Raw genomic sequence first — 144,179 nt, forward strand, 5'->3', positions numbered from 1 at the left:
CCAGCACAGACAGGAGGCCCCCTGCACCTGGGGTCTGTTCCTAAGACAGCCTTTTGGTAAAAAGAGAAAATGATGCGGTCCCAGGGCTGGGTCTGCCCCTCTGCCTCTACCTGCCCTTTCCCACCGCAAACACCCCCTTGTTGAGACGGCGCATGTGCGAAAGGAAAGGGAGCACGGAGTGAGCAGCCTTGTCTGGAGAAGCAGCCTGTCACTCCCTCCACAGTCCAGCAGTGCTGGCAGAGGGGCTCACAGAGACTAATCCGTCACCAGCACTCCGGCCCCACGTTCTCGCCTCTTTGCAATCGAAAGTGCTGTTTTGCCTGTGTGGTGTCACTGGATTTGTTCCTTGGCGGCCAACAGTCTACTGAAGACCAGCGGGGCAGCATGGAGGCGTGGGTGTTTCTGAGTTCCCCCCCGCCTCAGTCTACTCACCTGTAAAATGGAGACGGGGGGCAGGGCGTGGGAAGAAGAGAGAAGGAACCCTCAGTGTGATTTATTGTTCTCCCAGGAGAGGTTGGCTCAGGGCCGGGGTGAGGGGGTGTCCTAGAACGCCAGCAGGTCCCACGCAGACAGCCTGGCCCCACTCCCCAACGCCGAGACTGTATGGGGGAGGTCATTTACGGGATGGTATCAGAGAACGCTTGGTTGCGGAGTTTTTAACGATAAAGTTCGGAGGCTTGAAATGGAACAAAGGAAAAACAAGTGCCCAAATTGCAAAGTTTACGCTTTTTAGTGAACTGAACTCGGTGCCCAAGAGGGGCCACCACAGCCACTGAGCTCGACAGTCGGCTTCCTACAGTTCCAACATCGTGGGTGGAAACAGCAGATATGGGCGTATGTCCGGCTTGTTTGGCCGTCTACCCGTCCGTCCACCCACCCACCCACCTGCCCGTCTAACACTTCCGAAGCGTTTGAAATGAAGAATGGCGACATCTTCTGTGGTCCTCATTTAACAGTGATCGTGAACAGACTTCCCGCACCGGGCCTCTCAAGGTGCTCGCGTGTTTTTCTTCTTCCAGTACACACAAGAAAGCCTGCAGCGGCACTTGGGTGAGGAAGAGCTGTTAAGAACTTCCGAGGTGGTAAGGCCTGGAAAATACGTGCGTGACCCGGCACATTCATTGCCATGAAGGCAGGGAACTGGCTAACACATGTCAGCAGAGCTCTGGAAACCGAGTGAACGCGCGGAAAGGCTGTGGCACCCGAGCACAGCACCGGATCTGACAGACCGTTCTCATCGAAACCAGATTTCAACATCCTGCTCCCATATGCAACTGCTTCACACTTTGAGGGAAAAGAAAACTCTATAAAGATTCTAAGATCAGAGAGGAAAGAAAATTAATACTGTGTTTTTAGAATCAAGGCATGGAGCAATGATGGAAACTGACCAGACCAATAACTTTTATGAGAACAAACATTAGCACCTGTTACTGCTTAAAAAGTTGAAAGTTAACCCCTATAAAACATCCCAAGGGAAACTGCCAATGAGGTAGGTGATGGAACTGCCATCTTGAAAAAAAAAAAATCCCTGCATCTCGTTAGTGCTCTCTTGGTTTACTGTAAATTAGTGCTCATTCAGTCCAGAGCGGATGTCCAGGTGTGGATAAAAATCTTGAAGTCCTTCAAATTATTTTAGATGAAATGTGATTAAAAATACAATTCATTTATTAATATTTACAATGCTGTTCTTAAAAAACATTTATTTTATTTATTTGAAAGAGTTAGAGAGGTAGAGCCAGACAGAGAGAGGTCTTCCATTCTGTTGGTTCACTCCCCAAATGACTGCAATGGCTTGATCCGAAGCCAGGAGTCAGGAGCTTCTCCCGGGTCTCCCATGCGGGTGCAGGGGTCCAAGGACTTAGGCCATCTTCTACTGCTTTCCCAGATCATAGCAGAGAGCTAGATTGGAAGAGGAGCAGCCGGGACTAGAACCAGTGCCCATATGAGATGCCAGCAGTAAGAAAAGAAAGAAAGGGAGAGAGGGGAGGAGGGCAAATGGTCGGAAGAAAACCAAGTAAATTCTTCTGCTCAGTGACAGATGCTAAGGTGGTTTCCCGTTCTGCAGCAGTCATCTGTGAGGGTCTAACCCTGGACTGTGATGGGCTCACGCCCATCATCAAAAGGGAGGTGAACATGGGTAATCACAAATTCAGAGACTTACAGCTCTCAAATTTGTGGGGGAGAGGCAGGTACACATTTTGCAAGAATCTGTCCCAAGTCTGCAGTGAACATCTGGACTGGTGTGCAGTCAAGTGCACAGGTGTGCGATGCTGGTTTCCAGGAAGCCTCTGGGGCTTCTGCTGCTCCCCAGAGGCTGTGCCCCTGGCAGTGGGAGGGGCCCTCGGGGCTAAGTGAGCAGCTGGAGGGCTGGCTCTGTGAACGGGTTCTCAAGTAAGAGCTGGCAGTGAGACCAAAAGGGGCGCCTCAGAGCGGCGGTGTCTGCCAGCTGGGGACAGGCTTTCAAGAACACGGAGATGCCGACGGCTGGACTGCAGCTCTGGACATCAGGACTAGAGCTATGTCCCAGTCAGGGCTTCTCGGGCTCCAGCTCACCATGGTTACCCACAGAAAATTTGCAAACCGCAGATGCCTAGGCCAGACCCGGCTATTTTCTAATTCAGGTAATGCACGTGGTCCAAGCACCTTGCTTTTGAACACTGCTCACAGGACTTTGAGGAGGCTGCCAAGAGGTCGGTGAACTCACACCACTGAGGTCACAGCCTCTGGAGCGGCATGACCAAATTACACCAGCTGCACCCCTTTCCTTTCTTTTTCAGCGGGAACACCTAAGAATGACTGTACTCATTCCAAAGTAGAAGGAAGGGCACCAAGGCTCTCAATGCTACAGAAGGCTCCCGGGAGCTCCACGCTGCTTTATGCCGTGATGCCACACGGTTGCAGAGCGAAGGGGCCTTGCTTCCGCCTCCGCGGTCTGACTTTGGTATGTTATCCAGTCCTTCCTGCCCGAGTTTCGGAGGCACTCCAAGGAGAAGAGCTAATAGTCTCTGTGCTTTCCCCATTTTCTGGTTGACAGTGATACGCAACAAAGTGACTTATTTTCTTGGATGCTGGAGACAAATATCTTTATTAAAGATACTACCAAAAATTTGGCAAACATTTCAAAACAGATTTGTAAACATAATGCTTCCCTTTTCAACTGGCAGCACTTTGAAAAGACAATACAATAAGACAAAACAAGTTGAATCAACATTAGTTCAAAATCCTTATATTTTTGACCACATAACTTATGTTCCCACATGATAAAACAAGTGATAGTTTAAATCAACGTCAACAGATAAACTCCATGAAATGAAAGTTTGTGCTGTTTGATGAATCACAGTATGTTATGGTTAAATATATCTGCTCTTTTTTTTATATTCCTGTAACCCAGGATGAAAAAAAATCTTTAAATATACATCACATGTAGGTAATAGCTTCTTTGCATATCTCTCTTCAAAAAATACTTTATAGCAGTATATAAATAGGTTACCTACACATTTAATTTTATAATTTTGCCCCAAAACTATAGATGTTTCATTTTTATAATGTATCAATTTTTGACCAACATTAATAAAGCTGACAAACTGTTGAAATGGAAATGCTTTTGTCTTCCACTATAGAAGTAGCAATTGGACAGGAGAAAAAAAAAAACAAACAACCCTACAGTAACACTCGTCAGTTGTTTCACCTGAGCGTTTGGCCTACAGAGAGTAGCAGCTTTTTTCCTTCACGCACACTCACACCCACACCACCTCTGCACACAAGACAGGCCGAGCATACGCTTTCACACGCCGGTAGGCCACAGTGGGCTTCCCATCGCTGGAATCAAGTGGGAAGCAGTGTAGCTAATGATTAACCACACTATGTACACAACTAGCAAACACCTTAAGGCAACCATTGCAATGGGGGGTTAACTTGCAGGGTGGATTGAATATTCCAGATCAAGTCAGCCTGTAGAGATGTGTGTATGGAAAAATCTATACACATACTCAAACACCTTTCTGTTGTTTAACCCTCCAAAACAATGTTTTAAAATTTTTTTTGTGTTTTGTGCAAATTTCTATATATTCTACCATTTAAGGCAAAGAGTTTGCATTAAGAAAGGTCAGAAAATAGGCTTATGTTTATCCAAAAGCATTTCACCTTGCACATTACTGTTGTTGTTAAATACACACAACTTTGAAGTGTGGGCACTGAATCCCCGAGATCTAAAAAATCATTTCTAATGACAAACACAAGTTTTTAAGGAAAAAGGTTGATTTGAAAGACACTGAATCCCCAATATCTAAAAAATTATTTCTATTAACAAACATAAGTCTTGAGGCGGAAAAAAAGAATCAGAGAAAGCAGCTTCAAAATGCAGGAAAGCAAAGTAAAATGGGGGAGAAAAAGTAACTCAAGTTTACTAATACTGAAACTTTGAGCAGGTAAAGTTTCATCTCTTCAGAATCTAGAGCAATGCACTGGGCATTTTCAATAAATAAGCTTCAGTTTATTCACATCTTCTGGTGCAGCAGGCCCTATTGCCACAGCTCTGCCTGCTGTTGGTCGAAGTCCCCGATCAGCTTTTTGATGTGAGCCAGTTTGTTGTGAAGATACTCACACCTGTATTTTTCTTCATGATAGTTGGGACTGGACTGGAAAGGGAAAAGGAAAACAGGGGGGAGTTAAGGTACAGAATTTATAGTGCTCCCGACTACAGACCAGAAAACCACTAGCCACGATACCTACCTGTTTGATCTTCTGATATTCTTGTAAGACTTCTTCATGAACATTCTGTAAAATTAAAAAAACTGAGAATCAGAGAGTGCTTCTTTTTTGGGGGGGCGGGGCAGGTGAGGGTGTAGGGAATATTGATGGAGTGAATGTATCTTGGCACAAGCTTTATGGAAGATGATTTGCCAACAGTCATCCAGATAGCAAAGGCAAAGTTGACTCAGCAATTTTACTTATCTTACAGACTTACTTTCCCAAGTGAAGACACATACTCATGTTCAAGGTATTCACTTCGAGGTGTTTGTAAGGCAAAAGATGGCAAATGAAAACAAAGTGTGCATCACTCCCTATCAAAAACACTAATAGGCTATTAGAAGCTTAGAAATATTTGCTTTACTGATATATTCTTGGGGAAGCTGTGTGGCCTGGAAATTAAGACGTTGGTTAAAATGCCTGCATTCCACATCTTAGAGCCTGGTTTGATACCTGGCTCAACTCCTGATTCCAGCTTCCAGCTACTGCACACTCTGTGTGGCAGCAGTGGTGGCTCAAGTAACTGGGTTTCTGCTAAAGCCTCTGCCTGCGGTGCTAGCATCCCATATGGGCGCCAGTTCTAGTCCTGGCTGCTCCACTTCCCATCCAGCTCTCTACTATAGCCTGGGAAAGCAGCAGAAGATGGCCCAAGTCCTTGGGCACCTGCACCTGTGTGGGAGACCAGGAAAAAGCTCTTGGCTCCTGGCTTCAGATCAGCTCAGTTCTGGCCGTTGCAATCATTTGGGGAGTAAACCAGTGGAATGGAAGACCTCTCTCTCTGTGTAACTATGACTTTCAAATAAATGAATAAGTCTTAGAAAAAAAATCAAAATGAAACAAAACACAATAGCTAGCCTTTGTGTGCCAGGTGCCAGGCACAGACCCAAGCAGTTTACAAATGCTTGTGTACATTTATTCCTTGAAACAACTCCATTACTATCCCATTTTCTGGATGAGGAAAAGAGGCAAAGAGGCTTTAAGGAACTTGCCTGAAGTCACAGAAATATTACATGGCAGTGCTAGGAATCAGATCCAGGCAACGTGGTTCTAGAACTTACTCCTAACAACTAAGCAACCCTTGGAATTACATTGTAGTTTAAATATTATCATGTACACTGACAAATAACTGTACACAAAAAAATAACTGCAAACCACCATATCACCAATCTCTCCACACCCTCAAACACCAGCTCCTTGGGCTCGGTCTTCCTGAGGCCAGCTTGTTGGAGAGATTGAGGCCTAGAATCTCTAGGGCACAAGTGGTGCTGGGAAAGACTCATCTGCTGCATAGTGCAGGTGAGGGTCAGAACAGTGGCCGTGGGTCGAGGTGGAGGCCACTGCTACTGGTGCCCATGCAGCTTTACAAGGCCTTCTGCCTCCACCAGGTGGGAAACGTCTACTTCTGCCAGCCCTTTTATTAGAGCCATGGAAACAGCCAGGAGCCACACCAGGTGTCCACGGCTCCTTGTCAGCTGTAACACTGCCCAGGGGGTAAAGTAGGAGAGTGCAAGCAGGACAACCGGCTGACAAATGTCCAGGTCTGGAAGGGCTGGATGCACCTAACTCCCTAAACTAAACCTCCATCAGACAAGTTCCCTTCACACCCCTCTGTCTGTATCCCCGCTTCTAAGTCAAACTGAGGTTTTAAGAAACAGCAGTTTAAGAATATCTGAAATCGCAGCTTTTAGGGGGGCAGCACCAGGTGTAGGAGGTGTAACGAGTTGACTCAGCAGTGTATTTGAATATTTAAGTGAATCCCAACATCTACCTTTTTCCCTCACTAGTCGTGTTTGGTATTTTTCTCAATACCCTATAAATCCTGTTACAGGGGAGCTTTTAGTACTAGAGGAAAGCACGTTCAGTGTGTTTGGTTCTTTTCTGAAAGCCGGGGGGGGGGACTGCTGGGCAGGGACACGGGCTCTGCAGAGCAGTGGGATGGCTGGGGCTGGACGCGAAGGGGAAGAAGGAAGGTCAGTGAGGACGGCGTCTGTCCAGGAACTGGTCCATTCACCTGATACTCTTTCGAGCCTGGAGAAAGGCGCTTTCGTTGCGCATCCAGTTTGATAAATCTTCTAGCTACAGTCTCCATCCTGGCGTGCAAAGCCCTGTACTCATCGTACTCGGCATTGAAGTCATCCTTGTAATTCTGCCGTTGCTCATAGGAGACGATAGCGATGTATTTTCTAAAGAGAGAAAACAAAGAAGATAGGTGGAGAGGAGCCACTGGATAAAGAGGCTTGCACGGGTCTGAGAGCTAAACTAAATATACAGAAACTCTCGCCATGTATGGCATGCATTTTATGTCTGTCTGTCACCGGTCTGCTGGCAGGTCGCTCTTTCAAAGACCTTCCAAGTGACACTGTCACACCCGAGAGCTCAGAAGCTTCAACACAGGGAGGAGAGTAAAGCAAAGTCAGTGAGGGAGACCTGGTGGCAATGAGATTCAAGTGCAACTAGATGAGAAGAAAGTATTTATACAGATCTAGACTACGCAGATCTGACTTCCTCTAGCCCAAATAATTCTCTAGCACCCTGGCGGTGGAGGCCACCCTAAACGTGACAGGTCACACTGAGACGGAGGACTCCAAGGGAAAGGTGATACCAGGAGCCCATCCCTGCAGTCACTGAGTGCTAAATGCTAAGTCAAAGCACTCTCCCAGCTCACTGCCTTCAGATAGGGAGGCTGGCTTGCAGCCTCTCCGAGCCATAGTCCACAGAACCGTTGGCATGCTGCCTCGGGCTGGCTCCCTCTACCCCTTCCTCCTGTGTCACCAGGCACACATTCAGAATGCAAGATGGGAACTGCTGACCATTTGTAAAACGACAGACCCCCAAAGTCTACCCTGCTCCTTCTTTGCAGACATGTAAATGTCACATGGCTGGTAACAGAAGGCCGATGTTGTGCTATTCATCTCATGTACTTTTTTAATAAAACACCACAGGTCTGTGTTTTACTCCGGGGGGTGAACTTCCCTCAGGATCCGATACATGATGGCCATGTCCCCAGAGTGCCCGTTTATTCAGTGGCAAGTAAATTCAAATGGCATTTTAATACTAGAGCCGAATTCACATCACTGGTTAGTGGTCTGGGAACTGGGATCCCACCAGGCCCGGTTCTTGGCACTCTGTGCTCCTGCCATGGAGGTTTCAGTTTCAGGCAGGTGGGGGGGAGCTTCAGAATGCTCCTGGGAGTGCACCTGTGCTCCTACTGGGGTGAAATGTTGCAGCACAGGCCTCTCTGAACAGTTTTACATAATCTTCCCCGTTTCACTGTAATGGCTGTATCACAGAAGCCCAGCTGGCAATGCAAGAAAAGTGACACAGTGAGCAAACTCGGTGTCCTCATTAATATTTTTATTCATGCTGAGTTAGACAGTGCGGAGGTTTAGTTTTCCAAGTGTAATGGAGACAGCGGTGGTATGCTGATTTAAAGCTGCCCTGCGGGCCTTGTGGCCGTAGAAGGCAGGCTGCCAGCTAAGCCCAGAAGCCGTTTTCCCAGACAGGACTGTCATGAAGGCACCCCAGAGGGAGCCCGGGCCAGAGGGCCTGGGACTGAACCTTTATAAGATGGCTAAACTGATCATGAAACTCAGATTTAAGTTTTCCATATAATTCTACTACTTTCTTACAAATCATACCCCAAATATTTTCTTTAATAATTTCCCAAAAATCTTCAACCATTGTGCTGCTCTTCAAGAACAATATTTGGTTATACTGGCATTTTCATTGAAAGCATTTTACTGTTTTTAACAAAATTTATTATGGGTCTATAGCTGGCTATTAATGCAGCAACAGAATAAATTTTTAGCAGTTTGGATAATGCAAAACCACAAATAACAAACCATCCTTAGACCAAAAAAAAAAAAAAAAAAACCTTTCAAATATAGAATTAACTCATCTGGGTGGCAAAACACAGCAGTGGTCCTGAATCCGTGGGGAAAAGTTCAGATTTATTTTCTAGTCTGCCCACATGATTTTGCTGTACATAACTAGTAGGAGGTGGGATCAAAAGGTAAGTTTATTTTGGTGCCAAAATACTTGAAGTCCATGCAATTCTTTTTAATAACATGCACTGCCATGAACTTTTGGAAGACCCCTTGCATATCAATATTCTGAGAAAGAGGAATGCAAAATCCACCAGCAAAGAATGAGAGCAGGGCACTGGCTCCTGGGCAGTGCTGGGGGGAACATTCAGAAGACTTTCAGAGAAGTGGGTGTGCAGCTGTGAACAGGTGGACGCCCTTGGCTTTGGAGCCAGGGACTGCCCAGGAAGCCCAGCAGCATGCAGCTGACCCCTCCTGGACGGACTGCTGTGGCTGCTTTTCAAGGCTTGTCCCAGAGCTCTAGAAGCACGCACTGCCTCATGGGACAGGACTCAGCGCAGTTTCTTGGGCTCCTGTTAGCTGGGAGATGGCAAGCAATGTCATGGTTCGTGCCGTCTCATTCCCCAGTAAGTATAGCTTTCACGCTGCTGCTAAACAGGTCATACTTTAAGTCTAAAATGTTGTTTGGTCTAGAAACAAGCAGGGTTACTCAGCCTGGATGCACCCCATCTCCAAACAGGGGAAAAACTCACATGGCCCAGGTTCTTTCTCCATCCTGTGTTCTGGCTGTTTGGGACATTTGCTCATTCTCAAAGCTGCAACAGATCTGTTTGCTTTTTCACTCTCCATTTCTCTAGGCTCTTACAACTTAATTATTTTTTGTCTTACAGAAGCCTTTTATTCTGTAAAAAGGCTAGAATTATGTGTTCAAGTTATAATTTCTTTGATAACCAGTTACAAAAATGTCCCCAGCTCAGCATTTAGGAACTTCTTGTCACAACAAGAAAAGCATGATAACTGGTACTGAAGTGAAACGATCAAATTTGACTATTCTCTCCTCTTTAAATTGACCTGGGGGTAGAAATTTTTAAGTAGAAATCAGTCTACCAGTGCTTGATATTATTAAGTGCAGAAGGTGAGGCACTTTGTCAGTGATAAACTGTCCCTTTGGGGGCCCAAGGGAATGACTGGGCATTGATAGACTTCCAGCTTTGAAGAGTCAGCTCCCTGACATCTTCCACAATTGAATGCGTGGCCTGGCCCCAGGAACAAAGGCCAGACCTCTATACTTAAAGGCCACCTGAACACAGCTCGGAGCAGGGGCGGGCACAACCTGCTTATGCAGACAAGGGTGGATGTGGGCTGAGCAGGCTTAATGGCAGCCTTTCAGCTGCAGGGGTGGCTCTGGCGCTCTATTTCTGGAACTTTTTACTTTTTTGATTTGCAAAGTATGGGAAAAGAATTCACCAACTTTCTAAAATTACACAGCTCTCTCTCCACGGGCAGACACAGGGACTTACATCAAATAATCTGGGAGTTCAATCGTTGAAGGCGGCTCCGTGGGGGCAGTGCAACCCTCTTTAACTCCTATGGAAAAGAAAATTCACAGCGTTCGTCACCAGTATGGTTATCAAATGCCTGTAATTCTAAAATAGATTAGAAACATCTGGAACACTTTTCCTCAAATTCTATTCTTCCATCTCAATAAGCAGCAGTGACCAAGGAATACAATTGAACACGAACAATAGCGGCCCTATGACCAGCAGCCAGGCATTTAAAGCACCCTGGCTACTGCAGTGTCTGCACAATAAAGGAATTCCATCTTAACCCAAGGTCAATCTTCTATTCTTTAAACAACAGTTGTGGCATCTGCCCAGCAATTCAAAGACTGTGGTGGCAGATGCAGCCACACAATGGGAGATACAAATTTTACATCAACATCTACTTTTCCAGGGACTCAAACAGGGCAGATGAGACAATAGAGTCAGGTAGCAGACTGCTTTGGGACTGTATTTTTGTTGCTACCCTTTCTGGCATGCAGACAGCACGGCTGGGTAGGAAGTTTCCCCATTGGTTTCAAGTAGTTTAAAACAAGGTATTACTGAATGCTGGCTACACTCCTCTAATCTCAGGCCCTCGTAATGCTAAGTTTTTTTTTTTTTTTTTTTTTTAAAGGACCAAAAGAAAGTGTCAGCCACTCAGACAACACCATGAAAGTCTGCAAATGCTCATAATCTATTTGTTTAAATGCCCCTTTCTGGGGCATATGTGTAGACTTTTTATTAGGGTAATTTTTTTTATTATTTGGAGCAGGGTGAAATTAGTAACTCAAACCAGAACCTGCCTGCTGGCAAAACACATAAGCTCACTAGAAAATAAAAGGGAATATTTGATAATTCTGTGGTTTAAAAACATAAAGGACAAAGTCCATGAGACAAATTGGATAGGATGTAGACTCACTGCTGTTTTTCCAACAGCGCAAGCCCAGCCATACAGGCAAAGCATTAGGTGCAGGTCAGCTGGCCTCCCCTGCCAGACACCAGGTCAAGTTACAACACAGGCAGGGCTGGGGGTTGGAGCTGTCCTCACTCTGCGATAGCCTTGGTTGGTTCTCAGCAGCTCCACATCCTCAGAGAAGCGCAGAGAGAGAGCAGGAGGGCTTTTGCAGGCCTCCAAGTCTTAGAACCGCCCCCGTGCGCCCCACTGTGCTGCCGGTCTCCACAGCTCCAACTGCAGGCCTGACTCCGGATCACCACCTGAGGGTGCGAAGTGCGGCACATGGAGTATACCCAGGAACCTGGCTTATTAACTCTGAACAAGGAATTTTTCTTCTTCGTGCCTTTCCCTCATCTTAGAGATTCAGGTACGAGAGACGGGTGCAGGGAACAAGCTTACATCAGCTTCTTGGACCTTTAAAGAGTACCCATTACACCGATGTCAATATTTCAACAGACAGCGCCCCATGCCACACCCCAGTGCAGGTTAGTTGGGGCGCTGTGTCATACACTAGTTTCTAACCCTTCTTTGGAGCACCACTGAATACGATCACGGGTTCTCTTACGTGGCCAAGCCGGTCAGTTACATCTAAGGATTACAGATTCACAGTGTTACATGCAGAAAAGAAAGACAACACTCCCGTAAAATTCCATTTTATAAAACTGCCTTTTCTGAAACTGAATTTTCCTGAGGAATTTTGTCTTATTATTTATTCTGGGTTTCAAATTAGCAGCAATGCTAAATGATGGATGCGGTTCTTCCATGTGCTGGCATGGAAGACATTAAGTTTAGAGGATTATATTTCTTAAGGAAAAAACCCCATCATTTTGTTATCAGTTTTTAGCTATCAGTGTCCTGCACATAGCTGCTTTTACACTGATTAGCTGTACCCTGGAAAAGCTATTTTAAGTTTACCTAGGTCTCTAGATTACCTTTCCTTTAAGCTTCATAAAGACCGAAATGGTTAATTTTATGAATAACCGTTGATCTGAGTTGACTAACACGGGACTCCCAAAGTTGAAAAACAAATAAACAAACAAAACCCATAGGATCATGAAACTTGTAATAGCCAATAGCCTTGCTAAAGACAAGCTGCTTTCGCTGTAACTGAGGATGATGTTATGGATCTGTAAATGTAATTTTATCTTGTCTGTTTTATAAAGAATTTGACATTTCCCCTGTGCTAGGATTAATTAAAGCACGGGTGACCCTGTTTCTCTGGGCAAGAAGGAAATGAATATTTCTATTGCTAATTATGTGTCTGGTTAAATCAGCTCGAGAATGGCATATAATAGGTCATGTTGAGGTTACTCAGTCTCATCACAGATAGGACAAAGAGCATCCGAGTCTACCTTCAGAAAGCAAGTCTCTGGGGGCGGACAGGGTCATTTTCAAATGCCACCATTTTCTGAGCAAATTTAAAAACCCATGTTTAATAGCTGGCTAAAACCAGACTGAAAATGACAGTTGTAAAACGAAAGAGAAAGATCTGCTCCAAAGCACGTTAAGATCAATAATTACATAGAAGGTCTTACGCTAAAGAAGTCTCCCTAATTATAAACGACAGAATCTCAAACTCGGGAGAGTAAGCTCTTCCGGTGCAGCTGGCACATGCAGGCGTTTTTTGGGTAGAAATAAAAATACCTGCATCGGGGTTTGGACTGGAGTTACCGAACTTGGCTAGTTCTTCTCTTTGAAGGTCCTCTTCCTTTTCCTCCACCATCTCAACTTCATGCTTCCTTATTTGGTCCTTTTCCTTGTGTTTCTTGGACTTCTTTTTGGACTTCTTATGAGACATTGAATGGGTTTCTTCCGTAGGCTGTGGACACTTTAGTAGAACGGATCCAGGGGGTAAGGGTTCCACAGAAGTCCTAGAGGTATATTTGTCTTGCTGGTCCGCATAGACGCTACCGTTTTGACTGAAACTGTCCACGGGCAGGTCTTGAGTCCCCCGGCCCTCTGGAGTGCTGGGGGAATTGGAGTTGGAATTGACAGTCTGCGGAGGATTGGAGGCCGGCAGGTGAGTTGAAGGCAGCGGTGCAGGGGTAGGGATGGTGGCGGCTGCAGGGGGCGGCGGGAGGCCTGCAGCTGATTTTTCGCCAGTGGGATTCAGGTGGCCATTTAATGTTGGCGGCACTCTGCTTGTCAGATGAGATATTCGAGCTTTTTTATTCATTAAAGGGTCGATGAAATCAGAATCCAGAAGCCGCTTCTGGGGGAGGAACGAGACAACATGAGTAGGTTGGCTTTCAAATTTAATACATATGTGTGACTGGTCAGATAACTCAGTGACTTTACTCACTCATACTTAAAACCTAGCACCAGGGTTGTAGTAACCTTTCTTCAAACTCAAGAACAACAAAAGCCAAGCAAAACCGAAGGTGAAGTCAACCGTCGCACCTAACGTCAAAGCAGAACCCGGCACACGGATGTTCCATGGAGCATGTGCTCGGCCCTCCCTGGCACGCAGCGTCCCCCTGAGGTTCCAGAAAGCCTGTGTTAGTGACGTGGAAAACACCCCGCAGAGTGGGGAGCCGAGACAGCCCTCCCCTGCCGCCACGGTTCACCTGGTTCTATTACCTGAGATGAGAAAGCCATTTGTGCCATTTGATTCTGAAAACTAACAAGGTCAGGGGAAGGGCAATAGGCCCACACTGATTTAATCTCTAATGTGCGCAAATGCCTGGTTATTCATATTTTGGCTGTCAGAATAAATGCCTTTCACCTGTCTTACAGTGAGAACAGCCGCTGCTTTCAGAGTAATTTTCCTAAGTATCTCTATCATTGTTGGGATGCTATCTAATTTTTTTTTACTCTTATATGTCTATTCACAAGATTGGAAAATAGGTATTAATAACTGGTCCATTAAAATAATGTAGAAATACTTTTGAAAAACCATGCTAACATCATCCCAATTCAGCAACAATAGGACTGACATTAAAAAGGAAATTCAGACAGTTGAAAAGCACAAAACATAAAACCCATTATGTTTGTTTAAGGATAATGCTGTGGCTTGCACTTCAGCTTGAAAGAAAGTATCTGCTCAGCCCATTAATTTATTGCTTTCAATTTAGAACATGTATTTATTTAGCATCCAGTATAGAATTTTATCAGAGTAGAAGTGGTTTCCTAACAGTTGGCATTAAAATGAGGCTTCCTGAAGCAGGAGTCTGGCCTAGAGGTCAGGACATCGCTTGGCACTCCCATATCCAATGTAGGAGTCTCTGGGTTTGGATTCTGGTTCTGTTCCCGGTTCCAGCTTCCTCCTGATGTGCATTCTAGGAGGCAATAGGTGATGGCGCAACTATTTGGGTCCTTGCCACAAATATGAGAGACCTGAATCGACTTCCCAACTCCCTGGCTCCATCCTGACCCAATCCTATTTGCTGGGGGGCATTTTTAGGGAGCAAACTAGCAGATGGGAGTTCTCTCTTTTTTTGGTCTCAAAAAAAAAAAAAGGCTTCCCAAACAATGTACCTGCAAAGATAGAATAGCTTTGTTTTTTCTGCTCCTCCTCTGTTCCTCACACTACTTTCTAACATTTTCTGTCACATGACTAGTCTATTGCCTATTGCCCAAGGCAGATTTCTGCTGCTCCATACATTTATCTGTGTCTCCCCAATGCTTGGGAGTAGGGTCCAGGGAGGAAGGGTGCAGGGGGACAGGGCACTGTCAGGAATTCCAGGGTATGGAGGGCTGTCCCACTGTCTGTCCAAAGCTCTCGGGATTCAGAATTTCGAGGCTGGCTGGTCAGCTGAAAACCAGCAGACTTGAGCTTGAGGACTAGCCAGGACCTCCCACCTTTTCCCACCATGGTTCAATCTCATGGGGAAACTGCCTGCTTGTATTCTGAACTGGATCCAATTTAAAAATGCTTGAAGAAAACCTGAGTGAAAATTCTATCTTGTTTTATTTGCTTTTTGTATACATTTTTTCCCCTAAGAATATTTTTGTGGAACATGGTTCAGGTATAATTAAAATTTTTCAATTTTCTATAAAATCTGAGAAATCTATGGGGCTGGGTAAGTTTTCCAGTCAGTGACCCAACTGAAAGGCAGATAACATTACAACAAAATGTAAACTTGGAAAACGAAAAGCAAGGTACACATTAAGTCCTCTGACAAGCAGTGCCTTGTGGTGGAGAGAGTTCTGGGCTGGAGGCCAAGGCCTGAATTCTGGGCGGAGCTCAGCCATGAATGAGCTGTGTGGCTTTGGACAGGCAAGCTGTGCAGCTTCTCTGGTTCTCACGTCCCTCCCTTGGGAAGCAGAGGGGCTACTGGGGCAGCTCTGAGGGCCATGGTTCTGTAACTTTATGAAATACCTGAGGAGGAGATGCAGTGTCTCTACTAGAACATACAGGAGATTCTGAACGGCTGGTGCCAGCAGCATTCTGAGATGGATTTAGTTTTCTGTAAAGGACACACACGTTCCCGGTTAGGGAGGATAACAATGACTAAAACATGTGCAGCAGTGGTCAAGCAAAAGAAAAAAGGAACCTACCTCGAGAGCACAGACTCCAAGGCCCGTCTGTCCAAGTCATTGTATCCAGGCCAGTCTCTCTGGAGCTCTTTAAAAACATAATCCTTCAAGGTATAAGAGAGGTCCTTAGGATTCAGATTGGCGACCTGGTATGTGGTGTAAAAACCGAGAGCATTAGTCACTCTAAAGCAGGTGACCTTTAGGATTTATGCTGAAGATAATGACATCAATTGACCCTAAAGGGAGTGCCAGTTTTGCACACACCAGATTGGAATAAATGCCAGTCAAGCACATCTGGAGAAGTACATCTCATACCTAGCTAGATGTCTCTCTCCTGAATGGCGACTGCATCTGTCATATGTCTAGTCAAATAATAGGCCCACATAGGAAAAGTAGAAGGTGATACTTTTTAAAATCAACTTTTCTAGTCAAAGGGAACCAAACAGTTAATACTGTCAACATCATCATTTACCTCAGACCACTAACTCCATTACTTTTGAGTCATGATAAAAGTCCTTCATCGCTTCTAGTAAGAAGCCAAACACAGCCCAAATGGTGAGTTAAACTTTTCCTTTTAGTCAGACAGAACTGGTCTTCACATGAACACTTTCAGTTCTAAGAAGCTTGTTTGCCCTTTTCTTCCTGATAACCAACCTTGTGCCTTATGTCTGCCAATTCTCCTAAAGAACTACTTCTTCAGAGTCCCTGAAATTCCAGAAAACCAAAAAATGGAAACATACACCGAAGGAACCCCCAAATTATCGTTATTTGTTGGCAAGTATAGTCCCAGGTATAATCTGTCCTTATCCCTTAACTACAATTCCTGGAGTACCAAGGCCTGGAATCTATCAACCACACAAATACACGGGTTTGCAAGCCAGGCCAGAAGTACTTTTAAGGCTAAGAGAAAGGTATTCCTGCCTGTTGCTTCCTCCTGGAATGCCCATTTTTATAACTTTTTTTGGTATCTTTTTAAGGTACTACTCAAATACCATATGATAGTTTACGTTTCTCTCATCTCACAATTCAGCTGACTACGAATCTAATGTTAATGTTACTTTAAAGTAGAATACAATAGGCTTATTTTAAATTCAGATTCGCAAATAAATTAACAGAGGAGGACATGACCACATTTCTTTAAGTGGGAAAAATGCAGCATCCTCTGATCGTCACAGCCCCCAGCGCGTCACTTCGCCCGCCCCCATGGCAGTCCCATCGCTCGGCTTCTGTGATGGGACAGTCTCCTGTTTTCTTCCTCCTCTCCCTCAGAACCTCTCTTTCTCAGGTTGCCTTTATTCCTTCCTCCATATGCTGCGGAGTTCACAGCCTGTCTTCTGGCCTCTTCCCTTCAATGCCTCATCTCCTTCCAGGATGATTGCATTCATTCAGCTTTAAGGCTTTCAATACTCAATGTTTATGCTGCCAATTTAAAAATTTTTTAACTCTAGCTTCTACTGTCCTCTGAAGACCAGACATTTGCATGGAATTATGAAGTCAGTATGGAAAATATAGGGAACTAGTTTTACAAACCGTTGACATTAATTAAATAATGATCTACTTTTATACATAAGCTTGTGATTATCAAGTACCTGATCACAGCTAATTCTTTACACATTCATGTCCTTGGGTGCAGACTGGTCTTGCCACACCAGTGGTATAAAAGGAAGGGTAATCAGGACAGTGAGGCAGAGCAGGACACATTCTAAATTATGTAGCAGGCAAAGCCATTTTGGCTTGTACCAATCGAAGACCTATACAACACAACTTCACCTAAATATGCCAGTGAAAATTAAGGCAACAGTTTACATGATGCAAGACTAAAAACAGACAACAAACCCCTACCTATTTTCTAATAGAATTTTCAGGGTAAAATTCACTTGACCCAAATGAAGATAATGTTCATATTTCAGTGAGTTTTTTTTTTTTAATTAAATGCCTTAAGTAAGAAGATTTAATTCAATACTCAGGAGTTGTATTTCATAGGTTGTTGATCAAGAATGACCCTGACATGTCTCTCTTGCACTAACGAGGACGATAACTCAACAAGAAGCCTCTGAGGGGGACTCTCGAGCACCAGGTGAGCAGAAGGACTGGCTCCACAGGCCTCACCTGCTGCAGGATCGCTCCCAGGGAGTTCTTGTCTTTCTGGTTGACGCCATCTTTCTGCAGTCGAGCAAGCAGCTCCGGTTTCTTGTAGGCCTTGAGCGCCAGTAGGTGAATCACCCTGTCCCTGTACGGTCGCTGAGAGACACTGCTGCTGCTGTGTGTCTTGCGAATCGTATTTGCGGGGTTCATGGGGGTTGACCTCTTTCTCTCAGGCACTGCATCTGCAACAGCTTGAGGTGCCTTCCGAATCTGCACTCTTTTCCCTAAAGGCCAGGGGAAACCACTCGGTTACACGTTTGCAAACTACAACCTAATGAGCACCTCCCTTTCCACAACTCACCACTTAAGTACCCCTTTATTTTTGAAGGGAATAAAGGCCACTTCATTTCAGTTTTTACTTTAAAGAGACATGCACAGAGAAAGCATTCTACGTAAGTGGCCAAAAAGATGAACTCAGAATTTTTTTGATGAATCATTTCTTGGAATCAATACATATAGATGTATTTTGCCCACACAGTAAATAATGAGTAACACAAAATCTAACAGACTGGGGACTTTTAGATTCCTGGTTATTTGATGTTAAGTGGAAATAAAGTAATTTCCGCGTATTTGTGCCATTCACAAAAGTTAACTCTGCATTATCATAGAACATTTCTGAAAGCACAGTGAATTGTGACACATACCAGTCCACACCTCTCAAGAACACACTCATGGCTCAGCTTGCACAAGACCTTACTTCCAGATTCTGAAGCCACGGGGAGTGGAGTCGGCGTCCACTAGGCATCCCTACCAAATTGCAGCAGTCAAAGGCTAGGGACAAAACAAAACAGAGCGCTCTCCTCTGTGGTGCTGAGACCCGGAGAATGAGGCAGAGGAACGGGAAATCATACAGAGAGACCTGTGCCAGGGCCAGGGCGACTCAGCTGGTTAGCGTTTTCCTGTCTGGCTTCACCATTAACACTTAGCAGGTGGCTACTTCCAGCGAAGGCATGGGCTGAGGGAGCAGGCCGCTACATACACATGTGAAGCATCACTGACTACTCCAGTCATCACAGAAAGTAGCACAAAACTGGAACCCTCATTTGATGAAGTCTAAGGTAGAAGCTCTCGTTCATTTAGTCCACTCTAAGCCTCAGCTGGACGCCCTCTGGTTCAAGAGGGGGGAGAGCTGGTAATGGCGCACAGGTGGGGCAGCTCCCCCAGGAAGCAGACTATCAGCTAGAAACAGTGGGAGAGGAAAGGCACTTTCCCCAGCCGTGGTCTGTGGTGAAAACAGCTTCTGGGGCAGGAACTTACTGTCACTGCTCCCGCACTGCACTCCCCGGGCCTGGCCAGAGGGATGATTTGTCCTGACATCACTCCACCTTGAGTCCGGGAAACAGGATGAATGTTCCCAGGAAATCTCTCCTGGCTAGTCTGTTTCTTTCCTATCTGGATACAACCGACTGCACAAATCAAACTATTGCACAATAAAGGAACTCAACATTAAGGGAACACTGCCTAACTACTGAGTTAAGAGTTGGAGATAAGATTTAGATCTGGTTTCTGTATTTTTGTTGATTTAGAAACGGCTGGCTCAGTGACAGGTGGGAAAGGAAACTAATACTTATTGTGCACCAATCATGGGAGGAGGGGAACTGGACTAGGAGCTTCGCACTCAGGATCTCATTAGGTCTCACAAGGACTCTCAAAAGGTGGACACTGTCCCCATTTCACAGGCAAGAAAAGCGAGGCTTTCAATGGGCTATGAGCACATAGTAAAGTGTTCATTTAGGAAGTGGGAAGTTCTGTGATGAACACCCAGACTTTCCTGCATGTTTTGCTCTAAGCCTGTGAGTTGCAGAAGGGCAGGGCTGTGGTTGCTTTGTCTACCAGCAGGCCTGGAATCAGTATTTGATGACTAAGAGAATGACAACAAGCGACAAGAAGGCAGGGGAGCAGGAACCTACCCAGTCCCCATTTCCCATATGGCCAGGCAGCCAGAGGCTGGGGACATGCTGAAATTTCTAACATGAAATTTTAAACACCAGCCTTTCAATTCATTATTTCTGGGATGTAACGGAGTTAACTATCAACCCTTGAAATTGTAATAGGCATTAGTGGAAAAAATAGGGTCAAGGTCACAAAAGTTTAGGAAATACTATAAATTCCATACTCCTTCCCCCTTGCCAAGGCTCACCATAACAGAAATCTGTTAACTCATATTTTCCAAAGCAAACTGACCATGGAGCCCTTCTCTCTTCCCCTTTCTTGTGTCAGGAGGGGATGGGAGAGAATGCTTCTCAGCCAAGTTCACGAACATTACAACTGTCATCTAGAATGAATTCAAGCCAGCAGGAAGGAAAAATATAAACAGAAAGTGACAGCGCTGCCACCACGTTCCAGGGTGCCAACCAGCTCTGAGCCTCTGGTCCTGGGTCTCAGGGGGCTCCACAGTCTTCTGGGATTCCCCTCATCTTCTCAGATACAGGTGTGGCACAAATACGGGGCTAACTTTGCTCTTAAAAGGACTTTGAGTATGATGATGGACAGGAAGTCAGTCTGGTCAGGGGGAGGACAGAGCTGGCACCTTCCCTGGGGTGCTTATACAAGGCGGTCACCTCTCCTCAAGTCCCCTCACTCAGCACACTCCTTTCACTGTTTTTTCAGACAGCCAGTCACAGGGAACCCTTTCTTTCAAACGTGTGGAAGAACCCAGACTCACTGGACCACTGAGTGATACCCAGAGATCACTTGCTCAGCAACCCCCGTTCCTTTTGTGCCTACCCAACCAGGAAGGGGTCCTCTAGTTCAAAGACAGACAGGCTATGGGTGAAAAAGAAATTGGTGAAGTAAAAACAAACAACCAAAAAAACAAAGCAGGAAAATGCTAGGTTCCAGGTGGGGAGAAGGGCTTCATTTTTATTTTTTATATTTGCCTCAGAAAAACCCTTTTAATAAAGCCTGTGGGAGAGCCTAATTCTCTTCCCAGACCCAACTCTAATCAACTCCCTGGGCTCCGGATATAAACAGCAGCCATGGGTCGCAGGGCTGGGTAATCTGGGACTACATCCGAAGCACTGATTCATAACAAGGCATGCACTCCTAGCTTTTTCATTTAATCCGTGATGGTGAAAGTATTTACCCCTCAGTGAAATGGCCCTAGAAAACAATATGAAAGGAAGGGGGTGGAAGAGAGAGAGAGAGAGAGAGAGAGAGGGAGGGAGGGAGGGAGGGAGGGAGAGAGAGAGAGAGAGAGAGAGAGGCTGCACCACTTTTTGCAGTTGCTTCTCTGTTCTGTGGATCCTGACCAGAAACACTGGCAGCATGACCCAAAGCTAGGAAAACATCAGCAGTGCTGTGCCAACGACGTGGCTCTGTCATGGTTACACACACAATCCGCTGCAATGGAACCCATTTGGAATTTGTGATCATTTTTTCAAAAGTTTTAATACCAAAATATACACACCCAACTGTCACAAAGTATTTGAACTACAAAGCATTATAGATGTTATCCAGGTTACATATCCTGCCTCTAATATTTGTAAAAATTAAGATGATAAATAACAATTTATCCAATTGCTCGAAAATATGCTAACTTGCCATAAATAAAGGGGACAAAAATTGGAAAAATTGGAAACAGAAGCCCAAATGGTGGATTTCTTGGGTGATTTTCTATACCTGAATATTACTACATGTATAGATTTATGTTAAAATTAACAGTGAGGAGAGGAGAGGAGAAAGAAGGGTTGGAACGTGGGTGGGAAGGCAGGCAGGATGGAAAGTATCACTATGTTCCTAAATCTGTATATAAGAAATACATGAAATTTGTATACCTTAAATAAAACTTAAAAAAAAAATCAACTGATCACATGAGTGGGGAAAAAAATTAAACAAACTTACAAATCAAAAAAATTCCAGATTCCAGTAGGAGTCAGTGAGCAGGCTTAAGGTTCTCGTACTTGGAAAGCAGTGGTGATTATGGACTTTTTCCTTTTAACAAAGAGGCAGGGTTCTAACAATGCAATTATGTGCACCACTGACCAGTGAGATTCAGGTTGGAGCCTCTCCTTTCTCCTCTCTTCGCAAACAGGCTTTGGTTTTTCCCAGCCCACAAGAGGGTCGCAGAAACCCATACTGTGACAAGGCCAGGTGACCACTAGCCCCAGGGGCACAGTCCTCCTTAAACTGGTCTTGTGCCTTGGTTCAGCCATCAAGGCCTGGCATCATGCCAGCACCGGCATGGGGCCCCAGCGCTACTATCATTTGTCCTCCACCTGGGCTGAGAGTGTTGAAAGGAACCGTGCTCTGCAGGTGCCTCTAGTCTGGTGTGGGAGAGCTTCTGGTGTCATGATGCACGATTTAGACAACTAAGAACTAAGGCAGGGCCTCCCACTGTTTTAAGAAAATAACACAACTTGTTAACGAGGCCATACCTGCACCATTTTGCCATTGCTATGCAGACTGGAGAGTGGACCTTAACCTACTTCTCAGAGTGCTGGTGAGGTCCACAGGAGCAGCTCCAGGGGGACCATGTGCAGCAGCCTCAGGAAGTGCTGGGTACTGTTAGCATTAAAGGGTGACAAATGATGCAGCCACCTAGAAGGATCATGCAGTTCTGAGACACCCAAAAAAGCTGAAAGATTCAAACTGAGCTGACCAAAAGGAGAGAAACATATGGAAAAGAACTGGTAATAGGGAAGGGCAAAGAAACCAATCAGAACAGGATGGAACAAAGGACGGCAACGTTCCCAACAGACAGGAAAACCAGGCAGTGTCCCAGAGTTTCAGAACCAGTCAGCCTTTCTGCTAAGAATAGTGTCCAGTTGTGAACTCTGAGGGGAGGAACTGGAGGCAGCCCAGAGGAGGACAATAAAAATAATTAAAGGCTTGGGATGGAGGCCATATTAAGAAAAGTTAAAAGAAGCTGGGGTTATTTGACCTGGAGAATAAAGGGCTAAGGAGGTTAATGACAAGATTCAAGATCAGAGAAGAGCACTGTGCTATGATAGTGAGTGGCCAGGACACTGAGGACACAGCACAGAGGCAAAGGCTCAACTAGGGCTCTGGGGAGGACAGACATATGCAGAGGGGGTGGCCAGCTCTTCGTGGAAGGGTAAAGATACAATGTGGTTCAGGTTTCAACTTTGATAACCTTAGATTTTTCTGTGGTCACTCCCCCAAATGCATATGAATGATCAGTAATGTCTGTGAGAAACCCTGGAAGTCCTATAGGGCCCAGCCCAGTGAATAGCCTGTGGGATGCTGGGTGTTGAAAAGGCATTGTGTAAGCCGAAAATGAACTGCACCTGACCTACCAAAACAAACAGAAACACAGGACCAGAGCAGACACCAGAGGATCCCGTGGGGGAGAAGTGCAGTAACTGTCGATGATTTTCAAGATTTGGAATGAATCAAAGGGAGAGAATTTCAGCTGGTTTTACTAGGAGGAGAAAAGTCACTTTGATGGTTTGAGTCTTCCGTTCATTTGTCAGGCACACCAGTTTGCCTCACTGTTTCTAAAACGGTGGTAGTGTACAGAGTGAAACACTTGCAGAGAAACAGGACTGGGAATTCATAGTTTGTCATTAAATTGAAGTGTGGCCGATCTTGTGCATTTTAAAAATAACTCGAGGCTTAGCCTACTAGCACAGAAAGCTAATTAAGTTACTTACCAGGGTAGAGGAGAAAGGAGGGAGTTGCTAACTTCAGTCAGCAGGAAAGGGAAGGTGAAAACCCTCATCTGGTAGCTTACTGGGCAGGGAACGGAGCCCTATGGGTATAGATACCTGGGGAAGCTGTGAATTGTTGTTAAACCAAACTAAATGTATCTAAGCTAAGCACCAGGTCCCAAGAGCACTGGCTATGTTCCAGAGAAATACTTATTAAACCACTGGTGAAGCTTCTCAAAGCTGAATGCATTGTAGCTGGATCAGCAATGGGAAAATACAGAGTAGAATTACACCAAACCTTGGAAAGATGTTGATTCAGTCTCATCAACAGACTGAGTTTTATGAGCACAAGTTTCCAAATTAATATTCTTTCACCATTAACTAGAGTGACTTGTGTTAAGAAGCTGACCAACCAAGAAATCAAAAGGAGCTCATCTTCACTCTTACCATTCTATTACTGTTAACAGTCATTGTGAATCGACCCCTCAAGAGTTGTTAGGGTCACAGCTCATAAAAGACAGCCTCCTCTTGCTGGTCTGGTTTTATTTCCTTTCAATCTGATGGATATTTGAGTGAGCTCATGATAAATATGATAGGGGTGGGGTAGGCTCTTAATTAATGAGGATGAGGACCATAATTGCAGCACCAAAGATCTAGTGCCCTAATGCACTGTTTTTTAGAGGCACATTTGAATACTTTTGCAATAAAAATTCCTTATTGTGCAAAGATTCTTTGAAACTATAAGAAAATTTGCAATAATGAGGTTATCAACTCACACTCACTATAAAAATAGCCCCACAGAAGTACAAAACAAGAACCAAACTGTCCATCACTGAAATCGCATCATCCAGTGACAGGGAAAACACAAATGCCACAGTTACAACCACATGAGTGACACGACTAGATCCCAATACTGTAAATAACAATAGTCAACATCGGTTTCAGGGCTCAGCAAAGTTATAAAACTTTCCAATTTCTTCTTTAGTTTTCCAGTAATTTGAAGAGAACTAATGACCTTTTTTTGTGGTGCAAAAGGCCCTGAAAACTAATTTCTCTGTTTTCATTGAGTTACTGTTACCAGTATTTACCTACAGTGATCTTGAATTACTCCAATCAATCAGCGAGAGGGAGAAAGAGAACTATATATACAAACCTACATACGGTCCACCGGGTTTGATAACTTTTGTGCTTCGGTTGCGGGATTCCTCCTCGGCCTGGGTCATTCTTTCTCGTGTCATCTGATACGAGTCGTTTGTTGCACACACTGTAATTTTATCCTGTATAAACCCCAGGCAATTGAGCTGGGAGGCTCCAGAGCTGTCAAGGAAGACAGTGGCTTAGTTAGAGATGCCTGTCACTCTGCACAATAAAGGCAAGCGAGAACTAAAATCCACAGCCCAGAGAAGTTTGTAATCCTAAAATAACCAATATTAATTTTTAAATGTAAAGATTATCTAAGGTGTATAAATATCTTTTCTTCCTTTCATATCTCTCCCCCCCTCAATTCTAAATGACTTCTTGGAGACCAAATGCATAAAATTTGGAGCAAAATTTGTATTTGGAGTGAAGACCAGAGCCCCAGTGAGCCTTGTACTTCTACCTCCACTTAGCAGTCAATTATTTTAAAGAATCACCTACCACTGGTAGGAGAAATGTGTGAGAACTTAATTTCAGTGAAACCAGCATATGCATGCATTAGAACTGCATTCATCAGTAGGGATAGGGAACAGACTGGGAGGAAGGGGAATGCATGAGTGACCGCTGAGAAGCTGGTCGGAGGTGGAGCATCACAGGCAGGACGTGATGGCTGAACCAGAGTAGGTCAGTGAGAAGGCAGGGGTCAGTACACTGCAGAGACGGTCAGCAGGAACACTGACAGAATTTCATCAATGCTTTGCCCCGCAGGGAGAGAGGGCAAGAGGGTAAAGATGTGGCCTGGCTATAGATATACAGAGGTGCCATTTTCTGAGACAGTGAACCCAAAGAAGGGCAGGTTAGGGACATGGTTGGGAGGGAGAAAATGAGATGTTGGAGTGGTGAGTTTGAAGGAAGGAAGAAAGAAGGGGTCTCAGAGGAGCAACCTGGAGCACATTCATATTTCAGCCGCATAAGACTTGAAAACCCCAGACAAAGTGGTAGGACAACCAGAACAGCCCTGTGTCGCGGAAGCCCTTGGAACAGAATGTTTCAAGCAGCACACAGTGGTCAGCACTGGGAAACGCTGGGAACAATTTCAGAAGACTGAGGAAACAGTAAGTATCTGTGGGATTTGGAGGCAAGGAGGTCACAGCCCCCTTGGGGAAACAGCTTTAACGGGATGCTAGCGTGATGCTAGCGGTTGAAGTCAGACTTTGGGTCAAGAACTACATTGTTTTTGTTTTTGTTTTTGTTTTAACCAGACGGACTTGAGCATGTTGGAATGCTGAAAAACCAGTGAAAGAGGGAAGGGAGGAAGGAGGAAGCCTCAGGGGACGAAAGATGGAGCGACAAGAGTGGGAGGAAATGACTGCAGAGCGGGAAGGTCTGGTGGCAAGAAGTTTGTTTTTAAACATCTTGCTCGGAGGGAGCATTCGGCCTCGTGGTTACAACCCCAGTTAAGACGTCTCTATTCCATATTGGGATGTCTGGGTTCAGCTCCTGGCTCTGGCCCCTGACTCCAGCTTTCTGTCAATGCAGATCCTGGGAGGCAGCACTGAAGGCTCAAGTAACTGAGTCCCTGCCAACTACGGGGAGCCTGAATTGACTTCCTAACTCCTGGCTTTAGCTGCGGGTATTTAGGGGGTGAATCTGCTGATGGGAGTGCTCTGTCTCGCACAAAGAAATTGAAAACCAATTAAAAAAAAAACTCTCCCTGTTATTTACACTGTAATTTAAGAGCCAGAATAAGCTGAACCTACTGCCAGTCATGATGAAATTGTTGCTTGCGTTTTTTTGAGGTAAGGAAACATCTTTTTTTATTTTTTATTTTTATTTTTTTAATTTTTTGACAGGCAGAGTGGACAGTGAGAGAGAGAGAGAGAGACAGAGAGAAAGGTCTTCCTTTTCCGTTGGTTCACCCTCCAATGGCCGCAGCGGCAGGTCTCCTGGTCTCCTATGCGGGTGCAGGGCCCAAGCACTTGGGCCATCCTCCACTGCACTCCCGGGCCACAGCAGAGAGCTGGACTGGAGGAGGGGCAACCAGGACAGAATCCGGCACCCTGACCGGGACTAGAACCCGGTGTGCTGGTGCCGCAGGCGGAGGATTAGCCTATTGAGCCGCGGCGCCAGTGGAAACATATCTTTTAGGTGACAACAAAATGGAGCCACATATGACAGGGAAGAAGATGCTTTCTAGAATTCTTCATTCTCAGCTGAGCTACTGTGAAAGTGTAAACACGTGGGCATATGTGTATAAATGTTTCCACAGTTCTTCCCTAGCCTTGCTCACTGTTTCCCACGGTCGAGTTGGCATTATGGTACCCTGTATGCCTAAACTGTGCAGTTTTCACTAAGCCTGGGAAGGGGGTAGATTTAAAGAATTTTTGAGAGATAATTTTGACTATGAGATTTCCACCATGTTATATAGGAAAAGTGAGGGTCAAGGAGGCTTAAAAAGCCAGATAAGAAAGGAAACAAGCTAATCCATATTTGTTGGCTATGGCACCTATTTTGAGCTTAACCAGTGCAGTGAGAACAGAAACAGGTGTAAGAAAGCCCCTTCCGTATAAGAGCACACACTACTAGGGAAGAGACAAGATCCACGGGAAAAGTAAAAATTAAATGGAACTGGGGCCGACGTTGTGGTGTAGCAGGTTAAACTTCCACCTGTGAAGCCGGCATCCCACATGCGTGGCCAGTTTGAGACCTGGCTATCCCACTTCCGATCCAGCTACTTGCTGGTTGTCAGGGAAAAGCAGTGGAGGATGGCTCAAGTGTTTGGGCCCCTGCACCCACATAGGAGACCTGGAAGAAGCTCCAGGCTCCTGGCTTTGGCCTGGCCCAGTCATGGTGTTGCAGCCATTTGGGGAGTGAAACAGTGGATGGAAAATCTCTTTCCCTGTCTTTCCTTCTCTCTCTGTAAATGTGCCTTTCAAATCAATAAAAAACAAATATTTTATTAAAAAAATTAAATTTGGTTGCCAAATTGAGAACTGAAATTTTAAGTACTTTTGTTTTCATGGTGGCAAATTTCAATTTATGCTTATATCACCTCATTTTAAAAAGCACCTTAGATCATTCTGAAGGGATACTAAAACATTTGCCCTGATTTTCTCAAAATAACAGTTTCTGTTCTCTTACAGCACTGTGTGTACTTTTCAAATCAAGGAAGGTAGGAATAAACATGCAGGGTATTTATGATGGAAGGGTGAAACCTGATTTTTTTCTGATGGTATCACTAGTTTTGCATAAGGGAGTAAATCCTTTAATAAAATTCCTACGTGAGCATAGTTCAATTTGACTTCAAAATTTCCTCACTTAAGACAAGATTCACAGGTGATGGCACCACGATTAGAAATTAGTGTGCTCTGTGGCGGTAATGAGCACTGGACTGGAGTTCTGAGTAAGTCAGTCTCATTTAGCCCAGCCACTCACCAACCAGCTTGGTAACTAGGGATAGTCACCTGGGAAATGAAGGGATTGGTCTATGCAATTAGCAAGGATCTTCCATGTGGCGACTCCACAGTCTTCTCCCAGTGCTATCCAACAGAACTTTTCACAAAGGTGGAAATACCCTGTATTTGTGTTGCCCACTATGACAGCCACATGAGGCTACAAAGATCATAAAAAGTGGGTCATGTGAATGAACAATGAGATTTTAAATATTATTTGATGTAAACAGTCACACCTGACTATGGCTACTGTAGTGGATGACACAGCAGAGTCTACATAAACTGCAGTATATGCAATTTAACAAAAACGTCATCACCTTAAATGGGAGGAGAAACTTAGAACTCTTTCAATTGTGTATCATCCTTTCTATCTCGCCTCCTGTGCCTGCTTGAAACACAGCTTCCGCTCTTTCAAACACATACATCAGGCCCTTACAGTTTTAAGTGCTACACAGATGAGAGATGCATAGACCCAGGGCCAATGTCAAAGCCTTACCCACTGATGACAGGAGCGAGCCCCCAACCTCTTTTGTCTTGTTGTAGGGAAAGAGCAAACCCCCCTACTCAAGGGCTCATTCTTTAATCAGAAACAACCAATGCAAAGAACCAGCAACAGGGGCTTATTGTCTACAGAGGAGCTAAGTGCATAAGGGTTCCATGGTACCCTGGGGTGGGTATGTGTTCTTTGCCCACCCACCCCCCTTTAATCAGGGGAGATGACTTCTCTACAAGGGTTAATTTTCCAGTTTCTAAGACATTATGGAATAGACTTTTAAAAATCTACCTTAAAACAAGGCTTGACCAAGGAAGTAGGAAGAGGGAGGACACCCAAGATGTTTTCTCTCTTTTACCCTTTAGTGTGAATCCTGACTATGTCAATAAATAAAAGCTTTTACAAATTTTAAAAAATAGTCTTTAATAAAAAGCCCCAAACTTCCTATTTTATCCATAACATATTTTGTCTGTACCGTAGTGGCCCCTCAAGGGTGTGAATCTAAAAATTTTGTGATTGCATTCCAGTGACAACGTTTCTAGTAAACGCTGGGCACTTAATACCTTCTGAACAAGTACACAAGCTCTGCAAGTGAATTCAGTTATTATTTATGGAATGACTGCATGTATTTTATTGTTTAGTGTTTTTAAAGCCTGCACATCTTACAAAGCACTTACCTGGAGAAGGTTTGCTGAATGCAGTCAAAGCTTCCTTGAGGGTTGTCCTTGCCCACGTTTGACAAATAGAAATTAAAGTTATGCACTTCGTTGAGGGGATCATTTTTGGGGATTTTGACAAGCTAAAAGAGGAAAAGAAACACCTCAGATTATAAATTTGCATGGAGGATCTTCTGACTGATCCACTAATTATTTAAGTGACAATCATTTAATAACCAAGCCTTCTTGATGAATACTTTTACAGCATTTAAATGACCAAATGATTCAAGGAGTCTGACAAGCATGTCTATAACTCATTGCATCCTTATTTCCATTATCTACCCTTAACTGTCAGTAATCGCTTCTGGCCATAATTAGTTTATAAGAGGAACTCTCTTCATTTCAAGTCAGCAAATGATTACAGTTCCTACAGAAGAGTATTAATAAATTTGTTAAAAAGCTCTTCCTCCTCTGAGCTCCCCAAGTTTTCCTTTGTCTGACAGAACCCCTGCTGAGTTGTGTTTCTGAAGAGTCACTAGCAGCACAAGGTTAATGCCATAATTACATTCACAGGCAAGATGCAGCCAGGCGTTTGTCTCTGCCCTATGATTCCCTTATTCATCCTCATGTTTATACAACAAGGTCAGCAGCCTACAGAGATGAGTCTGCAGCCACTCCCAGGCTGGCCCCAGGCAGCCTGTGGAGCAGGCAGTGGTGGTTTCTGCATTCTTACTCAAGGTCTCATCCCCTACCGGATGGGCAGCCCCAAGAGCAGGGGACAGGGTGGCTCTAGATGACGAAGGCCCCGAGCATCAGGCTTATGGTAGGAGCTCAATAAACTTGTGTGAACAAATCTCTTTCACTGGTTCTCCTCCCAGCACCTCATGCCTTTCCTCCTGTGGGTCTGCTGGGGACACTGTGTTGTTAGGTGATGATTTACCAAAGGATCTGTGGGTAAGATAAAATGACACCCCACCCACCAGCCCCCAAACAAGTCTGAATAATGTGTGTGTGTGTGTGGGGGGGGTACTTTATGATGAACATTTTTTCCCCCAAATCTCTTCTCTGCATTATTAGATTAAGACCCTGAGCTGAGTGGCCATCAAGTGTGTGTGTGAATATGCTTGTGAGCACAAATGTGTGTGACCCCTGCCCTTGCTCTGCCCTGCTGGACACTCTGCCACATTTAACTCACCCTAAAAGACCCACACACCTGGACCTATACATAGGAAAGACTGGGAGCTGCCATTCCCAACCCCTCAACCCTCTTATCCCCAGGGGGGAGGGGGAAAAGGAAAGCAAACAGGGAGACAATTTGTAGAGCTTGGCACACAGTAGACGTGTAATACATACTTGCTGAAGGAAGAAGTAAGAAGGACTCAAGAGAGCTGCTATCATCCATGAATTTAAAGTATGATTGACTCTTTAATCAAATAATTGATTTGAGTGGCAGACAAAGAGACACAGATAGAGGGAGACACACACATACAGAGTCAGAAAACACTTACTCCCAAAAATACACACTCTCATCTACTGGTTTGTTCCCCAAATGCTAACAATGGCAGAGGCTGGTCTGAAGCTGAAGGGAGCTCATTCCAGGTCTCCTACATGAGAGGCAGGGACCCAATCACGTTCACCATCACTGTTGCCTCCCAGGGTCTGCATTAGCAGGAAGCTGGAGTAAGGACCTGGAGCCAGATGGGGATTCCAGACACTCTGATGTGGGGGGTGGGTGTCATCCCATGACTCCCTATGTTAAATGAGATCCAATTCGTAGAGGAGCAAGTTTCTACATTTATTATCTACTCTATAAATAACCTTTTTGGAGGACCTAACGTTAGTCTTTAATTCCCCAAATTTCCCTCAATTCTAAAATGCTATCACTTTGTGAAAAGCTCTTAATTTACTGTCTGTAGGTACTCATCAGACTGCCTTACTGCGTGTGCGAACTCAGCACCTCCTTGGTGCGTGCACACACACACACACACACACACACACTGGTGACTTCTTACAGCAGTGGGGGAAGGCAAGAGCCACAGGAATGCTTGCATCAGACACAAATGAATATGAAGTCCACCTGCATGCCTGTGTAACAGCACACACTGAGGTCTGTTTTTGTGTTTTTGGGACTAGCAGTGTCTAGTGATAGAGAAAGGAAGTGCACCCTAGCCTTAAGCCTCCCTAAGGCCTACTGTAGGCGGCAGATACATAGGGAAGGGTATGGACACCTGATTGAAATCCTCTTCCCAGCTATGTCTTACTTAATTTTCTTCTACTTCTTTTGACCCTATACCCCCATCTGCAGAACCCAGCTGGGGTGATTTTTACAGTAATTGGGGTCTCATCTCCATGTCAGGCTAGGCCCAAGTTTTCTTACTGTGCCATTCAGGTTTGGGACTACAATAGTTCACTCATCATGGTAGAGAAAATTGTTCTACTAGGGTGATTATAGATAGTGTTTTCAAAAAGAAGACATTTTAAAAAAAAAAGTCTTTTTCTATTTTTCAAGAAATAGAAATGCAAATGTACAATATTCTGTCAATGAAGGTTTTTTTTTTTTAAATAATTATTTATTTATTTGAAAGACAGTTACACAGAGTCAGAGGCAGAGGGAGACTGAGGTCTTCCATCCACTGGTTCACTCCCAAAATGGTCCCAATGATCCTAGTTGGGCCGATCTGAAGCGAAGAGCCAGGAGCTTCTCGTGTGGGTGCAAGGGCCCAAGGATGTGGGCCATCTGCTGCTGCTTTTCCAGGTACATGAGCAGAGAGCTAGATTGGAAGTGGAGCATCTGGGACTTGAACTGGTGCCCATATGGGATGCTGGCACTGCAGGTGGTGGCTTAACCGGCTACACCATAGTGCTGGCCCATCAATGTTTTTAACTTAATTACTGGACTATTTTAGCTTGTATGTCTACTGAACAGAGCATTACAAAAAAGCTAATAAGAAATCACACTTTTTTGTTTCTCATCCCTCAGTCTATCCAATACCCCAGACTTCTTAAGTAACCCTTATACTTTCATGTGGAAGAATTATTTTCCTATACATTTTAATTGTATTTTTTAAAAAGCACACACATGCAATGAAAGTCTTATTTAAATTTGGATAGTTCCATAAGAAAAATATCTTGTATGAATTAATTACTGGGTATGCTCATCAAAGCATTAGTCTAGTCTGATGGTAGACACTGAAGACTTTCATAAATTTGTTCTTTAAAAGACTCTTGAATAGGGGAAAAAAAAACTTCAGTTATTTAAAAAATATAACCACGACCACAGTAACAGTCAGATACAATGAAATGAAGTTTAAAAAAGCATATATGGCCCTTACACATAGATGAGAGCAATGGTTCTCAAAATGGGACATCTGGCATGGAAGGATGCTCCTGGCATTCAGGAGAAAGTACTACCAGACCCCTACCAGGGCAAAGGACAGCCACCATGACAAAGAATTAAAAATGGTACTAGGGCCAATATTGAGAAATCTTGGATTAGAAGTGGAAGTGAGTCAGTTCCTATGAAAAGAAGTTAGAATTCTAACTCCACTGACTTCTGAAAGTCAATGATGAAATGGAAGAAAAAATGGTGAATTTAGAGAAACAAACGTACCCATTTCATTTCAAATGAAAAAGTTATTTTAACTTCTTTGAACTATTTCTTCCAGCTTTATAACTGTCAACCAGAAAAAGCTGAAAAGCCAGTAAGATAAGTGCATCTGAACCATATTAAATAATATTTAGCCATAGATAAAGTATGAAGATTAAGTTCCTATGGCAAACTAATAAATATCACAAAACCAACCAATACACAAATGGCTTCATGGTGTGATTAAGAAATATTTTCTTGGAACACCTAATCTGGACACCAATTTTTTTTTAAAAAGGAAGTCTGGAAGAGATAAAAGCTTACTATGAACAAACCCAAAATGTGAAGGTTATATGAGGATAAACAAAGCAAATCTTTGTAGAGAGATAATCTCTGAGATTCTATATTCCTGTTTTTTTTTTAATTGCTATTTATTTTAGAGATAGAATGAGCCCCCATCACTGGTTTGCTCCCCAAATGTCTGCAAGGGCCAGGGCTGGGTCATGCTGAAGGGGGAAGCTGGGAACTCCATCCAGGCTTCCCATGCAGGTGGCAGGAAGCCAGTGACTTGAGCCATCATCTGCTACCTGCCAGGGTCTAAATTGGCAAGAAGCTAGGGCTGGGTATTGAACCCAGCTACTCTGATATGGGATGCAGATCACTAGGCCAAATGTCTAACCTCTCTCCTAAATAAAGTGCTACAAACCTCACTGGCAGTAACAATTAGAAAAAAACGTATAGTTTTCAGCTGAACAAAAAGGATAAGGCCGGTGTTGTGAATCAGTAGGTTAAGCTGCTGACTGCAATGCCAGAATCCCACATGAGCACTGGGTTGAGTCCTAGCTGCTCCAGTGCTGATCAAGCTCCCTGCTAGTGTGTCTGGGAAGGCAGTGGAGGATGGCCCCAATCCTTGGGCCACTGCACCCACATGGGAGACTCGGAAGAGGCTCTTGGCTTCTGTCTCTCCCACCTCCGGTCATTGTGGCCATATGGGGAGTGAACCAGTGGATGGAAGATCTCTCTCTGTCTCTCCTTCTCTGTCATTCTGCCTTGCAAATACATAAATCAATCTTTAAAAAAAAATATAGAGTAACTGCTATCTGTAAAGGGCTTTTAATCCTTAGCTTTTCTTATTTTTACATAACGGTACTTCAAAAAGTCTGTGCAAAAGGCATTAAATGAAAAGCTTATTTTAGTGCAAAAAACCTTTTGAAATGCATGTATGAATTTTTCATAATATGCATTTCTCATGAACTTTTTGAAGACTCCTTATATGCATGATTTCAGTGTTTTCTTCCCTTTGCACCAAAATAAACTTAACTTTTAATTCAATTTTCCATGAACTTTTTGAAGTCCCCTCCTATACCTCACAGAGAGATAAGATTCTCCGGCTGCTAACTATTGCTGACAAACTACGGCCTGTCCTTGGTTTGTGGAAGGAAGGCGGCATGATAGCAGGGCTCCCCAGCAATCTTGCCTGCCCACTTGCATCCCCCTGAGGGTGTGTGTGTTGGGGGGGGAGCAATGTGCTGCTGGGGGTGGAGTGGGGACAGGCACCAAGGCAAACCCTGCTCACTTGGGGACTCCAGGGTGCATCTGAGGTGGAGGTTGGAGATAGGCGGGAAGAGATCCATGGTCCAGGCCCATCTGTGTTCCTGTGCTGCCCTGGCTCTCCAGTTACCAGAGCAGCAGCAATGTAGAAGGCAGAGCCTGCCCTAATGGCAGGCATTTCAAGAGCAAGATGTTGCCAGGCAATTTTCCTATCTAAAATCTCAAAGCTTCGATTACAAGGCCTATAGATTGAGAACGTCTAATTCCTGAGGGTGGTACCAGTTAGATAGGGAGTGTTCATATCAGTAGCCAAGGACACTCTCAGGCAGGAAAGGGTGCACAGATGTGGCAGCACTTCCATTTACAGCCGTGAGTCTAAACAGCAGGAACCCACAGGCAGGAAAGCAGGAGACTGCCATGCAAAGAGCAAGTTGTGTGTGACCTTGCGGCCAGGCGAGGGGGAAGGGCCCCAGAAATCAGCTGTAGGAACCTCAGAGAGCACAAGAGGCTGAGAGGCAGTGGCTGGCCATGCTAGGGTGGGTCTGGGATCCTGTCTACTCTGGAGACACCTCTGAAAGTGGGACTTGGGGGTACGCATCACTCTTCTCTATGATGTACCTGAAGGAGCCTGTACCACAGCCCATGTATGACAAGGCATTCCCTTTTGGATTTACAGGAGAGGAGGGAACACAGGGGGGCAATGGAAATACAGTGGCATGCTGGCAGGCCTTTGGTCAGCTTTCCAGGACCTGGCTAACCATTCTGGGAAATAAACCCCAAGGTCTGACTTAGCAACAATCTGGGAAGGGAATAACCTCCAGCAAAATGGGAACTTCTCGACATTGATTGTAGCATCTTAAGCTCTTCCTACAGGTGAGTGGTGGTATATTTATATTGATGGACTCATGACATCCTTGAAATTTTTTAGTGAAATGACTTAAAAATGAAATATTTAAAAAGTACTAAAGACAGAGTCCAACAGTTTTTTTTTTTTTTTTTTAATTGAACGGGAAGGCTATAAAAATATACCACTATGTCTGGGCAACTGGAAAAGTAGATTTTAATTTCCATTCCCAAAATGAGAGACTGAAAATCAAAGGCTTTGGACCACAATCCACAACCTTCCTCCCAAACTCCAGCCTATCTTCGATAAAAGCTATGAAGAAAACGTTTCAGGAAACTTTCAGACATTTGTAATTAACATAAACACTATATACCCAAGCTTCTAATTATTCTGAGATGCAGGCTCAGGCATGTGGTGATGGCATACTGTCTGAGAGGTCATTCTGACATCCAGTCACACGAGGATGCAGGGCAGAAGCGCAGCGCACGCACACTGAGGGATGCTGAGGTGTGCTTCAAAGCCATTGGTGCCCTGAGCGCAGACTTGCCCACTGTTCCACTCTCCACTGCTGCTGGTCTGAGGCATGCGCTAGATCAGAAGGGATGCCACTATGTTTTTTTCCTATTTACTTCTTCTGTGGGATTTTCAAATGATTTAAATGTACACAGCTGTTCTTTGACAGTCATTTCAAGAGCATTAATGTTCTCATACAACTTTATCTGTTAAGGCAGCTGGGAGCACCCTATGAGATGCTGGTGAACCATGTGACAATGACTGGTCTCCAAGCAGACCAGGGGGCTGGGAGAGCCAAGATCACCCAGTTTAATTTCTTCCTTTAGATGCTAGACAAGGGACTTGGGGACTTGCTCGGGGTCACAGTGAAATTTAAATTCGTACCCTGTTCCATGCATGTCTAAAACACTTCACCCCTTGTCTTGCTTACGTACTATGTTCGTGCTCTTTCTCTCCCACTAGAGTATGCAGTCTGCAAGGACAGTCTGCGTTGTGTCCCCTGAGTTTACAGTTAGCCTCTCAAATGGTGCGGGTCGAGAAGCAGTCACTCACTGTGTACTTGCTGAATGAATGAAAATGGTGACTGCCGGCTCAGCCAGGACTAGAACTGAAGTGTCTGCTTGCTTTCCACCGGCATTTCCAAAGCACGCCGAAAAGTTTCCTTTTGGGAAAATGCGGCTCTATCCTCAAATAAATCTGAGAAATGCCAGGTTAAACAAAATCCTTTTCTTTGCTGTAGGTCTTTTCATTCTAAATAGAAATTTCTCAGTTTTTATGACCTGAGGACCCACCTCCTCCATCGCTCTACTCTCTCAGGAGGCCAACAGCCTGTTATTTGAGTATATACAGACTGTAGCTTAGATATAAATAAAACTTGCAGCAAGCATTTAAACGTCAGAGTTCTCTGTTGGTCAATTCTGTGATTTCCAAAGTCTAGAAAACACAGTTTAGCTTCAGAAATATATTTGCATGAACTATTCAGGTTCCACAGTTTTTAGCAGCAGAATTATCTAGAATCAGAACAGAAAACAGAAACCTCAACCTGAAAGTCACAAGTTCTATTTTTCAAACTAGCACTGCAGTTATGACTTTGGGCCCAACTTTATGGGTCTCGGATCAGCCCAGATGCACAAACCAATGTTGGGGGTGGAGGGCCTGGAAGAGAAGGGGCAGGGCTACTGTTACTGGCTATAGGAAAAAGTAAGTACTAGAGAAAACATAAAAGAGTGAAATATTGTAACTGACAATGAAAGGTAGAGGGTGAAGAAGATCTAACACATACTAGAAACATCTGAGACGTCTATTTCACTGAGCAGAACAGTGCCAAATGCCAGATTTATCACAAAGAGAAAGATGGCAGTTGCCCAAAAATTCATGAAGCAATTACCATAAATAATTCAGGACATGTTCATTTACTTCCTTATGTTCTTCCTCTTCAGCAAGATGTATAAGGAGAAAAGAAAAAGTAAAGTAGGACAACTTTCTCTACTATTTCTCATTGCTCCTCTGAATCCAGTACTGCCACTTGTTCAAATAGTTCTGGATTACAGAGTAGAGCAGCCTAACACTGTACTTGCCTACTTCTGTAGGACAGTCTTAGTCTTATTAGAAAAATTACTCCTCAGAATTGCATTCTCGGCCCTAATGTGTTCTTTTATATTTATGAGCATTTTGAAGAAAACATCACCAGTGGCAACATTTTCAAGCTAATTTTAATTGAAATTATAAGGAAGCAATAACATCTATGGAAGTAAAGTACTGTTAAAAAAAATCACACACCCAAGTTGCAAGTTGCTATATAACCGAAGCTGAAAAACTGCCTTCAATAATATCTGGCTCTCTTAATATAAAATCAACTTTCTAAATGCTATGTTGCTAAGGTGATGTTGGTTAACTAATACATTCATTTATTCCACAAATACTAACTGAACAGTACCAGGCTGGGCACTGGGAATTCAACTGGCAAAAATCCCTGCCCACAGGAATAGAAATCCAGGTGTGAGATGACGGTAGCCAGCACCAGTAGAGGAAGAAAATGAGTGGACTCAAATGTACTTTGCAGGTACAGGCCTGCTTCTTAGACACACTGAATATAAGGAATCAAAGTGAGAAATCAAGGATGACTCCAAGGTGTTTTTCTTGGAAGAATGGGATCGAGTGTGTGTGTGTGTGTGTACACACATACAGATGTATGCACACAAAGATAACAAATGTTTAGTATCTTTGACAGAATGACAAGCATCTTCATACAATTGGATACATTAACTAGCTAAGTGCACTTCTCAAACATAATTGACCAATGTTAGTTTCAATGGCTAAAAGGGGCTTCAAAGTGAGTTTTGTTATGACTCATTGTGTACCTTCATGGCTAAAAATTACTTAAAAGAAACCAGGTGGCTGTGTGTAAGTTGGTTGGTAGCTGGATATTTTCAGGAAAAAAAATGTAGGGGGTGGGGAGAAGACAGTCACTGGCAAGGGAGAGATGCCAACAGCAGATAAGAGAGCCCGTATCAGGGGAAATACAGAACAGAAAACCTGTGCCTAAGCACGAATGCACAATTGAGCCAAATGCCAAAGCAGCTGTTGGGGAAAAAAAAAAAAATAGTGAGAGCCCTTGAGAACATTTAACTGAACTGTTCAGAATGTAGTTATGGCTGGGCCAAGCCCCAATTGTATTACGGCAAAAACCAAAGTCTCTCAGTGAATTCAGCAATTCTTATTGTAAAGCTACATTTCATCTTTCTGTCACTAACCAGTCACTTCCAATGAGTCTCCTCACAGGATCGGTACTGGTGTAGAAATGAACTGAACTGTCATCTCAGCTCTCAGTCTCCTCATCTGCCCACATTGTCTATCTCCTGGGCAGGAAAGTGCTGTGCTTAGTTGCTGAGGACACTGGCTCCTGGGGAGTCAACCCTGACTGTTCTTGCTCACACCTCTCCAGACTCCTCAACATCCAAACAACTCTGACTTACTATATTATTATAACCGTAAGTCTTACTGTTTTTCACTCCTAATGGTCTTCTTAGAAGCTATGTTCCGGACCAGTGCTGTGGCAGAGTAGGCTAAGCCTCCACCTGCAGTGCCACAACCAGTATGGGCACCAATTCAAGTCTCAGCTACTCCACTTCTGATGCAGCTCTCTGCTATAGCCTGGGAAAGCAGTGGAAGATGGCCCAAGTCCTTGGGTCCCTGCACCCTCATGGGAGTCGGGAAGAAGCCCCTGGCTCCTGGCTTCAGATTAGCATAGCTCTGGCCATTGCAGCCATCTGGGGAGTGAACCAGTGGATAGAAGACCTTCCTCTGTCTCCCCTCTCTCTAACTCTACCTCCCCAATAAAAAAATTAAAAAAAAAAATAAAAAAAAGTTATGTGCACATCTCCATCTCACCCCTTACTTGGATTGTCTTTCACCCTCCATTTCTGCCCCCATCCTCTAATTACTTGAAAGATTCAATTTTTATTAAAACTGTTCTTATGAAAGGCCAATCTGCCCATCCTGTCCCTTCCCCATTTACTTTGTCTTGGCTCCCTGCTACTGACTGGTAGGTCTGAAGCTGCTTAATGGGACATGCAAGGTGCCTGCCCCACAGACCAGCATTGTGGCCACTAAGCCAGTATAATTGGGCCTCAGCTTGCACCTTGGAGTTCAGGTCCCAGAAGCAATACACTCTACCCTGTAGCCCCAACTTCTGTCTTAGCCTGTAGACTTAGCCTTTATTGATGGCTGAGTTCAGGAGACCTTCCCTTGCTCAGGGTGCCTCTCCTTTGCCAGTACGGTGGGTTCAGAGACCTGGCTTTGGGTCTGCACAAACCCCTCACCTCCACTGTTGTCCTCATCATGCTGCTTGCTAAGGACATGCTGGTGTATCTTTCTCTCCCATCAGACTGGTTTCTCTGGAGTCAAGGATCACACAAGGTCTTACTCACTGATAATTATTCATTTACATACTTATCTCAGAGGCATAGAGATACAGGTAGAGATAGAGAGATAGATAAATAGAAAAGAGAGCTCCCATCTGTTGGTTCACTCCCTAAATGCCTGCAGTGGCCAGGGCTGGGGCAGCTGAAGCTGGGAGCCAGGGACTCAATCTCAGGGATCCCACTACCTGAGCCAACACCACTGTCTCCATGGGTTTGCTCTGGCAGGAAGCCAGAGTCAGAAGCCAGAGTCGGTAGGGAACCCAGGCACTCTGATACGGGAAGGGGGTGTCCTAACCCCAGATCAAATGCCTGCCCTTAATTCACTTTTATATACACAAAAATAATTCAAAATGTTTTGGAAAATGGAATTAAAGGTGGTGTTGATGCAAAAAAAATTTTTTTGAATTCCTGTATATTTTTTCATAATGTGCATTTTCCATGAACTCTGTGAAGATTCCTCATAACTGAACCTGAGCAAAGTAGATACTGAGTATATACATTGGATTTACCTGAGGAAATTGGGAACTAAAGTCACTTAGAGAGTGCCTTATAGCAGTGATTTATAAAAAAAGTGCTGAGGGGTTGGTGCTGTGGTGCAGCGGGTTAACGCCCTGGCTTGAAGCACCAGCATCCCATATGGGCGCCAGTTCTAGTCCTGGCTGCTTCTCTTCCGATCCAGCTCTCTGCTATGGCCTGGGAAAGCAGTGGAAGATGGCCCAAGTCCTTGGGCCCCTGCACCCGTGTGGAGACCCAAAAGAAGTGCAGTTCCGGCCATTGCAGCCATCTGGGGAGTGAACCAGAGGATGGTAGACCTCTTGGTCTCTACCTTTCTCTGTAACTCTGTCTTTCAAATAAATAAAATAATTTTTTTTTTTTAAAAAGTGTTTGATGAAAAGCCTGTGGAAAATCAGGGCTACCCAGATCAGGGAGAAATCAATGAAATGTGGGAGGGAGCCCACACAGCTGCCTACTGTGTGGTACAAATGTGAGGATGACAAAGTTTCTGACTTCTCTCAAGCTATGTTTAGCTCCAAACCTAGGCCAAGTGGCTTCCTGGTTTGTGGGATTCAAATCTATATTATACATTTGTCTTTTAAAAAGATATCTTCATGTTTATAAAATTGTTCATGGAATACTCTGGTCTCACCAATCTCCTTTTGAAAATATGACTCAATCTCTTTCAAACTACTTTGTATTTTAAAGGAATTACAAAGATCACACTAAATAATTCAAAACTTTGTTTTTCTCCAGGCCAAGTAGGAGGCAAAATTTTATTTTGAAAACATGATGCCCAAATCTGAATTCTACAAGGGAAAAAAAAACCTTCAATATGAATGCAACTTCCCGTTCATTGCCAATCTTTTCTCCTTCTTGCTCCCCTGGCATCTGGAGGTGAGTTCCTTTTTGCTCAATGCCAGGAGGAACTGGCAGGCATGGGTGGGTCTGAGATTCGTGGCTGGCAGTCAGCAGTGGTTGTATAAATCTAGGGGAGAGACTGGCACTTGACAGTGGTGAGTCGTCAAAATCAACAGAAGTTGTGAAAAGTGGCCCAGGCACTAGATTTTCCACAGTTTCATCCCAACCCAATCAATGTCACTATGAAAACTTGCAAGTTCTTTAACATGAATGAATATCTCACATACACTTAGATGTACATTTAGCTCTTAATTCTGTTTTTTTTTTTTTTTTTTTTTTTTTTTTTTTTTTTTTTTTTTCAGGCAGAGTGGACAGTGAGAGAGACAGAGAGAGAAAGGTCTTCCTTTTGCCGTTGGTTCACCCTCCAATGGCCGCCGCTGCAGCCGGCGCACCGCGCTGATCCTGGCAGGAGCCAGGAGCCAGGTGCTTTTCCTGGTCTCCCATGGGGTGCAGGGCCCAAGCACCTGGGCCATCCTCCACTGCACTCCCTGGCCATAGCAGAGAGCTGGCCTGGAAGAGGGGCAACCGGGACAGAATCCGGCGCCCCAACCGGGACTAGAACCCGGTGTGCCGGCGCCGCAAGGTGGAGGATTAGCCTATTGAGCCACGGCGCCGGCTTCTTAATTCTGTTTTTTCAACTTAATTGCTTTCAAGTCTTTTTTTTTTTTTTCTTTTTTTTTTTTTAAGCTATACAGAATGCTTTCACTCAAAATAAATCTTACGGAGAAACCCAGCACATAGGACAAACAGAGTCCAGAGCCCTCTGGATAAGGAAATGATGATGAGGGACTGGAGCTGCTTAAACAGCCACTGTGGTGACATCACAGGCTCTCCTGGGGACCAGGGCACAAAGCTACAGTCTACAGCAACAAAACACGCGATATTCAAGAGATAATATTTTATTACATTGTAGTTCCATCTTAAGTACAAATTACATATGAGTATGCACAAAAAATACTTCATGTGCCATGTTTTAATAGAAATTAACGCTACTGAAGAACACCAAGACAGGAAAGGGTGTCCTGCATCTTGGTTTTGAAAATGCTTTCTTTACCACTGGATACCTGCATATTTCCAGTTCTAAGTGGGGCCTCTCATAGTCTGAGCAAAGTCAGAACACGTCTTTTATTCTCAAAAGCAAGGCAGCAGCCCAGAGAGACAACATCTAATAAGCTAGATCATGGGTTCTGGAACAAACTTCAGTTTCTAATGCTGGCTCCAGAGACCACCATCTGTGAGTAAAGAACTTGAGTTTCCTCACCAATTAAATGTAGACCATGACATTACCCGCCTCCTACAACTACTGAGATGTTTACAGATAACCTATCTAAGGTGCTGGGCACCGTGCCTAGCACATGCTATGTGCCAAAAATGTTTGTGCTGGTGACGCAAGGATAATACATTGTGGACTTCCCACCTGACTTGAACTTGTACAATTCAAGCACACGTGTGCCTTCCTTAGCAGGATATGTTTGATTTTTAAACTAATTTTCAAATGGTAAAGGATGGGTGAATAATCAAAAACTGACTATCCTTTGAAATCTCAGTGTTTATAAAAGGGTCATAAGCCTTCTAGGTCAAAGTATAAGCACTAGTGTAAATGAAGCCAAAAAAGCCATCTGTGAAAAACAACCCAAACAATCGAAAGGACTGGCAATATTTCTAATTGCCCCAAATTCAAAATACAGAGAGAGATAAGGCATAAGAACAGATTGACCACAAGTGGTGTCCACGAGAGGCTGAACACCTGCAGATGCTGCTGTGACTCTGGACGGAGAGCAAACACTACTTCCCTAGTGCCCTACTCAGAAAAAACACGCTGCCTGCAGCGCCCCAGAGAGCTCTGCCTACTAGCTACAGCAAAACAGAGAAGCAAGGAAAATAGAATTAAGAGTTCTCTTGGGACCACGACTTTGACATTAAAGCATCCAATCTTCAGAAATAAAATTTAAAAAAATTTTTTTTCCTCTTGTGCCAAAGCTACAGGTAGCTCTAGAAATGAATAGCCTATTCCATTTTAATTTTTCTAGATTCCTTTCCAATCATGGATTTTGACAAGACATTCCTGAGGTGGAATCATTTCTAGTCAATTTTCCTTAAATTCATTTGTTGATTTCTTTCAAGCCTGTAAAGGAAGTAAGTCTATTTGTGATTTCACAGCTATTGATATGCATGGTGCACCAAGAGCTAAATTAGAGATTGCAATTTTCTAATTTCTAAGAGACTTTGGCATGTCTGATGCAAATATGAAGGCCTATAAAGTTGCTTAGATAAACTGATTGTGAAAAGAAATACAGGACTGAAAAGATTTCCAAGAATGGCATGGTTGGCTATTGGCAAAGCATTACATCTATGCCTTCACATAGCAGAACAGACAAGCAGGCAAAAAACGGGCAAAGATTTCTGTATGGACCAGTTCAGGTTATTACTTTGTTGGATAATTCATGGCACTAAAAATTTTTTTGCTTGATTATCTTCTAGAAAGTTATTCCATTTGCTAGGAGGTGGCACCATACACCACAGAGTCACTTTAGAACAATGGAACTATATGGGGTAGTAAACTATTTTATCCCCTTGCCAATAACTCACTGCAATGCCCCATAAAAAAAGGGATCCACACGACTAGGTTTCATGAGAAGTTTGTTATGTGCTTTCAAAGAATACAGGCATCAAAAGATGAAGATGGCAACTCAAAAGCACTAAATTATTAGGACCATAAAAATGGCACAGAAAAATGTCAAAACAGCAAAATGTGACCAGAACAATAATGCAAGAGACGGAAATGAAGGGCATCAGAATAAGAGAGGTCAAATTATCCTTGCTGCAGAAGACATTGTTGTAAATAGAGAAAAACTTGGACTATACCAAAAAACTGTTAGAGCTGAATCAATGTAAGATTAAAAGCAAAACCACATATACACAAATAGGTTTTGAAAGAAAAATATTTTTAGGGGTAGGGGAGAGAAAGAGACAAATATTTTCCAATTTGCTGGTTCATTCCCCAAATGGCTTGCAATGGCAGGGGATGGGGCCAGACTGAAATAGTAGCTCAATCCAGGTCTTCAATATGGATGACAGGAACCCAATTACTTGGGCCATTACTGCTGTCTCTCAGGATCTGCCTTCGCAGGAAGCTAGAGTAAGGTACTGAACCCAGGTACACTGATGTGGGCCTCTCAACACCCACCCAGTAGCTGCTGCTGGTTTTTTTTTTTTTTTTTTTTTTGCCTTTTTTTTTTTGTTTTTTAGTCTAGTGGTTAAGATACCAGCTCCTACATCAGAATACCTGGGTTCATTTCCCAGCTCTGGCTCTTGACTTCAGCTTTTCTGATAATGCAGACTCTGGGAGGCAGTGGTGAAGGCTCAAGTAATTGGGTTCCTGTCACCCCCATGGGAGACCTGGACTGTGTTTCTAGCTCTTGGCTTCAGTCCCAGTGTAGCCATGACCTTTGCAGGCATTTGCAGAGCACATGGGAGCTCTGTTTGTCAGTCTGTCTCTGCCTCTCACAAATAAATGAAAACTAGAAAAACAGTCTCTTCACTATATTGGGAGAAACATGAATAATAGAAGTGAAAAACTGAAAACTCCTTTTGGCAATTTCAGATGGAGACAGTAAAACACTTGATGATGCTACACGAGGTCTTTTAAAACAGTGCCGTATTTTACTCACACAGATGTCATCAAACAGATCACACTGTCAAACTATTTTTAAACATTGCTGAATGATTAATCTTGAAATTCAAACAAACATGTGTTCATTACTGGTCAGGGGAAATACCTTGCTGGCAGGCACTTTCAAACAGCTGCAACCATGGAAAACAGCAGCAGCCTTCCGGGGAGGTGGGTGGGCAACGTAGTGGCAGTTACTGAAAGCCTGAAAAGTACTCATACCTTCTGATCTAGTCAGCTACATCCCGGACTCTATCCTGAGGACATAATCAGTGATGGAAATAGAGGTTTCTGCCCAGGATGTTCACAAGGATACTGTTATTGTTATACAGAAACCGTGTAATAGGAGAATGGCCAAGTGGATCACAGCATATCCATCATATGAAACACTCAACATCTATGTGTTCACAAGTAACTTACTACTTAATGACACAGGAAAATGTTTAGGACATATGCTAAGTGGGAAAAAGTAGAATGAAATAGAAACAAATAGACCTTAGTTGCATGGAATTTTAAAATGTGTAAGCATGACAAAAGACAAGAAGTCTGACAACACTAACTGGCTTTCACTGTGAGTGACATTCATTATTCACCTTTGTTCTTCTATGTACTTTATACAATTCTAAAATGTTCATTCACTTTGCTTTTCAATCAGAGAACAAAGGCTGCATACAAAATAATCACTAGGTTTTAGTTCACCACCACAACACTTGCCCTTCATCACTCAATCACTTCAAATATTTTGAGAAGATGTTATAGACATTTTTGGCAGAATCAGAAATTGTAGAATGTAACTGCTCTTTTTCATTCCCCTAATTTGTCCTTTCTATGCTGGCTTTTCCCCAGGACACTTCACAGTACTGCCGCTCCAAAGTGACAAACGTGAATTCAGCAAGAAGACGGCCTCTTGGCCCACACCCTTGATAACAGTGGCACCTCTGCCTGTGCCTTCTTCCACTGGGGAGAGACATCACAGACACAAGAGATAACTTGCTTTCTCCCCTGATAGATGACAAAGCAACTCCATCCAGCAGTTGACCAGCCAGATATTTAGCTGGTGTCTAGCTACAGATAACTTCCAAGACCTGCCTTCTCTATTCTCCTTGTCAATTTTTTAAAACATGTATTTTAAAAGCAGAGAAAGAAAGAGAGAGAGATCCTCCATCTGCTGGTTCACTTTCCAAATGCCTGAAACTGCTGCTTTCCCAGGTGCATTAGCAGGGAGCTGAATAGAAAGTGGAAGAGCTGGGATTCAAACCATCGTTCATAAGGGATGATGGTGTCCCAAGTGGTGCCTTGACCTGCTGTGCCACAACCCAGTCCTCTTAGTTTTCAAACCTTTAAAATCAGTTTTTCTCCTAAATTCTTGTCATATGGCTAAATTTGGCATCTCCAAACATTTCTTTCATAATTACAGAACAATTCAGAAATTTAAAGGCCTTTTGGGCATCTATTGAAATATATCCTGGCATTTCTCACTCAAGCCATGAAGATGGCCAATTACATTTTAAGATAATGATACTGAGAATGAACTCCATGTCATATTCGCTTCTCTTTTATTTATTTATTTTTATTTTTTGACAGGTAGAGTGGACAGTGAGAGAGAGAGACAGAGAGAAAGGTCTTCCTTTTTGCCGTTGGTTCACCCTCCATCTGCGGCCGGTGCGCTGCGGCTGGCGCACTGCGCTGATCTGAAGTCAGGAGCCAGGTGCCTCTTCTGGTCTCCCATGCAGGTGCAGGGCCCAAGCACTTGGGCCATCCTCCACTGCACTCCCGGGCCACAGCAGAGAGCTGGCCTGGAAGAGGGGCAACCGGGACAGAACCTGGCTCCCCGACCGGGATTAGAACCTGGTGTGCCGGCACCGCAGGCAGAGGATTAGCCTATTGAGCCATGGTGCTGGCCATATTTGCTTCTACAAAATAAACACAGCTTGATACTTAGGTAACTTAACAGTAAGGAACCCCTATTATAAACTCACCATTCTAGAACTAGAACATCAGTAATAACATCTTCTCTGCCCACCTGCTCCTCTCCCCCTCTGCCTGCCTTTCCCTACAGACAGCCACCACTCTAACTTTGGACCACAATTCTGTTAGTATTAATTGTATCACGGATGTCAGTCTATGCAATACATTGTTTGATTTTGCCTGTGATTAAATGTCACGGAAATGGGGTCACAGCACTTGTGGTCTTCTGCTTGCTAAGGGTTTTCTCTGGCATGTTGCCTGGGGCTGTGTCACTGCTCTTCACTGTGGTACCTTCCAGAGAATGGGCATCACAGCTCATGTGTCAGCCTACACAGTTCTTAATCAGGTGAGGAGAATTTGGCAAGAGGAGCTGCAAATGCTGTTAGCAATTAAAAGTAACAACAATTGTTAATTTAAGTATCCATGTGTAACCCAGTATTCTGAGCAGCTGAAAAAGTAACTCTTATTAAAGGAGTTCATACCAGAATTCCAGCAATTCTTTCTTGTCACTTCTGGACTTCTAGGTTGACCAAATCCTGTACAAATGTCCTTTGGTGCTGCTTCCTGAAAATCTTTCTGCTTCAAGCCCCTACTGTCATCCTGCCAGCACAGCTGCATCTTGATGGAGCAAGGTGTGGCAGAGTGTCACTTGAACACCTCGCAGACAGCACTCCTCAAACCAAATACATTTCCTGCCTCCTGCCTCAGTCTGCTGGCTCACCTACTGCAGATCTTGAATAGTGGCCCAACCACTCAACCAAACGCTCCTACGAGAAATACAGATCCATCCTGAGCTGTTCCTTCTAGATCTTCTCCATACAGGGACTGACAGCCAGGTCAAGGCAGCTCTGGTAGAAGCATGTTAAACTGAGCACATGACTCCCTGGCTACAGATTTTTAAATAGAAGATTATCTTCCGGACTGTTTTTTAAGTCACAGACTGTAGCCTATTGGAAGGCCATGACTTTATTTTGTGGATTGTAACCAGGATTCTTTTTGAAAAGAACAGAATAGAAAATATCAGAGAGCACTGACAAAGGATGACAACTGTGCTGTAGGACTTTTGTTTCAGCTGTGCAAACATGCACACCTGTATGTGTAAAAGAGCACAATGTAAACGGGTTTGTCTGAATGTGAACTGTCATAAATGTGTTTGAAAGATACTCATCTACTGAAGTAGTTTCCTTCTGCTAGAAAAGCCAGAGGCCTTAGCAAGAAATGGAAGAAAGTCATGAATCTCTCCTGAGAAGAAATTTCTAGACATATATGTATGTTATCACGTTATGATAATGATGAATCTAATTATCATAAGAAAGCCTGAGTGGAGATTTGAAATGTTCAATTTATAGATTCCATCATGGACCGACCGCCAGGAAGATTTTCCAGGTAAAGAAGCACTGATCTCACAGGTGAAATCCTTAAGGTGGGGCCACTTTGCCACACCTGTTTACCACTTGGCTCCTGACGCACAATAGGCAGGTAAAGCATTTTTCCCTTCTCTGATCAGCCAACTTCTCGTAATTCTTTAAACCTCAGCTCAAATATTGTTTCTCTGAGGCCTTCGTGATCACCTGGTGCCTGGCATATAACATGTACTCACACATGTTAACTGAGTGAAGACAGTGAGCTTAACTCATTAAGAATGCAATTCACAGTGTCTGTAGCAGCTTCACATTTCTGCTATAGCTCCAGTTGCTGCCTTTTAGAGTGAGGTAAGGTGGGGAAGCACAGAGCGGGGCGAGCACCCTTATCTCCCGCTTATGTTGTGGGAGGCTTGTCCTGCTGTCGCCCCATATTGGAGTTTGTGGAAGGCTGTGCTCAGCAAGTACTTTCAGATACAGTCACCTTCCCAGGTTCCACTTCTCTGAGTTCTTCCAGGACAAGGGTGGGGCCCAGCCCTCTGTGTTTCAGGTGACTGTAGTGTCCCTGGCCACGGTATGCCACCCCTGACAGTGGATTTAGTTCACCGCTGTACTCATTTAGAGAACCCCACAGCTAGTTCTTATTCCAGAAAGGAAGGGAGGGCAGACATGAGCGGCAATTTCAAATAGGGAAACGGCTTCACTGATTCATCTGATTCTTATTGGAGATAATAATTTTCCAGAGCAACCCACACCTGTGTACAACAAGACTTAAAAAGATGTGTCTATGCATGTGTATAATTTAATTGTAAAATTAGGTAATTTATTGTTCTATTGATACCTCAGTAAATTAACATGTGGCTAAGGAGTCAAAATTTACAGATATTAAAGTAGACGCTATCTTAATGTGTCAACCAACGTTATATCAATGGATATCAACAGCCATTACCAAGGGATGTAATTGTAACAGCCTTTTAGTATGAATTACACTCAGAGTGCAGGGTGTGAAGGTGGCTGTTAGCAGTCTTCCCGGCAGACGGACTAAACACAACTCTTGGTGAAACCAGCAGGCTTGCCAAACCAAAGTGGCAGCGGGAGAAGTCAGCGAAGGCGGAGCCTCCAAGTGAGAATGGCCATGTGGGGCATTTATTTTTATCCTTGCTGCCTGTGTTAAGCCCATGGTTATCTTTGCTTCCTAGGTACCAAGTAGGGAAGGACAGTCTGTGGAAAGCGTTTTTCAGGCGGGTTGAAATTGCCTACTAATTTCAAATACTGTATTTAGTTTTTCTAACGCAATCTTCCCTGGCCCCCCATAAAGTAAAATAAATAATTTTCAGAGTATTTTTGAAGGCTTTGCTAAATTTGGAGATTCAAAAGAAATCCAACCCTCTGTTTTAGAGTTAATGACTCTACCACAAGCATTTTACAGCACTGCTCAAGCCTTTAAAGTTACCAGTTAAACGCTGATTTAATCTGCAGAAGAAGGCCACTGTGCCATTTTGGAAGGCACACATTTAGAACTTGTTCCTCGGCTGCCTGTTCCTCACTCATTCGTGGAAAAGTGTGTGACTCAGTGTTTCACAGGAGACACCACGTGGAACTTACAGGAAATATTCTCTATGTTCAGTGTTCTTTTAAAAAATAATTTCTAAAAACCATGTATATCAAATGAACTTGCATTTTCTAAAACCTCTGGGATTACTGAGTCTGAAACTAAGCAATGAAATTAGAAGAATTTTGGAACGTCATTCTCATAACAAATATTGAATTAGCACTGGGGTCTGTGATGGAATTAATACCATCTCTCACTGCTCTAGGCAATCACTTCCCAGCCCAGTGGCTGAAGCCACAAGTAAGTCAAGTCTAAGGCCCCACGTACCAGCAGATGTGGTCATTATCTCCCATTGGAATCCTTGCCATTTCAGATTTTATCTTAATTGGAACATACTGCAGATCTCCTTTTGTGTGTGTGTATGCACAATTTTTAATAGGCCTATTGCCAGGACACAAAATTTTGCCATCCACTGACATTTTCTTTGATTCATACTTGTTACAATACAAGTAGGACATGCTCCTCATAGTCCCCTGTTCTATGAAGTTCCACATGGAGGGTCCTAACACATCCTACAGTACTAATCCTTTCTTGAGTATTAGTCTGCATGTGCAGTCAGACTCCATGTTCCCTGGGGAGTGAAGGGTTGCAACCCTTATCTTAACCATGCCTGTATCTCTTCACACTTAGCACTTAACTAAGTACCTGGCATCAATAAGAGCTGAAAGAATGCTTGTGCAATGAACAGGAAACAAGCAGAACACTAGGCTAACCCATTAGCACATTCATTGATTAGGCACCTGTGTATACTTTCTTGCTTAGTATAATTGTTAGGTGGTAACTGGATCATAACAAATGCCAGTAAGTGAAAATATGTTAAGTTGCTTCCAATACCTATTCTCTTAAAATTGTGCCGTTCAACAGGAAGAGCCTTTCCCTAGCAGTGTGAAGAGCAGCACTACAGTTATTGCTCTGCCTCTCATCAACTGTCTTGTTCGGCATAGTGGTGAGGGGACCCATGTTCCCTAATGAAGTGCCTAGGTTCAAGTCCTGGCTCGCCTCCCAATTCCAGCTTCCTGCTAATGCATACGTTGTGAGACAGCAGGGATGACTCAAGTATTTAGGACCTGTGAGAAACCTGGATTGAATTTCTAGCTTCTGGCTTCAGCTGGGCCCAGCCCTGGCCATTTTGGGCATGTGTTTAGTGGAGCAGCAGATGGGAGATCTCTCTATCTCTTGCTCAAAGAAATACACAATACAGGTATTGTGGCACAGTGGTGAAGCCATGGCTTGGTTTGCTTGTATCTCCTATCTGAGTACCTAAGTTTGAGTCCTGGCTTCATTTCTGATCCAGCCTCCTGCTAATGTGCACTGTGGGAGGTAGCAGGTGACAGCTCAAGTACTTGCCTGCCTGCCACCCACAGAGAGAACAAGATTGAGTCCTGGGCTCCTTGCTTCAGCCTGGTGAACCAACAAATGGTAGGTTGGTGTTTCTTTCTCTGTCTCTGTCTTTCAAATAAATAAAACCAACTTTTAAAAGAAGAGATAAACCAGGTGCATTTTACCCTTTAAATGTTTTAACCTGTACACATCAGTGCAGCAACCTGTGTGAATTTTCCCAGCTGCTTTTTCTGGTAATACACTGGTGTATTTAGATACTTATCATCCTAGTAAACACTTTGTTATGGTATCCTAGGTATGGATCAAAACTGAGAAAATAAATGGTTGACCCACTCTCTCCAGGATGAGCAGGCATTTTTGGATGACATACCCATCATCCAATATCCCTGAGTTTAGAAACCTGAATTGATTGCTGCTGCAGATACCTCCTTAGTCCAGAAAATGCCTTTAATGACCATCCAGTTTCCTGACCACCATCTGTGACTAAGGCAAAGTGGTGGGATAAACTATGAAAGACACAATTTATATTTTTTATGCTATAAAAACTACTTCCCATCTGAGATGATAAAAACCCAGGTAATCAATGATGCTTTGAATTTCCACTCTTAGTGGCATACTGCTGCATTTTAACGTTTCAGTCTGTATTTACTTAGAGGTAAACTTCAACCTAAGAGAACATGTTCAAGCAAAAAAAGTAAATATGCTTAATAGCTAACCTGCCAAGATCCAAATTCTGGCCTTCTAAAGACATTACTTGGGGGAAAAATGCTATAATTAGCAACAAGGAATAGTATAGCCATGCAGGGCCTACTGTGAGTCCATCAGGGAAACAGTAACAATTTTCCCATTCCACATTCACTTTGCAATACTTGGGTTATACTTTAAATATGTCCACATGACAGGATCATGATGGCTAAAGTGTATTTTCAATCACATTTGATGTAAAATGGTAAATAACATTGTCATGAAGGAAAAATCTCTTTTGTGGGAAATCTAAATTTAAACCTTCCAGTTTGAAGCCCTAAACAGCCTCACACAGGAAAACTCTGTAAGCATGCTGACTGCTTCTGGTGTTTGCAGGCTTGTGGCACGGGCAATGTGAAATTACCCTGGCTCTTAAGAGAAACAGAGGAGCAGTGTGCAGAAGACCCTCACGGTTGGGGCGCTGCATACTCCCTGTGGGCTGTGCCAACCCACTCTCTCCCCTGTAATGAGTCTTTGTCCCAAGGGCTGGGGAGAGCGCTGCACAGGGCACGGGGGAGGGGTGGATGGAATGCAGCTGCAGGCTCTGAAACAATGCTGAGTCCATATATTTTGTTCCCAGTGAGAATAATAAAAAGGGTGGGGGATTGAACAGACAGACCCAGAATAAGCAAGGTGGGGCCAAGCATCCTAAGAGTGCTCAGTCTGAAGCCCATCCACTGAAATCTACCAAATCCAATCACCACTCACTTGTGCTGAAAAACCTACCTGCCCAAATTCAAACACCGGTTATGACCTCCTGGTCTTTCATAACTCACTCACTGGGACAGAGTCTAAAGGAGAGTGCGGTGGTGAAGGTAAACTAGGGCAGCTTGGACTCAAAGGGACAGCACAGCTGGGGGTGGGGGGTCAACAGAACTTGAGAAATAAGGCCCAAGGCCTAACAAATATCAAGTGCCTGCTTTGTGATAGCGTCCAGGGCCTGGGGACAACTAGTGTGTCAGAGAAAACCACTCACTTTCTTTCTAAGATTGTTAGCTACTACAAGTGTCACAACTGACAGTCTGAAAGCCCACACTTACTGGTTCCCCATAGCTAGTCTCTCAGCCTAACCTGGTGCCTCCTGAAAAAGCACTCTTTTTTCTTTAGACATGCATTTCCCTTGCCTCAATGTCTCCAATGGAGAGGAGATGAAAACAAACGGAAGCAGCAACCCCAGGACACGAAGCCAGCTCCATAGTCAGAGTGAGAGGCAGGCAGCTCATACCTTACTCTCATCCCCTCAGTCTTGGCCTTTCCTCCAGGGAGCCCTTTGGCTCCCATGGACTCTGGCCTGGCTCTGGAACAGCCCTTTCAGATACTACTGATGCCATCAGAACTGGCAGGGACATTCAAGCCTTAAATAAACAACTGAACCGATTCCTCAGCATGTGGGAGACACTACCTAAGAAGCCATACAACAAAACTCAGAACACTCGTTCCAATCAGGATCTCATTCATGAACACTCAGTTACTGAGCAGGGTGAGGAAAGGACTTCATTGTAAAGCTGTCAGGTAGAAGCAAAGCTCTGACTTCCTCACAAACATCCCCTTCAAGTGAGCATTGCACAACAGGTCTAGAAATGTGCACTCTACGGGGCAGATGCTGTGGCACAGCAGGCAAAACCACTGCCTGCAGCACTGGCATCCCCTATGGGCGCCAGTGCATGTCCTGGTGGCTGCTCCACTTCTGATCCAGTTCCCTGTTAATGGCCTGGGAAAGCTGCGGAGGATGGCCCACATGCTTGGACCCCTGCATCCACATGAGAAAACTGGAAGGAGCTCCTAGCTCCTGGCTTTGGCCTGGAGCCAGGCCTTTGTGGCCATTTGGGGAGTGAATTTAGCAGATTAAAGATCTCTTATCTCTCTGCCTCTGCTTCTCTGTAGTTCTTTGAAATTTAAACAAAAACCAAAAAGAAAAGAAGTATGCACTCTTAGTGTCAAATGGTAAGATCAGTCTGACTTCTGAAATGTTTTCCAGTTGAAGTCCATACCATAGCCCTTATATAGGAACAAATGCAACGAGGCATATTAATTTAAATGAGGATGCAAAAAAAGAATGACTGACTCTACTATATATTTCACTAATATTAAATAGTAATGATTTAAAAGTAAAAGTGATATTACTCCAAACATTTATCAACTATTATAAACACAAAATTCATTGGTGCATTTTTATTAGGAATCAGTATATGCTATGCTTTTCAATGTGGCAATAAAATAGATATGGAAAAACTCAATTTCTATTTACATATTTCATTGCTCAGGATGTACTATTTAAAAATTAAGTGTATAGGTAACATTTTGTTAGAAGTAACAGCAAACATATAATCATAACTTGCCTGAAATTAGTCATTCCTTAATGGATGTTTAATCGTGGTAATTAAAACACATTCATCAATCTCGATGTAATCATCCATGATTTGGGGGAGAAAAATTCACTCTCAAAAACTATATGTGCATTACTTTTTAAGTTAAGAAAATAATTCAAGCATCTTAAAATGTCAGACGTGTTCACCATGTCAAAGTCCATAAAAGAGTGATTATGTTAAGAGGCTCAGGTGAAAACAAGTTTGAAAATTTTAATGGCATATATAAGAATATTATTTTTTTTTTGTTAAATCAATGAATACTCACCCCTTGGAGCCCTTGGAACTGAATCGAAGGTCGAAAAGGAATTAAATTCTATTAAAAAAATAAGAAAAGGTAAAATTTAGTTACTGTGACACAAAACGAAATGTTCAAACTTTAAATCTAAGCACTGTTCAGCACCTGTGTATATGAAAAATCTCTCATTATAAACTTACTTCTGCATGTAGTTATACTGATGCTTTGATGAACATTCTCACACTGATTACATTTCTCTGAATCATACAAGCAAAAGCTATGTCCAAACAAAAATACCAAGCCACCCATGTGTCCCTCCCATCAGCCAGGGTACATCAGGTGATGTACTTCTGGTTACCTCTCCAAGTATCTACACTTGTAAGCTTACTAACAGGACTATAATAATGAGAAATATGGAAAGGATAAGTGTTTTTCTTCCTGAAATAATGAAAGTGTGTCCGTAGAAGCCTGGGGAACCCCTTCCTATGGGGGAGGGGGGTGACCTTAAAATTTAGGTTCCATGGGATCAGGTTGTAACTCACAATCTCTCCATCAGCCCTGCCTCCCGTATCTCCCTCCGAATCCCAAATGTTGAACATCTCCTAGCAGGCTGGTCACACTGCCCTCTTGACTTCTTGTATTCCACAACTGTCTTCCATTCATCACTGCAATCAGTTCTCTCTCCATCAAGCTCATCAATTTTTCTTGGTCAAATAAGGGCAACTTTCTCCATTTTCAAATTCCTGACCTCTCAACTAGACAATATCTCTTTGTACTTGAAGACACCACTGCTAAGCCTAGCTCTCTGCTCATGGCTTTCATTTCACAAGCTGGTACCCTTCCTTTCTGCTTTCCAGATTAACTTCCTGGAGGTTCACTTTACTTGTTTGGTGATAATTCCGAATCTTCTCCATTCTTCAACTTGCAACTCTCCACAGCTGCTACTTACTACTGACTGTAGGACATCTGCCTTAGAAACTTGTAATGGCAGCCAACTTAACAACTGGTCCACACTGAACTAACTCCCCACTTCCTGTATCCCCAATGAAACCAACACTTCTTTCCTACTTTTCTGGCAATGGCTCCTCTATCTTCTTGGTACTCCAAGCTCACAACCTTAGAATTAATTCATAGTTTCTTCTCCCCATCCTCCCCTACCACACTCCATTAGTCAATGATATGTCACTAGAATCACAGAATTCCAAATACAGAAGAGGTCTTAAAGATAATATCAGTGGTACCCACGTCCCACAGGCTTTGTGTTCCATTGATAAGTAAGCTGTGACCAGAATCTAAGAAGTGGCCATGGTACTTTTCATATACGACCTTGTGTTCCACACACATCTGCTGTGGGAGATAGGAGAGTGTGGGGACCTAATCCCTTAGGCCAGAGTTCACACTCTATTTGGAGAAAATGTGAAAACGATGAAGTACTAGGTTAAATACCACAGAGAAGTGCACCAAGAATTCTCAAAAAGGGGGGTTAGAATAGATAATACTTGAAAAGCCAAAGGGTTTATGGAAGATTCGGTAGATTTTGAGAAGTAATTTAGAAAAAATAAACTCCAGGGAGAGGGAGTGCCCTGACCAAAACAGGACACAGGAGTGGGCACTGTGTAGGTAGACTTCTTTCACACTTGAAATGCTGCAGATGAGACTCGGACCTGGCAGTTTCTGCCTGATCTTGCCTTGTCCCTCACATGTGTCTTCATTTTAAATTTCTATCTGCTAAGGAATAAATAATAAGATAATTTACCTTGAGATGGCTGCTCCAAAGGTTCATCCCTCTGTGAAACAGCCCTGCCCTAAGCTCCTCCTGGGCCCCTCACTGAAGGCCTTCCAGTTTTGCCTTTGGCATGATAACGGGAGGCTCTTGTAATATTTCGAAAAGAAAGTGAGTTGCAGAAAAGTGTTTGGTGGACCAGGGCGGGGTGGTGAGGGTGGTAGGGTGGGGAAGGCCACTCCTTGGAAAGGGAAGGAATGGGTTAGGGCAGGGCTTGGGAAATGGATTAGAGAACAGCTCCGGGGGATGCTTTGGTGATAGAAGGCCTAAATTAGTATGATTGCTTCTGGAGCCAAGAGAAGACTGTGGGCAGCGGAGCCATTCCCAAGGAAGAATGAGAAGATGTGCTGAAAGCTTAATGATCAGGCACCAAAGAAACACGCTGCTCAGTGGCTCCTGGGCCTACAGCCATCAGCTGCAGCCAGTCTGTCTGTGACTGCCTCAAGTTCAGCTGTTAGTCTCTATCTGAAGGCCCTTAGCACCTGGCACCTAGATAAAGACTGTTCTCCTTTCAAGGGCTTCCAGCTCTTTCAAACAGCTAGCAGAGGCTCCTGCGCTGGATCTTCCCACTGTCTCCCAAAGCCAGCTCCTCCCTGAGAACACACTTCCCCTCCTTCACAGCACTCTTCAGTTTCATTCTCCACAAGTCACTAGGCCATGCTATGTTGAGCAAACATTCCTCACTCTAATGCCACCTCCTTCCTGTTCCTTCAGCCTGGCATAACTTCCCAAACGCTATTTTGCCAATCATACTTACTGCTTACTTAACATTCAAGTGTAAGGTTAATTTCCTAAGCTAGACCTTCTTTTGGATAAATCAGAAGTCAAAGATTCACTGGATCTAAAGCAGTCCATGCAGAAGACTTGTGTAAAGCAACAAGGAGTGGCAAGTACCTGGAGAATGAATGCCTAAAAGAAAGGATTCAAACTGAAATGTCAAAACTTTTTCTAGCCAAACAAAACACTGTTGCCATCACCTTGCTAACTCTAACTCCATTTGTGTTAACTCATATTAATTCTGTTTTTCCAGATGTCAATGTATGTTTATTTATAGATTGTCTTTCCCCTAGTTGTCATGATACAGGGGAATCTTATGCATATTTAACTTTCAAGTATTTACCTACATTGTATTTAACCAAAAGGGGGAAAAAAAAAACAACTACAGGGAAATAATTTTAGACATGCTTTTTTATATATGCAGTAAACCACTACACATATTATATACTAATTACTAGTCAGGGTGATGTAGACGAAACAATGAGTATTATGTTTTAGATCAATTTTGGGACTTTCAAGAGTAATTTTGATCTTATACAACATTTTATCTCATACCCTGAATTTAAAACTTAACTTCCTGATATGCTTATGCTTCTACATATATTGATTCCCCAAAAAAATGATCATTAAGTTTTGTGATGTTAGACAATATTCATGGTCTTAAGTGAGCCTCCTAAAACCAGCCTGAAAGGTAGGGTGCATCACTACCCCTATTTCAGAAGAAAAAATCCTGAGTATCTAAGAAGTGGAGTATGTTGCTCCAGATTTCTGAATTCCCAATATATACAGTACTCTTTCCTTCTCTTGCCCTAGAAATAGGTAACCCCCACGTGCCAAACACTTAAGACTCTAAATGCTTATTCTGGAAATTTCCAAGGGAAAGAAATTTCATAAACTCCATTATAATTTCCAATGTTCAATTTCTTATTAAATAAAAAACACCATAATTTCTAATGATCAATTCAGATGAAAAACTAAAATTAGTTTGTTTCCTAAAACTATATAATATATAATCAAGAATCATCTGTAAATATTTATGCTGTAATTTTCATTTAAAAATAATGAGACCTTCATCTATGGAACAGCTGTGTACACTAATACCAACAGGGCAAGCTAAGTTCATTATTACTAAAAAAGCTGTCAATCTAAAAACATACTTAAGAGAATCACAAATTATTTACTGATTTTGATCCCAATTATAGACAAGAATTCATATTACTAGGCTATTGCTCTTGAATTTTCTATAAACCCCACATGAGGAAACATCTAGACCTCTACATCACTTAAATGTGTATCTAATCATTGCAATAGGAGAACTATCAGGAATAAGTTCTAAAGTCACTATCATTATAAACAAACATTTCAAGTTTAACAGAAAAAAAGTCAATTTTAAGAGAGAATGTAATTTTAAGTGCCCAAATATGATATGGAATGCTTTAATATTTACTGCCATGGGGTTGAGACACCACTTGGGATACCCACATCCCATATCTTCCAATTTCAGCTTTCTGCGAATATGCACCCTGGGAGGCAGCCAGTGCTGGCTCAAGTAATCGAATCCTTGTCACCCCAACAGAATATCTGGATTGGGTTCTTGGCTCCCAGTTTCAGCCTGGTTATTCTGGGCATTTGGAGAGTGGAACTAACATAAGGGAGATCTTTGTGTCAGTGTCATTCTCTCTCTCTGCCTTTCAAATAAATAATAACTTTCAAAAATTAAAAGAAAAATCGAGCCCCTTAGAACCTTTATCAAAACATAAATTAAAAATAATTTTTACTTTATTATGTATATTCTCATTAGAAATGAGTTCATTGGGTTTCAACTTTTCCTTTTTAGCTTCAATTAAATATTTGCCCCATGTAGCTCTTTGAAAATCAAGTAACTCCAGGTTTTCACCGAATAGTATTTGAGCAATAAATAACACAGTGATCTGGTATCTACATCTGGTCAAGAAACACAAGGGAAGACTCAAACTGGCTAAGGAATTGTCTTTAGACAAATGGCTTCAAAAATCTGGTAATGTTTCACAGTCAAAAGATTCTGTTAAATGCTTAGTAGTTTTACTGTTATTAGTCTTTGGGTGGGAGTATCCTCTACACCTCTTTTGAAATGTAGGACATTCTTTAGCACAGAAGTAGAGACAACACTAAGATGTTCCTAAAGTTTGCTTATACTCTTGACATTGGCCATTAGAAGCTAATGCTGGGGCCAGCACTGTGGTATAGTAGGCTAAGTGTCTGCCTGCAGAGCTGGCATCCCATATGGGCACCGGTTTGAGTCTCTGCCACTCCACTTCCAATCCAGCACCCTGCTGATGTGCCTGGGAAAGCAGTAGAAGATGGCCCAGGTCCTTTGGCCTCTGCACCCACTTGGGAGACCCAGAAGAAGCTCCTGGCTTCGGATTGGCTCAGCTCCGGCCGTTGTGGCTATTTGGAGAGTGAATCAGTGGACGGAAGACCTGTCTCTCTGTCTCTACCTCTTTGTAACTCTTTCAAATAAGCAAAATAAATCTTAAAAAAAAAAAAAAAAAAAAGCTAGTGCTACTGCAACAAAACTGCTCTATGGCCAAAGAGATAGATCTACATCCACTTATTTGAATTGACAAAATAATAACTTTATTAAGTAATATTAACTTCTGAATTATTCCTTTAGTGTAGGAGAGATTGAGGAAAGCTCATGTGTCTTTGGGAGTTGAAGAGAAAAAATTTACTTATCCCATAAATGTAGCTCATAGCAATATTTACATACAGCTTGTCCATGTAAGCAAATTTATGATTACTTTTACCTTATCACACATCACCAGTTTTGTGCATGTACAAATGTAAGAAATAGCGTTTGGGGCCTAGAAAAGAATAACTTCTCTAAGAAACATTATCAAGATCTTTCTAACTCTATTCTTTAAAAAAAAAAGATATATTTTTATTTATTTGAAAAACAGAGTAACAGAGAGAGGAAGAGACAGAGAGGTCTTCCATCCGCTGGTTCACTTCCCAGATGGCTGCAACTGCTGGAGCTGTACTGATCCGAAGCCAGGAGCCAGGAGCATCCTCCAGGTCTCCCATGTGGGTGCAGGGGCCCAAGGACCTGGGCCATCTTCCACTGCTTTCCCAGGCCACAGCAGAGAGCTGGATTGGAAGAGAGGCAGCCAGGACTAGAACTGATGCCCACATGGGATGTCAGCACTTCAGGCCAGGGCTTTTACCTGCTGCGCCACAGCGCTGGCTCCGAGATTCCCTTTTGAACCCATCATGTAATTTTGCATTACCTTAAAGCTAACGAACTACTGGTGAATTATTTAACTCAAGCATTCTTGAATTATTTAAAATCAACAAGCATTTATTAAACAGGTAGCATTAATAAGTTTATCACCTAAGCTGCATTAGAACTGATGATAAAGATATCATAAAAATTCTTAAGTCAAACGCAACTTTGCTTCAAACAAAAAGAACTTTATAAATGATGACAGCTCAGCTGACTGCTTTAAGTGGGATTGTTTTAGGAAACAATTATGGCTAATCGGTTCCTATTTATTGCATGCTTAAAATGTCTCAGGCACGCCAACCATTTTTACTACCACCTCCAGGAATTCCCAGAAACACTCTTGCTGGGCAGATACCATTACTCCCATTTCTTAGGTAAGTCCTATAAATTACCCAAGGCTACTCACATGACCTGAGACTGGACTCAGTAACAGTTTAAGAACTGAACTCTTGGGGCCAGCGCTGTGTGTGGTGGGTGAAGCTGCCATTTGCAGGGCTGGCATCCCATGTGGGTACCGGTTTGGATCCTGGCTGCTCCACTTCTGATTCAGCTCTCTGCTGATGGCCTGGGAAAGCAGTGGAAAATGGCTCTGGTCCTTAAGCCCTTGCACCCGTGTGGGGGGAGCAGAGGAGGATCCTGGCTCCTGGCCTTGGATTGCTACAGCTCTGGCTGTTGCAGCCATCTGGGGAGTGAACCAGCAGATGGAGGACCTCTCTCTCTCTCTCTCTCTCTCTCTCTCTCTCTCTGCCTTTGCCTTTCTGTGGCGCTGACTTTCAAATTAATTAATTAATTAAAAAGAACTGAGTCCTTACTATTTTACATAAATAGCATTTCTTGCCCCTCTCTACCACACTTACCCAACATTTGAAACATCTGAAAGCTAGATAAAAGTTTTATACTATGCCTTAAGAGAATCAGACAACTAAAGAGCCTATTTTCACTCATACAAGTAAATAATTTTACAAAGATGTTTTTCTGGGAATACAGCTTGTATAAAATAGATTCTCCCTCTTTCCTAAAAGCAGCACTGTATCATTTAAGAACCTGTTGTAAGGGCGCCTTTACTTTCTTCTTTATAACATAATCTGATAGAAAATCCAAAAACTAATAATGGTATTTTAACCATTATGATAAAAAAAACTGTCTAGGTAGGGAGAGAAGAAAGAAAATCAGAGCTAAAGCAGGAAATAACACAGGAAATCAGTTAGTTGATCCTGAAGAAATCAAATGTACTCAGCTCTTGTCAAAAGCCAGTTATAGGCTTAGAATGACACACGACAGGAAATTCAGAGATACTCCAAAAATAATATACAATCTCTCCTTTCCCCCAAACTTTTTGATGCCAGAAAGTTACTAAGTCATAAAACTAAGCTAGCATTTTGTCTTGTGAGCCAATCCAGTCTTACATGCAGGAGAAATTCCTTTACACAGTGAAAGAACTAGATTAGAGAACATGTTTAGTAAAGAATAATTTTTTCCCAGCCATTATGGCATAGAAAAAAAGTGAAATACAAGAGATTACCAACAGTAGGAACAAGAGGACAATAATGTCATCTACTTAACATTATCCTTGTTTTGAAAGATAGCTTCCAGAAAACTGTAGCTAGCTAGCTAGCTGATGCAGGCCAAAGTAAAATGTCTATTTTATTCTATTTATAAAGATTTCAAATAGCTCTTATAAGAATAGGTAAGGCTAAAATATAAACTGAAAAACCAGCCACAAAAGTTAGTTAGCAAAGGGATGGGTGCTTGGCACAGTTGTTAAAGCCCAGTTTGGAACACCTGCACCCCATGATAGAGTGCCTAGTCAGTGCTGGCTCTTCCACTTCCCATCTAGCTTCCTACTGCTGTGTGCCCTGGGAGGTAGTATGTGGAAAATCTAGACTGAGTTCTGGGCTCCTGGCTATATCCTGGCCCAGCTGGTTTGGGGAGTGAACCAGAAACAGAAGATCTCTTTCTGTCTCTCTGCCTTTCAAATAAAATGAAAATAAACAATTAATTTAAAAAATTACTGTGACCCAACCTTCAGGTAATCAACACTGGAAGCACAATATACCACCACAGTTTTAAAAAGAACTTATGTGCCTCAAAATGTGTAAGAATTTTTCTTGTGAAATCTAACTGTACATGAAAATAAAGATTTGTTTTCTAGGATCATGAACTCCAGAGAAGTATAAGAACTGGTAAAATCAGCTTAGATTTGCAGATTTTTTTTTAAAGAACTAGATATTGATAAAACACAGCGTCTAAAACACTTTTTACAAAGAGGGCCACCAGGGAGCTTGAAACAGGAAAACTACAGGGTTGCATTGAATGTTGTATAAAGATCACTCTGGCTGGCGCCGCTGCTCAATAGGCTAATCCTCCACCTAGCAGCGCCGGCACACCGGGTTCTAGTCCCGGTCGGGGCGCTGGATTCTGTCCCGGTTGCCCCTCTTCCAGGCCAGCTCTCTGCTGTGGCCAGGGAGTGCAGTGGAAGATGGCCCAAGTACTTGGGCCCTGCACCCCATGGGAGACCAGGATAAGTACCTGGCTCCTGCCATCGGATCAGTGCGGTGCGCCAGCCGCAGCACGCCAGCCGTGGCAGCCATTGGAGGGTGAACCAATGGCAAAAGGAAGACCTTTCTCTCTGTCTCTCTCTCTCACTGTCCACTCTGCCTGTCAAAAAAAAAAAATAATAATAATAATAATCACTCTGGCTGCATTGTGGAATGTATCATGGAGGATGAGTGGAAGCCTGGAGGGCCTTGGTCCTGAAGAGAGCTGATGGTGGCTGGGACTCAATAGAGGTAATGGCTGGGGTTGGAGCCCAGGTATTTTGAAGACTGACAGGATTTGTTGATGGATCAAATATGTCAACAAAAAGGAGGCAAATCAAGGGTTACTTGTCAATCTCTAGGTAATTGGTGGAGAACAGTGCCACTTACTGAGATAAGGGACACTTAGGTAGATGCAGGTTTGAGGCATGAAATCAAGAGTTTGCACATATTGGGAAGTCTATTAAATTTCGATAAAAAGAGATATGTTGGAAATAAGCACCAGGGACTGGAGGAGAGGTCGGTCTGTAGATACATAATAGGTGAGAGTCATTAGCATCTAGTTGGCATAGCCATAGCAGATGAACAGCTAACCTAGAGGAAGTGAGGAGGCAACGAGAAGGGAGCCAGGATGGCCAGCATTCAGAGACTGGACAAGCAGAGGCTAGTCCTCGGACAGAGAAAGAATGGGTGGGGACAGGGAAGAAAGTGGTTCTAATAGGAAGAAGCGGTCAACAGGATGGAATGCCATCGAGGTTTGGTAAGACAGGAACAGAGACAGACAGCTGGCTCAGGGCCCCTTGTCAGGTCTGATCTCAGGGGCACGGTGGAGACAGTGGGCTGAGCAGAGGATGCTAGTGAGGGTGACACTGCTTCTCACATATCCCCTCAAAAACAACCCTTCTCTCTTTTGGTCTTTCCCCTTCAACCAGATTTGACTTCATTTATATTTTCACACGTCTGCCTGCTTCCACCAAATGGCAAGCACTTTCTTGGTGGCAGGGGTCACCTATGACTTAATTAGCTTTAGATCTCCAATGCTTAGTTCTACAACTGATACATGTTAGGTGTTGTAACGCCAACTCCTACCTCTTCATCTTTTATTAAAGAAAGAAAAATCTTAGGCTACTCAACTGAGTTTTTACTACATTGGACACCCTTTCTGGTCTTCTTTGGCATCATGATTTCTAACAATGCAGACAAAAGCAATGATACTAAGTCAATGTTATTTTAAAATACACAGATGCCTAGCTTTTCAGGCAAGCATATTTAGATCCTCTATTAGTGAATTTTATAAGAAAATTCAAGACTGATTATAGTTTAATGGCAAAATCTTCTAGCCAAAGTTACCTCCATGAACCAGCTACCTATCATATTAGTCTACCATATGCATAGGTAAAACATAACTATTCATGATTGTTCAGTTTTATTACTCATAAAAGGAGTTGTCAAAGAAGAGATCAAACAGTAAAACAGAAACGAAGGTAATCTGGAAGAAATGAAAACACTGACCCTTTCAAGGCCTTAGGAATTATGGTATTTCAGAATGATACTTGAAATTTGAGTTCAGGTACAAATAATTACTTACATTTCAATAATCATTAGAGACAGAAACCATAGGAGATCTGATTTTCATATTATCTGTGCTCTATGATGACTTTAAGGGCAATATATATAGAAGGTAATTCTGTAAAGGAAATCTATAAAAATGCGAAATTTAAGAAGCCATGCTCAAAACCAAAATTTTTTCAAAAATTTTCAACTTCTTCCAAAATATCAACAATCCTCAAAATTTCCATCAAATGGAACAATTTATATGACATGTAAACAATAAAGCACTATTGAATATGTCTACCTCAGATTCACATTTTTGCTTAAGTAGAAAACATCTGGTTAAGCCTAAATTTCTGGATTAACTACCAGAAGGCTGAGTGAATGTTCACCAAAATGGTATTCATCATCTTTATCCACCCCACCCCCCAGCCTATCCCACCTGCCAAATGCTTCTGATTTCCTGCACTAGTGCCAATGGCCAAAAATCTCAGTTTGGTTATTCTCCATCAAGATCTGCTGTTGGTCCACAGTTCTACAGATTCTATTCAGATCTAATGTCTCCCACCAGTATCCTAGTGTAGACCCCAATCATCTCTGGCCTGGACTACACCCTCCTCCTTAACTTGTTACTTCTTTCCAGATTCACATTTTAAGTCATTTTCTCAACTCAGGTCAAAATCATCCTAAAGAACAGCTCAATTCAACTAAAATTTCTACTCTGTGTCTCTGCAATGTTGACAGAGTAAAGTCCAGACTTCTCAGTGAGGTAATTGACCTGCTCCGATATGCTTTTTGTCTCTGAAACCCAACTATACGTCCCCTAACTCCAGGTTCAGTGGAACAGGTTCTGTCATAATTCTCACAGACTGCCCTAACTTTTCCACCACTACTCCTTTCTTACCTACGCCATTTCCTCTGTGGGAGTATGGTTCCCAATCCACTTCCTCCTGCTAAAATCCTTTAATACCTAAGAATCTTTTTTAGACAAGTAACATATAGGATCTCTAAGAAGAAAACAAATTCATGCCATTTGTTTAACAATCTGGTTACTATGAAACTAGTTGCCAAGTGCCCTTGGCAGTAGAGGATAAGGCAAAATGTTAATTTGATTTGTGAATCTCTAAGAGGCTTATTGTTTAATTAATACGATTCTCTGTTCTTATACCCTCTGTTAAACTGCCAGTCATGGAAATACTAGGTTTGGCCTTACTAGCAAAGTATTAGTGGATACCTTAAACCAGTTCTTCCTTTAAATTTCACATGAATCTCAAGGGTGATCATGCTCAACAAAAATTAGATATGTAAATGGAACAAAGGAAGCAATATAGGAAAGAAAGGAAGAAAAATAAAACAGAGAAAGTAATTCTCTCTGCAAATATGACTTAATTAATGCCATGTTTTCAGCTTTAATTTGCCTGTGATGATATGACCATTAACTCATCGTACCACTCCAGACCTGCTTTTCTACATTTTTGCATAAGTCATAGGAAATGCAGGAGCTGAGGTACACAGGAGAATCAGATGTGGGGCTTTAAACATGCTACACTCTTCATTGTAAAACCTAGCTCGTCGTGAAGCAGCAATGCCCTTAATATCAGTTTAGGGACATCTGAAAGACTCCAAATACATTTGGCCCAAAGTAGCTGGACTCCAGTGCCAAGCCCTTGAGTCTCTTTGTGGCAGAAGAAAGGGTCACTGCAAATTGTTAAAAATGACCCAGGCCTGGCTCAGCTGAAATCCTCATTTTCCCTCTGCTTGCTTTATCACCAATTACCTAATAAGCCCACAAGCACAGCTTCCGTAATTTTTTACAAGTGCAAGTGGTCCAAGTGGAAAGGCTGAGTCTGGTGACTGTCCTTGGTAAGCTTCCCTGTAAATCATTCCAAGAATGCTACACTCCTTTCCTTTTAAATTCTTTTCTTGAACAGATTCCAGTCCTTCACATATGTTCTTTCTTTCCCCTCCCAATTCTGGTGCCAAGGTTTCCTGTCTATCTTTTCAGGCAATCTGGCTACTACTTTTCTCAGGGAGGAGCACTCCCCTTTGTGTTGAGCAACTGTGCATCTGAATATACCTTTCAAACACTGCAGCAGGGAGCACAAACCTGACTTCACTAGATAAGCAAGTTGAGATCAAGTGCAGATTGGAGATGAGTTTAAGCAAAAAGTCAGTAGGATTAACTCCTCTAAATTACACCTGGCTTCATTTTCTAAGTGGAGCAACTGGAATCTGCTATGGCAAACCTCACCGTTTTGGTGGATAAACATGCCCAGCAGTGGCGGCTGTACTGTGCCGGCAGGTCTGGGAGCCAAAGCGGTGCCTTAAGGAGAATACAGTGTTCTGTATTTATAAGGCCGATTATTGAACAAACACACCCACAACTGTTTGGAGGCAGACAGAAAAAGATAAGGAAAAAGCAAGGTATAAGACTTTTCTGTTTTTAAACAATATCCAATCAATTGCTAAAAAAATCACCTGGCAGAAAGAAAGGTTAAGATGAAAACAAAAAACACCTACCCCTTGATTCATGGAATCAGGGCTTAAAAAGTCAGGTAAGACATTAAAGGAAGTTACTAGGAAGGACAATAACTGCGGAAGCATATATAAGATGTTTTGATTGGAAATAACAGTACCTGCTGTTAGAGAGAGGCACTGAGTTCTTTGGGCAAAATCAAATGGAAATACAGTACACATTTTTAAAGAAGCAGAATTTGCCTAGGAGACATTAATCAAGGCAGGGACATTTATTTCAAGCCAAAAGAGTTGACAAGAGAATGTGTTAACAGAATCCTACTTAAAAAGAGCAGCCCCTGCCCTCCAACACAACCATGTAAGACTTTATGTAATAGTTGGTAAACACAGTAATAATATTTGAGACACCACCTTTGAAACTAAGAAAACATTTAAAAAAAAATAGACCCAGCAACTATGAAGACTATCTGAAAACTGAAACCTGAATCTGAAAACAGTATTTTGATTTTTGCTATAGATTACTCAAATGTCAAAGGAAAGCCAGCTACATTATTGAGGAGACTAGTTAAAATATATTTTAAATTGTTGGATTTTAATGTTAAATATAGCTTTACATTTGGGAGAAATATGTATTATAGTAATATATGCTAATTTAACCTACGTAAAGTTTATGTAGGCCATGCAATGAGACACCAATTTAGAATGACTATAAAGTTTTAACTTGTCATATTTCTTATTTAGTAACTTGTGCTCTCACTCAAAATTATCTATCTACATTTAGAATAAGCTTGATATCCTAGATATTTGTATTAGCATATCTAAATTTTCCTACAAACCATGTGAGTAACTTTCCAGTTAACATTCATATAATCAATTTGAAGCATTCCACCACCAAGGTGAGTGGGAAACAACTTTTAGGAGATATTTATTCCTAAAAGCTCAGCCAGATGCAACTGTTACTGAGCCCACAGGGGAGCCTGTTTCTGGCTGGGCCAAGAGCAAGGGCAGCGACAGACAACACCGCTGTAGGAGTTTTGGCCCAGCGCTCTGTAGGGTCCTGCAGTTAAGTACCAACAATGCACACAGTCACCCAAAAGGCCCCTCATTTCTTCAGCTTCTTCCCATTTCTTATCCAACTGGGGCCAAGAGTTTCTGGCCAATTCCTGGTTGCTTTTCCAAGCCCCTTAAAATGTGCTTCCACAGCTTGAAGTGACAGTGAGGGCTGAGGTCAGGAGCTGGCTAACTCAGGAAGAAAGCAGTGTGCAGGTGCAAAGGCCCAGTGAGTGTGCCACCTCCCCCACATTCCTCCACCCACCCTAGTCCTGCCCACAGCTCCTACCACCAGTATGGGGAGGAACTACTAGGACTAACTCCATCTTCCAGGTTCTACACTTATGAAGGTGGAGGGACTTGGGAAAAAGTCTTTTTCCTTGCTGCCTCTGAACAGACTGACCAGACTCGTTGATTTGCATGCTCAGAGATGGAAAAAAGCAAGCCATGATATTAATAGGTAATAGAAGCAGTCAGGCGCAACAAGCCTTTGACTTCATCTGTAACAAGCTAGTGGGATCAGAGAAAAAGAGAATTTTGGGTCTCCTGTCTGTCTCCTGGAAGCCTCTGGCACATAAATGCAGGGTTTTGGAGCACTCTAACCTTCATCTCAAGCCTGGAAATGCTAGGGTGTGCGAGACACAAGTGAAGGCCACACAAGGGTAGGAAAACAAACAGCACTCCCTTCCTGGGCCCCTGGCAGGCAGGCAGATCAGCAGGCACTGGGAGCTTCTGGTGCTTTGCTCTCCCTGGGGCATGCACTTCCAACCCCAGCCTCGAGTGGGCCCCCTCGGCCCACCCCTTTCCAGCCAAGTAGGCAGTGTCAATGTCACTATAACCAGCTGTACAGTTTGCCTGTTGTTTCCCCATGGTGGCTGGCTGCCTCTCCCCACCCCACCGTGTGTCAGTCTTTCTCTAGGGGACTGGCCTCCTCCTCCTCCTCTTGGCTTCTTCCTCTCCAGGCCTCTGTTTTTCTTTCTACCCCCTGACCTACCTTCTTCCCAGTCATTCCTTCCCACGCCTTTCCCCTTAAACAGGCAAACTTATCTCTCCATCTTGCTTCCTTCCCTTGGCCTTCCTATCCAGCCTCCCACTCCAGGCTGCTGCTGCTCTCCTCACTGCAGGTGTACCTCCCGGCACAGGCTGTTGTCTGTTTCTTCTATCTCTCTGCATCCCTACTGCTGCGACAGGGCATGCTGGCCTCCGAGCCACTCTTGCTCTTTTCTCCCTGGGATGTCATTTTGTAGGCGCTATCTTTCTCCCTGTCACCAGCCACTCCCAGCCTGCCTCACACAGGCTCACAGGCTGTGAGTTCTTTCACTATAGGCTTCTCGGCTGGCTCCCGTGCATCCTGGTGTGGGCATCCACATGTCTTTGCCTGCGTTCACCTGCTCTGCGTACACGTGTACCCTCCCATATTATCGCCCACAGTGTGCTGGTGTCCCTGGCTCCCATCTCCTGCGGCTGGCTCTGCCCGGGACCAGCTTCCCTCTGTGCATTTAAAGTGCCTGGCACTAGTGGGAGCTCAACAGATGTTAATTCTTTTCTCCACTTTTATCTGAATAACTATGTGAGTCTGTGTCTGCATGGCCCTCTGCCCCTGGGCTACTGTGTTATGAGACCTAGCGGTGGTCCCGGTACGGACTCGGCGACTGTCAGCCGGCTCTGCGGAGTCAGATGGGACCGGTCTCCCATATGGTGTATCCCTCCCTCCGGCAAGGTGCCCACGCCTGTCTCGCTCAGCCACACACAGCACCGCATGCCCATAAACGGCTTCCCCGAGCACCCTGGCGGCCGTGCCCCTTCTCTCACTTCTCTCCCAACGTGAAAGCACCCCTGGATTTGTACTAGAGTGTGGCTGAGCCCCTCCCTGTCCTGGAGATGGGAGTGCGTCGCGGGTCTCTCCGGAGCGCGGAGAGCGGAGAGGCTCCAGTCAGCGAGTCTTAGCCCAGGATGCAGCGTTTCTTCCCCGCACCGCACCTGGGCTCGGCGACTCAGCCCCCGCGCAAGGCGTCTCCCGGGACAGCCAGCTTCCGCGATGTTCTCTCCCCGGCACCCTGAGCCCCTGCCTGAGTGCCCGGGTCTTTCCCGGGAAGGCGGCGGCGGTCCGGGGCGCAGGGTGTCTCGGGGAACGCGAGGCGCCTGTGTCCCCCGAGAATGCAAGGTGCGTGCCCGTCCTCCGTCCAGGCCAGGGCAAGGGCACCCGAGTGCACCCCAACCCCCCATCCCCAGTACCCGGAGTGCCGGTCCCACCTCCACGAGCACATCGTGTGCCCCCATTAAGGGAAGCGCCCCGGAGTGCTCGCGTGTCCCCAAGTCCCTGGGAGTTCCAATCGTGTCCCAGCCCCATTCGCAGAGCGCCGGGATCCGCGGCTATGCGGGTCCACCGGGCCCATATGTTAGCACGAAATCGCGGGCAGCTCGTGCCCACGGGTCCTCCCGGCTCTTGATCGGCACGCCGCGCCTCAGGCCCGCTCCCTTACTCGCCCCAGTCTCCCTCTCTCTCTCTCTCCTTGGGACCCAACCAGCTAGGAAATCCGCGATCGCCGTCGGAAAGTCCCGCAGCGGCGGCGCAGCCGAGCCAGGGCTGCGGCGGCCTCGGCCCCGCCGCCAGGGGCCGCCCGTCCGCTCGCCCTCCTCGGAACGCCTCAGCGCCCGGCCGGCCTGGGACCGCGGCGTCAGCGACCCTGCCCGGCCCTGCCCTGCCCTGCCCGGCCCGGCCGCCCGCCCGCCGCGGGCGCTGACGGCGGCAGCGGAGAGCCAGGCTCCGGGACACCCCGCGCTGGTGCCTCGAGTCTGAGGAGGCGCGGCGGGAGGCGAGGGTGCCCACCCCGAGCCCGCCCGGTCGACCAGCTCACCTTGTGGCTCTGGTAAGTCTCGAGCGCCCGGAGCGCTGTCTCCGTGAGCTTCACATGGAGGACGGTGATGTGGTCCTGCCCCAGCCGCCCGCACGACAGTCCGTAACGCTGCTCCTCCCGCAGGCCCGCCGCCCCCCCCGCCGCCATCTTAAACTCCCCGGGGTGCCGCCGCCGACGCCGCTCGGGCTTTAGCCTCCACTGCGGCCGCGGCTGCTCGGGCTCCTGCAGCCGCCGCCACAGCTACGGCCATCCCGCTGCTGACGTACTGTCATATACTGCGCTCAGCCAGACCTGGGGCTGCCACTGCCGCCGCCCGCCCCACCCTCCGGCCTCGCGCCCCGCCCCGCCCTCTCCTCATTGGCTCCGCTCCGCTCCGCGGCGTCCTCATTGGCTGCCTTCCGCTCTCACAGGGGCGGGGCCCAAAGTCGCCGGAGTTTTGCTCCCGGGACGGGACGTCCGAGGGCAGAGAGGCTGACGTCGGGGTGACGCGCCAACTTAATCACGTTTGACGTCACGTCTGGTCGCCTTGGTTCGCCAGCCGCGATTGGCCAGGCTGGCGTGGGGATCCCCGGCTCGCTGGGTGCCTGGGTTGCCTGGTCTGGTTTCCTAGAGTCGGAGCCCCGCCCCCGGGGCGATGGCCGGGGAGAGTCGGGGTGCGAGGACGTGACGGGGACCACGTCGGGGCGTTGTCCTTCGACGGCTCGGGAAGCCCGCGGGAGCTTGGGGGTGTGTGTGCGTGAGGAGGACGCAGTAGGAGTCGAAACGGGGTGCGGGAGGGCGGGATTCTCAAAACCCAGTTGAGGACTGCGGTGGAGCAGGTGGGCCTGCGAGGACCCCCGCTTTCCTCACGGCCCCCTGAACTTGACGGGAGTGAGTGCAGCCTGGCCTTTGGGGGTTGTGCTGGGTTGAGTCTCAGGGACAGAGCCGTGCGCCTGGGGGAATGTCTTTTTCAAGAGGCGGACCCAGGCTCAGCGAGGACCGAACTTCGAGGTCTCTGCTAAGTGACCCCGGGAGGCGGCAGCCCGCCGCCCTGATGGCGTAGGGAGAGGCGCCCTAGGTTAGGGTGGTGACGCCTTCCGAAGGGCAGAACCGGCCTTGACCTAACCCATCTCCTTGTCCTTGGGCCGGCTTTGTTAGGTGCGTGAGGCCTGCCTCCTGAGGGGAAGCGGAGGTGGCAGGGCCGTGCTGGGCTCCGTGAGGGGGCGTCGGTGGTCGGCCTGACAGGCAGGCTCCCCGTCGCGTGGTCAGAAACACCAGAGAAAAGCAGAAATTTGAGGTGCTTTTTACTCGGTTCCCCAGGAACAATTTTTTAGATATCTAATCAGTATTTCCCATCCTTTTTAATAGGATTAGGCTGTGACTTTTTTTTTCCCCCGTGAGTCCGCCGCCCTACACACCTGAATAAACCTTTTTCCCCTATAGGTTCACGCCCTTTCCATTGAGACCCTCGGGCAAGGTTGTATGTGATGGCATGAATTTCAGAACGAATTCTCTTTGTAGAGTACGGATTATATGGAAGACCTGTATTAAGTGTTGGTGACATCACAGGAGAAGTTTGTAAACTGACTTCATGTCAGCGCGCCTGAATAGGCTGGCTGTGAAGACATGGTTAACACTTGTTAATTTAGTTTCCTTTAGTGTTAATACAGAGTGTTAATTATCTTAAATTCATTAAATAGGGAATTAGGCAATCACACAAAAAAAGTGAATTCAGAATCTTACTTTTAGAAAGGAATTGCTTTATTGCCTAATTTTCTCTGCTTTCCAAATAGTTCATATCTGGGTGAGCTATAGTCTAAGAAAACAGTTCTATATTTGAATTATTCCTTTCTGTTGTTTGCTTTACTTTGATAGGGAAGCATTGACCGCACAGCAAAAGCTGTAATTATTTGGTGGTGGTGGTGGTGGTGGGGTGTTGGGAAGGGAGGTTTGATGAGAACAAGTAAAACCTGTATCCTACTGCTTTTCCGGTGAAGGTGGGTAAATCCCCGCCCACATGACATCCTCCCTTGGTCTCCTCTTACTCAGAACTTCTGATGACATCCAAGGAGTGGGGGAGGAACTAGGGTGGTTGTCACTGTAGTCCTCAAATGTCTGAACTGCAGCCTCTTTAATAATAATTGATTTTGTACTTAATTGTGGTAGGAAAAATTTTTCTCATTCCCTATTTTTGTGAGCAACAAGTCTTTGAGTGGGTAATATGATAGTGAGTTAATGTTCATATTTTTCCTCTTTCGATCTATTCAGCTATGAAATTTTAGTGTGCAAGTTAATATGGTGATGTAGTAGTGTCTCCATTGATACCTCACAGACATGATCCACATGATGCCTGCCTGAGTCAGAGGGTCCAGTTATGATGTGAAGGAGACTGATGAAAGTTCTCTTTGGGAAGGTTGCCATTGTATCTATGTTATTCTGTATCTATATTCAGTTTAAGTAATTAATTATCATCACCGAATGCCCGCTACATATAACATGCTGTGGAGAATTTAAAAATTAAACCGTATCATCTCTAAAGGAATTTTCTGTTTAAATGTGATGAAAGAAACAACATATTCAAAGCACAGTAATTAGAGAATTAATAGATGGTAATTTGGATGGTGTTAGTGATAAGCTCAAAAATTCAAAGAAAGTTCGTGCCCACCCAAGGATGCCAAACAAAGAATTCAAAGAAAGAAGAATAAAGAGGTTTTGTGGAGGTGGAGCAATTTGAACATCTGTTGAAGACTAAGTAGAGTCTAGATAAGTGGAGGTGGTATAGATGGAGAGAGGCCAACTGAAATGGTCTTAATGATCTTTCTAGCTGAATCCATTCATTTTAGAGACCCCATTAATTTGAAAGCAGCCTGCCTAACCTTGGATAACCAGAAGAGGCAAGGTCTGTTTCTATGTGTACAGTATATTGTGTGGATTTAATGACTGAGAAGAAAGTTCCCTTATAAGATGGACAAAAAAAAAAAAAAAGACAAATAGGAAGCAGTCTGATGCAGGCCTGATCTGTCTCTGATTTCTGGTGTACAGTGCAGGTAGGGGGTGTGGGAACATTAAGGTCTCCTCTGGCCTTCACATGCTGGGCCACCTGTCATTCCTGGCTACTGCATATTTAGTGACTGTTCCTCACATCGTTGGTGCTGAAGTCAACAACTCAGATACCTTCAGGGACCAGTGGGTACCTAAATGATTGAAACAGACCAGACACAAGGCGTCTGGGGACTGGAGGTGCTGTACTGTGGTGAACCCAGAGGGCAGGGGTGGGAGTGGCAGGTGTTTAAAAAGCTCAGTGGTTTCTTGGTCCACTTGATTGTTGCCAGGTGCACACGCAAGGGCCCAGTGTTGCCATATCTTCTAATTTTTCAAGGAAAGCTTAAAAAAAACTCAAGACTTTTATGTGAAACACCTGACTTTCATTTGGTATCACATGTCTAAAATTGCTAACAAACGTTCTGTGGACATTATAAAAGTCTCTAGGACAAAGTTAACTGTCATATTTCTAGTTTTCAACATCTGCTCTAGTGATTTCTCATGCAGAAAACCATTGTGTGTTATATCTGACTTGGCAGTTTTCTGAGTTGTGTTTTAATCCTACCTATACAAAAAAGCTAATGTGTATCAGTGTCTTAATATAAGGCAGAGCCTTCTGTTGTGAAAAGAGAACATAGAACCTTCTGGAGTTATAACATAAACTTACATAGGCTAGAAATCTCTGGTTGGAGAATTTCCAGGTGAAACTCTTTCCCCTTGGCATTCATCTGCCTGATGCTCCCAACCCTGCATTGTGTTTGATCTGCACACTTACATTGTGCTCCTTTCAAGACTTTGCTCAGCTCTGCACAAAAGTTTTCTTCTTTCCTTGAAGACAATAGAAATAGGAGCTTGATGATTTTTAAAGAACTTCACTAAATGCTCATAGAAAATAAAAATGAAATACTTATAAGAGGTGCACAAATATTTGTCATATAAATACAGGTCTCAAGCTCAACAATTATAGGTGTGTCAGGTATGAATATATTTTTACTCCATTTAAATGTAAGAAGTGTCACACTAGATTCTTATCATTGTTAGTATTATTGCTAAATCTAGCTCTGGATTCCTCCATCTCACTAAGGAATAGAACAGTGAATTCACATGTCCCAGATTAGATGGGGAAAGCTGATTGGTCTATGGGCATCGCTGCTGGTATAATCCGAGAATCAAGAATTTCTCCCAAGGCTGGATTGGAGGTGGAATCTAATACACATGGAGGGAACCAGCAGACCTGAATTGAAGCTGAGTTTACAAAGCAAGTTCTCTGTTTTTTTCTTAGTGTGTGTATTTATTTGGGGGTAAGCTTAGGGATGGCACTGATGAGGATTAAAAGAAGGGGGGGGGTGCTGAAGCTCTCACTAGCCACAAAGATGATGATGGTCCAAGTCCACATGATTTCCTGGGATGGAGAGCTCATCTTGGATACCAGGTCTAGCCTCCCTATTGGGACACTGGACTGTATCCTTGATGGGATTGGTAGCCTCCACTTTGTCCCATCTTGGGAAGAAGCTATTGCATCTCTGGACATCCATCTCTTTACTCTTCTTGTCTCCAAGTTTCCTTCTTCTGAGAAAGAGTCTGGTTTCTTTATAAAAATGGTGATCCAGGATTGAGGGACCTCAACCACAATTGCCATCCTCCTTCTTGATTCTTGGTGGGGTTGAGCAAAAGGTTCAGTTGGTAGGGCTTTCTCTCATCCTGTCTGACATAACAAAAAGCAGCCCACTCCAGCTTCCTAAGGAGGAGGTACTCAGTCCCTACTAATACTTTCCTGAACTGCTTCCTCTCTCTCCCTTCCTTGCCTTTCTTTACTTCAAGAGCAATCTCTAAGATGAGGCAAAACTACTCAGATTTGATTCTTTTGTATACAAAAGGAACTCTCCTTTTCCGATGGAGGGAAATGTCCCACCTACAGAAATGCACAGTGGCCCAAGTGTGCCTTTCTCACATGTGATAATTGTTTTATGGCTTTTCAGCTTAATGTGAAGTATGCTGAAAGCTGTTGAGTAGACGCTGGCCCCATGGTGGGGAGGGTTGCCTTTCACGCAAGACTCAAATCGTTTGCATCATCCGTTCCACACAACTACCAAATATCCTACATAGCAGGAAGGCAAATAAAATGGTCCATTCAGGTTTGGTGTATTATAGTTATCATATTGACTTTAGTGAGATATATGAAAGCTAACTATATTTTTAGATGTGGCATATACTTGTATAATTTGTGATATATTAGAACCCTTGGTATAACAATGTACACTATATACAGGTGCCTTTTGGAAAAGCTCAGAATACCATTTCAAATCATTGTAAAGATTTACAATTGTTATGTCTGCCTTTATTGCATGTTGTTCTTCTCTATGATTTATTTGATAATAAGTCTTAATTCCCAATAATATCACTTGTTCCCATGGGAACGTGCTACTCATTTTACGATATAGTTTCCAGAATACACTGACAAGAAGTACAGAGTAAATATACCATACATATGAACTCAAAGACTTTTTTAATTTGACTTAGAAAGTTAGAATAGCAGCAATGGGAAGCTACTTTGGACCCTACTTCCTGATAGTGCACACCCAAGGAGACAGAAGGTGATGACTCAAGTATTTGGGTCCCTGTTTCCCGTGTGGGAGATCTGGATCCAGGTCTAGTTCCTGGTTTCTGTCTGCCCACCCCTGGCTGTTGTGGGCATTTGAGGAGTGAACCAGCAGATGGATGATCTCTCTGTTTCTCTGCCTTTCAAATAAAAATGAAAAAATAAATAATTTAAATATTAACTAATATGTACATCACAAGAAAAAAAGTGGCAAAAAAAAAAAAAAAAAAGAATGGAAGCCATGGCTGATTTTATTTTGTTTTATATCAGCCATTTACTCATGTATCATACCTACCATCTTTGATCCTGAAATCTGTATGGCCTACTATTTTGGAAGCTTTGAATATTAATTTGGAGTTCTGGAAAATGAAGAATGGACATGACTCTTATAAGTTAGGATATTTATAGAACTGGAAACAAAGTGGTATAACCTAGTAGAGGATGCAATATAGGAGGATCATGTGTATTAAGTGGTGAGATTACCAGACAGGCACTAATTCAGTGATGTCAGAGTTCTGTGTTGCTAGATCATATTCAGCTCGGCGAGGTAGGATAAGCTACATGAAGAGTCAGCATTGGAATGTCAGGGGTTGTAGCTGTGCTAACGTGAGTATCCAAGCATCCTGTGTACAAAGATCTTTTGGGCTATTATAAAGCGGGGAAAGATGGTAGTCTGGTCTAACTGCCATCCAGGGCACACAAAGGTGATTATGACAGATTGTGAAAGGAGCTCTCAACGTTGGCTTGATACTTTTATCTGTGAGCAATGGAGAGCCCTTGGATGCTTCTGACTAGGAAGGAGCATGATTTCATCCATGTTTTGGGACTATCCAAGTGACAGCAGGATGAGTCATGTGTTAGAACTGGGGGGTACTGGAAAAGGGTGCTGAGTAAGGAAGCACAAAGTAATGAGGCTCTGTGATTGGGTATTGAAGGAGACTGAAGAAGAGGAGGGATGGAAATGCTTTATTAAGGTAGAACTGGCTGATTTGGTAGCATTATTTAGATGTGAGAGGGGAAAAAGCATGAGAAATGAAGAATAACTACTAGTTTTAAGTTTGGCTTAAAAGAAGATAGTATGATATGGAAAGAAATCAAGAGAAAGATCTGGTTTATATCAGAGGTGTTCCAAAATGTGGGTCTTGGGATTCAGTTGACCCCATTGAATAGTGGCAGGGGTTGTGGAATTGGCCACATTTTCTGAGGGAGGTTATAAGGAAAGAGGGGGGAAAAGGAAAGAACTGGGGTGCCTCCCCCAAGTCCCATGCCTATGTCTTTTCTTTTTAGAAAGATGGCCACTTGGGGCCAGCATTGTGGTGCAGCCACTTAAGCCACTACTTTAGATGCTGGCATCCCATATCAGAGTGCCAGTTCGAGTTCTAGATGCTCTACTTGGGATCCAGCTCCCTGCTGATGCTCTTGGGAAAGCAGTGGAAGATAGTCCAAGCGCTTGGGTCCTATGTGGGAGACCAGAATGGAGTCCTTGGCTTCTGGCTTCAGCCTGGCCCAGACTTCACTGTTGCAGACATTTGGAAAGTGAGCCAGTGAATGGAAGATCACTCTTTTTCCATCTTTCCTTCTCATTCTGTTGCTGTGCTTTTCAAGTAAATAAATAAATAAATATAAAAAAGAATATGATGACTCATACTGACATGGATATCTTATGCCTGAGGTCTGTGTGTGTCTGTGTCCCTGTGTGTGTGGGTGTTTATGATTTTCGCAGTAGTGACATCACTCTCAGTTGCATTTAGATTCCTTCCTTCCTTCCTTCCTTCCTTCCTTCCTTCCTTCCTTCCTTCCTTCCTTCCTTCCTTCCTTCTTCTTCTTTCTTTCTTTCTTTCTTTCTTTCTTTCTTTCTTTCTTTCTTTCTTTCTTTTTCAGTGGGAGAAAAGGGGGTGGAATTAATAGCTGCTCCTTAGGCACTGGACTTAATCAGTGCACACCCATGGAGATGTGTTGACCTTGCATACCTCATCCATTGGGTATGTTGTGGCAGAAGGTAGGTGGCCCTTCACCATCCTAGGCAGTAATTGGGGAGCCTGAAGGTACTTTGCTCTGGAAAGTACAGGGAACAAAAGAGATTGCATGGGAGAGAGTAGGCAGAGAGAGAGAGAGAGTAATAATCAGAGGGGGTTCTATATCATTAGGAGTTTGAAATAGGGTACTACCAGTGGCAGGAATGAACAGCATGGGGCCTAAATGATCATTTGCAAAATGTATCAAGTTAAAGGTCATTGCTATTGGGAGTAGCCACACACTTACTGAACGAAGTTTGCTGGGTGTATGTACACTGAATATTTTCAGTCCTAAAAAAGATCAAAATTTTAGTTCAATCCTGGGAAAAATGTATTAGAGAACCTGGAATGAAAGAAATACACTTACCTCCAATGGCTAGTATTGTTACGTGATACTAAAAGCAATAATGATACCTTCAAATTGTTATAGCAAATTAATTTTAATGACAATTTATCAGAAATGTATTTGATAATCTGTAATCTAGTCCTAAGAGCAGAGCTATTAACTGAAAATGAGAATGGCTGTCTATTTCTGTTTCCATCCCCCTAATTCTTGTCTTGAATAAGGCAGTTCTTGTATGCTTAAAAGGTACTGAGTTATTTAAAAGCTCCTTGTATTTGAATTGTGACAGTATTCTTCACTAGTTCTCAATTGGGCCAATGTAAAAAAATATAAAGAGCATTAGGTATGATTTGATTTATCTGAGCTAACAGCGATATCCACATTTCTTAAAACCAGTAACAGTACAGAATGCTGATGATCTGTGATGGCTCTGACTTGGTGAAAATGCCGGGGCTGGAGTCAGCAGATTGTATTAAACGTCCATCGTGTAGAAAGCCAAGCATCATGATTTAGCTTTGTCATATGTTGAGAGCTGTGATACTTTACCCAGAGGACAAAGTCTATCTTAAATAGACTGACTCCATAAGTATCTCTGCCTCATTTTTAGGTTCCTAAATATATATTTTAAATATTTCTATATTGTGGTTTTATTTGTTTTTAAAGAATTTAAGCAGGAAATTTATTTTTGTGGGCAAAACGCAAAGAGAAAGAAGTCCACAAGAAGACACAGAGGAAGAAACAGGGTTTGTGTTTCTTCCTCAAGCTTCCCCAGTCTCCAGGATATCTTGTGGTTTCAAAACTGACCTACTTTTTACACACTCACTGTAAGCTTGTAGGTTTGAATGGATCAATTGGATATTATTTTTGAATATTTGCCAAAACAGAAGCATGACAGAACTTTTCTTTAACAGTACAAAATTTGAACACATTTTTAGGTTTTCAATGACAATTATCCCAGAAAGTTTATTGTATTTAAGGGTTAACTCAGAATAAATACTTTTTAAAAAGATTTATTTCTTTATTTGAAAGTCAGAGTTACAGAGAGATAGGAAGAGACAGAGAGCGAGACCGAGAGTGAGAGACTCCATCCACTGGTTCACTCTCCAAACAGCAGCAGTGGCTGGGGCTAGTCCAGGATGAAGTCAGGAGCCAGGAGCTTCTTCTGGGTCTCCCACTTGGGTGCAGGGGCCTAAGCACTTGGGGCATCTTCCACTGCTTTCCCAGTCCATTAGCAGGGAGCTAGATTGGAAGTGGAGCAGCCAGGAATTGAATTGGTGCCTATATGGGATGCTAGTATCACAGGCAGTGGCTTTACCCACTATGCCTTAATGCCAGCCCCATTTTTTTTTTTTTTTTTTTTTGGACAGGCAGAGTGGACAGTGAGAGAGAGAGAGACAGAGAGAAAGGTCTTCCTTTTCCATTGGTTCACCCCACAATGGCCGCTGCTGCCAGCGGACTGCGCTGATCCGAGGCCAGGAGCCAGGTGCCTCCTCCTGGTCTCCCATGCGGGTGCAGGGCCCAAGGACTTGGGCCATCTTCCACTGCACTCCCGGGCCACAGCAGAGAGCTGGACAGGAAGAGGAGCAACCAGGACAGAATCCGGTGCCCCAACCAGGACTAGAACCTGGGGTGCCGGCGCCGCAGGTGGAGGATTAGCCTATTGAGCTGCGGCGCCGGCCTAGCCCCATATTTTTTTTAAAGTTTAGTTTTAATTTATATGCAATAAAATTTGCTCTCTCTCTCTTTTTTTTTTTTTTTTTGGTATATAGTTTTATACATTGGACAAACACAACAGTTCTCTCATGCTCCAAAAATTTCTTGAAAATACTCTGGCATGCAATGCCAGCATCCTTCCTGGGCACCAGTTCCATCTCAGCTGCTCCACTTCTCATGTGCTAATGGCTTGAGAAAATCAGTGAAAATGGCCCAAGTGCCTGGGCTCCTGCACCCATGTGATGAAGTTCCTGGCTCCTGGCTTTGGATTGGCCCACTCCTGGCCATTGTGGCCATTTGGGGAGTGAACCAGCAGACAGAAGATCTCTCTGTCTTTCCCTCTCTCTCTGTAACTCTGCCTTTTAGATAAATAAATAAAATCTTTGCAAAAAAATACACTGTCCCTTTGTAGTCAGAACCTCCTCCATGTACCCCTAATCTGTTCTTTATTACTATAGTTTTGTCTTATAGAGTCATAAAAATTAAATCACATGGTGTGCCTTTTGAGTCTGGCTTATTTCAACATGCTGCATTTGAGATTCGGCCACCCTGGTACATGTACCTGTAGCTTTGTGTGGATTAATCATGTCCTAGTTTTGGATGCTTCCTAGTTTATTAATCAGTTGAAAGGCATTTACATTGTGTTCAATTTTTGATGATTATGAATAAAGCCACGCAAAAGCATTCACAAATGCCTTCTATAATGAACATAAGTGTTATTTCCCTGGGCAAGGATTTCAGAATGGGATCACCAAGTATAGTATGTATATATTTAACTTTAGTGTAAATTACCAAACTGTTTTCAGAAATGGATGTACCATTTTGCATTGGGAGTTCAAGTGTCTCTGCATTGGCTATTTCTTGGTATTGTTAGTTTTATTGTTCATTTTTTTCATATTAGTTATTCTAGAAAGTGTATAAGCAAAACAATGAGGTTTGCTGTAACAGATTCCATTTTATCCACCTTAAAAATATAGCCAGGGTGGGTGTTTCTTGGGATGCCCACTTCCCATATCAGAGGTCCTGTTTCAGGTTCAAGATCCACTTCCAATTCCAGCTTCCTGCTAATATGCATGCTGAGAGGCAGCAGGTGATGGCTCAAGAACCTGGGTCTCTGCTACCCGTGCAGGAGGCCCGAGTTGAGTTCCTGGCCCTTGGCTTTAGCCTGGCCCAGGCCCAGCTGTAGCAGGCATTTGGGGAGCGAACGTTTGGATGGGAAATTTCTCTCTCTCTCTTATTCTCTCTCTCTCTTTCTCTCTCTCTCTCCCTCCCTCCCTCCCTCCCTCCCTCTCCCTCTCCTCTCTCCTTTTCAAACCAAACAAATGAGCGAGTCATTCTGGCCAGGTGTTTTGATGTAGAGGTTGACTGCCATTTGGGATACTCACATCCTGTATCAGAGCCATGGGTTTCAAACCCCATCTCTGCTTCTCGTTGAGCTTCCTGCTAATGCATACCTTGAGAGACAGTGGCTAATGGCTCAAGCACTTGAATTCCTGTTACCCACGTGGGAGAGCCAGATGGAGTTCTGTACTCCTGGCTTTGGGCTGGCCTAACCCTGGCTGTTGTGGGCATTTATGGAATAAACCATCAGATGGAAGACCTTTCTGACCCTGTCTCTGCATTTCAAACAAAAGAAAAGAAATAAATAAAACTACTGGCTTTTAAAAAAATTTTATTATACAAAATTAGTCATTCTAAAAGCTGTGTAGTGTTAAACTGAAGTATGTTTGGACTAAATCCCTCTCCACATTTAGATGATAAAGTTTGGCCCAGAGCAGCTATTGTACACGGTGAACTGTTGAACCATACCCTAGCTTGATGTGTAAACCAATTGTAACCTAAGAGTATGCCTTGTAATCAAGCAACTGATTCGTAGCCATCATAGCAGTTGAGCTTCAGCCAGTCACAGACTGCCATCTGGTCAGATGGAGTCTATAAGGCAAATGTCAGCTCTAACTGATCAGGTTTTTTTTCTGTAAGTCACTTCCTTTTCTGTGGCTATAAATATCATGTGTACATCTGGTTGGTGGAACATTCTGAACTATCTTTAGTCTGGAATACTGTCCAGTTCTAGAACCTTCTTTTCCCGCTCAATTAAAACTTTGTTAAATGTAACTCGTCTCATTTTTCTTTCTAATAGTGATAGTGATATCATTGCAGTTTTAATTTGCATTTCTCTAATGATTAATGCTATAAAGCATATTTTCTGTTTATTTGAGAGGCATACACGTACACACACGTGGCACTACAATTCACTGGGTCACTCCCAATGACCAGAACCTAGGCTAAAGCCAGGATAGGAACTCAATCTTTTTCACATGGGTGGCCGGAACCCAATTCCTTGATCCCTCATCATTGCCTATTAGGTTCCACATTAGCAGGAAGTTGAGTCAAGAGCTGAAGCTGGGTATTAAATCTGGGACTCTGATGTGGGATGCAGGCATTTTAACCACTAGGCTATAAATGCATGCCCCTATGGAACATATTTACTATGCTTGTTTGCTATCTGTATAACTTCTTTGCTTATGTCTCTCTTCAGGTCATTTGTCCTTTTTTAAAAAAAATGAACTTTTTTGTAATTATTAATGCTTGATAATTCCTTATCTAGTCTGGATATAAGTTTTTTGTTGGAAATGTGTGATTTGCAAACATTTTTTGCCCAGTATGCATCTTGCTTTTTCATTCTCTTAGTGTCTTTTGCAGAGCAAAAATATTTTAAAAAAAGGTTTTCAATTTTGACAAGTCCAATTTATCAATGTTTTGCCCAGTATGGCTAATGTTTTTGGTGGTATAGCAAATCACTTTTGCTTCGCTCAAGATCAGAAAGATTTTCCCATGTTTTCCTGTAAGTGTTTTACAATTTTATGTTAACATTTAAATCTATGGTTCCTTCTGAGTCAATTTTTGTATACGATATAAAGTGTGGGCCTAGGTTCACTTTGTAGTATTTGGATTTGCACCATTTGACAATCAGTTCTCCACTGAATTGCCTTTGCACCTATGTCAAAAATAAATTGTAGTTTTCTTGTGGGCCTATTTCTGGACTCTGTTTATTGATCTGACCATCTACCCTTTTGCCAGTAGCACACTATCATGATTATCATAGCTCTATAGTAGAATTAGCTTATGAATATCTCTGCTAGACAGAAAGATGTTCTCTCAAACACTGATTTCTTTTTCAATCTTCTTATCTGAACAAATGGATTGTTGCTTAACAATTTTAATGTGTTCAGTTTTCCTTCAGCTTATATATTGGTTGTAACTTCAAAATAGGTTATAGTTATGCCTCTTAGATCTGTTCCCTGGATAGAAAAAGACCCGTTGCACTATGACATTTAACTTGCGCTTTCCTAGTATTAAAGTCAAAATGCAAACATTTACAGAAGAGCCATCTACTGAGCTACTTTGAGGGGCTTTTCCTGGAAGCCACCCTGTCTTCCAGACCCCACTGCTCTGCCTGTGCTGCCTGGACAGTGGTGACAGCTTGCCACCCACTGATCACCAGTTTCCTGCCTGGTACCCTGGCAGTTGGTAGGAACCAGCTGTTATGATTCATCCCATTTCAGATTTCTGCTTTTTGAGCAGTGACGCTAATCGAGCCAGGCTGAATGGTGTGTGATTGGGAGAATTTTCTTGGTGAAAGCAGTTTGATTTCTAGTGCTTCAGCAATCGAGTTGCTTATTTTTTAAACAGGTATGCTCCACTTTTCCCGTCTCTGTGTGAGCTCAGTGGATGGATAAATGTTGTTTTCATCAAGTGTTTGTACCCGCTGTTATTTCTTCCTGAAAAACAAACAAGCATGGCAACTTCTGCTAAAAAAAAAAAAAAAGACTCTTGCATTTCCAATTTTAATAGTTTTGCAAGCTTTCTGGTTTCTGATATTCTCCTAAAGGCAAAAAGTTCCCTGTTCAACGTATGACTAGCTTACCTTTGGATTTGGTGAAAGAATTCTTGAGGGCATGGCTTTACTCTTGGGCTGTGGACACCAATTCCATCCTGTCTTGTTTGGCTTTTTTTTTGTCATTTTCTTAGCTCTTACAGCCTTGCGAATATTATTTAAAAACAGAATGATTGTTAGGGGTTGAAAGAGTTTACTACTTCAACCCCTAAAAATCTGTTGTAGTTAACACTGAAAAGAATGATCTGAAGAATAGCACATTTTAAAATATTGATGAGGGAAAAGTGTCCTTGCTTTTGAGTCACCCTAAGTTAACATTGCCCTTCCCTTAGTGAAAGAGAGAGAGCATTGTCAATGAATTAGATTGACTGTGATTAACTTTGGGGCCCACCAGTTATGGTATTGGTAGTGTGCATGGGTGGAAAGGGAACCTGTTTCTAGCAACCTTGTGCAGGATGGGCCAGATTTCTCCAGTGATGCCATCTACTAAGCTATCCTCTGCATGTATGTATGTGGAAAATCTTTACTACCTAGAAAATCACACTCCCAAATATGAGAAAGTCAAACTGTGTCAGGAATGTTTCCAATACTAAGAACTGCTGATTCCCTATAGACAGTAAAAGTCTTAGAAGGTCAACATTTTATAACATTTGATAGTAACAAGTGATTTTCAGCACTGGATTGATGATACCCTAGGGCAGAAAGTCTCCAACTTAAAAGTACATAAGAATCACCCAGGGAGCTTGTTAAACTGTGGGTCCCTGGGCCCCAGCCCTGGGAGATTTTGATTTAGCAGATCTGAGGATTGGTCAAGAATCTGCATTCTTAGCAACAACCTCACTGTTTGGCACCCTGAATCATTTCACAAAAGGCTGCAAGATTCGCTTAAAACTGTTGCCCTTCAGTTGAATTTTAAAAGTACGCTTTCACTTAGCACAGGTGTTATGAAACTTAAATGATGATTGAGCCTCAGAGTTCCAAAGAGATTAGCAATAACTAGTTTAGAATCCCTAGGTGTAAACTAAGGTATAGCATGCAATGAGCAGCATACATAGTCTTAAGTTCGATTTCTTTCAATTAGAACTTATTAGTTACACAATTTCCATTTCCAGGTCATCTGAGCATCCACAGATGGTATTAGATAAAGGAGGTAGAGGAGGCAGAGATACCTGGGGAATTTCACAAGGTTCCTTTATAATCATTTATTGCCTACTGTGCCCTTAATGATGTTACTCAGAATCCTATTAAGGTGGCTGTGAATATAGTAATTGGTCCTCTGATAATAGCCAGGGGGGTGTCAAATCCTGTGGCTCCACCCCATTCTGGTCATGTTGGAGACAAGATAGAAACTGTTGTTTGCAGTCTTCAAGGGCACTTTCCTTTCTGGGGATAAGGTGCACTGTGCTCAAAAGGATATTTCTCAAACACAGCAGAGGTACCTAGAGAGTCCTCCTCCTCTAATTCTGGCGGGAACTTACGACTTATTTTTAAAAGTAATTGGAAAATCCCCTCCAACCCAAGTAATCAAAATCCACATTCTCTACCGCCTATTCTGTAAACGTAGTTTTCGTTGCTCCCATCAACAGCTTAAATATATTTTGGGCGGCCTTTCCCCCTACCTTTGTTGATACTTAGGTAACATGGAACATTCTAGTATCTGGACTCAAGGCAACTGCCTAATAAATACGATGTAAGTTGGTTCTTTCTTTGTGTAGCAAAGGGAATCAGATTTGCTGAGCTGGTGTTGATATTCAGACAGAGCTGAATTAGAATCCCAAGCCACAGGCTATTTTCTCCTTGTTGGACTGAATCCTTGTGCTGTGGTTTCTGGTTTCTGAAACTTTTCTCACTATTCATGGCAAAACTTTGACAAAGCAAAGAGATTCATGGAGTCTTTTAGGTATGGAAGGTACATTAAAGAACACACAGTCCAAATTCTTATCTGGTTTTTGTATTTCTTCTATTTTAACCCACCTACTAAATTGTCAGCTTCTCAGAGGGAGGTTCTACTCCAGAAAGTTCATTGAAAAACGGGATCACCATATAAGTTTGGTGTCATTAAAAACCTTTTTTAAGTACACTTTTTCCATAATAAACATTTCCATGAACTTTTTAAAGATCCTTCATATCTAACTCATATATGTTTTTTTATCATCATGAGATTGTACTGATAACCGAATTCAGATTCTTGAAGAGGAAGGCTTTGTTTTGCAAAACTAGGCTGAATAAATACTTGTGAATTTGATCCTGCGGTTGGCAGATATCTTTTCTTAATCTGTTTTCCAGTTGCATTGTTCTGGCTGCCACATTTCCTAAGTTCACATCTCTGCCTTATCACTTTGTAGTGTGTGACCCTGGGCAAGCTATTTAAACTCTTCCTCCCTTAATATTTTTCCCCCTAAAAAATGGCACTCAGTGATAACAGCATAGTGATGATAACTGTTTTATTTGAGGATATTATTGAACATAATGAATATTTATGTGTCTAGAATAAGTTGATACCACTAATAACAGCTGCTATAGTGTGAATACTATCTTAGTGTATTCATGCAGCTGTAACAGGATACCAGAGACTGGCTAATTGATAGACAACTGAAGTTTATTTCTCACAATTCTAAAGATGGGGAAATTCAAGGTCATGCAGATTCAGCATCCAGTGACAATCTGTTTTATAGATGGCATTTTCTCTGGGTGTATTTATGCAGTAGAAAAAAATGAAACAGCAAATGGGAATTTTTTTTTTCTTAAGATGGATTTTCTTATTTGAAAGGCAGCATTGGGGCCAGTGCTGTGGCATAGCAGGTAATGCCACTGCCTGTAGTGCCAGCATCCCATATGGGGGTGCTGGTTTGAGTCCTGGCTGCTCCACTTCCAGTCCAGCTCTCTGCTGTGGCCTGGGAAAGCAGTAGAAGATGGCCCACGTCCTTGGGCCCCTGCACCCATATGGGAGGGCCCAGGGGAAGCTCCTGGCTCCTGGCTTCAATCAGCACAGCTCTGGCCATTGCAGCCATCTGGGGGAGTGAACCAGTGGATGGAAGACCTCTGTTCGGCCCAAGCCAGGAGCCAAGAACCAGGAGTCTTATTTGTGTCTTCTACGTGGGTGTAGGGACCCAAGCACTTGGGTCATCCTCTACTGCTTTCTCAGGCACATTAGCAAGGAGTTGGATCAGAAGTGGAGCAGCCAAGTCTCAATCTGGTGGCCATATGGGATGCTGGCATTGCAGGTGGTGGCTTTACCTGCTGTGCCACAATGCCAGTCTCGGTCACAGAGCTTTGATCCAGAGCCAGATATGTCTACTCCACTTCCTTTGCTCCTTCCACAAAGCCCTCTTGTCATCTGTGACTAGACTGTGGAAAACAGGACAGGTTATGCTCCACTTGAAAGGAGCTGCTACCAAGCCAGGAACATGGCTTGCCAGGTTTTCCCATTTTTCAAGAAAATGTGGGATCCGGGATTTTTGTGTCTAAATATGTATATTTATATACTGTATATTCTTAAATGTTTTTAAAAACAGAAATATATATAATATATATTGTATATGCAATAAATTACATAAATATTAACATATTTAGATATGATAATAATAAAAACAACTTGAAGTATTAGATGCATCAAAGGAGACATTGGAGACACCCCCAGTGTGCATCCTCGGCCAGAGTTTGGATTCAGGCTGGGAGGAAGCTTTGTTTTAGCTGAGTACTCATTTCTGATCACTGCCAGCCATGCTATGCTGTCTTGATTTTAATCATAACAGGCTGTCTTACATGATTTCTGTCTTCTCCCTAAAATCAGCCCACAGTTCCTGCATTTGTTCATCTCTTGCTGTATTTCACGCTGTAGAATCCCACAGTGACAAGAATTGGATGGCAAGCTGTAGGCACTGGGCAGATGGTTTGAAGGACTGTGATAGTGGAAGGCTTAACCCAGGCTAGATGGAGCCTGTGTGTGAGTCTGGAGCTGCCACTTCTTTCATTGTCTGACTAGGTTAGGACAATTTGCCTCCCTAAACCTCAATTTCTCACAAGAAAAGTGGCAGTGATAATAGTACCGATGACACGAGGCTAAGTGTTAAACGACAGAACATACGTAAAAGCATTCAGAACTGTGACTAGCACGTAAAATAGATCCCGTCCCAAAGTCCTGACCAGAGATTCAGACTGGGTTGCTCTGGGATGGGACTCAGGCATTGCAAATTGAGAACACTCTCTGGTGACTCCACAGTGCAGGTAGGAATGAGAGCCATTGGATTAGGTGATTCTCAGGATCAGGTCTGAGTAGCAGTGCCACAGGCTTAAATAATTATGCTTCCTGTCCTTTCATTTTGTAGTCTAAGTTCTCTCTAGAAAATACTATAGGAAAACAGGGCCATGGGTTTGGTCTAATGATTAAGAAGTTGGGTTGGGACTCATACAACCCATTTCAAGGAGTGCCCGGGTTCAAGTACTAACTCTGCTTCCAATTCCAGCTTCCTGCTAATGCACACCCTGAGAGGCAACAGTTGATGACTCAAGTAGTTGGGTCCCTGCTACCCAACAGGAGACCTAGTTTGAGTTCCCAGCTGCTGGCTTTGACCCAGCTGTGGCCAGGCTGAACTCTTGCTCTTGTGGACATTTGGAGGAGTGAACCAGCAGCTGGGAGTGCCCTGCCCTCCATTTTGCTCTCTCTCTCATTGCCTTGTCTCTTGAATACATACATTAATAAATAAAAATTTAGGAAAAGAAACTATCATAAACCATGTCATTTGAAAACTGTTGAAGTATGATACAATAATGGTTATTATTATTTAGTAAGTACATACTGGATCTACTTTATTATGGTAACTTTCCCATGACTTTAAGTCAAGTGATTTCTCAATCGAAATTATAACAAGGAGTTTTTTAGGTTGCTTGGACTCACTGTCCTTCAACATATTAGGGAATTCGCTATCTTACAACATGTATTAAAACAACAGCTTCATGATTCAGTTTAAGCCATGGTATTTATATGTTCATGGAAAACAGAAGAATCAATTAATTGGGTATATAGAGTCTGATGAGTTGTAATGAATGGGGTTATCAGGCAGTGATTTAATTGTTCAATTGAGTGAATTAACACTCCTTAAATATGGCAAATTCACATTCAACTTCAACGTTCTTTTCAGTTAACTGGTAGCAACATCCAAAAGATCAAAGTACATTTTTGAAAAGAGTCCAAATAGCTCACTTTAAAGAATAATGGGTATCAGAGGCATTAGGACCTTATCATGCAATGTTGCTAATGTTCCCTATAATATTCACAGCAACCTGAGAAAATACAGAGAAACTGAAAACAGACACTAAAATCATCTGCAAGTCCATATCCTAAAACAACCATTATAGGAGTTTATATCCCAGTTCCTCCCAGTCACAAATATGAGATTAAATTCAGGTAATAATCCATACAGAAATTTATATTTGTCCTATTAAACAAACTCACTTAGTGCATCTTGCAAGATAAAATAACATCCAAGCTTTTGCATTCTCTTTATTTATAGATGACATGTGCTAAGTAATAAGGTTATCAATTCAAGAGAAAGTAAAAGGAAGACTCATACTGACCAGGGTGGAGAAACAAGGTTATGAAGAATAAATAATGTTTGTTATTTCCAAATATAACTTTTATTAATCCATAAATTAATCACAGGGAAGAGTTGTAAATGGCAAGGACTTAAAATTATTTATGGAAAAAGCTCAAGGTCTGAAAAATGCTTCAGAGAGAATTAATTAATGTTTACCAATAATCTTTTGGGAGTGGGTTAAGGAATACTTTAATTGTATGAATGAATTCAGGAAGTGCTAACCATACATGAAGTGCTAAACACATAAGAACATGGGCATAGTCCCTCCTGTGGTTTGAATGTTGTTGTCCCCCAGAGTTCATGTGTTGGAAACTTCAGTCCCACTGTAACGGTGTTGAAAGGTGGGACCTTTGAGAGATGAGTAGGTCCTGAGAGCACCACCCTTATGAATGGATTCATGTTACTGTTTGGTCTAAAAGTGAGCTCAGCATTGCTGTTCTCTGTTGCCATGTGATGCCTTCGGCCAGTCATGACAAAGCACCAGATGTGGCCCCAGACGTGGACTTCCTAGACTCTAAAAATGTGAGCCAAATCAACATAAATCCTTTTTCTTAAAAAATTTATTTATTATAAAAACAGAGCACAGAGAGAGAGGGAGAGACAGAGAAGGATCTTCTGTCTATCCCCTGGTTAAATTCCCAAATGGCTGCAATGACTGGGGCAGAAACCAGGAGCCAAAATTCCAGGTCTCCTTTTTTGGGTGACAGGGATCAAGTACTTGGATCATCTTCCACTGCTTTCCTGGGTGCATTAGCAGGGAGCTGGAAAAGAAGTACAGTGGCCAGGACTTGAACCAGTGCTCCAATATGGGATGCCAAGGTTGAAGGCAGTTCCTTAACTTACTGTGCCATAACACCGGCCTCCAAGTCATTATAAATTCTGTTCATTATAAATTACTTAATCTCAAGTATTCTGTTATAGCAGAACAAAACAGACTAAGCCAATCCACTAAAATTTTTAATCCTTGTCTCTCTTTTCTAAGACTTATTTTAAGTCCCATGTCTTTTTATATCTTTTGCAACGTAGGAATTTTAGTTTTTTTAAGTGGACGAAGAGTAACTACTGGTTATAGCCTTTGTAGATATATGTAAAAAATATGGAAGTGCCTCTGTGTTCTAGAAGCCATAAATGCAAAGAATTGGGAAATCTGTGCTTATAGTTCTTGATGCTGGCTTACATTTTCCATGGTATAAAGTTTCCTTTAAAGTGAGGGACAAACAAGCCTTACATTGCTGAAGGATTCTTTATCAGGAAGGCTACTGTTGGACCTTACAGAGGTCAATGCTGGACCCACGCATCTGCCAAGCACAGTCTGGAAGTTCGTCTTTTGGCTGTCATTGACCTCTGCAGCACTGACTATATGAATTGTGGGGTCCAGTGCAAAGTACAGACATGTAGCCTCTTGTTTAAAAAGCAAAAACATTAAAATACGAAGCTCTTTATGTTATTCCAGAATTTTCCCCAACCTGTTGTCTTTTTTTGATGTTTAATAAATCACAATATTTTATTGGTATCTTCTGAATTGGAAATTTTCTTATAATGTCATCTTAAAAACAAATACTTAAATACTTAAAATGTAAGTATTAAAATTTTAAGTGTGAGTTTAAATACTTAAAAGCACTTAAATAAAAGGTTGATATTTATGCTGAATTTTACAACAATAACTCAAAAATAATTGGCTGCTTATGCACCCAGTTAACCAAAACTAGGAATACCTATAAAGAGATTTGGTTTACCTCATTATACCTTGGCATAAAGCCATTTAACCTGTTGCATTATATTTACTAGAAAGCAATCAGATTTTACATAGAGAAGTAATCTTGAAAATTCCAACCCAACATGACATTAGTATCAGCTCTTAATAAGGCATTTATTATTATTATTATTATTATTATTTTGACAGGCAGAGTTAGACAGTGAGAGAGAGACACACAGAGAAAGGTCTTCCTTCCGTTGATTCACTCCCCAAATGACTGCTATGGCTGGTGCGCTGTGCCAATCTGAAACAGGAGCCAGGTGCTTCCTCCTGGTCTCCCATGCAGGTGCAGGGCCCAAGCACTTGGGCCATCTTCCACTGCCAATAGGCATTTATTATTAATAATTTAAATCTCAGATTTATTTTGGCGTTCACATTATCTCTTTGATTTTTTTAAAAAATTATTTTATTTATTTGAAAGACTGAGTTACAAAGAGGCAGAGAGGCAGAGAGGCAGAGAGAGAGAGAGAGAGAGAGAGAGAGAGAGAGGTCTTCTATCCGCTGGTTCACTCCCCAGATGGCTGCAACGGCTGGAGCTGTGCTGATTGAAGGCAGGAGCCAGGAGTTTCTTCTGGGTCTCCCATGTGTGTGCAGGGCCCAAGGACTAGGGCCATCTTGTACTGCTTTCTCAGGCCATAACAGAGAGCTGGATCGGAAGAGGAGCAGCCTGGACTAGAACCAGTGCCCATATGGAATGATGATGCTTCAGGCCAGGGCTTTAACCCGCTGCGCCACAGCGCTGTCCCCTGATTAAAAAAAAAATGAGGCATCCACTTAATCACAATTGCTTTTTCAAATCTCAAGAGGAGGTCTCACTTTCCCTTTCTTTTCAGATGCTTCATTTAGGCAGAATTCGTGTTTTCTGACTCATCTTTTGTCCAGTGCTCAGAACTAAGTTGAGTTTGTTTTCTTAACAGTTTTTAAAACTATTTCAAAAAACTTTATGTTAACAAAAACATCACATTATTTCCCTATAAAGTACTCCACTGTTCACTATGATTAGCTAAAGTTATCTGTTACAACTTCTGTGGCATAGTTATAAGACATCCAATGTCTTCTACCTTACTCGCATCTGGCCAGATGCTTCATAATTTAGTCTTATGATCATACTTCAGTTATTAAGCAATGAAATTTCCAGATACCCACGGAATTACTTTTGCTTTTCAACCTGTCATATTATTTGCCATTCATGTTGTACATCATTGGGCATGCAGATATCTGGTAGCAAAAGAGCAGATTCTAGAACCCACCAGTGGCTGGCTTCCCCTCCTGCCATTCACCGGACCCACCTCTGCCCTGACAGGTGATGAGGAAGGCATGTCAGGTGTCTCCCCTCCCTCCCCGTCCCCCCCCCCCCAACCCTGAGTGAGAAGCACTTGCAGTCACTTTTATTTCTTACATAGCAGTGTTTCTAAACCCCAATATGCCTATGAGTCATCTGAGATTCTTAGTGAAATGTAGAATCTAATTTAGGAGTTCTGGGTGAGGCCTAAGGTTCTGCATTTCTAACAAGTTCCCACCTGAGGCCAAAGCTGGTCTGGGAACTCCTTTAAAAGCAGTTTATTTGAAAGTAGTTATAGACTTATATGTAGTTGCAAAGATAGTGCCTGGATTCCCACATGCCCTTCACCCAGCTCCCTGTGGCAGCAACATATGCAATCCAATACAATAAGTAATATAAATGTAATACAGTATCAAAACCAAGAAATTGCACTGGTCTAGTACTGTTAACAGGCTGCAGACCTGATTTCATTTTCACATTTTTACTTGTGTTCATTTGTGGGTGGGTATGTGTATGTCTGTGTGGTTATATGCAATTTCACCTGTGTCTGAATTTGTGCAAACTACAGAGGTCTTTTGTCATCACAGGGGAACTCCCTTGTGCTACCCCTTTATTGACAGTCCCCCAAGGTCATGTACAGCACATTGAAAATTTTCGATAATTCAGGCAATATCCAAGAGAAGGTCCATTCTTCTCTCCTAATGAGAAGCATCTCCAGAACCCAGTGAAGTAGGAGGTTGGCAGTTCTTACTGCATGGAAACAGTGAAGTGAGATGACACTTGGGGCAAAAATAACACTAGTCCTTGAAGGGAAATACAGCATTTCTTGTCCTAGTGCCACCTACTCAACTTGGAGTGTGCCTTGCATGACCAAATTCAAATGCAAAAGTGAGGGGACCTTTTAAGTCAAACATGCCTCCATGAAAATAAGACCCAGCTCCACTTAGTACATCACCAGGATTCAGAGTGGAAGCTGGTAAATATTAATTGTTAACGATGAGGTAAGATATCCTCACAGACAGAAGGCTTGCTAATTACCATATCTGTGGATTCAGCAGCCTCCAAACTTCACATGTCTTGTGTGGTAATAAGTTTACTTTGCAATGCCACTCAAAATAAGACTTTTTTTTTTTTTTTAAACCTTCTATAGGGCTGGTGCTGTGGCGCAGAGGGTTAAACCTCTGTCTGCAGTGCCGACATCTCAAACGGGTGCTGGTTCAAGTCCCAGCTGCTCCACTTCAGATCCAGATCCCTGCTAAGGCACCTGGGAAAACAGTGGACGATGGCTCAAGTACTTGGGCCCCTGCACCCATGTGGGAGACTTGGAGGAAGTTCCTGGCTCCTGGCTTTGACCTGTCCTTGTCCTGGCCCCCAGCCCTGGCCATTGTGATCACTGGGGAAGAACTAGTTCAGAAGATTGCTCTCTCTCTGTCTCTGTAACTCTGACTTAAAAAAAAAAATCCATCTTAAAAAAAAATGCCCCACAAAAAGGAAAAACGTATCTGAACTTCGGTAAATAGGAAGTAGAATTATCAACCTGTCATGGGTCTATGCTTGGGCTCATTTCATTCTGCTGGTAGAGCTTAAGGGTTAAGCACATTGTTTTGCTTACCAACTTCGTGATTTTGCATAGTGATTTAACTTCTGTAGTCAGTTTCCTTATCTGTAAGTTGGAGATGACCATAGGAACCAATTCATAGGGTTGTTATGTATGTAAAGCCCACAGAACTATGTCACAGAGTGTAAATGCTCATGGTTGGTAAGTAGAATCATTAATGTTAGGACTTGACTGGCCTTGGGTGTCTTCTACCAACAGTTGCACCAAATTTTGCTTTTTCATATCCATGCAACTGACCTCAACAGATTTTACATGCCATGTGTGTAGTATTTTAAGGGTAGAGTTTCTTTTCAGTGTAACCCTTCACTGTGCTGACTGAGGTCAGGCAGCAGCTCTGGGTTCAAGTCTTAGCCTTTACTAATTACAGACTAATAGTGGAGCTTGGGAAAGAAACTTCCCTAAATCACATCATCAGGGGGATAGTAATAGTATTTACCTTGTGAACTTGTGAGGATTAAAGGAAATAATCCATGTAAAGTTCTTGGCATGTAATTAGGACTCTATTTGCTGTTTTTGTTGTTGTTGTTGTTGTTAATTCCTGGTTTTTCTCAGTAAGGGGTACTTGGAAGAATTTATGGTAAACCAAATTTTGAATTGCGCTTTGAGGACATGACATGAGAGTTGGGGCATTCCTAACAATGTGGATTACGATTAGCCCCCAATGTCAATCTTCTTCCATTTAGTAATTGACTCTTGTTCCTTGCCAGTTGTGGGCAGGTACATGGAGTACAGCCAGAAACCACATGCCCCTGAGCTGCCTTGTAGCTAGCTGGGCCATGTTTTCTGCCAACAGGACGTGTATGCTTTCTGCCCTTCCATGCAAGGACATTGCTTCCCTGCTACTTCCTCCCTTTCCCCTTTTGCTGAGAATGCAGACAGCCATGGACTTGGTGTTGAACCAACTTCTACCATACAAGCAAGGCCATACCTGAAGGCAGGCAGGGCAACAAGACAGCATCAGTTGGAATCCCTGGACAGTTTCCCAGAGTGGAGCTGCCTTCTCCATCCTGGTCTTATCTGTACTGCTCCACCTGTATAGTACCAGAGTATTACATGAAAAGGAAAGAAACTTCTATTTTTGAACATTATCTTATTTTGGAGCCTCTTGGTTCAGGCAGATCAGACTGTCTCCTAACTAATATGTCAGACCCATCCTTAAAGGTGTTCAGTGCTGGGAACAATGCATTTTAATAAGCTCCTCCAGTTACTGTGATGGTGACAATTCAGGGATTAGACCGTAGAACACAGCACTGATATGCTCTCAGTGTGTCTCCTGGCTGCTGAGCAGAATGGTTTGGAAAAATGTCTTGTATATAGCACACAGGAACTCCACTAGTTAAAATTTTATGGCATTGGAGCTGAAATGTGTTCAGGAATTCTGTAATAATTAATATGCCACCTCATTTTACATTACTAGTGGGATCACTTTGGAAGTTAAAAAAGCAGATTTATGAAGGTAAATGCCCAAGATGCTCTTTTCAGCACTGTTTATAATGACCAAAAAGAGTGAAAACAATTTGGTTATTTACCAGGCAATTTGTTCAGTTCTATGCCATGGAATTAAAGGATATGGCAATTCTATATGTGTTGGCGAAGATGTGCAATATATATTAAGTAAAAAAATAGACAATGCCAATAATAGAGGCCAGACATAGAAAATTGATATGATATGGCTCCATTTACAATCTAAAGCAAGCCATGTTATAGTGTTTAATGATGCATACTGATGAGGTAAAATTAACAAGAAAAACAAGGAATTGGTGAGTCACAGTCAGGAGAGTGGAAACCTTAGGGTGTGGGGTAGGGATTAGGAGGAGTCGTGGGAAGTTGCTTTTGGAGGCTGCTGAGATTTCACTGTTTAATCTGGGAAGTGATTACAAAGCGGTTACTTGGTTGCTCTGTGCACTTACCTATGTGTATGTTAGATTTCCATCATAGAAACCCTGTTCCTAACTGTATTGGGCATATTCTATATACATAGTTGTAGGAAATTTCACAAAGGGTCACACACACAAAAAGAAAAAAGAATGGACATTTGTTCCATGTTGGCTTGTGGGAATATGGGGTATAGCATATTTCACTTTGCATTTTACAATTTGCATTTCCTCCATAACCATGTGTTAATTTATTTTAAAGCCCTCCAGTATGTATATGTGAATATAGATTCCTCTATTTTAATGTGTTTCTGTGTTATTTGAATTTTCTTCATTATCATGTATATTTTAAAAATATTTTCTCAAAATTTTCATATATATCCGTAAGTGCGCACATGTTTATATACTGTGTATATGTTTATCTGTGCTGGAGAATTCTGGAATAATGCCTTGACAGTGGTCAGCTCTAAGGAGTACATATGGAGCAATGCATTCAGAGAGGAGAAAGTTGTTACTTTTTATTTTACAGGCTTCTGATTTGTTCAAATATTTTCTTTGACAATGCACATGTGCTACTTTTAAAATTTAGAGCATACACTAAAAGAAGTATGCAGAATGGTGCTGTGGTTTGAACGTGAATTGGTTCCTGAACTCATCAGACTTTTAAATCCCGAAGTTAGACATAAATGGTACTAAGAGGGTGGAAGACTAATCTAATTATGGTGTTTAGGAGGTGTGGCCTAGTGGGAGGTCCTTAGGTCATTAGGGGTGTGGCCTTGGAAGGTGATTCCACAGCACGGTTGGAGATAAAGTCTGAGTGTGCACACCCTTTCCATCTCTGCTTCCTGGCTCACCATGTGACCCTTCTTCTCCTGTTCTACCATTGCCAGCCACCACCCTCATCACAGGCCCAATCAAGAGGCCACCTGAGCTTGAACTTGAACCTCCAAAACTATCTCTTTGCTTCATTAGTCACTCGTTTCAAGTATTTTGTTAGAGTGATGGAAAGTTGAGTGATATGCATATTGCAACATATTTTGTTTCTTGGGCAGCCAAGATTTGTTGAGACAGAATGAGTACATTTAAAAATGTGTGATTTGTGGGAGCAAGGCCTATCTCTAGGAAAGGATATCATATAATGCAAACCTTCATCTTCTCTACCCCAATATGCATATCCTAGAGCCTCTAGTAGGCTATTTGATAGAATCTTTGGAATCAGACCACCACCAATGCAGGAATCTTCAACATATTAACCACAGCTCCTGGCCCAGGGAAGATGTTTGGGAGTTATTTGTTGAATTTATTGGAGAATGGGGAGGTGTTTTAAATGATACCTGACCTGCTAAACTCTGTGTTTGTTGATGCTCAAGGTGATTTTTTTTTATTTCCTTCTTTTTCTTTCTTTTTTTTTTTTTGTAAGTGAGAGAGTTGAGCAAAACAGAACATGATGGGATGAAAGTGGGTGAATTCTAGAAAAAAAAAAAGAAAGTAAAATGTCAGCCTTTTAGGTCAGCTAGTATTTTAATCTGCTTGTAAAAAGCACAGGATACTTTTCAAATTGTTATTTAACGATGATACTATGTCCTAATTGTTCTGTGAAGCTCAGAGTAAATGACCTAAAATTCAATAGGAATGACTCAGCTAGACAAGAAAAATTCACTAGAAGACCAAATGTATTATAGAGAATCAGCCCTGGTATTAATCAAAGGGCTGATGCTGAAACTCTCTGAGTAATCTAAAAAGAGTCTATATTTTGTGGTTGATAATTAGACATTGCCAACAAGTGAAAATCCATAATAATAATTTTTCTTTTTGACAGCAAAGGCAATCAAGTATAGAAATGCAGAAGTGAACTTCTTATCAACATAGAGCTTCTTTGGGGCAATCTGTTGCTCTAGAATACAACTGTCCTGCCCCAAACAGTAGCCACACATGGCTCCTGGGCACTTGCAATGTGGCTGGTGAACTGAGATACAAGGGTACTTCAAAATGTTCACAGAAAAGAGAGTTTAAAAATGAATGTAGGGATGGGTATTTGGCATAGTGTGATACTGCTTGGGATGCCAACATCCTATATCAGAGTGCTGGATTCAAGTCCTGGCTCTATTCGAGATTTCAGATTCCTGCTAATGAACACTCTGGGAGTGTGATGGATCAAGTACTTAGGTCTCTTGCCACCCTTATGGGATACCCAGATTGAATACTGGGCTCCTGGCTTTGGACTGGTTTAGCCAACTGATGCAAACATTTGGGTGAGTGAACCAGAGGATGGGATCTCTCTCTGTCTGTCTTACAAATGAATAAAAATAAATACATTTTAAAAAATTTTGGGGCCATGACTATGACCTTGTCTAAATAAGATAAGCGTCGGTGAACTCAAAAGGCTTCCATAGCCTTGGAAACTCATGACTGGAGCATAGGGAGATTACTGATGCCATAAACAGGAGTGTCAATTTGTTAAGTAAACAACAGGAATCACTGTGTACTTACTCCTCATGTAGGATCTCTGTCCTTAATGTGCTGTACATTGAGATTTAATGCTATAACTAGTACTCAAACAGTATTTTTCACTTTATGTTTCTGTGTGGGAGCAATCTGTTGAAATCTCTACTTAATGTATGCTAAACTGATCTCTGTATATAAAGAGAAACGAAAATGGATCTTGATAAGAATGGAAGGGGAGAGAGAGCGGGAAAGGGGAGGGTTGCGGGTGGGAGGGAAGTCATTGGGAGGGGGGAGCCAATGTAATCCATAAGCTGTACTTTGGAAATCTATATTCATTAAATAAAAGTTAAAAAAAAATTTGGGGGCCAGCACTGTGGTGCAGCAGGTTAAAGCCCTGGCCTGCAGCACTGGTATCCCATATAGGCACTGGTTTGAGTCCCAGCTGCTCCACTTCCGATCCAGCTCCCTGCTAATGTGCCTGGGAAAGCAGTGGAGGATGGCCCAAGTTCTTGGGCCCTTGGGTCCTTGTGGGAGACCCAAAGGAAGCTCCTGGATTTGGATCGGTTCAGCTCTGGCCATTGTGACTATTTGAGGAGTAAACCAGCAGATGGAAGATCTCTTTCTCTCTCTCTCACTCTCTGTAACTCTGTCTTAAAATAATAAAATAAATATTAAAAATTTTTGTAAAAGGAAGTACCTTTTGGTGCAATAACAGTAAAAATCATGAAAATATAGAAGATGAAAAATTGGTGCATGGATTTGAAATTTTTTTGCATCAAAACAAATTGATCTGTTAATTCTATCTTCTGATGAACTTTTGGAAGCATCCTCATACATATCAAATTCTGAGGATCTACTTTGAAAAACAGAATGTAAACTGTTAAAATATTATCAAAATATTAACATTTTATGTCAATTATACATTGAATGTAATATTTTGAATATAGAGGGATGAATGGAAAGCATTACTGACATTATTTTATTTATTTGTTATTTTATTTACTTATTATTTTTTATTTTCCTGTTTCTTTTTATTTTTTTGTTTACTAAAATTATCTATGTGTTCACATTTGTGACTCACATAAATAACTTTTTCTTTCTTTTTTTGTTAAAGAGCTTTTTTTTTGTTTGTTTTTGAGAGGCAGAGAAAGAATGAGAGAAAGAGAGACAAAGAGAAAAATCCTGCATTTATTTGTTCACTCACCAAATGCCAGTAACAACTTGGATTGGGCCAAGGCTGAAGCCAGGTCTCCCACAGGGGTGCAGGATAACCAAGTTCTTGAGCCTTTGCCAGTGCTGCCCGGGGTGTGCCTTAGTATGCAATGGAGATGAGCCAAAGACGGGTATCTAACACAGGTACTCTAATATGGAAAATGGACTTTTAAAATATTTATTTATTTATTATTTGAGAGAGAGAGAGTGACAGAGAGAGAAGGAGAGACAGAGATCCTCCATCCACATGTTTACTTCCCAAATACTTGCAACAGCCAGCTCTGGGCCAGGTCAAAGTCAGGAGCCTCGAGCTCCATTCAGGTCTCCCACATGGGTGGCAGGGGCCCAGGTCCTTAAGCCATCTGCTGCTGCCTTCCCCAGTCTATTATCAGGAAGTTGAGCAGGAAGCAGAAGCAACCAGGACTGGAGCTGGTGCTCTGATGGGATGCCTGCAGAGCAAGCAGCAGCTGAACCCACTGCACCACAGTGCCAGCCCCAACACGGCACCTTAACTGGCATCTTACACACTAGACCCAATGCCCACCCCATGTATTTCTTTTAGTGCAGATGGAGAAGGTTTGAATTCGAGGCACGCTAACAATCAGCATCTGCACTTGCCATACTTTGCAAAAGAGGGGCAATGCTTTATTAAAAGGCACAGCTTGGTGGGAAGAAGTGAGACCAGAGCTGCTGTCTTTTGATTCTGTGCTTCTTACTGTCTGACTTATGCAGGTAACCTCTAATGGAAAATTTGAGGCCAGAGAAACATCTACACATTGGACACTGTTTCTCAGCCTTTCAGGATATAGGCCATGCTAAAAAAATAAAATAAAAATTCTGGGGCTTTGGAATAGGCTTGAAGTAGATAGGGGCTAAGAGACTTTGATGTTCTATTTTACACCCCTCTGTCTTATTTTTAAACCTTGTACATGTATTAGGGGAAGCAGACAGACAAGATTCAAAAGAAACCGTGGGCTGAGAATCAAGTCTGGAGAGAACCTGAAGTGGCTTTTCCTTCCATTATCGTCTTTCACATTTCTGTACATCCTTGGTTAATTCTCCCTGCAAAACTAAACACTACCAACTGATTTCTGGATCTGCAGCTGTTGCTGACAAAGTCTATGTTTTTCCTGCTTTTGTGAGCAGCAGACCCATGAGAATGATTGGTGATTTGGTTTTAAGGTAAGGTTTTCAATGCTGTCTTGTAAAAGACACTCATCACCAGGCTAGGAGTTTCGACTTGAAGCCATCGGCTGCAGGCGTCCCTGGGAAGCTCTGCTCCTGACTTTGAGAGCCAGCCCTTCTAAAGCCAGGGGCTCCCAAGGCATGCTCATTGAACTTCAGAGCACCCCCAGCCTCCTTCTCCGAGCAGCTGTGCGAGTTGTGAATGGAGCGATGACTCCCACGGCACATTTTACAGATACCCGCCATCCCTGAGGATCATCTACAACACAAATGGTTTTTATTTTGTCTCCTTTAGTGTATAAGAGAAAGAATTCGCCAGTCAGAGTAATAATGTTTATGGCAGCATTTTCTATTTTTATGGCAATTCCTTTCAAACACTCTCATTGTTCACTTTCTCCACTCTTAGATTTTGGGTTAGTGGTCTCCCAGTTCCAAACAGGGACCAATGGAGGTTGTCTGGACACTTGCCCTATCTGTGGATATAAGTTCTTCCATTTAACTTTTGTCAGTAGCCTCAGTTTTGCTTCTTATTTGATCACTTTTGAGCCTTGGTGGCACCTGAACTATGCAATAAGCCTCACTCAGAGACTGTTGTCATCTTGTCTAACCACTTTGGTGAGGTTGGTGCAAAGACTTTGAATGGACATTTTTTTTTGTTGGATTTGTTTTGTTTTATTTTTAAATTTATTGGAGAGACACAGAGAGACCTCCCACCTGTAGGTTTAATCCCCAGCTTTCCAAAGGAGCCAGAACTGGGCTTGGACAAAGCTAAGAGCTGGGAATACAATCCGTGTCTCCCATATGGGTGGAGGGACCCAATAGCTTGAACCATCACTGCTGCTCTCAGGGTCTACATTAGGGAGCTGGGGTCAGGAGTCAGAACCAGAAATCAAACACAGGTATGCTGATATGGGACATGGATGTTGTAACTGGCATCTTAATAGCTAGGCTAAATATCTGCCCTCATCTGACTTTTTATTTTTTTTAAAGACTTATTTATTTATGTGAAATGCTGAGTGATAGGGAGGGAGAGAGACAGAGAGATTGATTGATTTTCCTTCTCTTGGCTCACTCACCAAATGGCCATACCAGCAAGGGCTGGCCAGGCTGAAGCCAGGAGCCTGGAACTCCATCCAGGTCTCCCATGTGGGTGGCAGAGGGGCCCAAGTACTTGCGCCATCTTCTGCCGCTTTCTCAGGTGCATTAGCAGGGAGCGAGATCTGAGATGAAGCAGCTGCTCTGAAATGGGATGTTAGCGTTGTAGGCAGTAACCTGGTTTACTGTGCCATAATGCTGGCCTCTCATTGGATTTTTAAGAGTTGCTTGTTAGGGACAGACATTGTGGTGCTGTAGATTAAGCTAGTACTTGGAATGCCTGCATTTCATACTGGAGTGCCTGTGTGAGTCCTGGCTCTTCCGCCACTGATTCAGCATTTCTGAATCAGTGTGCCTGGGAAGTTAGCAGAAGATGCCCAAGTATTTGAGTTCCTGCCACCCATGTGGAAGACTTGAACAGAATTCTGGGCTTCTGTCTTCTGCCTGACCTAGTCCTAGCTGTTGTAGCCATTTGGGTAATGAACCAGTGGATGGAGGATCTTATCTGTCCCTCTGTTTCTTATTCTCTCTTCAAAATTCTGCTTTTCATATAAATGAATAAATAAATCTTTTAAAAAAGAGTTACTTGTCAAATGTAAGAATACTTCACAAAATTAATGGAAGATAGAATTAAAAGGTAAGTTTATAATGGTGTAAAACATTTTGTAATCCATGCATAGGTTTTCTATTATATATATTTTCCATTAAGTTTTTTAAAAATGAACTTAAAAAAAGATTTATTTATTTTGTTTTGAAATACAGAGTTACAGAGACAGAGGGAGAGACAAGATTTGAGAGAGATTCTCCATTTGCTGGTTTACTACCCAAATGGCTGAAATGGCCAGCACTGGAGTAGACTGACGTGAGGAAGTTCATCTGGGTCTTCCAAGTGGGTGGCAGGAGCACAAGTACTTGGGCCATTTTTTACTGCTTTTCCTAGGAGCATTAGCAGGGAGCTGGATCAGAAGAATGGTCAGTACTTGAGCGGACACCACTATGGGATCCCAGCATTGCAGGTGGTGGTTTAACCTGCTGCACCACAATGCTGGCCCCTCCATGAAATTTTTGAAGTTCTCTTGCTCACAGATAGCTGAACCCACCTGGAAGGTGAGTCATTCCAGTCTCTCAAATGTCAAATCTGCTTCTGCCCATTTCACAGTCATAATTCTTTTTTTTTTTTTTAAAAAGATTTATTTATTTATTTGAAAGTGAGAGTTACACAGAAAAAGGAGAGGCAGAGAGAGAGAGAGAGAGAGAGAGAGAGAGGTCTTCCATCTGCGGGTTCACTTCCCAATTGGCTGCAATGGCCAGAGCTGCACTGATCTGAAGCCAGGAGCCAAGAGCTCCTTCTGGGTCTCCCATGCAGGTGCAGGGGCCCAAGGACTTGGGCCATGTTCTACTGCTTTCCCAGGCCATAGCAGAGAGATGGATGGGAAGTAGAACAGCCAGGTCTTGAACCAGCACCCATATGGGCTGCCGGCGCTTCAGGCCAGGGCTTTAACCCACTGCACCACAGCGCCGGCCCTCCACAGTCATAATTCTAAGCACTTACTATGCACCTGGGTATGGTTGCATCCATCAAAAGTAACATTGGCAGAGTGAAAAAATGCTGTAGAGGCCCTTGGATCTGTCCTGAGGATCCTTGCAGTGGTAGGAAGAGGTGCTGGAGAGCATGAGGCCAACAGTTCAGGGAGAGCTGAGTGTTCCTACCTCTGGAAATGGTGGATGCTACACAGTGGCAGCTTGTGCCTGCCCTTGCTTGCTGTCCCGACAGTTCCAGGGGCTGGAGCATTTGCCCCTAACCTGACACCTGGACCTGGTCTCAGCTCTGTCACTGCTTGGGCTTCATATTCTGATCTGCCAAAGGAAGGGGTAGGAGTCTGTTGGCATTACATTTTAGTCATGCTTAAGAGCAGACATGGAGTCAGAACTTCATGACAGCTCCGTTTTGCAAATGGTTTTCCACCACTCTGGGTGGAGCTTTAATCATGCCGCTGATGCTACACAGTGCGAGTTTTGGAGGTAGCTCTGTGCTTGAGCCCTGCCCTGAACTACATAAATACAATTTTCTGGAGGTGAATATTTTTGAAAAGCATGCCAGCTGATATGCAACACTGGAAGTGAAAGCATCAGGCCTCGACAGGCACAGAAACAAGTGTGAAATCCAGAATTTATCACTTTTTAAAAAAAGTTTGTTTATTTGAAAGGCAGTGTTTCAAAGAGGGAGAGGCAGAAAGTGGGGGGGGGGCCTGAGAGGTCTTTCATCCTCTGGTTCACTCCCCAAATGGCCACAATGGCCAGGGATGGGCCAAACTGAAGGCAGGAGCCAGGAGCTTCATCCAGGTCTCCCACATGGGTGCAGGGGTCCAAGTACTTGGAGAATCTGCTGCTGCTTTCTCAAGTGCATCATCAGGGAGTTGGATTGGAAGTGGCACAGCTGGATTGGAAGTGAAGCAGTGCCCATATGGGGTGCTGGCACAGCAGGCAGCATCTTAACCCACTGCATCACAGCTCTGGCTGCAGAATTTATTACTTCTTAGGTGTAAATCCTTGGACAAGTCATTTAAGCTTTCTGAGCCTCAGTTTCCTAATCTGTAAAATGGGGACAAAGTTGTACCTTCTTCAAAGGGTGAGCAACACATAGTAGTCAACGAATAGTAGTTGCGAAAGTCTAGAGCTGCTCTGTGTGATACAATCATCATTAGCCATGTGTGACTTTAAATTAAAATTAGAAACTTGGCTCTCAAGTTGTACTGGCCACTCTGAAGTACATGGCGGTCACACGTGTTGAGTGGCCACCATATTGACAGTGGAGAAGTCAAACATTCGCTTCACTGCAGAAAGTGCTGGTCTACCGGTCCCCCTTCACTGAGACCCACGTTTATTCAGAGAAAATCAAATTCTAACTCCGTTCTGGGAAACCCACTCCTTAAGCTTCTACCCCTTAACTGGCAGGCCCTTGGGCTTGGGAAGAGAGTTGAAGGAAATTCAGGACCCACTTTTGTGTGGATCCTTTTTGTCTCTTCTTATTGCTATAGACCTGTAAATGAGTTTACCTAGAAGTAAACAAGCCATGGGAACATCCAATCGATTGTGCAAATGATGGTTTCTCCTGCCCTCCCCCACTGGTTCTGAGGTCACATTTACCATTTAGTCCATTTGCTGAAGTAGAACATTAACTTCTTTCTGCCTTATTTGTTACTCCCATAGATACAATATAATGGAGCAGCAGCTGGTGTGTGTGTGTGTGTGTGTGTGAGTGTGTGTTGAGAAGTGGAAGAGGAAGGTCGAAAGGTGGGAGAAGGAGCTGGCAAGCCGTTATTAAATACCTGTCAGTAGGCAAGAAAGGTCATAGACAGGATGTGTTTGATGCTTTGATTGTCCATCATGGCTATGTCAAGTGTTTTCATAGCCCTTCTGTCAAAATAGTGCTTTAATGTCTTCTTGGCTTGCCCGTAATAGGTAAGAGCACAGACTCTGAAGTCATATGGCCCGAGTTCAGGACTTACTCTGAGATTTCCTAGCTAAGTAATGCTGGGCAGGCCACTTAACCTTTCTAAGTCTCAGTTTCTTGGGGCAGGCATTTGGTATAGCAGTGAAGATGCTGCTTGTGATACCCACATACCATATTGGAATGCCTGCATTTGGGGCCCAGCTCCACACCACACTGCAACTTCCTACTAATGTGCACCCTTGAGGGCAGCAGGTGATGGCTAAAGTAGTTGGGCCTCTGCCACCCATGTGGGAGACCCAGATGGAGTTCCCTTCTCCTGTCTTTGGCCTGGCCCAGCCCCAGCTGTTGTGGGCATTTGGGGAGTGACCCAGTGGATGAGAGATCTCTTTCTGACCCTCTACTTTTCGAATAAATAAACAAATTTAAATCTCAGTTTTTCCATCTTCAAAATGGAGATAGATACTGGTCTCTATACCTCATAGGATCATTGCAAAGATTAAATAACAGAGTACATATAAAGTGTTTTTTTTAAAAAGATTTATTTATTTGAAAAGCAGAGTTCAAATCTTCCATTCACTGGTTCACCCCCAAATGGCTATAATGGTCAGGGCTGGGCCAGGCCTAATCCAGGAACCAGGAGCTTCTGGGTCTTCCACGTGGGTATAGGGGCCCAATCACTTGGGCCATCTTCTACCAGGTGCATTAGCAGAGAGCTGGACTGGAAGTGGAACACCTGGGAATTGAACTAGCACTCTTATGGGATGCCAGCATTGCAAGTGGCAGCTTAATCCATTGCACCCCAACGCTGGCCGCCATATAAAGTTTTCAAAACTAATAACAGATAAATGTTCAGTGAATTTTAAAAAAAAATGATTCAGAGATGAGAAAGGATATTTTATTGTAAGTCAATGCTGTAAAACTTTTCATTTCAACAAGTATAAACTACACAGATACATCCCTTGCAGGAGGTTTAAATCTTTTGGAATGTGATGCTCCTATCCCCTTGTCATATCTTTTGAAACAAGTATGCCTGTTTCCCAAAGAACATATTTAGTTCCCACGTTACATAAATGTTCCCCTTGCGCTACTGTACTTGTTTAGTTAAGCACAAGCCTAGCAGCTGGGAAGTGTCAAAGTCTGAAGAGCAAGGGGTGTGTTCTGAGCATCCATTTGTTAGACTGCTAATACAATCAGGCACTCCGGAACACAAGGAGGGCAGTGGTTCTGAAAGAAGAGACACCACAACCCACCTCTCCAGTTCACTGTGGATTTGTTGTGTCTTCCTGCGATGATGTTTCTGTTGGCAAAGTGACTTTATTATTTTTTACAATATGAAAACATGACATTTCTTTAGGGTTTTTCATGATTTAGATGTTTCGCACTTTTTTGTTTTGCTATGCAGTGTGACACAGTGTGACATACCCAAGACTGAAAACACGCTCCCCAGCGAGTGGAGAGCACTCTCATTTATTTTTAGCAGGCTGTATTGGTTCTCGGCGCTGCCTGCCCAGCTGAAATAACAGAGCAGATTGGTGCTGTTTGAGCACTGTTAATTGCTGCGTGTTCTTAAACCAGTAAATAGACCTGATTAGCTGGAAGCCAAGCAGTAACCCAAGCAGACCAGGCCACGTTTGATAAGATAAACAATCTGCTCACTTTAAATATTCTCTTTGGATTATCCTCCAGTGGCATGAAATATTAAACTAAAAATGTTTTTTTTCCATTTAAGAGAGACTTGAGGAAACCTTGTTTGTTAGATTTGAAGCTAAGCTAAAGGTCTAATATATGCGTTGGTGAGCAGTTCATAACAATGCTGTACTATGTCACTAGTCCCCGTGAGCCGAGCAGCACAGGCGGACCGGTTTGTGACAGAAAGCCCTGATTTACAAGATCGTGTTGTACCCTGTCATTTCTGTTTGGACAACCACAAACAAACAGTCATAGCTCTAATGAGGGAACAATGAGCTTTTACGAAATAAAACATTAGTCTAGGCTATTCATTAGGCACTTTAAATCTCAAAGCTAGGAAGTTTCTCGAACAAAATTCCACTTTTACTCAGCCTTTCAAAGATACATGGGAAGCACGACTCACAGGTTCCTTCCACGTTCCAAGTTGTAGCACGTATGTGCCGGGATTAGGATATTTTACTTAATCATTTGAAACTTATTTTTATTAAATCTTGCTGATATCAAACTTGCCTATCCCCTTAACCTTAGAAATAGAGGTTGGAACACAACAGAAAAAGACCAGAATATGGTGTCATGCCCAGTCTAGACATGTCAATCTTAGAGTACCGCCACATGGCTTTGTGAACTTAGACAAATGTTTTAAACTCTTTTTTCTTTTTCTTTTTTTTTCTTTTTTTTTTTTTTTTTGACAGGCAGAGTTAGACAGTGAGAGAGAGAGACAGAGAGAGAAAGGTCTTCCTTCTGTTGGTTCACCCCTAAATGGCCGCCACGGCCGGCATGCTGCGCCGATCTGAAGCCAGGAGCCAGGTGCTTCCTCCTGGTCTCCCATGCGGGTGCAGGGCTCAAGCACTTGGGCCATCTTCCACTGCCTTCCCGGGCCACAGCAGAGAGCTGGACTGGAAGAGGAGCAACTAGGACAGAACTGGTGCCCCAACTGGGACTAGAACCCGGGGTACCGGCACCACAGGTGGAGTGAGCTGTGGTGCCGGCCAAAACTCTGTACCTTCTATGGAGAAGGAAGCTTCTTTACCAACAGAGTTCTTTATCAATCAATAGTAGCTTCTTTATTAATAAGTGAACCAGTTTTTTATATTTTTTCTGGCTCAGAAATTTAGTAATTAGGTAAGTTTTTACAAGATATTTGGAAAAATCTTGTTTTCTTGGCTCACCATTGAGGAATGGCAAGTGGGGATAAAGCAAGGAAACAGCCACGCAGTCCCACCCAGTCACTCTGATTAAGCGGTGTGTATGTGTGTGTGCATCTGTGTGTGTATATTTATATATAATATATAATATTAATACATAATATATAAAATACGTATACTACATTATATAAAGTATATATAATATATTATAGTTAATATTATATATTATATAGTATACAATATGTATATTATATATTATATTATATAGTGTATATTATATATATAAATACACACACATATATAAAATCTTGCAGTCTTTTGTCCTACACCTTAAAAACAATTAGGAAGCTGGCATTGTGACACAGTGGATTAAACTACCACCTACAATGCTGGTGTCCCTTATCAGAACAATGTTTCCAGTCCTGGCTACTCTGCTTCTAACCCAGTTCCCTACTAATGTGCCTGGGAAGTTAGCAGAGGATGGTCAAATCCTTGGGTCCCTCTACCCATGTGGGAGACCCAGGTGGAGTTCCTGGCTCCTAGCTTTGGATGGCCCAGCCTTGGCTCTTGTGGCCAGTTGGGAAATGAGCTTAGGATGGAAGAATTCTCTCTGTCTCCCTCTCTCCGTGTCACTCTTTCAAGTAAATTAAATAAATCTTAAAAAATTAGAGTAGAGCACATGTAACATATATATGCTTAATATTATGACATTGTTAAAAGCTTTTCATAAATATTTTAAATGTATGACTATAGTCATTTATTTTTCTATAGGACATTTATGTAGTATCATTTAAAAATATTATAAATAATATTGTGGTGAAATATTTGTGCACAGGATTATTCTTCTCTCTAATCCTAGCATTATTTCTATAGGATAGAGTCTTGGAAGTGGAATTACCAGGTCAAAGACATGAATAATTTTAAGGCTCTTGGCTTTCTGTATAACCATATTAAATCCATTACTCCGCAGAAAGATGTGCATTTCACTACAACTTGGACAACATCAACTAATATCAAGAATTAACTATGTGATTCTTCTATGTTTGGTCTTCAGGATTTGAAATTCTAACCAAGCATGAAAGCATCAATTCCATATAGTCAATCATTTCATACAGGGGAAAGTGTCTGTTGCATGATCAATAGTGTCTTCCAAACATGAGTGAACTCTGGTTGATGGTGTCTACCCAACAGGAGTGCAGACTGTGGCAATGTACAGATTGTTAGTATTAAGGATTATTATTTTAAGGATAATAGTGTAAATTTGTCTGTTTTTCTCTCTCCACCTTTTAGAGTGTTTGCACAATGTTGAATTCTGTTAGTAGTAAAGACTGACTTAGATCTCACTAAAATGACCTCCTCTAGAAATCCTAGAATAATAGTGATGCTGATAATAATGATGCTGATAATATTAATAATAATATAGCTGCTTGAAGGTACAGGAGAGTGAGCAAAACCATACAGATTCTGTTAAGAAACCCATGCTCTGGGGCCAGCATCGTGGTGCAATGGGTTAAGCTGTTGCTTGTGACCCCAGCGTCCCACATTGGTGTACCACTTCGAGTCCAGGCTGCCCCATTCCCAGTCCAGCTCCTTGCTAATGTGCCTGGGAAAGCAGTGGAAGGTCATGCATGAAAAGCAGAAAAGTCTGAGGACTATCCTATGCCAGAAAAGATTGTGGAGACAGGAAGAATAACTGAAATGTGGTGTTCTGGATGGGATCCTGGGACAGAAAGAGAACATTAATGGAAAAACTGGTGAAATTCAAATAAAGTGTGCAGTTTAGTTAATAGTAGTGGAGCAATGTTGGTTTTTTAGTTTTGACAGATGTACCACAGTAACCTAAGATGGTAACGTTAGGGGAAACTGAAACTGGGTGAAGGGAATGTGGGAACTGTTTGTACTGTCTTTGCAACTTTTTTGAAAATTAAAAAAATTCCCAAATAAGAAGTCTATGACGGGAAAGAACTCAACAAGTTTATTTTAAAATTTATACAAAGCCAAAGGACCTTGAATAGTCCATACCGTTTTGAAAAAAGAGCAAAGTATGTATAGGCTTCCTAATTTCATAACTTACTATAAAGCTACAATAATTAAAATTGTGCATTATTGGAGTAAGGATACATGTATAGTACCTGTGCAAAGCAGGGGGTTCAGAAAGAGATCCCCACTTATATCATCAACTGATTTTCAACAAAAGTGCCAAGGAAATCCAAGGGGGAGAAAGTAGTCTTTGTGATAAATGGGAATAGAATTTTTGAATATCTGTATGGAAAAAAGTGAACCTTGACCTTAACCTCACACTTTACTTAGAAATGAACTCAATGTGGATTGTGGATCTAAGTGTAAATGCTAAATATATAACCCTTCCAGAAGAAAACATTTTTGTCATCAAGTTAGATCTGTGGTTCTGCACCAGCGGGGTGGTCTTTTGGGTTGTCACAACTGGTATGGGAAGGGTGCAATTGCTGTGTAGTGGGTAGAAACCAGGAATACTGCTAAACATCCAGTAGTGCATAAGGCAGCCCCTACAACCAAGTTCCAATCTCAGTAGTGCCAAGTTTGAGAAAGCCTGGGTTAGTCAATTTCTTAAATCACAGAAATCAGGGATCATGGAAGGAAACGATGGACAAAGTGGATTTTATCAAAATTTTTGTTCTGTGAAAGATACTAAGAAAATGAGGATTGAAGACAGTGTGTGGCACAGCAGGTTAAGCCATCGCCTGCAATGCCAGCATCCCATATGGGTGCTGGTTTGAGTCCAGGCTATTCCACTTCCAATCTAGCTTCCTGCTAGCAAACAAGTCACTGGGCCCCTGCACCCACGTGGGATACCCAGATAGAGTTCTAGGCTCTTGGTTTTGGCCTGGCCCAGCCCTAGCCATTGTTTCCATTTGAGAAGTGAACCAGTGAATGGAAGATCTCTCTCTCCCTTTCTCTCTCTCTTTCTCTCTCTCTCTCTCTTTCTCTGTATGTGTGTGTCTCTGTCTCTCTGTAACTCTGCCTTTCAAATAAATCTTTAAAGAAACAAAAAGAAAATGAAAAGATAAGGCGCATACTGGGAAAAAGTATTTGCAAGATGTATGTGACAAAAGACTTGGATATGGAATATATAAAGAGCTCATATAATCAATTGTAAGAAAACAAACATGTTGGGCAAAGAACTTGAAGACACACTTTAAAAAAGAATATATAAGTATGCCCCATAATAACCTGAGAACGCGCAGCAAAATAGCTCAAACCACAGTGAGATACCACCACACTCACTAGAATGGCTAAAATGGAAAAGTCTGGGCATATCAAGTGTTGACAGAGAAGTAGAGCAGCTGGAACTCATACTTTGCTGGTGGGATTGCAAAATGGTTCAGCTACTTTGGAAAACAACCTGACGCTGTCTTACACAGTAACCATACACCTACCATATGACCAAATTTTCCTTTTCTCTAGGGTAATTATCTACCATATAATTAATAACCCTAAATAGTTACCTGTATAATTATTTACCCTAGAGAAATGAAAATATGTGTCCATACAAAGAATTACATGTGACTGTTCATAACCACATTATTCATAATAGTCTTAAATACAACAATCCAACCAGCCATCAACTAGTTAATGGGTAAACACATCATGGCATAGCCATATTTGGGGAAACTATTTGGCAATAAAAAATTGAGTGAGAGTGAGTGTTTGATGTAGTGGTTAAGATCTCATTTGGGACATCATCGTCTTATATTGGAGTTTTTCTGTTTAATTTCCAGCTTCACTCCTTATTCCTGTTTCCTAAAAAGGTACAACTTAGGAGGTAGAAGGCAACGATTCAAGTAGTTGGGTTGCTGGTACCCACATGGAGACCCATAATGGGTTCCTTTCTCCCAGCTATGGTGTAGTTTAGTCCTAGCTCTTGTAGGAATTTAGGGAGTGAACCAGCAGATGGGAGATCTCTCTGTCTTAACCCCCCTGTATTTCTGCCTTTCCAGTAAATAAAATAAATTTTAAAAATGAAAAAGGTAAATCGATTTTGGAAAAGGAGTGAAATATTGATGCACAACCAACCACATGCAAGAATTTAAAAGAATCTTAAGTTGAAGGAAGCTGCCACATTATGATTTCATTCATATGAGATTCCAGGAAAGATAAAACTATGGTAATAGAAAGTAGGTCAGTGGTTGCCTAAGGCTGGGTGTTGAGATGATGGGTGAGAACCACCTGGGAAAAGGAGATTTTTAAGGTGATAGAAATGTTCTTTTACTTGACTGAGGTGATGGTTATATGACTATATGCAATTGTCATAACTCATCAAACTGTATATTTAAAATGAGTGAAATTTATTTTCTGTGAGATTTAACTCAATAGAAATATAAATTGATAAAAAGAATTTGAGACTGAAATTAGTAATGCACTATTCAAAGAATATGAACAAATAATATGGAAAAATTAGTTACCTAAAAATAGCTAGGAATAATTATTGCAGTTGAGCACTAAATTTAGCTTCAAGGTCCCTGGTAGATAATACAGAAATGAAAACTGCATGTACTACATGCTTTTCATTATGTCATAAATGGCGGAGTATTTCCCTGTCAGAAGATTGTATATTTTAACAAGTAGCAAAGAGTAATTCTCTGTGAGAGCCTTGACATAAGAACATCAAACCCCACACTGGGCGCTATTTTCAGTAAAAGGACTTTTCAAAAGTTAGAAACAGGGGCTAGCATTGTGATGGAGTGGGTAAAGCTGCTGCCTGCGACCTGGCATCCTACCTAGGCACCAGTTCATGCCCCAGCTGTTCCTCTTCTATTCCAGCTCTCTGCTAATGGCCTGGGAAAGCAGTGGAAGATGGCCCAAGTCCTTGGGCCCCTGTACTCATGTGGAAGACCTGGAGGAAACTCCTGACTCCTGGATTCAGACTGGCCTAGCTCTGGCTGTTGCAGTCATTTGGGGAGTGAACAGTAGATGGATGATTCTCTCCTCTCTCTCTCTCTCTCTGCCTCTCAAATAAATAAATAAATCTCAAACAAAAAGTTAGAAATAGCCTTCATTTGCTGACTGGTCTACTGACCATGGATAAACAACTTTTTCCCAAAGAGCTAAAGTACACAGCTTCCTGATATTCTGCCCCTTGCACCTGCTTTTCAGATGTCAGTAACTTGCCCAAGACTATTGATGTGGAGTTTGAAAATGAGGGAATTGTGGCTGGTGTCTGGAGAGATGACTGGAGTATGATTTTAAAATGAAGCTTGTTGGTATTGACATTTTTATAAGAATCAAACACTGACCCCAGTGGAGCTCTTCTCAGCTGCTGTGCTTAAATGTTTAGACAAGCATTCTGTTGAGTTCCTAATTTTTCTGTTGTAAGCAAATCATAAGCAGAGAAGAAATAGGTTTGGCCTGACAAATTCCATTGATAAGAATTAGTAGCTATGTGCATCTTCTATCGATCTGCATTAGAGTTCCTGTGCAGTGTGTTGATTGAGATGGTCTGCAGCCTCGTAAGCTTTCCAAATCCTCAAGATTTAGGCTCAGATAATTATATTAGGTGATCCATTGAATTATTTAGTATTTTCCTTCTCAATGCTACTGAAATTTGTATGTACAAAGTGGAGATTTGGGTCTTGGCATATTTGATATTGGATTCTTGTTGATTTCGGAAACAGCCAAGCAACAGATACTTCTTGGAGTCTGAACGGAAGGATCCTTGCATCCCTACCTGCTGTGTCAGGATCTAGTTTGGGCTGTTTAGATATGGTAAAGGGGAGAGGGCTTTGGAAATGGTTATATTAAATGCCTTTTGGGGGTGGTCCTCTGGCAAAGCGGTTAAATTGTTGCTTTTTTAATTTTTTTAAAAGATTTACTTATTTATTTGAAAGGCAGAGTTACAGAGATGCAGAGGCAGAGAGAGAGAATCATCCATCCACTGGTTCACTCCTCAAATGGGTGCTACAGCCAGAGCTGCACTGATCCGAAACCAGGAGCCAGGAGCTTCTTCCAGGTCTCCCACATGGGTGCAGGGGCCCAAGGACTTGGGCCATCTTCTGCTGCTTTCCAAGACCATAGCAGAGAGCTGGATTAGAAGTGGAGCAGCTGGGATTTGAACTGGTGCCCATATGGGATGCTGGCACTGAAGGCAGCGGCTTTACCCACTAAGCCATAGCACCAGCTCCTAAGTTGTTGCTTCAGACACCTGCATTCCATATTGAAGTGCCTGGGTTGGAGTCCTGGCTCCTTTGGTTCCAACCCAGCTTCCTACTGGTGCATGCCCAGAGTGGCACCAGGTGATGGCTTAAGTGGTTGGATCCCTGCCATCCACTTGGGAGACCCAGATTGAGTTTCAGGCTTCTGGCCCTAGCCTTTGCTGTTGCAGGCATTTGAGGAGTGAACCAGTTGGTGAAAGATTGCTTTCTGTCTGCCTCTCTCTTAATGTGTTTCAAATAAAGTGGAAATAATAAAAAATTAAAAAAAAAATTCCTTTGCGGAGTCATCATTTGCTCTGTGAGGCTCTCATCCCTTCTCACTAAATGCCTCTGCAGCCTATGTATGACTCAGATCTAGGCCGTGAGGATACTGCAACTTACTCTCACTTCTGCAGAGGCACAGGGTAGCCAAAAGCCTAGGTCTTGGAGACTGTGTGCTTGACGAATGATGTCATATCACCTTCAAATCTTTTGATCACCTGCTCCATGGTTTTAAAATTCCCTGCGTTAGGAATTTCAGCTACCCAAAGTAGCACAGGAACAAAACCAAAAAGTTACATCTCCTAGTTGACTCTCAATAATGTCCAATTATATGGCCTAATAGAGATCACTCTGGCACACCAAGAAAAACTTTGACTCAGAAGTGAGATAGGGAGGAAAAAGGTGGGTCCATGTGATTGGTTTGCTGGCTCCAGAGTAGATGACAGAAACAAAGGTTTTAGCATCAGCAGTGCCTCAAAACTGGCCTATTAGGCTTCAACTCTAGCTGTAAGACCCAGCTCAAGTGTTTGTCTCTGATAACTTTCCTGACTTTAGTGAGTCAGTCTCATCATCCTCTGTGCCCTCCTTAAACAGGGGTCATTAGTTTCATGATACTGATTATTTTATAGTAGTGTTTTTTTGGAGACTCTTTATTCTAGAAGCTTGTATAAATAAAATACCAGCACCAAGACTATTAGGCAAGGGCGTTCTGGCATATAATTATACCTGAACCAAGTAGAGATGTCTGTTATTACACTGTGTCACGCTTGTCTGTGATGGGACTCTTTCCTACCACAGCGATTCTCAGGCCTCAGCATACACAGAAATCACCCAGGGTGGGCATTTGGCACGGGAGTGAAGTTGCTACTTGGGATGTCCGTATACCCTATTAGGGAACCTGGTTGGAGGGCCAGCTTCTCTACTTCCTGTCCACCTTCCTGCTAGTGTGCACCCTGGGAGGCAGCAGATGATAGCTAAGTACTTGGATTCTTGCCACCCATGTGACATTCAATTCCTGGCACTTGGCTTCAGCCTGGCTCAGCCCTCGCTGTTGGAGCCGTCTGGGGTGTAAACTCATGGATGAATAGTCTCTTTCCATCTCTCTGTCTCTCAGCGTTTCAAAGAAAATGAAAATAACTAAAAATTAGCAAAAAAAAAAAAAAAAAAGAGTCCCCTGTAGAGCTCAAGATTATACGTATAGTAGTCCTGAGCTTTCTTCACAGAGATTCTGATTTATTTGAGTTGGGGTGGGGCCCATGAATATGCAATAACTTTTCAGGTGACCAAGATTCAGATGGTCCATTGACCAAACTTTTATAAGCACTGGACTATTCTTGAGCTCTTGATATGTCTTTCACCCTAACTTCTCATTCATACTTAGTCCAGGACTGTGCATGGTTAAGTATTGGCTTAATTACTGAATATGTTCATTGCATGACAAATAGTATTGGACAGAAATACTGAAAATTGTGATACTCTACATATTCGTATTGCTCAACAAACAGGATGTTTTGGAACAAAAGGAACAAAGTTAATACAATATTTTTCCATTCAATGATTCCACAGATTCTCTAAAGGTCAAACTTACTGCTTGAGTGGGTTTCCCAGTAAAGCCAGCATTTATTTTCCATGCATGGTCAAACATAAGACACTACACACTGGTTTCTGATTCACACATTTGTCAGGGGAAATTGTACCCATATCTGACATGTTTATCACTACAGAGGGTTTCTTTTCCCTAAGCTTTAGTGATTGGGTTCTGACAGGACTTCTCCTACTGCTGCTCTTCTCTGTGATACTATCTCTGGGCATCAGGAACTTAAATGTGAGATAGGCAGCATTTGTGAAACTGTACCTTCTAAGACACAATTATGTATTGAAGATGTCAAGATAACTTAATCACAGGGCTCCAGATGAAAGCCCAGTTATTTCTCCAGTGTCTGCTCTTTGCCAAGGTTTATTTGAGTAGCCAGGTGTGATAACAGAGCCAGCAGCGGGTGAACATGGTTTGGCAAGACCAGAGGAAGATCAGGAACCAAGATCTATAGCTTGGTGAACTCAGAATAGATGCATCCACTCCCTGGCCCTGGGTCAAGGAGGTCTCGTGTTGCTTTTTGCACCTGTGGCAGTTCTGACCACTGTGCACTGTCATGTGCTGATGACTTCTCCACCAGGAAGACTTTCTCAGTCTCCTCCATACGCATCCAGTAGGCCCTTGCTATGCTCAAAACTCTCTTTTCTAGTTTTCTCTCTGAATTCTGTCTGTTTTGTGAAACCATGAGCACTCTGAGGCCAGGGTACCTGGACTGAATAAGCACCCTATCAGAATTCAAATGAACTGCTGCCAAGGGGCCCCTATTTATCTTCTATGGAAAAGCTGGTCAAATGTGCTAAAATGTAAGGTGGGCTTTCAGGAGAGCTTTTCTGGGCAGTTTGCTGGCTTGGGAGGGTAAAGATAAAGATCTCATGGATAAGGAGAATAGAGGGCATCTAAAAAGTGATGGTTTGTCCACAAAATAAAAATTCCAAATGACAATGAATAGGGGGATCTTCTTAAGTGGTGTAAATGGGGCGAGCATTCACTCACCTGGCTTTTCTTTAGTGAGGTGTATTTTACATATCATAAACTTCAGTTATTTTGTGTGTACAAGCATCACCATAGATCCCTTGTGCACTCCCAAAGAGACCCCCCCTTTCCTATTCTAGGTATTCCCATTCAATAACCAGTAGTCCAAGTCAACTACTAACCTACTTTTTGTTTATAAATTTAATTTTTTGGACATGAAATGGAACCATACAATATGTGATTGGCTGCTTTCTCTTTGCTTATGATTTTGAGATTCACCCATGATGTAGCATTTACTGAACAGGGCTCTATTGTGTGATATGCCACACTTAATGTATCCATCCATTGGTTGATTGATATTCCATTATTTCCAGTGTGGGACTATTATGAATAATTCTGATGTGAACATTCCTGTGCTAGTCTTGATGTAGATATAAACTTTTATGTCTCTTGCATAAATACCTCAGAGTGGAATTACTGGGCCATTGAGTAGTTTTATGTTGGACTTTTTGAGAAACTGCTAGATTGTTTTTCAAAGTAGCTGTACATTTTATATTCCCATTTGCAGTGCATGAGGGTTGCCACTCCTTTACACCCTCACATTTGTTATTGTCTGCTTTGTTTTTTATAACCATTCTAGTGGCCGTGAAATGATATCTCATTCTTATTTTGATTTGTATTTCTTTATTGAAATGATGTTGAACATCTTTTCATATATTAACCTTAGCCATTTGCATATCTTAATTTTTAAAGATGTATTTATTTATGTGAGAAGCTAAGTAACAAGCACAGAAGGGGAGAGAGAGGACAGAGAGAGATAGAGAGATATCTTCCATTTGCTGGTTACTCCCCAAGTGGCCACCATAGACTGAGCTGGGCCATTCCAGAGCCAGGAGCCAGGGACTCCATCCTTGTCTGTCACATGAATGGCATGGGCCATCTTCCTCTGCCTTCCCAGATGCACTAGCAGGGAGCTGGATGGGAAGCAGAGCAGCTAAGGCTTGAACCAGCACTCCAATATGGGATGCTGGTGTCACCAGCAGCAGCTTAACCTGCTGAGCCACAATGCCAGGCCCTTGCATGTCTTCTTTAGTGGAATGTCTGCTCATATATCTTACCCACTTTTTGATTGGCTAATTTCTCTTCTTTTTTTTCTGTCATGTTGTTGAGAATTCTTTGTGTACTTTAAAAATAAATCCTTCATCAGATAAATGTTTTGCAAATATTTTTCTTGCAATATGTTGCTTATGTTTTTATTTTGTCAATGGTGTATTTTGTAGTGCAAAATTTTACTTTGATTAGGTCCAATATTTTATGAAATGTGGTTTTGATATAGAATCTGAAATGTTTTGACCTAATTTAAGGACTCAAAGATTGTCTCTTTTCTTTCCTCCTGTTTAACTCTTACATTTAAGTCTATGATTCATTTTGAGTTAATTTTTATATATGGTGTGAGGTAAGGATCTAAGTTAATTGTTTTACATGTGAATACACAATTGTCCTCACTTGTCTAATAAACTGTCGTCTGTGGAGTACTTGGCTTTGTGGTAGATACTAGGGATAACAAGAGTGAAGGATACAATTTCCAGCTCCAAGTACATTTCTAGGGAGGCATATGTCCATGACCACAGTGAGTGGAACACAAGGATATACACACTGAAGTTCTGGGGACTTCAAGAAGAATGGGTCTGAGGTTAAGTCAAGGGATGGCTTTGGTGTTGTCAAGGAAAACACTTGTACGTGTTAGCGTAGTCTGGTGTAAGGGTTTTAGTGTCTCAGATCTCTTGACACACTAGTTTGTTATCATCTGTTTAGCTATATAGCTCCAAAAAATTTAAGTGAACAAAGAGTTCAAATACTGATGCTTGCTCATGAGTTCTTTTTTTTTTTTTTATAAATCCACTTCTTAATATGCTTATAGTGAGGACTGTAGTGATACCTTACAATTAATGACACTCTAGGTCTTGAGAACATGTCTCCATATGGACATTATTTAAAAAATGACTTAAAACTCAGGTTTAGTGTGTGAACATTGGGATAGTAATCAAGAGCTGGAGTCTTGAATCTATTACTAATTAGCATTGTGTTTTTAGCACATGAAGTAACTTCTGAGACTCTCAGTTTGCTCCTGGTATAAGGAGGAGGTTTATCTCCAAGATGTTCTCCAGGTTGAATATTCTGTTTGTTCATTCAGTCAGCATTTATCAAGTACTAGCTTGGTGCCAGGTACCATGAGGCACTGTTAAACTGAGGGTTAAGACAAGATGCCAGATGCTTCTATGGAAAGGGGTGTGGTAACAAATCACTGAAAGATAATAATGCACACTTTGTGCTAATTCTATGATTCCCTGGGTCTAGAAATTTATTTCTCTTCTGACTGAGGAGTTAAATGGAGTGGAAGAAGCAAGAAGAAAATGCCCCAAAGATCAACTTACAGAGCATGCCCGCAGGATAGAGTTCACATGTCAGACACGTGATAGCAGAATGCAGCCTGTGCAGCTGCAGCTAACCTTTGGACGATGAGATCTCCTCATTGTGATAAAAAGCTGTATTGACTTCCCTCAGAGGAGTAATAGGGAAAGACATATGACACTTGGGACGATATGGAGAAAGAACATCCCAGATATTGAGCACCCAATTATATTGAAAATCATCATGAGTGTTCTTCGTATTTCAAGTTTTTCCCAAAAGCAAACCTATAATGTAAGATTAGTTTTTAAAAAAATAATAAATATGTTTTAATATATTGCAAGAACATGAATTTGACATAAATCATTTCCCCTTTCCCAAAACTTAGACTAAAGAGTTAGATTCTGTCACATTCTTGAATACATTTTCTGAGCTTCCTTTTATAACTATAGCACCTTCAAACTTGAACTGAAACCAGATAATAGTCTTTTTTATTTTTTATCTTTTTAAATAAGATTTTATTTATTTATATATTTGACAAGTAGAGTTACAGACAGAGAGAGGGAAAGGCAGAGAGAAAGGTCTTCCATCCACTGATTCACTCCCTAGATGGCCACAATGGCTGGAGCTGAGCCAATCTGAAGCCAGGAGCCAGGAGCTTCTTCTGGGTCTCCCACATGGGTGCAGGGGCCCAAGGATTTGGGCCATCTTCCACTGCTTTCCCAGGTCATAGCAGAGAGCCGGATTGGAAGAGGAGCAGCTGGGACTCAAACCGGTGCCCATATGGGATGCCAGCACCAGCCCCCCTAATAGTCTTTTGTGTAATGCACAGACCCTGTGCCTATGACATTTGAAAGCTTTTCAGAGTAGGGAAGTCTGTGCTGCTTTGCCTCAGGTTTGCCCTCCGGTTTCCCCTTTTCCTTCCACATACATAAGCATTTTTTCTTCTTGGCAGCAAGTAGTCTGGAGTGCATATGTGTGTGTGGGACAGCCATTTGCAAAATAATAAGGAAATTAAGCTTCTATCATAACTTTAAACGTGCCATTTAGGAGTACCCATTATTCAAGTGTCCTCTCTCTCTTTTTCTCTCTGTCCATATGTCCATATATATAATCCATTGTGTTTTGATAAGGTCTTGCTTTGATCTATTAGGATGCTTGGTTGTAAGTGACAGAAATCCAACTCAAAATGGCTCGAACAAAATGAGAATTTATTGACTCTTTTTTTTTTTTTAATTTTTGACAGGCAGAGTGGACAGTGAGAGAGAGAGACAGAGAGAAAGGTCTTCCTTTGTCGTTGGTTCACCCTCCAATGGCCGCCGCGGCCAGGTGCTTTTCCTGGTCTTCCATGGGGTGCAGGGCCCAAGCACTTGGGCCATCCTCCACTGCACTCCCGGGCCACAGCAGAGAGCTGGCCTGGAAGAGGGGCAACCGGGACAGAATCCGGCGCCCCGACCGGGACTGGAACCCGGTGTGCCGGCGCTGCAAGGTGGAGGATTAGCCTAGTGAGCCGTGGCGCTGGCTTAGAGAATTTATTGACTCTTTTAAATAGGCGTGGAATTGAGTGTTGCATATTGAATCCAGAGGCTCAACAGGGTGCCTGGTCCTACTGGCTTCTGTCACTCAATCCAGCTTTCTTCTGGGTCTTGATGGAATCCTTAGCTGGGTTATCTGCTGTGGGAGTCAAAGATGGCCACTAGCAGCTCCAGCATTGCCTGGTCTTCAGGAATTGAGATCCGAGGAAGAAAGCCTCTTTGAGTCCACATACTAGATCTTTTTTTTTTTTTTTTTTTTTGACAGGCAGAGTGGATAGTGAGAGAGAGAGACAGAGAGAAAGGTCTTCCTTTGTCGTTGGTTCACCCTCCAATGGCCGCCGCGGCCGGTGCGCTGTGGCCGGTGCACCGCGCTGATCCAATGGCAGGAGCCAGGTGCTTCTCCTGGTCTCCCATGGGGTGCAGGGCCCAAGCACTTGGGCCATCCTCCACTGCACTCCCGGGCCACAGCAGAGAGCTGGCCTGGAAGAGGGGCAACTGGGACAGAATCCGGCGTCCCGACCAGGACTAGAATCTGGTGTGCCGGCGTTGCAAGGCGGAGGATTAGCCTAATGAGCTGCAGCACTGGCCCACATACTAGATCTTATCACGGGACCCTGATTGGCCCACCTTGGGTCTTGTGCTCACTACTCGCACCAATCTTTATAAACAACAGAACATAGTATAACATATAGAATTCAAAAGCAAAGAGCATAGTATAAAGGGTGACTAGCCTGGTGAAGTGCCAGTTCCAGCAGTTGAGTATGGCCCTCTACCTGAAGAACTCTCCTATCCACCAGGAGAGAAAGACAAGCAGGTCTATAGTAGATGTTAAGCAGCCACAAACCACAAACGCCCTTTCATTTATGAAGTGTTGTTAATAACTTTTAAGTGACAGGGGCGCTGGCTTTAATTTGTCGTGAGAATACAAAGCTGCTATTCAGATCACTGCCGTATTTGTTTATCTCTCAAACTATCTGAAATCTTTTAGAGGCCGATTTACCTCATTCTCTCTTGATCTTATTTACAGTAATATCATGTCTTTTTGCGGAATTAAAATTCATTGTCGAATGTCAACAAGTTTTCATAAGTATTCTCATTGGGATTACTTGCATAAACCATATTTATTTCACAATAAAAATTGCAAGAACCCTAGTTGAGAGTGATCATTTAAACAGTAGTTCCTCATAACTGTAATGGTGTTTGGTTACTTAGAATCAAAAAGCAAAATTTTTAATGCAACTTGTCTCTGATCCTTGCTGAAGATTAGAAAAAGCTTTTTAAGTGACCACAGTTATAAGCTTCAGGTCAAAGCCCATTTTCCCTTGTATAGAACATTTTCAATTCTCAAATCGTGACCCTGATAAAATTTTCTGTTTGGAGAAATTTCCAAAACACATATAAAGGAGAGAATTCTACTCAGGCATTTAAAATAGCAAGTCCAAATACAGTAATCTTTTATTTACACTTAGAAATTAGGACAGCTGCAGCACTTACAGTAGAGTAAGAAAGCATATGTACAGAACAAACCAACATTTAAACATAGTGTGTTTGAATTCTTTGCATACAAAGAGGTAATAAAATTTAAAATGGTTTTTAGTTTTTAATTAATTTAAAATTTATTTGAAAGACAGTGAGACATGAACAGAGAGAGACAGACACAGAAATCTCCCATCCGTTGCTTCACTCCCCAGATATCCCCACCAGCTGGGGCTGAGCCAGGCTGAAGCCAAGAACAAGAAACTCAATGCAGAATTCTCACATGAGTGTCAGGGACGCAGCTTGCTCCCTCTCAGGGAGCATATTAGAAGAAAGCTGGTACTGGGAGTGGCACTGGGATTTGAACCCAGGTACTGATGTAGGATGTGGGATTCCTAAGTGGCATCTCAATAAGTATGCCACATGCCCACACCTGTAAGTTGATTTTGGCTTTAGAAAGCATTGTGGATGTTGGCTGGTCATATCATGTGCCACGTTCTAGAGCTTTATTGAGTCTATCATAGGATTAAAAAGAAGTGCAACCATATAACAAAAAGGCTGTACTCTGTTGTTGTCATTAAATCTTTTTGGACCATAACCAGTGTTGATACATTACACAGAGAATGCCTATGGTTATGCTTAATTTTAGCAACAGCATATCTTATTCCTTCAATCTACCAATGTAAAATTAGAAACATTAAGGGAGAGAATGATTTGTTCCTAAGAAATACACACTGAAATATTTACTGGTAAAGGTCATGATATTTTCTATTTACTCTGAAATGATTTAGAACAATGACAATAATAACATGTTATCTGTTATATAAATGTTCCATAATTTATTTAACCAGTCCAGTGCTGGTGATTGTGTGTGGAGGTAGATTAGAAACTTGAATAACTTCAAATCAGGTGATCAATTTTCCTTCAAGTAGCTTTGTTATTTGGTTTGAAATGCTAGACATTCCAAAGTGTTAGACCATGTTCCAAAGTTAATATACATGCCACTAGAGTTAATAATTGAGTTGGTTATACACTTAAAATATTACATCAAAGAACCTCTGGTAAAATGTGGGAATGGAGTCATTAACAGATGAGAGGCTTTGATAACATTTTACAATATGGAAAGTACAGAGGAAGATGGTAGAACAGGAGTTTTTCATTTAAAAAGTGACCCCTGAGTGCCTAGCCAGTGAATGAAAAGACCCTCATAAAGAACGGCTTCATAAAATTTCAGCACCCTCACATTAAAGAGAAAATTTTGCAAGTTTCCAAAGAGACCATGTCACATAAAATCAATAATAGCATGACATAAGACTTCCCGATGAAAATATTGGAAACAGGGACTGGCATTGTGGTACAGCAGGTTATGCTGCTGCCTATGACGCTAGCATCTCATATGAGCACTGGTTTGACTCCAGGCTGCTCCACTTCTGATCCAGCTCCCTGATAATGTGACTGGGAAAGCAGTGGAAGACGCCAAGTGCTTGGAACCCTGCCACCCATGTGGGAGACCTGGATGAAGCTCCTGGCTCCTGACTTTAGACTGACCCAGCCTTAGCTGTTGCAGACATTTGGGGAGTGAACCAGTGGATGGAGGATCTCTCTCTCTCTCTCTCCCTCTCTCTCTCTCTCTCACTCTGTCTCTTCCTTTCTGTAACTCTGCCTTTCAAATAGGTAAAAAAAAATCTTTTCTTAAAAGAGGACTGTTAGAAATAGAGATAATGGAGCAATGCCACCAGAATGCTGAAGGTTTCAATATAGAATTATATACTCAATCAAACTGTAAATCAATGGGGAGAACAGAATAAAGACAGTTTTAGATAAAGAAAGTTTAAAGAAAAAACACTCTTTAAGAGTCTATTCTTAGGAAGCTCCTGAATCATTGATTCCAACAAAATAAGGACACAACCCAAGACAACGATGTCCCAAGGCCTAGGAGACAGAGGATCCCACGTAGGAAATGGTGAGAGAAATGTCAGCCAAGCATCAAGGCCCTCACAGCCACTTATGGCATAATGGGGCAAGAGGATCGAGGCTCCAGACTTGAAATGGGGAAGAAATGAAAAGAAATGAAGCGGATGGATTATCTGGAAAGGTTAGATTTCTAAGACAATCATGTTGATAGGTGTGTGACAGACCTTGTGGAGCATGTGGGAAAATATGATAAGTAGGGAATTCTGGGATAAATATGTTATTTAGAAACTCAAAAGGTAAACAACCAGAATAAATAGCTGTACAGATTGGAATACCTAATCCAAAATGTTTGGGACCAGCAGTGTTCTGGATTTTAGATTTTTTCACATTTTTAATATTTGTATATATATAATGAGATATCTCAGGGATAAAACTCATTGATTTTTCATATACCCTCTATACACATAGGCTGAAGGTAATCTGTGCAATATTTTCAGTGCACCTGTGTCCTGACTGTGACCCATCCCACGAAGTCAGGTCTGGAATTTTCCACTTGTGCATCATTTCAGATTTTGAAACTTTTCAGGTTTTGAGGGTTTCAGTTAGGAATGCTCAACCTGAACAGATGATAGTGACCACTCATGAGGAATAGTGAAGAAGGGACTGATGAATTTGGTTACTGGTTTTTTAGTGCTGTTTGATTATATTATGGAGTACATCATTAAACATAGTTATATTCATTAAACATAGAAATCAAGTGAAAATAACAGCAGTTAAAACTAAAATAAACCATTTTTAAAAATGTATTTATTTATTTGAAAGTCAGAGAGAGAGAGAAAGATCTTTCACCTGCTGGTGTACTCCCCAGATATACACAAGGGCCATTGATGGGCCAGGCCAAAACCAGGAGCCAGGAGCTTCATCCAAGTTTCCCATATGGATGGGGGGAACCAAGGACTTGGGCCATCTTCCACTGCTTTCTCAGGTTGTCAGCAAGGAGCTAGATTGAAAGTGCAGCAGCTGGAACTTGAACCAGCACCCATATGGGATGTACACCGGTGTCACAGGTGGCAGCTCTAGCTGCTATGCCACAATGCCATCCCTAAAATAAACCATTTTTAAAGATATTTATTTGAAAGACAGTGACAGATTGATGGAGCGCAGGGAGAGAGAGAGAGAGAGAGAGAGAGAGATCTTCCATCTGTTGGGTCACTTTCCAAATGGCAGCAATAGCTGGTGCTTGGCCAGGCTGAAGCCAGGAGGCCAGTACTCCATCTGGGTCTCCTACATGGTTGACATGGGTCTAAGCACTTGGGCCATCCTCCACTACCTTCCCAGCACTACAGCAGTAAGCTGGATCAGAAGCAGAACATCTGAGACTCAAACCGGCCCTCTGATATTGGATGCCAGCATGGCATTGTTATGCCACAGTACTGCCTCCTAAAATAAACCATTTAAAGATGATAATAATTGATAAAACTGGGTCTGGAATATTTGCAAAATATCTTTGTTATTTTTCTATCCATCAAAAACTGTTCTAAAGAAACTCTTTAAAAATTTTAATTACAGAAACAAGAAAAAAATCAAAGAGGATAATATAGTGCAAAGTATATAAAATATAGTACAATGAATGTATGGAACATCAGAATGCACAGAAAATAAAATCAATTTCATTATTGATTCTCAAAATAAAATAGGGCATTAAGGTATTACATAATTATTAATAAAGGCATATCTTCATAAATATATAAACCTCTATTTCTCTAACTTTTTTGATATATTTATTTTTATTCTGGAATGTATACTCTTATAATTCTACTTACTTTTGTCTCTAAAGACCAGCTAAGAACACAATACTAATTATTAATCTTAATGATACTAATTACCATTGAGCACATTATTAATCATAGTAGAACTGAATATATGAATGAAAAGAATTAAAGGAAATAGTTGGATTGTGTGGTTTTTTAAGTGTATTTTCACATGATACTTATAGTACATCCTCAACTATGGGATAGAATGATCTTTATTTTTTTTTATTTATTTATTTATTTATTTTTTTATTTTATTTATTTATTTTTTTTGATAGGCAGAGTGGACAGTGAGAGAGAGAGACAGAGAGAAAGGTCTTCCTTTTGCCGTTGGTTCACCCTCCAATGGCCGCCACGGCCGGCGTGCTGCGGCCAGCGCACCGTGCTGATCCGGTGGCAGGAGCCAGGAGCCAGGTGCTTTTCCTGGTCTTCCATGGGGTGCAGGGCCCAAGCACCTGGGCCATCCTCCACTGCACTCCCTGGCCACAGCAGAGGGCTGGCCTGGAAGAGGGGCAACCGGGACAGAATCCGGCGCCCCGACCGGGACTAGAACCCGGTGTGCTGGCGCCGCTAGGCGGAGGATTAGCCTAGTGAGCCGCCGCGCTGGCAGAATGATCTTTCTTTACAAAAGAAGGAGCCCAGGATTATACAGCTTTAACCAAGATATGAACTGCTTGAAAAACAATCACAGATATTGTATCAGGCTTGGTCCTCTGTCTCCACTACAATTTTTATGTGCTCACTTGGGGCCAGCCTTACTGCTTAGATGGTCCAGCATGGGTAGACTTGGTTAAAATTTTCCTTAGAATAATACATATTATAGAGTTTACAAAATACCATGTGTTGCAAAAATATATAATAATATCATATATAATACTATAACAAATTTATATAATTAACATTATATAGTTACATTCTTTTATAGTTATTGAATTGATTAAGTTAATTCAAGTGAGATTTGGAAAACTACTTAAACATAATTAAATACTTATTTTTCAGTTAATAGTTTTATAAGTGGAGCTTTTGGGACTGCTAAAGTTAAACTTTAATGATTGAAGTTTATTAAAGTTATAAACAAAATTGACTACATGTAAAACTAATTGGCAAATTTAATACATATCTATTCATTTAAATCATAGATATGCAGCAAAGCCACTTGCATATAGGTTAGTCCAATTTATTATATACATATTTGTATATTTGCACTGTTACTAGTATAAAAATATATTTTAAAGATGACATCCCCAGAAGTACATAGCAGAATTATTCATGTGTGTGGGATCATACTGTATTTATTACAACCTGTTTTTAAACTTGTTTAAGTATTTGTGGATTTCTTTCTATGTCAGTTTGCTTGTATCATTCACTATACTGGGTCCTGAATAAGATGTAGGATCTTACTGCCTTCTAGCATAATAAACTGTGCATGTACTTAATGACTTCCAAGGCCAAAATCAATAAAGAGCCTATACATATTTGCCTTATGTTTTGAAAATTCAGTACTACCAATTTTAGTTTATTCATCTTCACAGAAACTTACACTTTCAAAAATAATGAGTATTTATGTGTAAGTAGCTGACAGATACTTTTCCATTAATGTAATTTTGGACTATGACTATTTAAATTCACCTCTTCACCCCTGTTCAGGTGTTCTAAGCCATGTTACAAGTTACACATGACTAAATGGGGTTGAAGTAGTCAATGCATATACCTGGCTCGGTCACATTTTTAAAAAGTTGCACTCTGTTTTGGAGTAGAATTGCTCCCCTATTCCTCTTCTTAAATTTGGCTAAGTGGTCCAGTTTCATAGATATTAAATGATTTGGCTACTAACCTAGGGATAGAGTTAGTCTTAGAAATCAAGGCTCCTGAAGCCAGGGACATGAGGATAACTTTGCCCTGGGGAACCAAAGATGTGTGATGTCTCCTGCTGCTGTCCCCAGATCAGGCAGTGAGCTTGAAAACTGCAGGACAGTGAGATTGACCTTGAAGTCAAACCCTGGTGAATAGACAATGCCTGGATTGGGCTCCCTAGCATGTTTTCAGGAAGGGTTACTTCCTTATTGCTTTCTGTAGTGTTTAAATCCCTTTTTATATTTTAAGCACTAGACATTGCAGGAAACTCCTCTCATACCTGGTTTTCACTCAGTGGATCCAGCAAACGAAAATGACAGCCCTGCCATAGCTAAATATCTAAGCTTTAAAAACATATTTTAAAAGCTCTAATTGGCATAATACCCTATAATTTTCTTTTCTTTTTTGGCATTACCCATTTTATATCTTGTACTTCCAGTTTCCCTCAATCGCGTAATTACCAGATATTCTTGTGGATTTGAAAGGTGATTTGAATGTCATATTCTTCAATTAATTGACCAGTTTGCTTCCATTAAGTGTAATCTCTTGTCCTTGGACTTCCTGTTTATGGGACACAGTGTAGTTCAGTTGCACCCTTTGAGGCTTTTTTCCTCATTTGTTGACTTTAGTATTAGTTTCTGGTTGAAGGGAGAAATCTTGGAGATGGGACAGAGTGTGTTCTCCTCATTGTACGTGCAGATTAAGCTTGCCTAAGAAGAATGCTATTTCTGGATGTAAAACCGGACTGACCATCTTTGCCTCTGTTGAGTTTCACTGTGTGAATAATGGCCACATAAACTTAATTCCTCTGGCCTTTCCTTGACTTTTGAACTTGGTTACAGTTCTTTGGCACTCATGAACTGAGTGTTTTTGTAGTTCCCCAACATTCATGTGCTGAAGCTCTGGCGTCTGATTAACATGGGGCTTAGAGGCAAGGCCTTTGGATGGTAATTAGGTATAGAGGCTATTTTGAGCATGAGGCCCTTGATACGGGATTAGAACCATTACAAATAAGCAAAGGAAGTGTCAAAAGAGGTAGCTTTCTCTGTCTCGGTGTGCATGCACCAAGGAAAGTTCATGTGAGCACAGAATGAGAAGTCCACTGTCTACAAGCCAGGGAGAGGGCCCTCACTGAGAACCAAACTTGCTAGCAACTTGGTTTTGGACTTATAGCTCCTCCAGAACTCTTATGAAATAAGTTTCTCATGTTTAGGCCACCTCGTCAATGTTATTCTATTATAGCAGCCCAAACTGACTAAAGAATAGACCTCTTCTAACTTCTCCAGTGTTTGGACTCAACATAAATAGGGCAATTTTCAAACCTTAATACAGAACATATGCAGGCAATATCCTTCTACTTCTTTTAGACCTCACCCCCACTCACTTTTTCTGGTACCCTACTGTTAAAACCAAACCCACAATGAGATTATTTTTATAGGCAATATCTTTATGTTCATAATCTTATTTATCCTTTCATTTGGCCATGCTCAACACTTTTTTTTGTCCACAACCCAGATAAGTGTGTATATGTGTGGTTACAATGCCCTGTTTCTCTTGGGAATTCTCCTTTCCCTGTTCTCTCTTCTCCCTCCCTGTATTTGAAGGGAGGATCACGTCATCCATGGCTCCAGAGGCAACCAAGTTGATCCCTGTAGATATTTTAGAAGTCCCAAACATCAAGTAGTATAATTCTGCTGACTATGTTTTTCTACATTGCTGGCTGTTCTTCATGATTTATGTTTCCTTGCCACTTTTACTGGTTTAAAATAAAAGATAACTTGTTAAGGGATAGTCAGTATTGAATTATGCCGAGTCCTTAGGAACTCATCCTTAGGAAAAGCTGCAAGTGCTCTTGGATATTGATCTAAATAAACCTGGACTGCAACTTTGGAACAATGCATAAGAATCCAGTAATAGTATTTTGCCTGTATGTGTTGGGGAGGGGAGGTGTGGATTCAGTGTCTGTATAGAAGAGAGGTCTACTTTTTTGTAGACCCTTGAAATCTTTTTAAAAATTGAATGAATTTTTTCAAAATAAAAATATCGTATGCACTGTTACTATTTGCATGTGGTTGAGATCTGTCTCTAAGTCAGAATTCCTTTGCACACATGGAGGTGGCCCTGACTAATGACTCTGGGTGCTGTGTGTAGTTAATGCACTGCTGTTCCTTCTCTTTCCTTCCCGGGTCAACCCATTACTTGAACTTTTAAGAAATTTGATCAATCTTTTACGTCACGACGTTAACAAATTCTTGTGATTTACCAATTAAGGTTTTAATGAAGGTCTTGACCCCAAATAAATAATTATGCTTTCAGAATCACAACTCTTTTTTTTTTTTTTTCAGAGCTTCACGGTGTTGGTCAACTTAACTCACAGTTTCTTGTTTATTCTGACCTCATTTCATTTATCCTGGCCTCAGTTGCCTCATCTGCAGTAGGTGTTGGGTAAAATGTGTTCTGAAGTACCCTCTGGTACTAAATCTGTATTACATCTCATGCCATCACGTTCATAATCGTGTAGACAGTGACGACACAGCTCTTCAAGACAAGATGTGGCATTCCTAGACCATTTAATCTTAAGGAAACTTATGCCTATTCCTTTGCTTTTCATTAGACCTGTGATTCATAGTTCTCATTCTAGAATAATTCCGACATCCTCAGTTATCAACAGCTGTGGTGGACTGAATCATTGGCTCCTCCCGCATCCACACACTTGTCCTGGCTTTTCCTGGGCAGAGGGCACTTCCTCAGTTCTGGACTGGCTCTGGTTAATGGTGCATGAACAGTGCCATTTGGTTTATACTAGAATTTAAGAGGCCTTGTGTGCTTCCACTACCTTCCGTGTCCCTGTTTCTGCTGGCCCAAGTGGAGTAAGAGGCACGAGGAGCAGACCCACACATCTGAGAATCAGAGCTGCTCTGGACACTGAAGCCTGAAGCAGAGCCTCCCAGTTGAGTTTGAAGTTTCAGCTTCCCTGTAGCTCTTCATGAGTAAGTAGTTATTAAGTTTTGTGTGGTTGGTGACAGTATTTAATGGCAATTAACTGATACAAAAGGCATTATTGAATTGCTTCCATTGGGGTATATTTCTTTCTTTTTAAAAATAAATCAAATAAAAATTTTAAAAGATTTATTTATTTATTTGAAAGGCAGAGTTACAGAGAGGCACATGCACAGAGAGAGGGAAAAAAAAAAAGAGAGAGAGAGAGATGTCTTCCATCTATTGGTTCACTCCCTGGATGGCTGCAATGGCCAGAGCTGCACTGATCTGAAGCCAGGAGCTTCTTCTGGGTTTCCTACATGGGTGTAGGGGCCCACGCACTTGGGGAATCTTCTACTTTTTCCCCAGGCCATAGCAAAGAGCTGGATTTGAAGTGGAGCAGTCAGTACTCAAACTGGCACCCATATGGGATGCCAGCACTGCAGGTAGCGGCTTCACCAGCTGTGCCACAGTGGTGAACCCAGGGTATATTTCTAAAACAGGAAAAGAACCATTCACTTAGTTCAAAAACAAAGTATAAGAAGTTATACAATGAAATGTTTTGCTGCAAGCCCTGTTTCCCATTCATCCAGGTCCCATCCACATTGCCTATTTTATTGGTTTCTTTTTTATGTTTGTTTCATTTTAAAACTTTTATTTCACTAGAGAGAGCGCTCTACCCACCCCCCACCTTTTTCTGGTACAGTCCCAAAAGGCCCATCATGGCCAGAGGGCCAAAGCCAAGAGGTGGGAACTGACTGTCCGACTCCCAGGTAGGTGGTAGGGCCATCACCTCCTGCATGGGGAGAGGTGGGGGTGGAGCAGTACTAGCAGGAAGCTGGAACAGAGAATTGAGCAGGAACTTGAACAAGGCATTCAAGAGGTGACTTAACCATTGCCCCAAAGGCCCGTGCCAGTGACTTCCACCCTCAACTTGCAATTCCTGTGTCTACTCTGGCTGCAAGTCAGCTCCATTTAAAGATCAACTCACTCCATTAAGGGAGCTCCAGGAGGAGAGTGGCTAGGTTTGATTCCCACCCCTACTTTTCCCACCACTCCAGCGTTGGGCCCAAACTTCCAGGTTCTACAACAGCTTGGTGGCTAGGATTGCTGGCTACTTTCCCAATAGGACATTAATGTCCAAAGCAGTGTTACTGAGCCACTCTCAGTGAAATCCCTTTGGGTTATTATGACCCTCACAGTGGGGCAGGATGACAGGTGCACCTGCCCAACTGGAACCTGACCATGGCATTGCTCTGTAAGCTCTGGTAGGAGGCCACACTTCCCACCCCTCCTCTACAGCCATCAGAGATAGGGCCAGAAACCTGCTGTCCCTCTCCCTCAACCCCACCCTGTATATTGCTGCTTATCTGTGGAACTGAGGGAACTGATAGCCTGAGGCTTGGTGGAGGCTGCAAGGAGGATGTGATCAGGAAATCCTGGTGAGCTGTTGGTTACAGAGAGTTACAGAGTTACAGTTACAGAGAGAGGTAGAGACAGATAGAGATCTTCCATCTGCTGGTTTACTCCCCAAATGACTGCAACGGCAACGGCCAGAGCTGAGCCAATCTGAAGCCAGGAGCCAGGAGCTTCTTCCATGTCTCCCACCTGCATGCGGGGTCCCAAGGATTTTGGCCATCCTCTGCTGCTTTCCCAGGCACATTAGCAGAGAGCTGGATTGGAAGTGGAACAGACAGGACTTGAACCAGTGTCCATATGGGATGTCGTTGCTGCAGGGCAGGGCTTTAACCCAATGTACCACAGTGCCAGTCCCTTCCCTATTCCTGTGTGGTGTTCTACTGTATACTATACTAAAAGAAAATATGGTCTCCTATTGATAGGCTCTTAGGTTATTTCCTATATTTTGTGGCAATGCACACACATACACATATCTAATATAGGTATATGCTTATATATCTGTAGGATAAATTCCAAAAAAGAAAAAGATGTATACAGGCAGAATTTTAATAGTTGCTACCAAACTGTCCTTTCTAAGAGAACAAAGGAATGGCCGGCGCCGCGGCTCACTAGGCTAATCCTCCGCCTAGCGGCGCCGGCACACGGGTTCTAGTCCCGGTTGGGGCGCCGGATTCTGTCCCGGTTGCCCCTCTTCCAGGCCAGCTCTCTGCTGTGGCCCGGGAGTGCAGTGGAGGATGGCCCAAGTGCTTGGGCCCTGCACCCCATGGGAGACCAGGAAAAGTACCTGGCTCCTGCCATCGGATCAGCGCGGTGCGCCGACCGCGGCGGCCATTGGAGGGTGAACCAACGGCAAAAGGAAGACCTTTCTGTCTCTCTCTCTCACTGTCCACTCTGCCTGTCAAAAAAAAAAAAAAAAAAAAAAAAAAAAGAGAACAAAGGAATTATAATTTGGAAGGGATATTGTGAATATCTAATTGCCTTTTTCTTGAAACTGGAGGTAGATGCAATGTTTCGTACAGGGAGGCAGCCATGTAACCTTCCAGGAGCAAACAAAATGATCTTTTCAGGGAGCTGGTGCCCATATTCCAGGAGGTTCTCAGTGCTTTACAGGTATCAGCCTTTAAAAATCCTTACAGCACCTTGGGAAATAGGTACTATTATTATCTTCATCTTATTTATTTATTTATTTATTTGGACAGGTAGAGTTAGACAGTGAGAGAGAGAGAGACAGAGAGAAAGGTCTTCCTTTTTCCGTTGGTTCACCCCACCAAGTGACCACTACGGCTGGCGCGTTGTGGCCAGCGCACTGCATGGATCCGAAGCCAGGAACCAGGTGCTTCCTCCTGGTCTCCCATGTGGGTGCAGGGCCCAAGGACGTGGGCCATCCTCCACTGCACTCCCGGGGCCACAGCAGAGAACTGGACTGGAAGAGGAGCAACTGGGACAGAATCCGGCGCCTTAACCGGGACTAGAACCCGGGGTGCTGGCGCTGCAGGCAGAGGATTATCCTAGTGAGCCGGGGCGCCGGCCATCTTATTTATTTATTTATTTATTTATTAAATCAATTCCTTTATTTGAAAGGCTGATCAGCAGAAGAGGGAAAAAGAGAGAGAAAGAGAGAGAGAGAGAGAGAGAGAGAGAGATCTTCCATCCCAAATATCTCCAATGTCTGGGCTTGGTCCAGGCTAAAGTCAGAAACCTGGAACTCATTCTGGGTCTCGCATGTGGGCAGCAGGGGGCCAGGTACCTGGGTCATCTGCTGCTGCTTTCCCAGGCACCTTAGCAGGGAGCTGGATTGGAAGCAGAGCAGTCGGGACTGGAACCAGTGCTCTGATATGGGATGCCAGTGCTTCAAGTGATGGCCTAACCTGCTGTGCCACAATGCCAGCCCCATTTGTGTTGGCAGCATGGCAGGGAGGGAGCATAGGGTGGGAAGTATCACATGCTCCTAGATCTGTAGATATAAAATATATGAAATTTGTTCACCTTATATAAATTACCAAATATATATTTACCTGGAGGGAGTCAGGTAACTAGCGTGAGTTCACTCAGCAGGGAATCAATGGTGCTAAGGTTCTAACCCATGCATACTCAATCCCAGGCTGGGACAGCTAAGAACTTACTTCTCTAAAAGTACTGTTAAAATAAAAGTATAGCTAAACTAATATTAGTATAATATCCTAAAATATTTTTCGAATATGTTCTGTGTTGATAATAGCCTTTATGAAAGTATTCCATGAACTATAATATATGAGGGTACTTCAAAAGGTTTATGGGGAGATGGAATTATAATTTGTTTTTCTTTTGGTGTAAAACATTTTTTGGAATCCATGTATAATTTTTTATCATGCATACTTTCCATGAATTTTTTGAAGACCCTAATAATTAATCTATCTGCAACTATTAATCTATTGCTCTATCCTGTATTGTATTTGTACCTATAGATTGTATTTGTACTAGAGAATTTCCACTAATAAAACTGAAATAATGATATGTGAGAAACCATTTTGACTTGGACTCACTTTAGAAATTCCATGATTATAATCACCAATTGGATTTTTAGAAACGGTGACTTGATCAGCATAGCCCTGACTGTTAATGAACAACTTAATACATTATCCCTCTTAGTATTTTTTTTTTGTCTGTTCTACTTAATATGACTGGTTTAATTCTGTAATTATCACACAGTTATTCTTAAGTGTTGAAAATTAACTGAAATGTGATCCCTGTTAAACATAAGAGTGGGAATAAGAGAGGGAAGAGATGTATAATTTGGGACATGCTCAAGCTGACCTGCCCCAAATGGTAGAGTTAGAAACATACCAGGGGATTCCAATTCAATCCCATCAAGGTGGCATGTACCAATGCCATCTCACTATTCCAAGTGATCAATTTCAGTTCACAATTGATCATAATGAAAGGACTAAGAGTCAAAGGGAGCACATAAACAAGTCTAGTACATGCTAACACTAACCGATAGAATAAATAAAGGGGAGAGTGATCCAGCATGGGAAGCGAGATACTCAGCAGACTCATAGAATGGCAGATGTCCTAAATAGCACTCTGGCCTCAGAATCAGCCCTAAAGGCATTCGGATCTGGCTGAAAAGCTCATGAGAGTATTTCAGGCATGGAAAGCCAAGACACTCGGGCAAAAAGATCTCTGTGAGTGAGATCCCAGTGGAAAGAACAGGTCTTCAAAGAAGGAGGTACCTTTCTCTGAAGGGAGGAGAGAACCTCCACTTTGACTATGACCTTGTCTAAACAAGATAAGAGTCGGAGAACTCAGAGGGCTTCCATAGCCTTGACAACTCATGACTGGAGCATAGGGAGATTACTGATGCCATAGACAGGAGTGTCAATTTGTAAAGTCAACCACAGGAGTCACTGTGCACTTACTCCTCATGTAGGATCTCTGTCCTTAATATGCTGTACATTGAGATTTAATGCTATAATGAGTACTCAAACAGTATATTTCACTTTGTGTTTCTATGGGGGTGCAAACTGTTGAAATCTTTACTTAATGCATACTAAACTGATCTTCTGTAAAAAAAAAAAAAAAGAAAGAAAAAAAGAAATTATCAATTCCCAACTTGACTCTCACTGGGATTAAACATGACAATAGGTCTGATCTGATTTCATCATCATTTAAAAAAATCATCTATTATTTTTCACTTTATGTTTCAGTGTGGGAGCAAACTGTTGAAATCCTTACTTAATGTATACTAAGCTGATCTTCTGTATATTAAGATAATCGAAAATGAATCTTGATGTGAATGGAAGGGGAGAGGGAGTGGGAAAGGGGAGGGTTGCGGGTGGGAGGGACGGTATGGGGGGGAAGCCATTGTAATCCATAAGTCGTACTTTGGAAATTTATATTCATTAAATAAAAGTTAAAAAAAAAAAGAAAGTGAGGGAGACAAGCAAAGTGACGAAGTAGGAGTGAGTGATGGAACGATGAGTAAAACTGAATGAGAATTTGAGAAGGGAACTGAAAGGAATAAAGCCTTGCAAGATGCCGAAATCCACACAGTCTCAGTACTTGAAACTATTTAAATAAAAATAATTGCTTTTCAAAAAAAATATTTATTTATTTTATTTGAAAGGCAGAGGGGGGTCTTCCATCTGCTGATTCACTTCCCAAATGATCACAATGGTCTCCCACACAGGTGCAGAAGCCCCAGGACTTGGGCCATCTTCTACTGCTTTCCCAGGCCATAGCAGAGAGCTGGATCAGAAGCGGAGCAGCAGGGACTCAAACCGGCACCCATATGGGATGCCTGCACTGGAGGCAGCAGCTTTACCTGCTATGTCACAGCACCTGCTCCAGAAAAGGTATCTTCTAAAATATGTACCAATATCTATAATTTGCTAGTGGCTAATTCAACTTGGGCCCAATTAAAAAAATCACCTCTAAGATATATTCTTTCACTGTTCATGTTGTTCCTGTGAGTGGTAGGTATATGCTGACTTCATATGAGAAATTAAAGTTCAGAGAAAGTGATTGATTCCCCCAACATCGCCCAGATTGTGAGGATGATGATAATAAAGGGGATTTTTTACTGAGTGCTAACTATATGCCAAGCACGTTGCTAGACCCACTTTAGTTGGATTATTTCATCTAATCTTCACAACAATTCTATGAGTAGTGACTCTTATTATCTTCATTTTATAGATAAGAAAATAAAGATTTAAAGACACTTAGAAATTCCTCAAGGCTAGGAAGTGGTTGGATTGGGCACTTGATCCTGGTTGGTGATGAGGCTCAGCTGGGTGTGTCACTTTGGGTAGACTGTTGTCCCCACTGCAGCGTTCTGTCCAATACTAGACTAGTTATTTGCTGTGGAAGTATTTTTGTAGATATGCTTAGAGACCATAACCCATTAACATTAAATCAGGGAGATTATTCTACTTTCACGGACCTGTCTCAGCCATCGGAAGGGCCATAAGAGCAGAACTGAAGCTTCTAGAAAAAGGAATTCTGCCTGTGGCCTACAGCTTCACCTGTCTAGTCTGCCCCTCTGGCTGGTCTGTCCTGTGGCTGCCTGTCCAGCCCCACAATCATGCAAGCCAATTCTTTGCCATAAGTCTCAATATAGATCTCCTACTGGTTCTGTTTCATTGGTTGAATCCTTGTCGCTCCCCCTCTTCATGGAGGAACGACACAAGACCCTGTGCTGTTCTTTCGTCTGCTCGGCCCTCCCCGGGTTTGCTGCTGGTTCTTCCCGGGTTGGCTACTATCCCTTCCACCTCCGTGGAAGGGCAGTTCCCCCTGGCCACATTCCCCACTTCCGCAGGGGAGCGGCACACCGCCGGCCGGGTCTCTCGGGGGCTGCACGGGTGTTCCTTCAGCTAGATGTTCCCCTTAGATGTTCCTGGTGCATGCCGTCTCTTTCCTCCTTTATAGTCCTCCTCTGCCAATCCCAACTCGGCTGCCCACACGCCGAGTACGCTACTCTCCTCCAATCAGGAGCAAGTCCTACAGTTTATTGGTTGAACTGGAGGCAGCTGTGTAAAAGCTGTTTACTTCTCTCCCAGCGCCATATTGTGGGAGAGCAGATGCATAGAATAAGTCTTAATTCCAGTAACTCAGTCTAGTCCGGATTGCTCCCCACAAATCCTGAATGATACATTTATGTAAGTCCAGAGCTCAAGCACTAGCCAGAAGGCTATACTTATTCTTTGGCTGTGGCAAATTAGGCGTTTGGACCCAAGTTGGGTTCTATGCACATGTCTTTGAACCACACATTTTGTTTATGATACCCTGGCTCATACTGTTAGCTTTTGATATTTTGTGCCCTCCAAATTGATAAGAATTTAAAAACTTTACAAAATTAATTAATTGGGGCCAGTACTGTAGCATAGTGGGTAAAGCTGTTGCCTACAGTGCCGGCATCCCATATGGGCATCAATTGGAGACCTGGTTGCTTAGCTTCCAATCCAGCTTTCTGCTATTGCCTGGGAAACAGTAGAAGATGGCCCAGGTCCTCTGGCCCCTGCACCATGTGGGAGACCCAGAGGAAACTCCAGGCTCCAGGCTCCAGGCTCCATGTGAAAAACAGGAACACATTCACTTGAACCATAACTGCTGCTTCTCAGGGTCTGCATTAGCAGAAAGCTAGAATCAAGAGCTAGAATTGGGGATTGAATCCAGATATTGTAATGTGGGATGTGAGCATTCTTTCTGATCTGTTAACTACTAAGCCATACACCTGCTCCTTGATAAGCATTTTGAAGGTAAATACAAGTTTCTATTCCCTTTTTTCTATACTGTACATGCACACAAGACACACAGCACTGTTGTCAGATTTTCTGTCATTCTTGCATTCTTGTATCCTCAACACACGAGGATACTTAAAAAGGTTCACAGAACCTGGAATTAAAAAATAAGCCTATTTTGTGCAGAATTTTTTTAAAATCCATGCATAGGTTTTTCATAATATGCATTTCCCATGAACTTTTAAAAGTATGAAAGTTCATTTCTCATGAACTTTTTTTTTTTTTTTTACAAAACTTTCAATACATATAAATTTTGAAAGTACAACTTTTGGATTATAGCAGTTTTCCCCCCATAACCACCCTCCCACCCACAAACCATCCCATCTCCTACTCCCTCTCCCATACCATTCTTCATTAAGATTCATTTTCAATTATCTTTATATACAGAAGATCAACTTAGTATATACTAAGCAAAGATTTCAACAGTTCGCACCCACACAGACACACAAAGTATAAAGAACTGTTTGGAGACTATTTTTACCATTAATTCTCATAGTACAACACATTAAGGACAGAGATCCTACATGGGGAATAAGTGCACAGTGACTCATTTAATGCATGGATTTTCAATTTTTCTTGCCCCCAAATAAACTTACTGTTAAATTCCATTTTTCTGTGAACTTTTTTTTCTACTTTAATTGTTGAAGTCTCTGAAGGACTTAGAACTTTAGTCTATTTTGCTGTCCCAGTCTGATCTATTATTAGAGATTTCAAGGGTGATATAAAACCTTCATAGGAAAAAGACACAATATACTTTTTAAAAAAGATTTATTTATTTACTTTGAAAGTCAGAGTTACACACAGAGAGACAGAGAGGCAGAGAGAGAGAGAGAGAGCGCGCGAGCAAGAGGTCTTCCATCCGCTGATTCACTCCCCAGTTGGCCACAACGGCTGGAACTGCCCCAATCCAAAGCCAGGAGCCAGGATCTTCTTCTGGTCTCCCAAGTAGGTGCAGGGGCCCAAGGACTTGGGCCATCTTCTACTGCTTTCCCAGGCCAAAGCAGAGAGCTGGATCAGAAGAGGAGCAGCCAGGTCTCAAACTGGTACCGTATGGGATGCTGGTACTGCAGGCGGTGGTTTTATCCGCTAGGCCACAGCGCCGGCCCCAACACGGTCTAGTTTCAGCATGCTGAGCTGTAGTTTGTTTTGCTGCTTTAACCTGTGCTTAGACCTTCCAGACCTTCCCAGCTTCCACTGTGGTGAAGTAGAAGTCAAACATTTTCAAGTCCCACATTGAGTACAGAATAGATCAAGCCTCAATCCAAAGTCAGAATGTTATAAGAGCACGTCTTAGGGGTTGAGAGGTGATGGGTCCAAAAAAAGACAACTCTTTTTTTTTGCTTTTCTCCTTCTCTATTTGTATTTCATTTATTCAATAGGATCTCTTTTTACATTTTCTAAGCTCACATCCATTAGGCTTGAAGCAAACCCTCTGCTAAGAGTAAGAGATCCTCCTCACATCTTGGAACTTAGCAGGGCCATTTTCAGTTGTAATTAATTCCAGTTTAACTTGCATATCCACATACTGTCACATGTCTTTCATGGTTCTCAGAGGTGTTGCTGATAGGAAAAATCAGATCAGAATTGATAGTTATGGTCTATTTAATTATTAGCATAAACAGATCTTGGTCTTAGGGTTACCAGAAACCCCAAAACTATTTGCTGTATTAAAGACTAAGAAAACAAGATAGAATTCCTTCATAATCAGAATTAGGGATATACTTTAAACTTTTCAATGTAGTTAGGGGTTAAAAAATTAATTTTGTTTGTCACAAGATGATGTGGGCCTCAAAATGTGGAATGTGTCTCACTTTCCTAAGATTACAAAAGTTTATCATAAAATGTATATAACAGCACCAACACATTGGCACAGTGGGTTAAGCTGCAGCTTGTGACACTAGCATCTCATACTGGAGTGTGGCTGCCCTGCTTCCCATCCAACTTCCTACTAACGCACTTGGCAGGCCAATGGGTGATGGCCTGAGTACTTGGGTTCCGACACCCACCTGGGAGGCCCGGATGGAATTGCTGGCTCCTGGCTTCAGCTTGGCCCAGCTCCAGCTATAGGGGACTTTTGGGAGGAATGAACCAGTGGAAAGGATCATTCTCTCTCTGCCACTCTGCCTTTCTTGACAAAAGTAAAGTTTTTATAAAGTGCACTTACATTCTATAGAAAGTAAAGTCACATGCTTTTTATTTTGAAAAATTATGAAACCAATATAAAAACCCAAATAGTTATTTAGGTTTGCTACAGGTAATTTCCTAACTACCAGTACTGATGATGGGTGTTGCATTGTGTATTTTGCCTTGTAGGAAAAGTAGATATCTATGCTCCTAATTCCCTTGCTAATCTTTCTTTTCTTCTGTAAAACTTTTGTAAGGGAAGACTTCCCCACATTGGAGTCATGCTGAAGATATGTAAACATCCGACACACGTTTGCAAATCTGAAAAGTATGAAGTTGAACACGTCCAACATTTCCCAATATAGACTACCCAGGAACATGAATAGAGAAAAGCTATTTTGGAATCCAACCTAGGAAGGGCCAGTGCAAGCTTGCCAAAGAACAAACCTCATTTGTTTCCTTCTAAGCAAAAATTACTCGATAAGGAGGCTCTTTTAGATGGAGAAAGTGTAGGGAGCAATGATGTCAATGATGCTTACTCTGGAGCATGCAAGATTATAGAGCAGTTCATTAATACTAAAACTACATTTTTTTTTCTTAAAAAAAGCTCCATCTGTGGTGGGCATTTGGAGTGGTGATTAGGCCACAGCTTGGGGTACCCATTCCTCAGGTTGAAGTGTCTGGGTTGGAGTCCCTGCCCCACTTGCAGTTTCAAATTCTTAGTAATGCACACCAACGAGGGTTACAGGTGATAGCCAATTACTTGGACCCCTGCCACCCACAGGGGAGACTTTGATTGGAGTCTGCACTCCTGGCTTTGGCCTGGCCCAACCTAGCTGTAGGAATTTGAGGGAGTAAACCAGCAGATGGAAGATTCTTTCTCTCTCTCTCTCTCTCTCTCCCTCCCTCCCTCCATCCCTCCCTCCCTCCCTTCCAAATACATAATAATCAGTTAAACTTTTTTTTAAACGAGGCTTGTGGTAAAAATGCAATCCAAAGATATTTTTAGTTTTTGAAAAATTCCATTCATCCCTAGACAATGCAGAAAGAGTATTAGACCCTTGGAAAGGAAATACAAATCGTTCTGCTTTGCTCCCATTGGTAACAGATTTATCTGCTGGCTTCGTTGCTTGTACAAAGGATAAAATTGCCTGGAAATGTAGTAGTTTTCCCAACATTTTCAGCCTTAAAGAACACTCTTGCAAGGAGAGGGTGGCCCATTTCTGTCTTTGCCAGATGCCGTCCTGTGTAAATGAAACTTGGAGGTCTAAGTAGTCCTTGCTCTAAACTCTATTTCTAGGGTGCCTGGGTTTGAATTGTGCTCCCCATTGCCAGTTATGTGGCTGTGGTGGCCATGAGGGGTGTTCATGGGCATTCTGGACTCTTTCTTTGGACACTTAGTGAGTTCTTACTTCTCTACTGCAGTAAGTCAGGCCACATGACTTCCAGGGAGGAGTCAGGGCTTTGTTTTCCTTCCCTTGGCCTGGGAACCAACTTCTTCTTCTTTTTTAGAAAGCTTCTATTTGATAAATATAAATTTCATAGGTACAGTTTTTGGATTATACCAGTTCTTTGCCCATACCCGCCCACCCACCTCCATTCTCATCTGACCTCCTACTCCCTCTCCCATCCCATTCTTCATTAAGATTCATTTTTAATTACCTTTATATACAGAAGATCATCTCTATACTAAGTAAAGATTTCAACAGTTTGCACTCACACAGACACACAAAATATAAAGTACTGTTTGAAAACAAGTTTTACCATTAATTTTCATAGTACAATTAATTAAGGACAGAGGTCCTACATAGGGAGCAAGTGCACAGTGATTCCTGTTGTTGATTTACCAATTGACACTCTTATTTATGATGTCAATGATCACCCAAGGCTCTTGTCATGAGCTGCCAAGGCTATGGAAGCCTTTGAGTCCACAAACTCTGCCATTATTTAGACAAGGCCATAATCAAAGTGGAAGTTCTCTCCTCCCTTCAGAGAAAGGTACCTCCTTCTTTGATGGCCCGTTCTTTCCACTGGTATCTCATTTACAGAGATCTTTCATGTAGGTCATTTTTTTTTGCCACAATGTCTTGGCTTTCCATGCCTGCAAAAGTCTGTCTCATAGGCTTTTTAGCCAGGTCCAAATGCCTTAAAGGCTGATTCTGAGGCCGTAGTGCTTTTCAGGGCATTTGTCATTCTATGAGTCTGCTATGTGGCCTGCTTCCCATATTGGCTCATTCTCTCCTTTTTAATTCTATCTATTATTATTATTAGCAGATACTTGGTTTTATTTATGAGATCCCTTTGACACTTATTCCCATCTTTATGATCAGTTATAGACTTAAACTGATCACTTTAACTAGTAAGATGGCATTGGTACCTGCGAACCTAATGGGATTTAGAGTCCCATGGCAAATTTTTAGCTTTACCCTTAGGGGAAAGTCTGAGGGAACATGTGCTGAACTGTACATCTCCTCCCTCTCTTATTTCCACTCTTATTTTTAACAGGTATCAATTTTCAATTGGATTTAAACACATAAGAATAATTCTATGTTAAGTAAAGAGTTCAACCAGGCCGGCGCCGCAGCTCAATAGGCTAATCCTCTGCCTGCGGCACCGGCACCCCGGGGTTCTAGTCCCGGTCGGGGTGCTGGATTCTGTCCCAGTTGCCCCTCTTCCAGTCCAGTTCTCTGCTGTGGCCCGGGAGGGCAATGGAGGATGGCCCAAGTGCTTGGGCCCTGCACCTGCATGGGAGACCAAGAGAAGCACCTGGCTCCTGGCTTCGGATCAGAGTGGTGTGCCGGCCACAGCACGCCAGCTGCAGCGGCCATTGGAGGGTGAACCAATGGTAAAAGAAGACCTTTCTCTCTGTCTCTTTCTCATTGTCCACTCTGCCTGTCAAAAAAAAAAAAAAAAAGAGTTCAACCAATGGTATTAAATAAAAAAAGAAAATAGTAA

At 42.6% G+C, this 144,179-nt stretch overlaps 1 protein-coding gene across 1 annotated transcript; it reads right to left on the bottom strand.

Moving 5' to 3' along the window:
- Window positions 1-3,056: 3,056 nt before the first annotated feature.
- On the bottom strand, window positions 3,057-70,809 carry ELL2 (elongation factor for RNA polymerase II 2). Its single transcript, XM_002713941.5, has 12 exons — window positions 70,470-70,809; window positions 54,207-54,254; window positions 29,065-29,186; window positions 24,459-24,622; window positions 17,658-17,917; window positions 15,570-15,694; window positions 15,391-15,478; window positions 12,714-13,281; window positions 10,094-10,160; window positions 6,761-6,932; window positions 4,732-4,776; window positions 3,057-4,637 (listed from the first exon to the last, which is right to left on the bottom strand). Exons 1-12 carry the CDS (start codon window positions 70,614-70,616, stop codon window positions 4,521-4,523), a joined length of 1,923 nt encoding a protein of 640 aa, XP_002713987.1. The 5' UTR covers window positions 70,617-70,809; the 3' UTR covers window positions 3,057-4,520.
- Between the last annotated feature and the right edge of the window lie 73,370 nt (window positions 70,810-144,179).

The sequence above is a fragment of the Oryctolagus cuniculus genome, chromosome 14 (assembly GCF_964237555.1).
Source record: "Oryctolagus cuniculus chromosome 14, mOryCun1.1, whole genome shotgun sequence".
NCBI lineage: Eukaryota > Metazoa > Chordata > Mammalia > Lagomorpha > Leporidae > Oryctolagus > Oryctolagus cuniculus.

What these genes read in the sequence shown, in the direction of transcription:
- ELL2 (XM_002713941.5), bottom strand. Translation starts at nt 70,616, where the DNA reads ATGGCGGCGGGGGGGGCGGCGGGCCTGCGGGAGGAGCAGCGTTACGGA. An exon ending in AGTTCCAAGGGCTCCAAGGG is followed by an intron (nt 29,187 to 54,206) that starts GTGAGTATTCAT and finishes TTCCTCTTTTAG; the next exon opens with CTTGTCAAAATCCCCAAAAA. An exon ending in AATATCAGAAGATCAAACAG is followed by an intron (nt 4,638 to 4,731) that starts GTAGGTATCGTG and finishes TTCCCTTTCCAG; the next exon opens with TCCAGTCCCAACTATCATGA.